Consider the following 121,896-nt stretch of genomic DNA (forward strand, 5'->3'; position numbering starts at 1 on the left):
CGTTTTATAATAATTATTATCATTATTATCGAGAAAAAAAAATATGACTACGATAATAATAAATATTAATAATATGCGAGCGTGCGGTTATTATACATTTTGCATTCCGGTTAATTATAAGGGTGACGCGCTCCCGTCGAGAGCACAATAATAATTTACCATAGACGCCGTCGTCGCCGTTGCACACAACGTCATAATATTATTTTGTTATTTTGTCGTCGTATATTATAATAACCGTGCAATTGCGGAGGCGGGCGGCGCGCAAAGAAAAAAGTTCCGCGTATAATCAAACCCGGCTGAACGACGTTTCGACTATAGCCGGATTAAATCATCTCGAAGCTCCAAACCTAAACTTTTCGACGAAGCCCTAAAAATCAATTTTATTATAATATATTATATTATACTCTGGTTAAATTAATTACGGTTTTGGAAAAAAAAAAAAAAAAAAAACGCTTCGCGCAACGTCTCCGTTAATTTTCATACGTCTACAGAAACCGTACGAATCAAATAGAGCTATAGTAAAAGCATAATATAATAAACAATTTTTCAACGCAGAGATTACACACGTTTTTCCTAATGAATCGTCGTTTACTCTCTTATACCCACAATATACCGTGGCGAAAACTGAGGTATAGGACTTCAAAAGCTTTAAAACCTTTTAGAACCTAACCACCGAATGACATTATTATCGTCTCCGCGTCACGGCCGATCCACCGTTCGCGGCCGCGAAAAATCGTACGCATTTCGGACGGGCGAACGGTGTGTGGTGAACGCAGTCGTACCTATGCGTAGGTACCATCGCTTACCGGGCGGCGACGATCTGAGAGGAAAAAATAACTGAAACGAACCATCGGCGACGGGGACGTGTGAAACAGAAAAATAAACATTACACGGCGTTCGGCACGTCGTCGTCGTGTGCATAATAAAAATATATACACCGCGCGCGCATCGCGCAGTAAAAAAAAAAAAAAAAAAACAACAAAACTCGACGAACGGTATCGAATCTCTGCGTTGCATACAGCGTGCACTCGGTCGTAGCTTATAAAAAAATAATATCATGTGCGTTATATTAATATTAGTGTGTGTGTTTGTGTGTGTGCGCGCGTTCGGTATATTATTATCACATTATAATGTTATTATTATACAGTTGTTATGCATGCACGGTCGGGCCGTCGGACGAAGATGACGAGAGGTCAACGTTCGGTAATATTTTTCGCCGACGTCTGCGTCTGGTCGTAGTAGTAGTGGCGCACGCACTTACACGCACACGGCTACGATCGCACGCTGCGGCCACACGACGACGACGACGACGACGGTGGTGTGCGTGTGGAGGCTCGCTCGCGACACACCCGAAACACGTTCGTCTCGCTTTCCGATCTCCGGCGTACCTGTGACGGCCTGTGCAACGACGAGTCTCCTCCGCCGTCGGAGGTGCCGCCGACAAACGACAATATTTTGACGGCACACGACCGTTTTGAATATCAATACACATCGCGCATAACAATCAGTACGCGGCGCATAATATTCATAACTAATAATAGTAAAGTCGTCCTGCAGATTAAAAAAAAAACCGAAATGTATTCTAAACGTTCAACACGTATAACGATATTATTATCGTAAACATTCGCTTTCGCGGCATTAGCCAGAGCAGCGTTCTGGTGGTTGCTGACGTCAGACAAACCCACCACCAGTCGGTTGTGCTCGGAGAACTTTTCCATACGACTTTTTATATTCATCGCGTCCAATGACACACGACTGGTTTGCATGATAATATAGTGCTTGAAAATTATCGCTAACGAGACGTCCGCAAAACGGGGAAACGCGGACGAACGATAAAGACCTCTACTATACTTCTGGTCCCGCGGGACCGGGTCTGCCCCGACCGTCGTAAACACGACAGTCGCGTAGTCCACGCCGGCTGATAATATAATATGAATCGAAAAAAATGCACTTTTCCGGAACGACAAAACAAAACAAAACAGAGAAAAAAAACATAATATTATGACGTCGGCGAGCGTGAAAACGTGCGAGCCCGTATGTGTCGGTACGTCTTGGTCTATAAAATAATAATAATAATAATAATAATAATAATGTGACGCGGCGAATAATTTCGGGTTTTGGCGACCAGACGGTTGCGCGCGCACTAGCGTGTACACACACATGCACAAGGATCCGCGCCGCCGACGACGACGCCGCCGCCGCCGCCCCTTGTCTGGTCTCGACGTCTGCCAACGTCGCCGTCGCCGCTACCGTTCCGCAGGTCCCATCGACGCGCACACTGGTAACGCGGCATGAGTGTGTGTGCGTCTGTGAGCGCGCACCGCTCTGCCCCTCCCACCGCGCCGCACGCTCTATCGCAACACTGTGTGTTCTTCCCACTCTGTTTTCCGATGCGTGTGCGTCGCCGCCGTCGTCTGCGTGTCCGACCGCCGCCGCCGCTGCCGATCGGGGGCCAGCAACGCTATTACGTTCGACTCGGTCACGGCACCACCACCACCACCACCACCACCGCCGCCACTGCCGCCGACGCCAACCCGCCGCCGCCGCCGCCGTTACCGCTACCTCCACCATCACCAACGTCACCGGCACCGCCGCCGCCGCCGCCGCTACTACTACTACTACTACTACTACGACGCTACTACTGCCGCCGCCGCCGCAGTCGCACACAGTCATTCGTGTAGTGTACGCGTGTACGTCGACGAGTGTGTTCGTTGTGTTATTCTCGTCCGCGACGTGTATTTTTTTTTTTCATTTTGAATGTATAATAATATAACATTATAAATATTATATATATCATCGATATAAAATCGTTAATTTTTTTTCGACTGTACCGACGCGCGTGTTTCGACTGTGCGCGTATTATTCGTATTTCGTGTGCGCGCTCGTTCTTCTCGACATACCTACCAAAGGTATTTACGATATTAATCGTCGTAGAGCATGCTTTTAACGCGCGCCATGATACGCGTTTAAACACAAAGTATTTAATCATCGTGAGTACGTGAATTTTAAGTGGTTTTTTTTCTCTTCTTTCTTTTTTTTTTTTTTTTTTGGTTTGCGTTTTAAATCCGTTTTCAGTCGTTTGTTCACTCGAGCCGGTGTTTGGATACGTTTCCGCGAGTGTTCCCGTAGCATGCGCGATTTTCACAGATTTTCCAACGACCCGTACCGGTGTGTTGATGGTGTTGTCGTCGACGCGGTCCAGCCGCGACACATGCCGTCGTCGACACGGCCGCAGCGGCCGCCGGTGATTGTCGTCGCACGATCGTCCGCACACTGTGGCCATGACGTGTTGGCATTGGACGCGGCGATATGAGTACCGTCGTCGCAGTCGACCAGTGACTGGAGCATCACCGAAATCGGTAGCATCAGTAGTAGTGGTAGAAGTAGGAGTAGCAGTAGAAACAGTAGCGAGAACGGCGTAAGACACGAGCCCTCGGCGCGGAAGAGGCGACGGAGAAAACGAAGACGACGCCGAAGACTACCGACGGACGACTCGACCGGCGCGGTCGAGATGGAAGACGACCACCAAAACGATCAGCAGGTGAACAACCCGCACATAAACAAGGTGCTGAAAACGTACCAGATGAGCGCGCCCAGGAGCCTGCAAGGGCCGAACTCGGTGCTTGACGAACCGTCCGGCGCCGCGGTGGCCGTGTGCTCGCCCAAGGCGCCGATGGCCGGCGGCGACACCGAGTCCGGCGGCGGCGGCGGCCGGAAGACGCCGGCGCCGGCGCCGCCACCGCCGCCGCCGCTGCACCCGGTGCTGTACGTGCCGGACCAGTCGGGGTGCGAGCTGTTCGAGACGGAGCTGGAATGGGAGAAGATCGCCTGCTTCATGGTGGGCGGCGAGATGCGGCTGTGCCTGCCGCAGATCCTCAACACGGTGCTCCGGGACTTCACGCTCACCCAGATCAACCAGGTGTGCGACGAGCTGCGCATCTACTGTTCGCGGTGCACGCCCGAGCAGCTGGACATGCTCAAGCACTGCCAGATACTGCCGGTGACCGCGCCGTCGTGCGGCCTGATGACCAAGACGAACGCCGAGCGGCTGTGCTTCGCGCTGCTCCACCGGATCCCGCCGCCGGCGGCCCCGGTGCCCGAGGACGTGGTCACGTTCTCGTTCGAGGTGTTCCACGACGTGTTCGGCAAGACCCGGGGCGTGTGCATGCCCGAACTGTACACCGAAAAGTTCTCGGCGTGCATACAGTGCGTCGAGTGCAAGGCGCTGTTCGCGCCCCAGCGGTTCGTCAACCACATACACCGGTTCACGGGCACCAACTCGTGCCACTGGGGCTACAAGCGCGAGAACTGGAAAGCGTACGTCAAGGTGTCGCACGGGCACCCGGACTACGCGCAAGTGGTCAACCTGTTCGAAACGTTCAAGGAGCAGATCGACGAGTCGGCCACCGCTCACTTTTCGTCGAGGAAACGAAAGCAGGTAAGACTCGAAATGATACTACCTAATAATAATAATAATATAACAAAAACAAAAACAACCGTTAATTTATAAGTACAGTGACCACGCTTTCGGTCGTTATCGCGGTTGTTTTCGCATTACTATCGCGATCGCGGCGGGTAAACGTTTTTGATATTATTATATAAACGCAAAGCGCTGGTTAAGTCCGACTAATAATAGGTACACCTATATATATAATATATATATATACATAATATATGTATAGACGAATTCCGAGTACTAAGCCATTTCCGCCCAGATAACGTTATCCTTATTCGCCGACCATAGTAGTAGTAGGTAGTAGTTGTAAAGGGTAGACCCGATTGCGTACGATTATCATCATTAATTTTGGGAACAACGTTGCGCGTTTGTACTTACTGTCGAACCGCACGGCAATCCTAAAATACGCGTCACGGTTCCATTATAAATGAGCTCCGATGTTGTCAAATTTATAATAATATTTGGGTACCTACCTATACAGTTTTCCGAATACTCAAATCAAATGTTTTTTTTTTATTTTGTTTGCCGAAAACCGCGGTGGTTTAAACCTCTTAAGGTTATAAATTAATTTGTGTTTATTTATCGGTCATAATGGTGTACATAGTTTTATAATCGTCGTCATTAAAATTGCTGTTAAAAAAATTGGTTTAATATGGTTTGCCAGTTTACGTCATAAAACAATCAAAAACAAACATGTCAACAAATCGTTATTAAGTTTCAAACTATTTTTATACATTTTAATTACGCTTCGATTACGTTGTAATTCGAATAGAACTATAGAAAACACTTTTTTTTTTATTGCCGTCTCTTGTAATCCTTTTCTTCGGATTTGATCGCCATTAACATTGGTTATGTCGGTGTATGAGAACTGTGCGTAATTGGTGGCTATTTGTACATACATTACATTTTATAGTATAGATTTATGGTCAGCTTGATTCTTTAGATAAAATTATTCAATAAATTTAACATAGCACAAGTATGAAATTTATATGGAATCTTGATAATGTGAAAAACCGTAAAAGGTAGCATCGATAAACATCCTCATACGCAATCGCATCATAAAAATTGCCCGTCCGTTTGTAGACGTTTCCCGAAAACCACTAAATACTTATCTGTTATCGCATAAAGCGTTCGTGCCAAATGCTATCTATATTCCGTAATCTCTATAATCTGTACCGGCCGAGTGGTGTTATCGGGCCAGCTACTACAACAGCAGGTACGTTGTCAAGGACCGTTGTCATCTCATCAGTGTCGTCGAGTGTCCGCGCGGCGTATTTCCCGACCCTATCACGATTCAATGCAGTGGGCGGAGCTAGTTTAATTTTACAAAACCTATGCGTACTCAGTGCCTCCGCACTGAATCAACATAGGGTTTGTAATGTGTGGAAAATTTTAAAATTATTTACAAATGTACCTAAATTTAAAAATATATAATGTTATGTATAAATTAATTATTACAACCTAAAATTATTATGTATAATAAAGTTATAAATCCATGGAATAAAACATTATGTATAATATTAACAGGATTATTAAATAGACAATAAAAATATTTTCGATGGTCGACACGTAAAATAATACAAATAATAATAATATAAATAAATAAAAAATTAATAATCAATGTTTAACTTCAATTTGGAGTATAGATAGATTGTTTTTTTTAAAAAAATTTTTAAAAAAGTTACAAATATATTGTAAATAAAAAAGTTATAAAAAGTACATAATAATAAATACATGGTCATTGGTCAGTTAGTTATCAAACAATAGTAATTAAGTTAATAATGTAGGTGAAAAAAATAACATATAAAAATATTTTCGATGGTCGACACGTAAAATAATACAAATAATAATAATATAAATAAATAAAAAATTAATAATCAATGTTTAACTTCAATTTGGAGTATAGATATTAGATAGATTGTTTTTTTTAAAAAAATTTTTAAAAAAGTTACAAATATATTGTAAATAAAAAAGTTATAAAAAGTACATAATAATAAATACATGGTCATTGGTCAGTTAGTTATCAAACAATAGTAATTAAGTTAATAATGTAGGTGAAAAAAATAACATATAAAAATATTTTCAATGGTCGACACGTAAAATAATACAAATAATAATAGGTAATAGTAATAAATAAATAATTAATAATCAATGTTTAATTTAATTTGGAGTATAGATTGTGTTTTTAATGTTAACCTAATACCAAAACCATAAGTATATATTTGAAATTAAATAGGTACTAAATAATGTAGTTATTAAATAAAAGATATACCATCGTCCATAATAAAATACCCGTTACGTATAAAAAATGTTAAAATAAATTACAATAACTAGATTTTAACCGTGCGATTTTGCATTTGGTTTGTTTGCCGAAATGTTTAACCCAATGTTCCTTTTAATTTTTTGGCTTTGGCTTTGGCTTTCACTTCGATAGCTGATGGTCGACCAGCTTGAATTCGACGTGATCCCCTTGTTAAACCAGATCTTTCTTTCCTTCGAGAAATTGCAGTAGGTTGAACATGAATACTTTTTTTTAAATTTCGTTTACCAAGCTGAACTAACAATGGTGATAACTGAGTAGTCGTCTTAACCTTTTCCAATTGAATATTGGTTTTTTTTATTAAATTTGTAGTAGAAATATCTTTGTCTGTACATAATAATTGAATTATAGAATCAAAATTATTTTTAATCGCGATACTTCAAAATCATAAACAGAATGCATGTTTGAATCTTTGTTAACCTCTACGTTCGTCCATGAACAACTTGGTTGAAAATCAGATGTTGATGAATGTGATCCATAGCCAATGTTATTTTCACTATCATGATTTTCAATTTCCCCTTCTATTTTATCTTTTATATTGTCTTGGCACATGTCAGCAAAAAATGACTTCTCGATGTGATTTCCTAATGCAATGAAAGCTAAATTACATCGATCGTTATAAGATAAATTTGGTGCCGTAGAAATATTAGAAAACTGTTCATGGATCGCGCAAAGATGTTTGCAAAAAGCCCCACCTTGACCATCAATACATTCGCACATATTAATGTCTACAAACACACTATAAAACACTTCATTTTCAGTAGCTGATTGAACATTAAACTCATTATAATTAATTTTATTGACATTTAAATTTTTAGCTTTAGAACGAAATTTTAAGTAACATAATTCGGTTTTTGTTACGCGTTTATTTGCAAAATCGATCAGACGAGTTTTATGGTATCTTTCAAACGTTGTACAAATAAAATCGACTAGAGCACACATATTAAAAGCTTTGCATCTTTCTAAAACGACATCTTTGAAAATTCTAATTGAAGCTTCTACTATGTTATTTGTGTTATTCCCTCTAGTTATTAGTGTTGAACGAAAACATAAACACCATTCTCGATTTCTTATCCATAATTTCCTAAAGTATTCTTGGAATTTGTATACTTTTGAAAAATGTCATCTTTATTTAATTTTTCTTTTTCTGTGACACAATTGACTTCACTGGAAGAATACACAACACGCCGAAACAAATTCATCAAATGTTTACGATCATTTGGATTAATGTTATTTTTACTACTCCATAACCAACGCCATACTGCTTGGAGTATATGAAACGATATATATTTCACCGTTGAAACCATCTTTTAACATTCGGTCATTTTGAATAGTACCTTTAGTGATTTTTTTTACTAAAACTGTAATGTTTGCTGTACAGTTCAAATTTCGTTTGCGAATACTACATTCAGATGTGGATTTATTTTTATTTTTTTGGCTATGTTGGCAAGTATACTTTTTTTTGTATAAAAATCGTTTTGGATTTGCATTCCCACGTTCCACGATCCAGTTTGTACATGAAGCCTCAGAAAACATAACTATCCAATGTTTAACTTGTTCCGATATTTCAGTATCCGTATTAAATTTAGTTCGGATAACTGCATTAAAACGTTCGATACTTTTAACATCACAATTAATAACCAAACAATTGACGTCAAAATTAAAATAACTATTAATTATTGACATATTTGTAAAAAAATATATAATATTATTATGTTGGTTTCTGTCAAATAATTATTTTGTACTACAATTTCAAAACACCAAGTTTAGATTAAAAAAAGCAGACTGATTATTAACGCGATAAGACTAGCGTTTAGTTTAACCAACGACCGATAATTGGCAAGAATTGCAATATTCACGATATAGATAGCCACTAATAGACCAAGTGTAAAACTAAACAGTCAAAACATTATCCTTATTTTATTGTATTGAAGTTGGGAAATATTTGTTATAAATTGCGGTATAGATTACCCATTTGATTAGTTTTAAGATAATCAATATCCAATTGATAATATTAAGAAGACTTGTGTAATTTGTTTTTAATACTTTTTAAACGTATTGTATTTTATTATTTTACTATTAGTGATTATATTATTACTAATATTATAGGTACTTATAAAAAAAGTTATGGAACACGGTATGTTTTATACATATCATTAATATTACCTATAGTATTTGATCCATTTTTATTTTATTATTCATTTAATTATACTAGTTAGCAGTGATGAGTGATGACCATGTATTTATTATGTACTTTTTATAAGACGTAATATACTTAATTACTTTATTATATATAATATATTTGTAACTTTTTTAAAAATTTTTTTAAAAAAAACAATCTATCTAATATCTATACTCCAAATTGAAGTTAAACATTGATTATTAATTTTTTATTTATTTATATTATTATTATTTGTATTATTTTACGTGTCGACCATCGAAAATATTTTTATATGTTATTTTTTTCACCTACATTATTAACTTAATTACTATTGTTTGATAACTAACTGACCAATGACCATGTATTTATTATTATGTACTTTTTATAACTTTTTTATTTACAATATATTTGTAACTTTTTTAAAAATTTTTTTAAAAAAAACAATCTATCTATACTCCAAATTGAAGTTAAACATTGATTATTAATTTTTTATTTATTTATATTATTATTATTTGTATTATTTTACGTGTCGACCATCGAAAATATTTTTATTGTCTATTTAATAATCCTGTTAATATTATACATAATGTTTTATTCCATGGATTTATAACTTTATTATACATAATAATTTTAGGTTGTAATAATTAATTTATACATAACATTATATATTTTTAAATTTAGGTACATTTGTAAATAATTTTAAAATTTTCCACACATTACAAACCCTATGTTGATTCAGTGCGGAGGCACTGAGTACGCATAGGTTTTGTAAAATTAAACTAGCTCCGCCCACTGCATTGAATCGTGATAGGGTCGGGAAATACGCGTCCGCGCGCTACTCTACGTTATAATAATAAATTATTATTTAAACAAAACACTGTTGCTGTGCTGCGTTGAGTTAGATATCGCAGAGTATTTTAGTAAAATATAATACGTAAAGGAGTTTCCCAGGTCGCGAAACGACGTCTTTTCGGATAATACGCGCAAACGTTTCACTATTGGGGTTGTCGGAGAAAAGTGAAAAAAAAACCGATGGAATAAGTTATAGATACTCGTACAGCAAAAAAAAAAAAACAAAAAACAACAATAATAGACTCGTATTTACGTCGGTCGCCAGTGGTATATCGGTAGACAGACGGTCGTAGACGTCAGAGGTGACGGGGCTTGTCTCGGGGCGTAAGACTTCTTTGGGGTGCGGGCGTTTGTCGACCGTTTGATGGACAAATAATATTATTACGTTTAAAACGTAATGAACGTTAAGGGTCTCTCGAAGGATGATAATTTCCATTTAACGTGGGGGCGAGTAGGCAGTCGATTTCGCTTCGGGGACACTCGAATACGTGTCGTGTCGGCGCACACAAAACGAGGAGCAGCTCGCCCGCGTTCGACGGATGCGTACGGCGACGAACGCGAATTTTAATATCACGCGTATGGAGGTACGCGATAATGGCAATAACGTTATGCACGCGCGCGCCAGTCGAATCGTCGTCCAGACGTGTGTGTGTGTGTGTGTGTGTGTGTGTGTGTGTGTGTGTGTGTGTGTGTGTGTGTGCGTGTGTGTGCGTGTTTTCGGAATATCGCGTGGAGCGAGCGAGAAAGAGAGTGACGATGACGAGGTCACATATTATTATTATTGTGGCGCGATCGCATTTGTGTGTACGGTGTATGTACGCGTTGACGTTAGGCTGTCGTTAGGTGGAAGCGGCGGGAATGATGGTGTGCGGCACACACGGTCGTCGTCGTCGTCAGGGCAGCGGCGCGCAATAACAAACCGTACGAACGAAAAACAAAATCAAATCGTGCGCGCGCGCGCTTATGTGTGTCGCGAACGAGACGTCGACGACGATATTCGTATGCGCTCGCGTTCGACGAGTGCCGTCTGTATTTAATATATAATATAATATTATTATATTATTTTATAGCCAAGGACGATGTTCTATACCACACTCACGTCCGATTCGACTTACACCCACCCACCCACACCGCACCGCTTCCCCCCCGAACGTTTGTCGGAACCAACGTAACACTACACATTATTATTATTATTATTATAAAATGCATCCTACATTCGTTGTGTGCAATAATGGCGCGCACGTCATCCGTCTCCGACTGCGACTTTCGTTATCGCGGGTTACATCGGTTCGGCGTGTGTGTGTGCAACGCTGCCCCTCCGACCACCACCCGTCCGTCACGTATCTTTCCGGCTCGCGTACTATGACTATGACTACGACGACGACGACGACGACGAGACTGTTTGATATTTTATTGTTGTCGCGTTATTGACCGCCGCCGCCGCCGCCGCTGCGCACAGGTGGTTCGTCGTCGGGTTCGATTTTTCCAATTTTTATCGTCTATTTGTGTTTTATTTCTATGTGTATATAATATTATATATATATATATATTTTTACTCGCCGTGGTGTGTGTACTACACGACAAAAGCGACTTAGTAGAGAGCGAGTTTGCCACCGACCCGGGACAACCACTGCGGTATTAATATTGTGCTTTTGATCGGCCGCCAGGGAGAACTGGTCGGTCGTTTTATCGCAGACGCGGTGCGATGTCGGTGTCGGCGGACGGCGAGAAGAAAACGTTTTCTCTAATACCTACCTACGCACAACGGTATTACAATGACCGCCGACCGAACGCGTTATCCGTTCTCTCGAATATAATAATATATATTTTTTTTCCAACGGAATTCCGTAATAAATATTTTGACTTGCCGAACGTGCTTCGCACAGCGACGCCAGCGCACAAACAACTTAACTATAAATTGTGGGTTTTCCTTGAAATCAAAACGAAAGAAATTAAAGCACATTATAATAATTATTATATTATTATGTGTGTTCATTCTATTCATATTATAAAATATGCATTGTAATAGTATGTTATCGGTGTTTGTCGCCGTCGTGGGCCTAAGTTATAGTATAGTTGTGCCTTTATTATCTCGCCGCCGCCGCCGTAACTAGTTTTTACTGTAAATCGGAAACCATAAAAACGTTTATCGTCCCATTCATAAAAATCAGACAATATTGCCGCGGTTTGAAGTAGGTACCTCTATGCGATTATACAACAGCGGTGCGTACAACAGGTTGTATATTCGATGAAAATATTTAAATGCACAGACCGCATACTATCGTTGATTTTCACATGGCGTGTATGTTTTCTTTTGGACAGAAACGTGGTTTGTGTGGTGACTGACGATTGAACAATCGCCGCGAAAACGAATAATGATAATAACAAATAGACGATCGCGTGTACGGATCGTCATCGATGCGGATAAACGGAGGATAATACACCAACCGCGTTCTGGTGTACCGATGGCGGAGACTAGGTGTTAAATATCGGTTTTTGCCGTTTGTCAGGAGTTTACGTGGCCACTGCTGATATTTAAGTAGCATTAGTGGTCACTGGTCGGTTACAAATCACAATGACCCCTGTGATTTTATAACGTTATTATTATCATCATCATCTTAAATTGCGTTTGAAACGGATAACGTTGATAAAAAATGATGTCCGAATTTTTGGATAACGTTGTTTTTTATTTGAATTCGAAATTGGGTTATCTCTTATTGACAATCTATTTGCATTTAATATGAATATATTAATACTGCACTAGATTGGTTTCTGAGGGGTGAAGACTGAAGAGTTTAATTTCTTCTCAAAATATATCTTATTTTTAAGTATAAACAATACAATTAAAAAAGGTTTTTAATCCACGAATAGAGATATATTTCGTCGACGAAAAAGAAATCCGTTAATGCGGTGACCGGGGAAACTCGGCGACAGCGCAATATTGTTACGGTACGGCGCGTTCACGCGCGAGTCGAATACAGGTATAGGTGGTAGAGGAATAGGTAGCAGGCGCAATATAAAAACGTCCGTCGTTGAACCTCGCGCACAAAATATTTTCTTGTGACGGAAAACTATGGTCGTCGAAGAAACCATATCCGTCCGCTTCGATGGTGTCGGAGACTCGAATGTATTTTTTTTTCATCATCTTTTTTATTTATTTCTCGAAATGTTTTTTTTTCTGTTTACGGTTTTTATATTATTTGATATTATTGTTATTGTTTCCGTCGCCGGGCGCGGTTGTGACAGGTTGATTGTATGGGCCATTGTTATTGCTTGCGGCGGCGGCATTGGGTTGTCCTCGTGTGTTGCGTTTTCGTTTTGTTGTTGTTGTTGTCGTAGTTGTGTTGTTGTTGTTGGTTGTTTTTTTTTTGCGATGAACCGAATGAAAAACGCGTCGAAAACAAAGAGAACCGGACTCGGTTAACCCCGCTCCTTCGCCGTCGTCGACGACTTCGAGTGCCTTCGCCCGGGCCGCGTTGAGGCGGCGGCGGCGTACAATGGAAACAGGAATCGCAGTAAAAATAATAATATAATAGGGAACGAGTGAGTCGGGATGACGATGACGGCGCGAGATGAAACGACGAGCGAGAGAGACGTGTGTGCGTGTGTGGCGATGGCAGGGGGTGAAGAACAGGTCTAACGAGCTCAGGTGAATGGCCAGTGGGAAAAATTACGGAAAAAATATCCTTTTTAGGAACGTACGACGATCTTATTACTTGAATATCCATACGCATAATAACATAATATATATGTGTGTACGCGTCTTTTGGTGCATGCGCATGTATTATTATATTATGCACACTATTCGTCGTTTGTGTGCGCGATTTCGGAGGTCTTATGTCCTCTCGCTGCAGCTCCGAGTCTGCGAACCGACCGGGAGATTTGATTGAAGAATACCCACGTGTATCGAGTTACCACACGTATTTTTCCGGTACCCCGTCGAAATAACGCAGACGTATCCTTTGTATCGGCATTCATTCAATGTCTGTAGACAGCGGCCAGGTTAGGTGTTTTCCTATATTATTCTTATTATTCTTGTATGATCTATATGATACATTATTGACATGCTTAATAAGTACAATATGATAATATCATTACGACTATTTGCGTTTTTTTTCGCACGTCCTTATTGCAACAATCGATATATTTTTCTCGGGCCGACCCTGTGGCCTGTTCTCGTCCGCTTTGTCAGCGACAGGCTCATGTATAATATAATATGTATTATGTAGTACCTACCTATATGTGAAGGAATTCTCGGAACGCAAAGTCTCTACAGTCTACCCGGAGTTTGGGACGCATACTCGCATAATATGATAAACCGATCTGAACATCTAATGATGTATATTTATATATATATTATATAATACGACCATTCTCGTCGGATACTTCCGTCCGTTCACTATTTTTGCGGTTCACGTAACACCGGGTTTATATGTACGCCGCGCGTGCCACGACGACCGGAGCGCATTTATGCATTGCCCCGGATACCCTCTAGCTTATATCGATTAGCTTGGCACATTTCATTTTATTATTCCGGTGTTTTCGAACGTTCGCCGATTCGTATATACATACGTTCCCAAATTACTAAGTTCATGAAGTGCACTAATATTATTATACTTGTGTATACTAAAAGCATTAATTTAGCTCTAAATTTTGTCACTATAGCGGGTATTAGTGCTTTCCATGCTCCCGCCAAGTCGAAAAACGGAAATAGCGATAATTCGGGTTTGGTGAGAGCATTATAAATTTTATTTTTGCATATCCGGAAATCACTAATTCAGCACGACATTTTGGCATTGTAGCTGGAATTAGTGCTTTTTATGTTTCCGTTAACTTCACGGACCTGAGACAGCCGGCCCTTTTCCCAAGTCTGTGTACATAATGTGTAAGTTTTCCCACTCACGAACACGCGCTATAGCGAATTTCCTTTGTGAATACCCACTTGAAAGAGTCTGTTTGTATATGTATTTACGCATATTCTAGGCTGAATAGGCCGATAAAAGGTGATAGTCAGGAGTGTCACGTACCCAGTATCCATGGATAAAAGGTCGTGCTAAAATTATTATCAAATGGCCAACTATACTTTGTTATTTTTTTAAAAAAAGCCAACAACCAATAATTTTATAATTTATATTATTACTATTTACTAATTATATAAGAATAAATTATTTGAATTACCTACTGAAACCTAACTCTCTAATTGTTAAAGTAAACACTTCTTATTATTCAACTATTGGTAGGTATGCTAATTTTAGTTTTTAGTTTTTTAAATTAAATTAATTTTATACTAGTATGGCCTTATAAGATTGAATAATATACTACATCAGTGATAGGTGTATTTTGATATTGTGTAACGTTTTACACGAGGTTTTACATTAAACTCAATGACTAAATGTAATACAAGTGTAAGTACTTTATTACTCCACTGCATACCTATAAGAGCGATACTGAATAAATTGTTTGATTTATCTGTGCGGGCGCACATCACTAACAAAGATCGCTCTCGTTTAATCCAGGGTTGGTGGAATAGCAGTGCCGATTTCTATCCAAAACCATAGATATTCGGATATTAAATAAAAAATACGCTGTTAGTTGTATTATTTTAATCCGTGTATAGGTATAGTATATACATTCATAATTGGATACATTTTTTTTTTTTACTTTTCACAATCGGAATCCTGCTCGCACAATGGCGAACAACCGGTTATCGCCCGTGCGCACTAATAATAATAAGATTCTCGCGATATATGTTATCAATTTATCATATAATTTTTCCCCGTCGCAAGACGCGTTGTTTGGATAGATGAAAAGAAAAATAACTGAACCCCGATATATTAATAAAACATTTCGAGGACGCGGTCGTGTATAAGTCTTCAATAGACTCGCGGGATTCTTAGAATATTCGTGTAGCGGATCGGGAGCAGGACGAAAAGTAAAAAAAAATAATAAAATAATGCGATGCGTATTCTTCTGGCTTGAATATATAGTACGACGAGTGGTGGTGGTGTGGTACTGTGGTGTACTATACGATATAATAATATAATCTGTGCTCGGCGTTCTGGTTCTCGCGCGCCAATACGCGCGGACACGCGGAGGTGAGCGCGCGGGGCCAAAGAGCAGCGGCCAGCGCGATCCGCACCGGCAGAAATAGCCGCGGTCCAAAATTAGACGCGCTCGGACGGAGCCTGTGCCGCAAGCCGCCGCGTCCCGCACCTGCCAGAAAGTTAAACGGATAAGCGTGCACGAGGAAAAAATAAAACCGTATCTCGCGTGCGCCGCGTACACAGAAGCCGTATTACGATACGGTTCGTACGATAAATATTTATATGAACCAATTCGCCTTTTTTTTAACAACACATTTCCCGAAGACCCGCACGACCGTGCAGGACGTCGTCAGGCGTGCGCTCGCGAAATTCCACGACTTGCAAAAACGTCTCCACCCCGCGGTGTACTCGTGATGCGTTCGTATCGACTTGGAGCGACGACGACGACAATTATTATTATTATTATGATATGCGTACGAGTACACCTCCTGCCGCCGCCGCCGCCGCCGACGACCACTAAATCGTCGCCAATTAACAGCGAGCGCGCACGCATCAATTGTTGTGTAACACGAGACGCGACGGCGGCGGCCGAGTGTTTTTACACGTTTTTTTTCCACGCGTACACAGTACGTACGCGTCTACGACGACGACTTACCGCGTGGCGGCTAACGATGTGATATTTTCGTCCCACGCACACCTCCGCCACGGCTCCGGGATCCGCGGGAGACCGTTTGGAATATTATTTTTACGCGCACGCGAGTCGTCGCCGTCTCGTCGCTCGTTCGCGCGTCTGCTGCGCGGACGGATCGCGGACGTCATAATAATAATATTTTAACGAGTAAAACGATACGCGACACGGGATTATTTTTATTACGCGTTTCGCAGTTATTAATTATTATTATCAGTTATATTTTATCGTCTCCTAACCGGCGCATCGCAAACGCGGAACAGGCGTTTCTGTTTCAACGTTGTCAGAGTCTATGGCGTTCCCGACGATAGTGTCGTGTGTGGGGGGGGGGGGGGTTATCGATTGCGTTTCGAAACGAAATTCACCGTCGCCGCCGCAAACATTGTTTAGAACGTCGTAAAAAAGCGCGCACATCCCACAACGGCGGATGTCGTGTACCTACGATATTATTATTACAATATATTATTTCGTTACACATAACGCTCTGTCGTACGGAACGCGAAATTATTTTTTTAATATTTATACGTTACGCGACCCCTGGTGGTCTCCGGGCGATCGCGCAACAGCGGCGGCGGTCCGAAACGCGAGCGGAGGTAGTAGGGGAAGGCGCGCGCGATCGAGAGCTGAAAAAAAACTCGATAAACAATTGTCGGCACTGTTGGCGGCGGCGGCGGCGGTCGAGGATAGTCCTCTATGGAGGTATTGTGCAACTATCGTCTCTCTCTCGGCGTGTGTAAAATGAAAAACGCCGACGATCGGGAGAACCGGTTGTTGACCCGTCGGCGCGCCAGCGCCGGCTGACCTTCTCCGTTCAAACGCGCACGCACGCACTCACGCACGGCAGTCGTGCACGCACGCACATGCGTACGCTAGACCGAACAACTCAGCGCGCGCCGCCGTCAGTCGTCCGCGCGCGGCGCTCGTTCTGCTGCCGTCGCGTCGCGGCTCGGCGGCTCGTTCGCGCCAATGCCGCCGCCGCCATTGCAACACGTTCACGAGCTTCCCACCCGTCGTACACCATCCTACCGCCACAAGTCTGCTGTTGCTGCAGCCAGCCGACGCCGTTAACGACGACAACAACAACAACAACAACGACGACGACGACTACAACAGAGAGAGAGAGATAGGAAAAAATAAAAACACAACAACGCCAATATTATTATTATTATTATCATCGCTATCGTTATCTCTCGCTATCTTTCTCTTTCTCTCCCGTCGTCGAACGTGCTTTTTAGTTTTTTTTTTTTTTTTTTTTTATTTTCCCGACGTTGTGGCGATGGATGACGGCGATAAAATACAATATTTTTATAATAATATAATAGACGTGTGATGGGTTAGGCGAGTATTATATTATTATTGTTGCATATTGTATGTCATTATATTATTATTATTATTATTATTACTGCGGGGAATATAATATAATAATAATATTATGTTTTATGTAAACGTCGTCGTGCGATGCTCTTTCGGCCATTCCGTATTTTATGTTGCGTGCCAAATCCGATTGTTATTGTTCACTCACCGGTCACCATTAATGTCGGATTTATCTGCAGCACCCGTTTATTTTAAATTGTTATGGACTCTGCAGTTTTATCCCTACGCGTGACTCGATTTTAAGGAACACGTCGGACACGAGGCACACCCACGTTGTCGAAATGTTTTTTTTTTTTTTTTTTTAATCCATCTTCACTTTTATCAAATACAAAAAAATAACATTGTAGTTAACGAATGTATCACGATACTTATAAATAGCAATTTTTTTCAAGGGACCTCAAATATTGGTAGTTGCACCTTGGCTGGCGGCTTGGCTTTCCGATACTCAAATCTGGCACTGCTTACTGTATTTTGATAATATTATGCGTGTTACGACTCGCGTTGATCTGCGACAAATTCTGACGTCGCTGTAGGGTCAGAAACTTGAACGGCGTTCGACAACGATTTCAGTCGATTTTCCAGCGCGTAGAACATGGTACAGTGTCCGACAGGGTTGGCCCGAAAAGCTTGTTAAGCGTATATGCTATGATATTAGATTTTATTATTTTACTGTTGGTGCTAAAGTTCAACACCAGCTAGTGTAGATATTTTCGCACCCACGAAGTAATATTACACCACTATCGAACGTTATTGGCCAGCCCTCGGACGTCCCGAGTTTGGCGCGTTCTAACACGTCGGCACTCGACGATACAACTGTACGCAGTGGTTCACAAAAAATGCTCCGAGGTCGTTTCATCATGATATTACGACTTGTACGCGGTAGATCGTAGATGATGCATAGTATATTAATGTATGAAAATATATCACTGCAGTTGTGGTCATTATTTTTTTTTTTTTTTACTTAAAACCGATTTTTTCCATCTAGTTTTCTCTCTATATAGCTGAGCGCTCTGTAATACAGAATATTATATCGTATTATTGTTATACGCTGGGCGACACAACGTCCCGATCGTCTCATTTACTTATATAATTATTTGTCTAATAGACGATTTGCGTTCTATATATGTACTTAAATCGTTACTATTATTGTTATTAGTGTTTTTATTATTGTGTATGGTGTACAAAGTCTCCCGGAATGCTGTTTTAGTTTGTCGGATTTTATTGATTTTCTCGTTTTTCGTTTGTAGCACACACATTTAGCCCTAGATTACGTTATTATTTTGCTGTTTCCCATCAAGATCTACAGTCGGTATTTAGTTTCGTACACATCTATGATCCTCGGTAGTGATATATATTTTCATTGCGTTTAATGTACAAATTACATTTTGTTCTCGTTGCACAAATTTGTCTGTCACGTGCGTTCGAAACGACGTTTCATTCCTTTAAAGTTATATATATATATATATATGTATATTATTACTATCGTCCGGGATAAAATGCTACCGAATCCTTTCACTTCTTTTATTAGTACAATACTACAATCAGAACAATCCATTTATTTTTATGCGTCTTATCAGTTCTTATCGTATAAAACGCTGCCGAGAAATGGTTAGATGTCGTCGAACTAAGACATTTTTCTTAATGTATACAATTAAAATAAACAACGTCATATCTCCGTTTTGATTAGAAATCTGTTGATATGGTATAAGGATAATATAATACTTTTATGCCATTATTTGGCCTTGGATTTGTTTTCTTCATTTTAGGTAGGTACGGAGTTTTTTCCTCTGGCGATGTGCGACAATAATTTGCCGAGTGATTTCTGTAAAGATGTGTACTTCGTTGTCACAATTCGAAAACAAAAATTACAACATCAAATTGACAATAAACGCTTTATTCCATAATACATATAGGTATATCCGGCCATCCAGGCATCCACCACGCTGGCCTCGTTCGTATTTTGACGATTTTTTTTTCGCATTCGAGCGTATAGTGATCTAAGTTGATCGTAATAATCTCGACTATATGAATCATATAACCTCGGAAGGTCTAGTCCAGCATGTTACTACACATTGTTACTGCCGCTAACGAAGAACCCACGCTAGCTATATTATACCAATACGGTGTACACGTGCCAGACAATAACGGCTGCAACCACAGCTTTAGTGGCGTCGTTGTGTTGTACGATTTGGCCTTGTGCGAGAGTATATACTTGCAATATGTATGTAGTGTATGGCGTGTGTGTGTGTGTGTGAAACATTAATGCAGTTGTTACTGCACTCGGTGCAAGCGAAACCTTTCAAGGATGACTGCAGTTTTTTTCTCCTTTGTATAATAGCAACCGTAAAATTAAGAAATAATAATGATTATTCTATAATGACGCGGCTGCCTCGTCGTTCGGTGCATTAAATTACGATCCGACGGATAAGATTGATTTTTCAGTTATTCCCAAACTATAAAACAAAGTTATGAACTCTGGTGGTGCAAAAAAAAAATCAAATAAAATAAATCCATTTAATAAATGACAGGGCTTCCGTCTACTGTATAAGGATGACAATTTTTCATTTATTTTCGGGTTTTACGATAGGGAATAGGGAGTGAAGGGTGCGCGCACTAACCTAATGCATTTTTTATTTTCTTCCGCTTCGCTTTATCACGAGATTATAACCATTAACCACTCTATACGCTGTGGCTGGTGTAACGCCGTAATTCGTCTGTGAAAATGGAATTGGTTTACGATGGATTTTTTTCTAATATAAACTATATTAAACTGAGTTTAACATTTTGAAGAAGATAATATAGTTTTATTATATATATTATATGTATAATACTTTGGGTTGTTAGTTTAAGAAATTATTTTAAAGGAGAGTGGCGGTTTCTACAAATAACTGTCTAAAGGTGATTATTTTTTGAGAATAAAATTCAGAGAGTCAAAAATACTTCAAGGACTCTATATCTATATGGCTGCTGCAGTATAGTAATTTTCGGTTTCGTGCCAGAACTTTTTTTAAAATTATATACTGTTCGAGGAGACCGCAGGGTTATAGAAAGGCCGCAACAATTTTCTAGTGTAATAAACGAAATTGAAAAAAATTGTTCACGAATTGTGTGCAAGAATGTAGAAAACGCAACTACAAATATTGATAAATACTATTACAATGTAGGTATACCTACTGCAACATATTTACTGCAATGATTTTTAATGAACGTATACTACTCGTATATACCTACCAATTGTTTTATTTCTAATTAGAACAGAAAAACGGTGTTGAAAAATAATATTATAATATTATACTGATTAAACTCTCGTAATTAATAATATTGTATGTGCTTACATTATTATCATTCCACACGTGCAAGGAGATTAGTAAAATCAATAATAATAACATACAACCCGGCGGGCTATTGCGCGGCGTTGGAAAAGAGCGGCGGGCCATCCGATAACAGACCAGATGTAATAGGTACCTGTAACGCAGTTGCCGCGACGACGGTGGTATGCCGTAATAAGTTATAATGGTAATAAAGTGTTACTGCGGCTACCGTGTAATACGTTAATTATTTAATTAATTATATTTTGTGGAGTAGATAAACACGAGGCCGGTTATACTCTGTTCTCGGCAAATAATAATCGGTATAGACATAATATATGCCTAGTGAATGTTTTATCAAGCCCTGTGACGTCGTAAAAAACTAATCTTATCAATCAGATTGAGTAAAGTACTCGCAGTCTTCTAACGTGGTTATAGAATGAGTGGTGACAATACATTTTTATAATATTTTATAATCATACCGCATAGAATAAAACGCTGTGTAGGTACACACACTTTATACTTGTATCGGACTCCGTGTAAACGACTGCCACAGTATTTGTTTAGAGTTTTCTTTGTGATTTCTTCACAGTAATTGATATCGACAATTGTTGTATAATGTGACTGTCGTTAGTGTACCCCATATCAACGACGGATAAATATATTTTTTTTATTTTTTATCGAGGCCTGTAATCAATAGTTTATTTGTAAATAAATAAGCCTTTATATTGTTTATGCGTGCATTACCGTCGTCGGCTAAGCAAATCAGTGCATATTATAATTATATTATTTCCATGCAAATATAATTTATACCTTAGACGGTTGTTAAACTATAAATTGATAATGGCGTTGTTACTCTTTTTTTAATCCAATGACCGAAATTACTTTTAGTGTTCATAAATCATAATATTTTATAATTTCAGTTGTTAGTAGTAGAGATTTTATGAAATATATATTAAATAACTAACGCAAGCACTAATCTCGTTCGTTTTACGTAACAATAATATTTTGTTCACCAAAAATATATACTATAAATTATAATTTTTTAATTTATTGTATTATTAATAATAATAGCCCATAGCCCATAGGACGTGTCTTAGACACGACCCTGTGAATGTTCATTATTCTCAAGAACGTGTTATAACTACTTTTTTATAGTTACTAACGATCGCAGAATTACTTTATTATGAATGTTCGAAACTCGTACTTCAGTTGTACTTAATTGCGCTGCATCTAGCTATTAAATCGAACTCTGAATACAAGGTATATCACTTGTGTGCTATAACTTAGTATTTTTTTTTTATATATTATTTTCAGGAGTTGCTTTCGCTGATTATCAAATTAATGTTATTATAATATTATAAATCGTATACAGTCGTGTTATTGAATAATTAATGTATAATCGCGCACGGGCGCATTAACACATTATAATATACGATTTGCCGCGGATCGGAGCTGATGAAAACCGGTGCGAAATAATGATTAATGGCGTGTGTATGTGCACTACCTCCGGGAGGGGGTTAAACAGCGGTGTAGCGACTGTGACATCTGTATTTTGTTTCGTTATTTCTTTTCGTCGGAGGGACGCCTGATCTTTCCCCCCTAACTCTTTACTCACGTCTGATGTTTTAGTCATTACCCCGGAGGCAAAATATTTTAACTGTGCGCTGACGGTGGCCCTTTGAATATAGTACCTGGAGGTGTGTGTGTATATAAATAATAATGATTATATTGCATATATACTAGGATTCTATATATTATACTCGACACGTACAAGGTGTGGAAAACACTAGCGAAAGGAATCGAAAGAAAGGACGACCACGTCGACGAAATAGGGTTGTACATTGGTGAGCAAGAAAAAATATTATATAAATTTATGATTATTTATTTATATTATATAGAGGAGCAATAACAAAAAAAAACGTGTTTTGGGGTTATTGCTGGGTAAACATTTCTTTATTGTTAACAAGTTTCCACACGGGGCAGCACCCATGATATTATCATCATTATTATTATTATTCTCCACCGCTATCGCGGCGTTTAATAGCAATTGATTTGCGTGGCGGAGAAATACGGGGGCTTTTTATTTCGCCGACCGACCAACCCCGTGTGACGTCGCCTCATGAATACGTAACGATTTTCCAGAAAAAAAAAGCAAAAAAAGTACCAAAATATTCCTTCTCATGTGCGACTGTATGTGTGTGTGTGCAGTATTTCTAAAAATTGCCCTCTGACTCGGCCCTATAGGAATGCAATTGAGAATTTATACAAAAATGTGTACAAAATGTTATACAAAATGTGTGTGAGAAAGTGCAATAGCGCGTTACGACCGGGCAAAGTCGGGGCTACGCTAATAAAAAGAGGAATTCTCGATTTTATATTTATAGCCGTTATTATGTGCGCGCGTGTGGCACAACACACTGCGTGTGTAATGTGTATATTATAATATTATACTATTATATGCTGTGCACCAGCGTGCATTTGATTTTTTATTACGCTTGAAATGTTGTCCTTAACACCGACCACCGTCCATCGGACCTTTGTAGCCTTCGAAGTGTTTAATAAGATCACGACCGTTGTTATATATGTGCGGGCGGACATCATGACGATGACGGATGGCGAGGTTTGTATTGGTTTTTTTTTATAACGACTACAGACATTTTCTTAGGTTTTGAAACGGAATACTTTAGGATAAAAAGTAAAATAATGGAGTACCTACTTATGGTTTTTTTCCTATTGCCAGTTAAATTATTAGACACCTGCAGGCTGCAGTATATAATATTATATTAATAATTAAATTGCCCGGCGCTCGCGGGATCATCGATTAATATTTTGACCACTATATTAGAAAATCAGAGAATTTTTGGGTGCTATCCAAGTTAAATGTTCACGCTTGTCCAAAGAAATTATAGACTGTAAAATCAAAAAACCATAAAAAACTAAATTTCTCGTTTGTGAGTCAGATAAAGTTCGTCTTCTGGTATTACAATGCAATAAAAATTTGACTTTGGACGTGTCACCGCGGTGATTATTGGTTTTTTTTCCGTGACGACTCTCCTTAAATTATTAAAACCGCTGTTGTGGCATAATAATATTGTATAACATATGTATCATTCTTAAGGACGCGTCGTCCTTTATACAAGTATATACGCATCACGGCATCAGATTTCACGCACTGCAAAGCTTCGGTGCTCGCGGCGTGTGATTTTCTCACGAAAAACCGGCGAAATCTCGCTCTCTGTATTATTGGATTTATCCGGAAAGCAAACAACCGTCGCGGCGCCTTGGACGTGCCGGTCACCGGTTTTTTCTCTATCCCTTTACTCTCTCTCTCTCTCTTTCTCTCTATCACTCTTCCTCTCTCTTTGTCGGATTTCGGAAGGGTCGGTAACACGGCAGAAAAGCGGTTGACAGCTGATGACGGACAGGCGGTCTGAGCAGGCAGTGGTTAGAGACTTGGGGGGGGGGGGGCGCCGCGCGGGCCCAGCAGGAGTGTATTCACGCACAGAAGCGCGAACACGAATCTACGTGTGTGTACACACACGTTCACTAACTGTATTTAATATTATGTATACCATATATATACATATTATTATAATTATGTATATGTATATATTATGTGTTAACCATGCACACGGGTAACGAGCACATTATGATGCGTACATAAAAAAAACGAAACGATCAATAACGTGTTTTTCTCACGGCGACGATGACTTTTTTCTTGCTGTCGAAAACAAAGTCGCCTCACACCGTAGTCTTCGTTGCAAACTTAGACTAGCTATATCCAGTGATATATACATAATATATTCTATTTTTAACTTTTTATTTTATATCGCGTATCTATAATATTATTTCAATATGGTATTGTCTTTATATATAATATAATATATGATTCATTTATATTATTTGGTTTTATAGTCATGGGGTATGGGACCTGGGGCCCATGTTTGGTCTTCAAGGGACTGGGTCACGATACCCCCTCTCTTTGAACGAGTCTGTTTATAGCTCTCAAATGTCGGTGTACGCGTGCGTATTCCCCTTGAATAATAATAATAATAAAAATATTAAATATAATATACTAATAGACTATCGTAAATGTTACTTATTATAATATTGTATGTACAATGTTGTCACAAATACCATTCACGCAAAATTTTTCATTTAATCTGTGTTTCTATATACAATATCCGAATATCCGTTAATGTTTGTCCGAACGACTGTATCGTGTACCTCCTATTCGTCGTAACGTTTGTGCAATGTCATCTCGTCCGCGTTTCTATAACTTGTATTTTTCCTTGCTCGACAGATAGACAGGTCCCGCGCGCGTCGTCGTGCTTCCACTTCTGAGGTGGCAGTTGGGGATCGGCAAGTAGTGACGCTATTACATTTTTTTCCATCACTTTTCCTCATATTTCCGTCTGTCATTTTATTTTCTTTATTTTTTTCCTTTTTTAATGACATACGACTTGACGTCATGGTCGGACGCAAATATTTGACAGCGACAGTTGGCGAAATAAGGACTTACTTCTTTCCCCTCGTCGTCCGATACTCTGATGCAAATCCTTCTGTCAGGTACGCTGCTGCTCTACTTTTATACCTTTTTTTTTTACTCTAAGTAAATATCAAATGGCAAATATTTGTCGAGTTACTGGAAAAAAAAAGCATTAATATTCCCTCGTCAGTTTTATTTTTTTCAACGATACATCTCTCTGACATGTTGAGTACGACATTTACAATTTTTCTAATCGCGTCGTACAAACGTATATCATTAATGTTTGTCGTGTATATTTTTTTCATCGACACGTCAAGTAAAAAAAAAATATGTCTATATTATATTATATAATTATAGTATACTTCGATATAGCTATAGAGCATCAACATTCAACATAATAAATTCAAATATAATTAGAAACTGTATAGCATTCTATCGTCGTTAATTATATTACATCATTATTATACATATATATATTTTTCTGAAACCTGCCAAATCCTTATATTACGATTGAAGAAAATTCCCTTATTAAATTGTTTTTGCTTACATTTAGTTATATGTATATTGCCTATACACATTTTCTTTGTAAACCGAAACGATTTTAAGTGGGAATCATGTTTTTATCTGCATATCTTAGGACTTTGCTGATTTGGTTTGTTTTTATTTTTGTAATTTAAATTTTTAGTCGTTACCTGTCAAACATTGTTCCTTAAAAGAATCTAAATATTATCTATCTTTTAGTTTGTAAAATGCTATTACAAGTTTTTCAATATATTTTTTCGCCAATTTTTTATCATAACTTATCATTTATGCAGTTTTAATAAATATTAAATATATACATTAAATTGGTTTCAAAATCTATTTATTATTCAAAAATCTCAGTTATATATATTTTCGTATTTTGTTATATTAATGAGTTATAATATTTTTCTCCATCGCGTTTCAATAATTTAATTTTTAATGTATTCGTTGATAGGTAATTGTAATAATTTATTTAACTATTATATTATTATCTTTTACTCAACACAAGTTCGTTTAAATATTTGTTTACACATAATAGTTTATTTTCATACTAATTGATGAAAATGTTAATTTCACACGTTATAATTAATCTTCCACTAACCATCATCCAACTTTCATATGCCGAGATGGAACTAAGGTTGTTAATACATAGATATACCCATGTGTTCATAGTTTATATACCTACACGTTTTATTATTAGCTGGCACATTATTTTTCAATTTTCTGATAGCTTTTGACCTTATTTTACTGTACTGCAAGATGTGGTATTAGTGGTATCACAATATCATTCATCGTGTGGTTAAAGAGCTCATTAAACAATATTCCATGAATAAACAACTATAAGTTTATCGATAAGTATACATCAATACATTCAATTACTTTTTGTTAAAAAAAATTGAAATACATCTAAAATGTTATTTCATCATAATGATTATAGATAGATTTGTTTCCAATTTCAAGTTATTTATGTACAGAAATATTACGTTAATCTTAAATATTATCCTATATATTTTCATATTATGTATATCGCAGGTATATCCATTGCTCACTTCAATTGAGACCGCCCTCCAACACAGAAATTGCAAGTTATATTTTAAAAATAATGTTGTATACTGTATAATTTAGACCCTATATCTATATAATATACGTAATATATTATAATACTTAATAATAATAAGTATTATATATATACTCGTGGCTGTCTGGGAAAACAGAACACGTATAATACAAATTGCAAGCTCAACCGTCGTTAACCCTATCAAAGTTTATCGCATTAGTTATTATAGTCACAAGTGATAAGAAAACGTCTTTCGTTAATTATACAGTGTTAGGAAACCATTCAAAATGTTTATTTAGTGAAAAATATTAGCTCTGCAGTTCAGGATCATTTTAAACAATGCAGAAAATTCCATAAATCTCTTTTAAATGTTTTTTTAAAAAGTAATGTCTATCTTTATTATACAATATTTTTATAAATTTTTTTATGTTATCAATATTTTTGGTCAATGCTAATAGTATAATAATCAATATTCGCAAAGGTCAATTTTTTCTACGTACAAGTATGTATTTATTATTTAAGTATTTTTTCTTTTGATCGCACACACATTCGACAGTGTTGTCGAACTGTGTACATAAAAGTCATTGAACTTTGAACTTGATTATAAAATATCGGTTATAATTATTAGTGTGCGCGTATAACCTGTATAATATAGGTAATGACTTTATATCCATCATGTTCATACATGACACAACACTAGCTGTTATTCATATATAAACAACTACATGGTTTCTTAGCCACCAAAGTTCATTAAACATTATATGTTCATATCAGGAAAATATTCTTTGATTGTATAACATCTCAGTTTTCGATCAATTTATTCGTTTAATACTTATTAATATGAATTATGATACTATTTTATGCATTTATTGCACGTTTGTATGATAATCGTCGACCGTTTAAAAGTAGTGATTATATTATATTCACAGAGATACTATACTAAATGGTATTTCGTGCACAGGTCTGTATATTATTTTTATACATATATAATATATTGTCTCCAATCAGAGAACCATTTGATTGTTATTGGACACGGAGAGAGACTATAAACAGCCATGTAATTGCTGGACACAACATATATAATTTTTTTTCTTCTTTACCCGTCAATGCCACGCATGTATATTATATATATTGTATAATATACATAATAATAAAATATATGCAACATTATTTTTACAAAAAAAAAACAGGTTATACATGTACACTGTAAAGCTGAACGTCGCCGCGACATTGTAACAATTTTCTGTCTATACTTTGGCTGACCGGTTTTTTAACATAAGATTTTTTTTTTGTAATATACCATCAATTGTACTCTGTATATATGTTCTTGGGGGAATTCGCGCCTCGTTCGGTCCTTTTGTTCGCGAACGATTATTATTATTTTCCGAGATGTGTGTGCGCGCGACCCTTGACCACGTCAAAATCTAACCGGACGTATTCGTGTATTTACATACATACACATAGACCTAACTAACCAAAATTGGCCAGTATGTTCGCGCGAGAAGAAGCCACAAACAATAAATATATGTATATAAAAAAAAAAATCATGAATGGAACCCGCGGAGAGAAAGAGCAGGAACGAGTAAGAGAGAAGAAATATGCGAAAACGTTTAAAAAACATATAATATACGGGAGTTCTTTTGTGTGGTGCATTGTTGGAATAAAAAAAAGCGAAGGGATTTTTGAATAACAACAGCGAAAGGGTTATAACGGTGGCGCGTCTTGTTGGTCAGTCAGTGGCGGCGACAACGACGTCGTCGTCTATGACACAGAAATCGGACCTCCCGCGGTGTCCGAGCTCAGCTCATTGTTCGTCATATCGTGCTTCTGCAGCCGTTTCCGACGCTCAGCACGAATTGTGGCTCGCCACTGTTTTTCCGATCGGTAGGTACGAGTATATCTACATCATGCGATGACGTGCTCTATCGCGGTGATCACAAAAACCGTTGTCCCCATATCTTACTTTCCTTGTGGTAGATGTGTGTGTATAATATAATAAGATATATTTAAGCATATACTATGGTTGTACATAATATAATACTCACACAAACGCACTAGTGTAACACACGAACGTGATTCAACTTCGTATAAATTAAAAGTCGAAGTAAAATAGATTTTATATGACATTATGATATTATAGTATACGGCACTATATGACTATTCCAACTCGAGTATCTCCTCTCTTGGATATTGTACATAATATTAAACAGCAATGGGATGGTATAATATAATTCCTTTTCCTAGTCACATTTCGGGTTTTTTCAGCTTTAAGTACGCCCGTATACTTTTATTACAGACGAGAGTATACGACAGTCCCCAATATGCGACATTGTAATCGTTTTTTTTTTTTGTAACATAAAACTGTCATGATCCGCCTTCAAAACGAATATCGTAAAACGAGATTTATAATCTGCTTGTGGACGTGTGTGCATTTTTGTGAGCTCAAATACTTGTATTTCAGTATTATGTTTATGTATATGGTGGGCCGAGACCTCAGAAACGCTAACGAATTTATTGCTCGATGAAAACGGTTTCGGTTTTTAAATCTTTTTGTATAATTTTTTTATTTCGTTATTGCTATTTTTTATAATATTATGATCTATTGCATTGATGTTATTTGGTTTTATGTAAAAAAAACCCCATTTCCCATGTACATCATATTACAGTTAATATATTATACACAATGATGATCACTAATGAATGATGATAATCGCTCTCTATATTATATGAGAAAATCGCTTTTTTTCTCAGGGGTAGTAAAAAAATCAGATAAATTCTGTATCGCGCTATTTATAAATTCTGTTTATTCAGATTTGTATTCGATTACGGTACATTTGATACGCACACGTATTATACGGCATACATGCGCGTTTTACTTCATGAAGTGTTCTTCCTCTGCCACCGTGGCCACCCTTTTGACATGCATTTGTATGTGCGTGTATATGTAATGTGCTATGCGGGCTGCTCATGAAAAAGAAACAGACCCTTTAACCTTTGCAACGGTCAAGATGTGTTCACACAATGGAACCACTTAATAGAAATAATGCAAGAGCACGGCACCGAATAATAATAATAATAATAATAATAATATATTAATAAAAAAGAAGCTATTGTTACTCGCAAAACACTCGTTATTTAACAACAAATCACGGACGTGTATTTTTAAGTATAGAAATAAAATATTGCTTTTATGCTGTTGTTACTGAACACGCGAACGAAAAAAAAATAGGTCGATTCCACGTCTAGAAGACTGGTGATAAATCTCGAGGTGCCGAATTTCGGTAGGTGAAACTACTATACCTTACTGAATGTAGCTGTGTATAATATAATTTACGATATATTATACACTTACATTATAATATATAGATATACATATGTTACCGCCGTGTGTCACCTAGCTTGCCAGACGTCGCACCGAAAAGTGAAAACGAATCGCAGGCGCGTCATTTTGAAGGGTAGTCCTCCTATGTATAAATTTACGGATACACACGTACAAGTGTATCTACGTTATGTTTCAGAGGATTTGAAATCCTGTCAAAGGAATGTCGCTCTCGGTTATAAGTTTTCAAAATATTTTTACGAATTTTTCGTCTACGGTACAACATAACGTGATTCTGTTATGTATAATATATATTATACCTATATATATCAATTGGTGGAATGTGTATACTGTATATGATAGAGGAATGCGCTTCATCTGTGATAATATAATCTTGACGTTTTTATTCGTTTCTTTAACTCGATTTCTCGCGAGATGTCAGTCGCTCTTCGCTCCTTTCTGCACATATCTGCCCGAGATACCGTCCCGTCAATTTTCAAACTCGAACTGTGTTCGAAACGTCCAATGTATATTTCTTAAATTTTTGTCGTTATCAATTGATCCGTACTTATGTGATGACAACGATGTTTATAAATTCTATTTAATGTTGGAATTGCAATGTAAAGGCTGAGATTGTACAGTGATATAGTCGATCGCAATACCTGCAGTAATTTCTTTTATTCTATGGCATAACATGCATCTATAGAGATATTGGAGCGATGTCATGTTGTGTTCGTATCATGTAGTCTTTGAAAAAATAACCCATATGGATAAGACAAATGCAGCTCGCGAATTTTGGCAAAACTTTCGCTGGCCACTGGCTGACCACCAACGGACATCATCACGTGCCCGGGGTCGTTGCACTCAAATTTTTTTTTTAATTTGCACAGAAGAAAAAAAATAAGACTTTAAGAAAACAAAGCTATAAGTAGCCAGTCTTGGATGAGCCCCGTGGACCATATCGTGTCAGTCAACGCGTTTTGGCAATGCTTATCAAAAGCCTCGCGTAGGTACGTATGTAATAATATACAAATCGTCTGTTTTCTCCGTAGCGCGAACCAACATATTCCGTTATACTAATATAGTCGTGTGTATTATATTTTATATTATAATACTAATAACGTTTTCCTAGCGAAAAATGCAAATATATTGTAAAATGGGGGTGAGCGAGCGCTGCTGCAGACTTATTAGATGTGGATGAAAACAAGTTGAAGTGCGTAAGAATTTTTCTCATTATTTTTTTCTTCGACGGAAACCCAAGGGCCAAGAGGGATTATCCTCCTCATCTCCCCGTGCTATTATAAAGTATACATGCATTGCGTGTACATTATACATACCTATATATATTTATTCCTGCAGCATTGCGATACCACACCGCCGACGCGTCTGTGTATACACATTATCGTACATATTATATATATATATATAATATATATATATATATATATAGATATGTGTATAGTTCATTGTGTTCACCCCCGCTTTCACAAAATCCCGTTTATCGGCTCGAGGAAAACCTATTACACGGTCGTTTATTTGGCGTGGTACGTATTTATTTTTTTCTTCGTGCGCCACTCGTTGCGAAAAAACCACCCTCGCGCCCACTACCACCGGCGCTCTTCCGGTACGTCCTCTTCCGCTGACCCCCTCCCAAAATATATATAGGTATGCATATATATATATTATATATATGTAGGTAGTCATGTGTGCGCAGGCGGTGGCGCATCACAGCTGCGTTTCATTACACATGCAAAAATGATTGTGTGCAAAGAATATCGTATACACGCACGTTTATAACATATATATATATATATATTTACCGTCACATGCGCGTATAATATTTTCTCGAGTATAACCGCCTTTTGCACACCCGATATCACACCACACACACATACACGCACTACTGCACTAAGTAGTAAAAAGAGTGCTGAGAGTTTGGCGTTTACATGTGCTGCTCACACGGCCGTGAAAACGACCACGACCTTTCTCACGTGGACGTCGAATACCGCCTCGTCTATATAATGTATATAATATATTATACGTGTTGTTTTTAGATCCGACCGGATAGATATGCGCGTAGTATAGTAGTATATAGGTCGAAAAAATAAAATCCCTATTTAAGACCTTTGAAGTCGTCGTCGTAGTTACACACGTAAGAGTTAATCCTCTTGATTCTAACAATGACGTCGACGTCGCGGCAGCGGCAGATTATTGTCGATGTGCAGAGCAGAACCCTTCACTCGGCCGGCGGCCACCCAGCGTTATCCACACGCACACACCATCGCGCGCGCGCTCTCTTCTATATATTCCAAAACGCGATAGCGAATGAACGCAACAATGACTCGACTCGTTCACAAAGACGGACTTACGACGAAGACTGGTTCCTTTTTTTCCTTTCATTTCTTTATTATTACTTTTGACAGTCATTTGATTCCAACTGTGTGTGTGTGTGTGTGTGTGTATATATGTGTGTGCACATATGTGTGTGTGTGTGTGTGTGGTGTGTATATGCCATCATAACTCGATTAACCGTTACGACAACAGTAGGTATTAACTGTTTTTAGTGTATATAATATGTACACACGACTTGGTCTGCGTGATAATAGGTGTATATAATATCAATATGATGAGTATATTTTTGTAGCTGCTGTTTCACACACGCGCGTGTCGTGTTTGACAGCACAAATGTCGTTTTATCGACTGCGTTTAAACGTTTTTTTTCTTTCAAACATTATAAGTACACAATCTATTTAAAATTAAAACCCACGAAATCGTGTTGACAAAATAATATGAGTTATAATAAAAATGAATAAAATATTATAAACTATCATTTAAACCCAGTATAGTTAGACAGGTACTAGGTAGTGATATGTAGTACCTACTGTTATACTGCAGTTATCAAATAACAAAGTTATAAATGTATATAGATGGCTTCTAATGACCGTTTTGCGTCGGGCCTGGAGGCATAATATACAAGTAGGTAGATATTATACAGACATACAACGAAGGACTTTTTAGTTTTTAATTAGACATTTGTATCTCGCGTGTTGAAAGCAATTCCATTATTTTGGACCCGCAAACTATATACACTATAGATATTATAATATTTTGACAACGATAACAGTATAATAACTGTTTATATATTTTACTTGTACTATATAACTATACCCATACTGATACGAAACTAAAAAAAATTAACTTAACGATAAGCAAAAATATGTGATATTTGATACAAACACGCCATGCGCCGCGTGGAAGTTTCAATAAAACTGTATATTATTATAATATACATTTACGGTCGGTACATATATCATGTACTGCAGACCGCAGTTCTTAAACTTTGTATTTTACAAACGGTTCTTTTATGTTTATATTTGCGGATTACGCCTTCTGAAAACGTTTTAAATAAATATATATCAATTACACGTCTCTGTGCATGTGTGTTGTACATTTAATAAGATTGTGACGTGTGTACGAAGTCAAAACAACGAAACAAACACAATTGATGGGCCAAGATTGAGACTGAAAGAGATAAAGAGCAAGAAAGAGTGAGAGAGAGTGTGAAAGAGAGGGAAATACACGACACAGCTGAGAAACAGAGACGAGAGTATAAAAGAGCAATGACACGGACCTACTGCGCGATTCACGTAGAATTTTCATCATGAGAAATGTACAATGAAATAATTGGAAAACCAGAACCGTGATTATCCACAGTATACTTACACTAAAACAAGAATGCTAGGCATCTGCTATGAAGTGTTTATTATTACGCTTTATTTTTTTTTTTTACATTGGCGTACAAGAAAAAAAATATTTTTATAATACCGCTGAGCTGTTTTATCATATTATTATGATTTTACTATCTAAAGATATTATACTCTCATCAGAGATATTCACTTTTAATCAAATTTTTATCTGAAATGAGCGATGTCCACAATGGTGAATGATGAGTTACATAATTTATCCCTACAGACAACATTATAAAAAATAATAATAATGTTGGTTCAATAATAATCTGAAGAAATGTATCATCATGTCTGCATGCTTAAAACAATACGGCCGTTTATGTGTTTTATAAATCTTATATTATTGTGACATTATTTTTATATATACGAAGAGCTGCAGCCGCAGCGATACAAAAAAATTTCTAACCATACATAAAATTATATTTGTCCATTAATCGGCATCTTAGTCGTTTCACACGGTAGTTCAGTAAAAAAAAAACTGCTTAATTGTTGATATTTGTAGAATGTAGTGCAACTGTTTTGCGAAAATAATTCAGATATTTTATAACTATCGAATTTCTTATGTATATGTATGTATGTAGGTAGGTAGGTATAGACATAACGTGAGAGTTGTTTACGAAAACCTTTTTTGTGATATATCGACTTAAAATGACTTTGATGTATAACAAAATAATATTTAATTTCGTTTTATATGGTTCCCCGTGCGTGGGATCGTTTGATACAAAAATTTCGTTTATATCGCGTTTCGGTGTAACGCTCTCGTCTCACATTATAATATTATTATATATATGACGCTGCATCAGCTCTACAGCGTAGTAGCGTACTCATAATATACGGTAAGGAATCTTTTCTATCGATTGTTAATATACAAACCAGCGTATAGTGCAATATTGTATTGTCGACATGTCGTATTAGTTAGCAGTCATCTAAGTCAAGACTATACATGTTTTAATATAGTTGACATATATTTAATTGCAATATATTAAAAGGGCGAGTTCGTCCATTAATTTATTTTCGTTTTAATTTACGCGTTTCGTCTTGTAAATCAATAATATAATCATTAATCAATGTTATTCATTCGCAATTCACATATGAAAACAAAGAGCGCATACTAAAAACGACACTCGTATTATATATATGTACGTATATTATGCGTATTCGTACATTTCGAAAGGCACGCAGCAGCGAGAGCAATACGGTCGCATCAGTTGTGTCGTGCACGTGTAGCTAGAAAAAAAGAATTTATAAAAATAAATATATAATACTACGAACGATGAGAAATGGCAAGTATAAAAAAGAACGAGGAGAATAATGTGCGAGTGAGTGGTGGCGTGCGGGTCTAATAGTGTGTGTACTATGTCGGCGGCATGGTGGCCAGCAGTCAGCACCCACTCGAGCCCATTGAGCATATTTTTAATAATAATACGAACACGCCAAGGTTGCAGTCACGGGCTTTCGCGCGCAGATGTATTTTATGCAGACGACAAGTTACTAGATAGTCGTGTTTTGCGTGCATATTACGTTTCTTCAATTTCTTCTATTTTTTTTTATTTTTTTTCGTCTTCTACTCGTTATTTTTCTAAAACAATTTCCACCTCTCATCCTTGGCAGAGACCGCCCAGTGTGTGTGTGTCTTGAGCACTGCAAACGTAAAACTGAATCGACAAGGACATAATATAATAATAATAATATGCGCAGGACCTATCCACCGCGGTGTTGTATACATGAGATATTGCATTGCAGTATAATAATATCATAATATCTTGAGCTGCGTATGCGTTATAATAGAATATACGACCTACGCAACTCTATAACTGTAAAACGGTATTACTCGTGTTTATACCATAATAATTATTATCTATAGTTAGTGATATTTCTTATTGATCATTGTATATATATATTTATTAAAAGAAGTACCTATTTATTCGTTCAACTCACGGTGTCTCGTGAAAACCGTGTTTTTCCATCGCTACAACTATCCCTGTTCAATGTAGTCGTCATCGTCAAGCCGTCAAGTTTTATGTCTGATTAAACACGATGTAACGGATTTTCGTAATTTTTTTTTTTATCGTTCCCACCCAAATGATATATTCACCACACATCTACATAATCCTCCCGCATTGTATAAAATAATATAGTGTGCATATTACCTGTATAGCTCGTCTATAATATATACGCGACAGTGGGCGAAAAGACAAAACTGAATAAAAAATAAATTGAGTATACAATATTATAATACGCATATATATGGGGTGCAAAACCGAAATGAAAGAATATAGGATAAGAAAACTCTCGGACCGGAAGGAATCGTCAGCAGCGGGGGTGTATGTGCGTTAATAGACGTGTCAATCACGTGGCTAATATTATAATGTATATATAGGTGTGGGGAAACCCTCTTTGCGTGGCCAGGTGACCACTCCGGGGGTGGGGGTTTGGTGGGCGTCTGGCGCGGGCGTGTGGGAAAAAGACTATAGCGTATAATATACGCATATAATACGACGAGGATTTGCGATTATGACGTTGATTATAATATTATAGTATATGGTATATAATATGCATAATATGTGCACGTATGTGTGTGCAAGGAATTTTACATGGACAAAAATATGCCCGTTCATTGTTTAAATCAGAAACCGGACCTGTCGTTTTGTGTTCGGGTAATGGCCCGTGAACCCTTTCCGTTGTGAAGGGTATTTAAACGACTCCCTCGTCACCATTGCTGCGCCGCGTCTCGTTGCCCCTCGGTGACGGTTGTTAATAATAATCCCTTACCCGCGAGCTCACTCGTACGTATAACTTAAATTCGGCTTTTTATTTCACATCCTCGTAAGTCGTTTCTTGTCGATATATAGATGTCCGTCGTTATCCGTGACTTGCATAACAATATTATCATATTATGTATTTTCGAAAAAATAAACCCGACCAAATCTTGTCAATCTCCGATTGTAATATTATGCAATACTCGTTATTGCCGTTTGCGCGAAACGTCTGTTGCCGTTTTATATATACAATAACTGTACCGCCGGTGAATATATTTATTTGAACTTCCGTGGCGCCGTCCGTCGTGCAATGTCGTGGCGGCAGCAGGCATGGCCTGATGGGTCGGCGGGAACGGTTTATTGATTTAAGGGGCGCATTTGTAAAATATATAGGTACGTATAGCTATTTCGGTCCTGCGTCCCTTGACAGCAATGGCTGTTTCACTCTTCACCGTTGTTAGGTCATAAATGCTCGTTTGACAGAATTTTCACTCTTTTTAACATTTTTAACGTCGATCACTATACTATAACTCCACAATCCGCGGTCACAGTATTTATTCTCCTTCCCGGGAGCGAAACATTGTTCTCAAAAGTTTTTGGATTCATTTTGTGGATAGTTTGGTTGAATATATTATATTGATAGTAGTTACACGATTCTCTTTTTCGGAAGTGATTATAGAGTCAAAAACGAGTATTTACCTCATTGTATAAAAACATTTGCGCTATATTCGTAATTAGGTATTTATAATAAATAATAACACATGATATCAACTATAACGCAGATGAGCTCTTTCTGCATCTGAAATGGTCGAGTATAAAACGCAATGTTAAGTATTTTTGTAATATTTGAAGTATGTGGTAAATGTCTGTTGTGCCAACGCACTTGCATATTATAAGACTACCTACTCTAAATGTACATATGTATACATATATGCGTCATGACACGTTTTCGGTATTATTAAAGTTCGCTCTACGCGAAAACTTTGAAATAAAAATATACTCTGTATAGATAGGGGCGGAGAAACACACGAGACCTGAGGCTATTGCTTGACGTCTATGCACTACTGTCGCCGACGCCTCCTGCTCACATCGTGACGACAAGCCCTTCCGGGGGTGACTCTTTGTCCTGTCACGACTGCAAAGGCGTTATTCGTTTTATTACTATCGTTGCTGCTGCCACTATATCGTGTAACAGACAACGTGAATTTAACAAATAAGAGTCAAAACGAACACAAAGCGTTGAGAGAATATATTATATACCTATTTAGTAAATACCTGCTGCACCTATATAATGCAGCACACTACAGTATAATATATTTATATACACACATAAACACACAATTGCATGATGGTTTATACATTTAATTGTTTTTCTACCAACACTTTTGATGTAGGTATAGACTATAGAGTAATTCGTTTTAACAAGCTTAAGCTTATTTACGCTCATTTTCGTCATTAAAATTTATAATTTATAAACAATGTTTTTATATAGTTAGGCTTTAAATAGATAAAGCATTCAATCATATAAAAGACACTAATACGTTTTTAAATAATTGTATACATTTTTATTTTTATTTCTTTTACCTTATAAATTAACAACTATAGTTGCATGTATGTAAATTGAAAATTGTAATTAGTATCTTATTATTATCAGTACTTTAAAATTTATATTATTTTATCACGGTGATTATTTAAGAAAATAAGTTAAATATATACTAGAAAAATATATCATCGTATATATTATATTGAAAAACATATACCTATATATTATAATATTTTATTTGCAATGACACAAAAAGCTTTTATTCTCGATATCTTTCATATTTTATTTATTAAATTTACGCACCATTGCATTTTATAGGCCGTTTATGTGTACGTAATGTGATTTAATGTCTCTAGTATTTTATGGAGTATATAATATATATATATATATTATGCACGTGTATTATTCATGGCTCATGGAGTATTCACTATCGTCAAACGCATCTTAATGAAATATGTTCGACACGACTACACGAGATGCAATTACTTATATTATTGCTATAACTTATATACGACGGAAGCCTTAAATTTTTTTTTAAGTGGTTCGGCTGACTTGTACACATTCACACATCATATATTATTATGTTTATGTTTGTAGTTTATTGCTTTATAAATAATAATTGCCTGGCTGTCGTTCATTAGACGCGTTTTTTAGACGTTTTTATTCTTTTAATTATGTGTAATGTACACTTACGTATGTTAATTTTATACTGTAGTCGTATTATCACTAAAATTAACCGCAGAAGTTTTTATTTTTTTTCTACACGTCGATCTTTATTATGAAATGTTAGCTCTAGTCGTGCCTAATAATTTATATGGATTTGTTTAGTTGTTCTAATATTACAAATGCAGTTGATAATTTATTATTATTCAGTATTGACCACGTATAAAATCGGTCGTAGCAACGACACAACTGGCGACTATATATTTATATACGCGTATATGTATATAATTAATATATAAGCGCTCACAAGTATAACAGACATCATGTCTGCAGTTGTAGTTTTAATCTTGCACTGAAAAAAATACACAACATAGTATTTTATACTGTAATATTTTTAATTTTCAAAAACGACCGCATTCGATATGCCTGTATAGTGTATACTATATTAATTATAGAGCTGGTGTACAACTAGTAGCTACGAGATGTGAACATTTTAAATTCATGTGTTGTATATGATAAACGGTGTCATTACATATTAAATACTATACGTTTCCAGTTGTTGACACAGGTGCGTCACTGCACACATACAATACGTCAAACATCTGGGTTATATTTCGCAAAATCATTCACGTGGATTGATTTCCTCCCCGGACAACATATTAATAATTACGATTTAGGTGAAAAAAAGTCCATACGCATTGTTCTATATGATTATCGTCGTATATATAATATCATATAGGTAAACTCTGAAACACGACTCCTATTTTTCGTATCTGCTGTATGTAGAAAATTGTAAAATGTAATAATCTATCATGTTATAGTAGTAATGGATCGCGCGCGCCTTCGTTGCGAGAGTGGAAATATCTTAAAACTCCAATTACCTTTATCGATCGTACACGGCGCATACACGTACGAATAGTTACACGCTTCTACCTTTATAATACATATACATATTATGAACAATATACCAGCTATTACCTACCGACCTGGCAAATTCGACATCGCAACAATGTTATTCGCCATATTATATAGGTACATCGCCAGCACGTTTCACTCGAAAATCACATCGACGGCGCTGCGTCTTGTACAATTATTATCGTTCAGTGTGTTCCTAGGAATGGTTTTTTTTTTCCAGCGTACAATAATAGAGCCGGATTTCGATAGTTATTTTTTACGGTTTTTTCCGAACCGCCGCCGACTCTACACAATACTAGTGATACACGCCACTGGTGCAGTGTAATAACGATTTTCCAAAATCTAAGCTCATGCGGATCATAACACGGTGACCATAATTGATAATATGATATTATGACGTATAAAAGCTTAGTGTTATTCGCTGTATAATAATTATACCGCGTTGAAGCAGAGGCCAGTGTTGGCGGTTAGTGGTTACGGTTACAGCAGTGCGTATACCGTCAAAAAACGCGTATAGTTCAATTATAGTTCAAGTCGAATTCGAGTGAAAAAAATGAGAAACACAAAAAATAATGATCGATAGCCGTACCGAATTATCGTTACCGATCCGCGTCGGCGACGACGGCCCATGTCCCAAATATTCTCGACGTGAAAAATCTGTTCAAATGATCGTATTACACACCGCGAACACACGCGCACTCAGTATTTTTGAACTCTACGTATATCTACACAAGTTATAAATCATTTTTCTTACAGTCTTTCTTGCGAATTTCGTGAATCTCTGGTTGGAATTTTGTTGCTGATTTTTGGCGGTAATTACTTATATTGCGCGACCGACGACGTGCGTACTATGTATTATGTCAATGTCGTTCGTATACGCGTGTATATTATATGCGCGTGTATGTATACCGGGACGTGGAAGTTCAAGGTTGGTGGAAATCGATCGCGGCGCCACAATGTTTTGAACATTTCAATGTGGTGGTGGGGGTTGGGGGTGGTGCTACAGTCACGGCATGCTACCGCGTCCACTGTGTCGGCAGCAGCTTATACGAGGGGGTGTACAATGTACATTCGTATATATTATATATATATATATAATAGGTGTGTATAGTACGTCCGACCCAGTTAATAGCGACGGCGGCGGAAAATTTGTGGTCTTTTTATATATATATTTATTTTTTTCACGCGTATCGGCACGTAGCCAAACCTTCACTCTCCCCTTAAACCCGCCAACCCAAACTCAAATCGAGTCTCGCCACCCCCGTTAAAAATTGTTGTGCACGTCGACGTACTTATACTTTCTTGCCCTTCTCCTTGCATCACTAGAACAACGTCAGTATATTTATAGCATATCGCAGTATATTATAATATGTATATATATTATATATAGTACGTTTGCCGTCCCCTACTTGTACTCTATTTAGTTCACCCTTTCGGGCCAACTAAGTAAAAATTCGTAGTTCCGTTTTCTCTTTGCAGCCTGTTTTGCACCGCGAAATTTCGATGACATCTGCAGTCTTCACCCGCTGAGGTAACCTTATTTTTTTCATTTTGTATTATATACTTGAATACAAACGTTCTGTTTCATCTTATATGATTTTTATACATCCACATAACAGTTACATGACGTGGTGCACAAAAAAAAAATAATTAACAAAACAACGTCGATGGAATTTGATTATTGTCGAACGAATTATTATAACGCGAGAACATGCGCGTTTTTACATGTGTGTAATTTCCAATTGATATTACACGTGATACGTCCGTATCTGGTTTATAACACAGAAGTGTTTTCCTACTCTATAGTTTTTATGTTTTCGTCTTTGATATTCTTTCAAACCGGTCGGGTAAAAAAAAATTAAATATCCATGTTGAGCAGTCGTTACATGTGCGTGTATTAATTGGGCGAGGCGGGAAAATGCATACGAAAACGTTACAATAATTACTCGTCTAAGTCTATACTAAATTATAGTATAACGATCGTGACTGAGTCCTTCATATCGGTCGACTCGAGCACTATAATCTGATGCACCCGCGCACGTGTGGGGATGCTGGCGAATATAAACCCGCAATAAAGTATCGGATTTAAACCGAGGGCGATTATTCGGAATAGAGGATTTGGCCATGGTAGCCTTCGGAATCACTGTGGCGGTAATGCTAAGTTGAAGTGCGCGTATTCGTTACGTAGTGTATGGGGGGGGGTAGTTTATCGCCTTGGAAATTTGGGCATCCCTTGTCGCGTATTCAAGGGTGTTTTATTTTCACCCAGATATCAGCGTATCAGCCGTTGTTTTATTACTGTTATTATTACGGTTGCGCGATCATTTTTTTGATTTTTCTTTACCTATTATGGTGCGTCATTATCGTATACTATATTTTTGGTCAGATGATCTTTCTCATCGTTCGAAAAACATCAGCTTTATCTTTACTTATCATAATGGTTAATAAAGATTGGCAAATAATATTTGAACATTATGACATCGTCATAACGTCGTACAGTCGCAGTTACAAGTTACAACTTACTGATCGCTTGGAAATTTACAGAGCATTTGCTTCTGTGTTGTAGAGCGAGTGGGGAAATAGCTGGAGTGTACTGTTGAACTGCACCAAACGACGATATGACGGATATCGATTGACCGATATTATAATATTATTAGGTATAGGTTAGGTTACAATAACATTGATATGCATCATCATAAACATTGTCATAGTGTCATAGTAGAAGGTAGTCCACAACCACCACTGACTATTTCCGACTGATTGGTTTTTCTTTTTTTTTTATCTCCATTATATAATTTTTGATTATTGTACACGCACTTCTTTTGTGGTAATTTGAAGTAATGATGAATTCTCGGAAAACATTTTAGGAACATTATATCATTGCGTAGTTGTTTTTCTGTTATTGTTGTTGACGTCGTCCACCTCTGCGGTGTCGAACATCCGAAAAAAAATGTTTCACATACCAAAAATATAAATTAGATAATATGCTTGGAATAAAACAAGTGGGCAAATCTATCGAAATTCGAGACCTTTATTTAAACCAAATAACTATATGGATCATTGCTTTCAAAAAATAATGTTTAGTCTAACCGTTATATCTGTAGATATAATTTGTTATACTAATTAATAAAACTCGTTATTGTTAAAAAAAAGTGCTAGCTTGTACATAGTATTATTTCCGATTTTCTATTATTTTAATAGAAGATAAATTATCATTGTTAAATTTCTAAAATAGCTTAAGAGCAAAACTTTAAGAGTTTAAAAACATAATTTCTAGAAATAATGTATAACTAAAAATATTATGTTATATAATTTTAAAACCAAAAATTGTCCAATGGTGGTTCATTTCTAATCCGTCGAGAAATTAATCATTTTACTTTATTGTATTACGGTAAAATACAAACAACCAATTTCTAGGCGTTTTTGTCATTCAATACAAAATTTCCAGTCTTAGTTCTGTCTCAAATTTAATTTAAATGTTTATTTTACTTGAACTATTCCTAGAACTAAAGCGTATTTATATTATTTTTCCATTCAAAATAAATCGTGATAGGTACATTCGTTGAAAATTATTATTTAGGATTCTGCAGAAACTACCTGTCTATCTGCCAGTCCACCTATCACATTATAATAATATAAATCATAATTAACTGTTCTAAGTATAACGGTTGAAGACAATTTATTTACGTCTTAACTTATTTTCCTTTGAATATAAGGTAACCAAACCATTGATCAGACACGACTGGTTTTTGTTGAGCACAGTCGGTAGATGGGTTCAAAACGGTTTATCGTATAATTATTTTTAACATATAATAACATGCACATATTAAAAATGTATATAAAATTTGCATGACTGCATTCAACACTATATATGCTTATAAATGATATAAGTTTAATTATTTATATTATATTTTATTTAATAATATTATACAGTTTAGTTTATGCAGCATAAAATGTATTATGTATAATATAATGTTTTCATACGATATAATTGATACATATTATGTAAAAGTCGTGAATCATTGAACCCTCAAGTAAACTATGTCAATAATCGCTGACCTTTATGACTTTTATTTAAAATGTTCAACTATATTATGTAGAATATACATATCTATAATAATTTCACATATTGGTGGCGAGGAAAATTAAAAATATGTATACAACAGTAATCATGGGTTTCGAATTCATTGGCCATTATTTTTCATCTAATAAATTTTAGCGACAAACATAAATATCACATTATTTACGTAGGCTATGTCAACTATACAATAAACAAATTGTTTTTCCCCTTTCGGTTATCATGGCATTTGAAAAATACATAACATGTTGTTATTAATTCGTGTGTGTACGCGCACGCGTGTTCGGTCTTATCGTTACAGTAGTGGAACTGTTAATTTATTTAATACCTCAGGTACTTACCAGGTGTTTTAACAAAAAATAATATTGAATAAAGCCCTAAATATTATCATTTACCTATGTAAATATTGTGATTGCGGGCGAGTTGAGTATTTAATCATTTAATCGCTCTGTTGGAATTTATGCATGAAAAATGTAAAGCGCCGGCGTCATTGCATTGCTGTATACTGCATACAAAATGATATCTGTACCTACTGACGTGTTATACTTACATGCGACTTTACTAGTGCAGTGACCGATAAACTGTGACGTTTTATTTTATTTTTTATTTTTTTAAGGGGCGTCGTAATTTTTTGCAAATGCTTTACACATTAATATCAAATTCAGCAGTAGTTTGGACCGGAAAATTACTATAGTAACGATTTCATTAGGAATCGAAAAATTTAATTTAATTAAAAGTGATTAGAAATTGAAATGAGCTTATAAATTATATAGTTGTATAGTATTATAATACTATTCCCCATCTCATCTATTGTCTGTTAAGTTTAAACTATTGAAATCCGGTGTTGTAAAAGTGCGGTTCGCTCGAAGACTTATTTTAGCAGGCTTATCTGCAGTTTGATAGATTAGAAAACGTGTGCAAAACGTTATCTTGGGTTGAAAAAAAATAAAAAAAATAAATTAACTGATACGCGTTTTGTACATTGTTCAACGTTTTGGTGTGGTCGCGGGCGGTGACATAGGGTAAAGGATAATGGAGTCGGAGGTGGGTGGACGGGGATGCTATAGCGTTGTAGTATTATAGCAGCAATGCAGCAGCATAGTAGGTATCTATATATAGTTATAAATTTCTTTAAAACGACAACGGCGACGAAGATTATACACAGAGAGTAATCAAGTAGCTATTGAGTGTGCCGCGTTCGCCCCGCGTAATTGAATTCGTTTCTGTTGGCCGATGGCGGTGGCGGACACGAAGCGGGACGGGACTAAACGAGAATCCAATTTCGGGTGGGCGTTATATTCCGCGGGCCGTCACCGCCGCCGCCGTAATATATTGCTACATCCATCCCCCCGTTTAAGGGTCCTTGTCGTGTCGCCGCCGCCGCCACCGCCGCAACCCTTTGATGAGCGGCGCGCGCGCACCGACATTAATCCGAGGGCTTTATTTATGTACCGTGCAGCTTGATCTCGTTCAAAAGTTTAATTATCACCGCGGCGTATTCACCGCAGTCGCGGACGGATGCTGATTCCCCTGCAACTGAAGCAGGTTCACGTTATCTCGTGGAGCACCTCATCTATAGATACGCTTATTGTTATTATCATTAGCGTTTGACTTTTGTGCAGTCGATGAGGGGAGGGAGTGACATTTTCGAAAATCCACCGGAAACAATTGTATATAACCTCGCTAGGACGCCCTATTCGTCCGCTGCGACATTATATATACAAAGAAACGTTTATTAGAGCCACACATGACGTACACTGCGCGTGCACTCGACCTTTTTTCCGTAAAAAAAAGAAACGAGAGAAAGAAAACAAGTATGGGGTCTTGCGCACGCGCCACTGTTACAGCAGTAGTTACACCGTGTCACCGCCGTTACCCCCGCGGTCGTTTTGACACGGAATAAAAATAAGGGTCCTCCTCAACGTTATTTTATTCAGACGGTTTTCACGCGCGCGCGGCGACGACATTCGTTTCTTTCGCGATGTAGGTACCTATATTATGTATTATTGTGCAGCGTTACAACAATATTGTATGCAAGCTAATGTAAGAGGGTATTTATTAGCATATATATTCTCAATGTTCGTCATTTATTCTTTTTATAATGTGCTATAACGACACTATAACCTCGAAAACATAATATAATACATAGGTAGTTGTTTTATTGAGAATTTACCGTCAGAAACTATCTTAAATTCATCTCCAATAATTACTTGGTTTAGTTATCGCGCTTATATATAGTATCGTTATTACATGTGGTAGGTATATATACCGGCCGTTTCGCCGCCATACGGTCGGCGGGATAAGTCGGCATATAACAAAAAGAATGTCCGAGGTATATTAGGTATACGTATTATACAATAAAAGTGTATACCTATATATAATCTGCGCCTCTAGATTATTGAAAATTAAAAAATCCTGTTCAACCGCAACCGCCTTCTATCGATTTGCTGTTATCCGATTAATGATTTTTCGCAGATACATCGCTGCGAATTTTTTGTTCCAAATCGATTGCTTCACAATTGGATTAATTTTATATAATCACCCATGTCGTAGTTGAACATTGGCAGCAGTTTTTTTTTTTGTGTGTGTGTGCTGGATTTATATTATTATTATTTATTCATTTTTTTTTTGTCTTAGCGCGTTATAGGTGCCGAAGCACTTAATACATAGATATTATATTTAGATTTTTTGCGTACCTGCTGTACGTGTTTCGTTTACCTATAAATTATGTTAAACGTAGCGCATATAAACGCGTGAAAGATTAGATATTGTTTTAACGTTTAATACTTTACATTTTTATAAATATTAAAGTAATGCAGCTTTAAAATATTGTCATAAAACACGAAAAGAAAAAAATGTATTATTACATAATATAATATATAATATACATTATACATGTTATCCTGGTTTTAATCCCTTTCCACAATTGTATATTTTTTACCAGTTATTTATCTAAAATATTAGTTAGTGTTTTATTACTTATTCTCTTAAAAATTGGTTATTTATTTTAGTCGTGTGCGTAGCTTGACACATATGTAAGTATAAATGAAAAGAAAACTAGCTGTTTTATAAATTTATAATGACGATATTGTTACGTTCCAAAGAAGATTTAAGGTTCTCTGAAATTTATTATCGGTCTGCTATAAGAAATCGCAACGATAGAAAATAAATTATATGTTAACGAGAGGTTAAAACAAGCAAACCGGTCGTCACCATTTTCTTTAAAATGTATAAACGCGCGTTACACTGTCTTTGTCTTTCTCGTTGATCTAACATAGTATTAGGTGTACGTGTATATAGTTCTGCAAAAAAAAAAAAAATTATTACATAAAAATTCAAAATAAAATTGCATCACCATGATTGTATACGACAGATCTCCGCCTGAAAGCTTACAATACACTTTTGTACGTTCCGCGTGCAACGACAAGCTACCTATTTGGTTTGACGTCTTCTTAAATTTCTAAAAAAACATTCCGTATTATTTTTTTAACTATCTACATTCCACAGATTGTCCGATCTGTTTTTAAACAAAAATAATATCTTCTTCTCCTTATTTTTTATCTCTCATTTGGGCCATTCCGTGTACACATACGTGGCAATACCTATAGGTATCATGTATGCGTCGTGTTGTTGTATTATTACGCGTTGTAATCGAATCGTATAACAGCATAATAATGGTAATAATAATAAATGCCGACGATTCGGTGGCCTTGGTAATGGGATCGTAGTCCGTGATATATACGATTAACTTACCTATATATATATATACCATGGACGCACGCGGAACGCATGGCAAACACTGCAACAGCAGTGGCGTTTGAGGCTGAGACGGCTGCAGCAACAGCAGTGGCGGCAGACAATGGTCTTAGCGCGCGCGGATATCATATATACGTATAATATATATTATATAAATGTGTGCGCGAGTATTATAACAAAAATGCTCTATCGTCGTCCGAAGAACAGCTGTCGAACAGATGCGCGACGTGATGCTGTGGCCGTCGGTATATAATACATAATATAATCGCGCCGCCGCCACTGCAACCGTCCGAGACCCGAGTGCCGTGTGCCTGTGGACCGTGATGTTGTGCACAGGCGACGGCCTCAGTCGCGGTACACGGTCTCCGGGGTTCCCGCGATATATTATTGCGCGCCGCGAAGGAGGAGACCATCCGGTGCAGGTAATGGGACCTGACGTGATAAGTGTGTGAGTGTGTGTGCAAAGAAAAAATATCACGATTCACGAGTATAATATATGTATACAGGGTGATTCATCACCCCATTTTTCCTTAATATACTAAACTTGTTAATTATTGATTCTCATTGAAATTTATAATTGGTATACTCAACGAACATATTTTTAAATTTTTGAGATTTTTTTGTATTACTTAAAAAGGCGTGATTATATAAACTTAATATATTTCTCAACTGAGAATCTTCGTTTTGTAATGAAAATTATTTATAGTATAGATACTTTTATTGAAAATGTCGATGTTTTAATTAAATTATTTTAGAAATTATAAGAAAAATTTGGAAATGTTTATTACTGTCTAAGGAAATAATATAGTATTTGCAAATTGTTTTATAAAAAGATAAATAATTACAATTTTCAAATAACTATATTATTCTTATTTTATCTTCTATAGTCTCCTGCAGGCTTAGTATTTTATGTACACAAAATTAAATTATTCAAAGACTACTCGGTTCGAATTTTGATTTTAATGCGTCGGTATTTTCAGCAAAATAATCTATCACTACCTATTAAAATGATTTATTACAACAAAAATAAAAGATTTTCGTTTGAAAACAGCGAAATTCGTTTTTTCACAAAATACGGCTTAAAAATTTGAAAAACATTTTTAACCTGTTTAAAAACGTTGAGATTTTGATTAATTGCATAATTAAAGAAACGGGGGGAGAGCGCATTCTCGGCGAATCGTCCTGTATATACCTATGGTAGAATGTAAGACGGTACGAGAGGAAAACGAAAAATAAACCGGTTTGTAACCTGTGTTATTACGCGTCCCGCAATCTGCAGGCAACAACAGCAAAGACGACAGGGAAATATATTGTTGTGTTTGTGTGCGAACGTCGTGGCCAGGATTTTAAGGGAATAAATAAAATTCAGTTCTTACGAGTGAAGACGGGATCGGCCATGTGTATTATAATATTTTATTTTATTGTGCTCAATGATTATAATAATATAACCGTTTAATATACATATATATATATCGTACGCGAGAAAGGCATAATAATAAACAACATAAAATAATCGTTGTCGTCGACGTCTTGTCGGCAAAAACCGACCGGCCACAAAAGAGTTCCGCAGAATCCTACGCCTAATACACGCACGCCGACGATATTACTATATATATAATAATATAATGAATCTATATACGCATTTAATAGTCGCATCTCATAGTATTATTATAAGTGCGTATTATAATATGATTATTCTGCGTGTCCCTCTATTGTCTTGCCAAGCGGTACAAGTTATTCAGTATAAATATTTAATATATATATAGGTATTTTTTTTTTTTTAAAAAAAAAGACTTAAAAAACACGACCGTGTTGTAATAATTGCCCTTGGATGTATGATTTTTTTTCTCTTTTATCCCGATACGTCGTATATACCCAACGGCGATAATTTAAATCGTATTACCCGTGGAAACGGAATAATAATCTTAGGTATAACTATAATCGTATAGGTTGGCTCAAATATACGATGTACAAGGTGATCCGTCGAGTGTTTGCACTAATTATTTTGAAATGAACTGTTAATTTTTTTTTTTAAGTACTATTTTTACGTAATTTGATGTGATATACAAAACAATAGTATTGAACAAAAGTAATGTTTCCAAAAATAATTGTATCGTTACAATTTTTCTACTTTTTTGAAATCAATCATATTCGCATTGTACAGTTGTTATAATTTCATAGCATAATATTTTTCAGAGTACTTCGGTAAATCAGAATCGCATTTTAAACGAGCAATTATAATTAGTCATAGTTAAACATTTAAAAAACTTGAAATATGACAGCAATAAAAAATATAAATTTTTCATAATATTTAAAATGTTTGAAATAATACGTGTAGACACTGCTGTAGATCACCTTGTACACCGTGATATAATATATTATTATCATGTTACGTCCGGCGCAAAAAACTCGTTTGCGGACGACAATGAGATAAGTATACCTATACTATATTTTTTCATGCCACATTGTGTGTTAAGTATTTAGAGACATTTTAATAATAATTCGTCGTGAACGGTTTGCTAAAAACAATATTGAAAAAAAAAACCACCAAATCCTTTGTTTCGCGAATGGCGAAAAAATACGGTGGCGTTATCGCGCGGTAAAATCTCGACGTAGCCACCGCGTGCGTCCGAGCACACGCGAGTCTGTTTGTCGTTTTTTCCACACGCATACGCCATTATAAAACTAAATGCGATCGTTGCCTAGGTGTGTATGTAAATGCACGTGTAATATCGTATAATATTGTCGGGTTACGTCTGAAATACAATTCACATATTTTGAAGACTTAGCCCCCACCCCTCCACCCAATACGAAATGTAGATATTAACATAATATATTGTATATAATTTTTAGAAAGAATGAAATCCCTCGAAAAAATTTTGCTATACGCCGCATTTCGTCTGTTCGTAGTTCATAATATATTAAATACGTATTTTTAGTCAGACACACAGTATTACTATAATATAATAATAATATTGCCTCTATATTTTATCTTATATTCTTACCGATCAGCTCATGATAACCTGGCGTGCTCGCCGTGTAATATACTACCTATATAATTATTTTATTATTATTATTATTTTTACCAACCACCCGCCCTGCCGCGTCGCAGTACCGACCCTGCTCGCGTCCCCAACCTTCGACGCACCTTACTACCCCCCAAAAACACCGTCCGACGATTGGCGGCGGCGGCGGCGTCGAATACGGCGCAATTTTCGACCGCCCGGTAACGTCGCAGGCGTCGTATACATATAACCGACCTACTGCAGCGGGCGATCACCCGCCGTATACGTGCAGCAGCATTCCGGGACCAGAGATTTGTAATTTTTTTTTTTTCGCCCCGTCCAAAGAACGGCCCCATCCATATATACGCGTTTCGTTTCGACTCGGTTTACGTGTACATAATTTATAGTATATACATTATGCGTATTATAATATACGCGCGCGTATCGTGGGTATAAAATATAGGTATTATAATATAACCCATTGACGTTTTACGGGTTACACGTTTCGGGCACAGTCCGAACGCGGATCGCTCGGTCGGCGGTGTGGTATAATATGAGCATTTTTGTTCTTTTCGAAAAACCCGTGTACGTATATATTATATTATGTCCTGCACGTCCCGCGGCGAATCCGCCCCGTCATCCCCGCGCCACACACTGCACATAATAATATATAATATATTATATTCAGCGCACTGGTACATGTGCGGTTTTATTATATTTTTCGCGCTCGTATCTCCACGCGCACGCTCTGAACACACACACACATATATAATATAATTAGGACAATAATAATATATTATTACAATATCATATTATTATATGGATATATGTGCACCGCATAAACGTAAACTTTGCGGGGCGCCGCCAGACGCGATGCGCTCCGGTTCGATCCGGCAGCTCGCCGCCGACTCCGCGTGTCCCGACGCCCCCGCGTTCTCGACGACTATATACTACCCTTTGTCTCCCACACACACACACACACATCCGACACCCCTCGGCCGTTGCAACCGCGCACCCTCGTCCGGCAGCTTCACGTCGCCGCCGCCACCACCGCTATCGCCGTCTGCGAGGGACGTCTGGACGTGACGTCATCGCCAGACGGATCAATACGCTACCCCGGGGTTCGATTTCGATCATCGTCGCATAATCATCATAATCGTATATCATTGTTATATTTAATATTCGCTCGCCATTTCCTTTACGTTTTTTAAATTATTATATATACCTACCTATAGGCTTATAATAATTTTCCACTTATATAATAGTATATAGTATATTATATCATATACTTACGCGGAGCTCGTGACAAATTTTTTCTTCATCACTTGCACATGCGACGTGCACATCGTATACCTGACTGAATAGGTAATACGTAGAGTCGTTTACCCGATCAAAATTATGATTTCTTCCGACCCGAGTGCGATGCTCGTGGTCCGCTCGTTATGGCCGCGTGTTTACGATAATCAACCTCCACCCGCCATTAACCCTTCGTCCTAGACGTTCTGCAGGTTTTCACCCGCGGAGACGAGGCGGCCCGGATGGCGACGTCGGTGGGCTTTCAAAGCCTATCGAACGCCACCGCCGCCGCCACTTCCGTTTTCTTCCCGGTTGACTTTTTATCTCGTAATATTTTATATCTATATATACTTTGGTGTGATATATTATATTTTATTTTGTGTTGATTTTTTTATTCTTTTGCATTTCGCACAATTTATTTTTATAGACACGCGCGCGTGCGCTCGCATGTGTGTGTGTGTGTGCGTGTGTGTATGTGTGCACTGTATACTTGTATAATATTATAGTTTTATTAATATGCGACATGTATTGCAATGCGTGCCACCCTCCAAACCACGCCCCTTATCGATTATATCCCTCGACGCGCCGCCAAGCCAATTTTTCTCTCTTTAGTCGAGTTTGTGGTGATGCCGCCGCCGCAACCACGCTTTACACGACGACGGAGTATTTCACCGAAATCGATTTTCTCGCTCAGACCACCGCCGCCGCAGTGTTTGACCTGTTTTCGATGAAATGTTGATGATACGAGTATACGCATAATCATATCTATAACCTCCTACCTTTAATAATATCCGATCGGAAAACAAACGGAATTTTAGTTTATTGTTCTGTATAAATCTGTTCCTACATAATATAATATTATATAGAGGCTTACGACCCTTTATTGTTGTTGTTTTAGTCCGTAACGCTAAGTGCGTTGTCACTTTGCGAAAACTGCAAATTATCGCAAAATGGACAAGATTCTCAGTTATTATTTTAAATATTTGTTCTTGTATTATGTTAATTTGTTGTACCGTTATAATTTTAAATTACGCGTTTAATAATGAATAATGGGATACAATTTAAGAACAAAAAAAGATTCAATATCTAAAATGTACCAACCTATTTTATTTCGTTACATCATTACGATATAGCAACTTAATTTGTTGTTCTGCACAGTAAAGAATTTCATTTTATTCTCAAATAATTTTAACAGTGATATATCCTCAACCTATCACCAATCGACATAAATCCAGTCCTTAACCGTATTGGTTTCACCATTACATTTTTATTTGATATCCATTCTTTGTGTATGACTTACTCGTACATTTCTTTTTTATTACATTATTATTATATTCTGCGTCGTATTTTCTATGAAAGGAGGAGGGTGCTTTGTGCTTACAACGATCGATTTAAACGCTCGCGTTGAAGTAAATATACATATACCTCAAAACCTGCAGGTTATATGTGCGTTTATATATTATATTTCTGATGTATATAATATACTATTAAATTTATGTTGTTTTGAACATTTGCCTGGAAAAGTTTTCAGTAAAGGAAAACATGATACAAACACAATAATTGTACATAACTTTTAAATAGAGATTTTAATTTTATGTATAAATGTAATTCCATTGACCCTCTTTTGTGCTTTTTGCCGTAATCGTATACGTTTTACGGTATCGAAAACGTTGAGATCGGTACATTTGAAAAGACTGCCACCATCTCATCATCGTTTTTGTTATATAATAGTACTATATAATAATGGTCCATTAACACGATTCGATTCTGATCTGACTAATTGCGCACGTGACGTGATTCGTGGTCACAGTTAGATTGAAGTAGAAATATTACAACAAGCGATAAACGCATATTTCGGTTCGAACAAAAAATACAAGAATATAATAAAATAATTGATCATAAAAAGTATGTATCGTATCTAATTAGTAATTAACCATCACCTTTGCTTCCATCTCCTCTTACGATCACGATCACGGTACGTATAGGCAAAGCAACAGCGATAACAACGAATATATATTATGAATAGGTAGGTCTCGGGATTTTGTGGGTACCGAGTTTATCCGTTTCATCCAAAAGAAATCTGACGAATTTGTATTATCATGTCAAAATCGACTTAAAAATTGAGATATTGATACGTTTTTTAATGACGTTACTCGTGTGTTACTTCGTGTGTTACTTCGCGTAACGTATATGGTATATCACGACGAGCAGCATCGTTAGCTAATGTCTATATTTACGTATTATATAAATATTAGTATAGTACGCAAAGAGTGTTATCAATTTCGACTGGTTATAAGTATCGACGCGTATAATAATCGTCAAAATGCCGTTTCTAAGCGCTGCACTTTATATAGCATCCCGTTATTAATATTTTAAGCGGCAAGAACTTGTAAAATAAAAATCATCAATACTTGCGTGATAACTAATCGGTATTTTTTTTTCTTTTAGTTGATGGAACTTGTGCCCGTTTCTTGTACGGTTCGTCCGTCCAGAGCCGAGACACCGCCGCCGTCGCTGAAGAGGACAAAGCTCGAAGACGCGCCGCCCGCGGTGCCTACGGCGGCCTACTATTCGGCGCTGGGCATGGCGCCCACGCTGCCTAACTACATGGTGGACCCATTTCACTATTTCTACGGTGCTTGGGTTCCGCCGCCTGCGGCCATGTACATGAACAATACGCATCATCTGTACAGAAACGACAGGTTAGACACATCGCCGCATTTCCATACCAGATTGGCATATTCTGTTTGTTCGTCTCACTATAATGTCAAATTGTTTTTTGTGTCTTAACGCAGTTTGATAAAGAGGGAGAGACCGCCCAGGCTAGTGGACCCACAAAAAGTCATATCGCACACGCAGTCAGAACAATTCGGCCGGAGTTTTCAGCCGAACGTCGCGTTGGCGCCTCCCACTAAACACAACGGCAATGCTAACGCCAGCAATATCCTGAACCATCATCACAACCATCACTATCAAAATTCCAACAACGTCAACAATAACAATAACAATAACAGCAGCAATAACAACAACAACACTGCCAAACCGACGGTGAGTAAACGACGTTATCACGCCGCGCGCGTAGGCAGCACATTGCACACGCTAGTCGTCTTATAGTGTTTTTCGTGTTGTCATGATAATATTATTGTAATATTAATATTCGGATGATTTCTTTCAGGTGAAGTTCAAAGACAAAGACGACGGCGAACAGGAAAACAAAGATATTATCCCGACTCAAGAGTCCGATAGGAGATACAACAGTGTCGGTGAGTAAACCTACGATTGAGCTATCCTGTAGACTTTTTGTCTATTCAGATTTGCATGTATTAATAATTTTATCAGTGATTTTTATCATAATCGTTTATTATAATCATTTTCACAGCCGCCAGTGTCATGGAACAAGTGGCCGCTGTTTTGGATGCCTTGAGCGATGCAAAGGAGACTACGCGACAACAAGTGATCGGATTGGTAGAGCGGATTGCTCTGCGGCTTGAAAAAGTCGAATCGAAAAATCAGCAACTCGTCCGAGAGAACGAAATACTTAAGAACCAATTGAACACGGTACGTGAATGTCATAAACTCATAATTCATAACGCTGCAGAACTGCTAAACATTAGTTGACCGACTTAAATATATTATTTTACTTATTAGTGCCCCTTTATGATGGGTATGTTTGAAAATTATTTGATGTTTGATTATTTTTTTGTTTCCCGACAGAAGAGGCATACGAACAAAGAAGATCCGTTAATAGTAGACGACTGTACGATGATTAAATGGGAAAACAACGGTGGTATTGATCAAGAACTTATTAAATCCAATAGTTTGCCATTAATGAACAAGAGGTGTAGTCCAGTATCAGTGATAACCTCACCACCATGTCAACCCAAAACACCTCCACCTCATAATCTGCAGTCAAATATCATGGCCACCACCACTGCTACTATCACAGCCACCTCAGTGTTGATCAAATCGGAATCCATCGACTGATTATTATAATTGCAGCCTGTTTTTTACTTATTATTAATTATTATTATTTAATTTAATATTGCTACCACCGACAATTGATCTCTCCTTAAAAAAAAAATAAATAAATAATAAAAGTAAAAAATAATATGTATAAATTATACAAGCTTTTTATAACATTTATTCAATACTACAAGTATAATATATGTACATAAATATATATAAAGTTATAACAATAATTGGCATTATTGTTATTATTTTATGTCTAACAATAATATGTTGTTGAATTTTCTTGTCTTATGTAAATAATCTGATTTTAAATATTGTTAATTTGATTTTCTTAATTTCCTGACAATTTCTTCTTAGTTTGTAAAATTTAATTTTCTTTTTTGTTATGAATTTTTAGTTTAGGATTATTTTTATTTATTTATTTGATTTTTTTTTTGTTATTCGTTTTAAATTATTTATGTTAAAAGTTGCTGTGCCAATTTTTTGTTTGTTTTTATTTTTCAATAATTATTAGAGAAAAAAATAGGAATGATATAATTTGAAAAAAAAAATAGATCATGGTTATGAAAGAGCTCAATTTAATACTTGATTTTCCAATATTTGTAGGGCGTTATTAGTTGACCTGTAAAATTTAAAAACATAATATTTTCTGTTAAGTTACATAGAAACTTTGGCAACCGATTAAAGCAGTACATTGACTCAACAACCATTTTGGAAATTTTTTGTTAAATGCTGAGGTTTCTTTTCATTTTCAACATATTGTAATTAATGGAATATTTTGATAATACGTGCTTTTTTAATACATTTAATTAAATAGTAAATGAACGAATTTGTATACATAATTTTAATATTAACTCACGAAAAAAAAAACAATATTAATTTGGAAAAAGTCAGTATTCCTAAATTTTTTTTTGCAGTGTCTAATTATTATTTATTTGCATACATATTACATATAATATCGCACCAAATATAATAATAAAAAAAGCAATCACGTATAAGATAATATTTATACATTTCCTAGTACTTTAATATACACATAAAAGTAGATAAAGTTTAATGATTTTAAGTTGACAACGTAGAATAAGTATTATGTTTTAAAATATATGTATATATTTATATATATAAAAAAAATTATAATTATGATTATAGTTTGGAAGAACAATATACCCTTTTCCCTCGGGCTAGAGAATAATTCAGTACAAATTAGTAAGTGCCTTAATTCTGCAATACTATACACTAACCTTACATAAAAAAAAAAAAAAAATTAAAAATAATAAGCATAAATAATATAATATAGTTTATGTATGTTTCGCATGCACTATAATAATTATCGGATTTTATTAGGCTTATAAAAAAAAAGAGAAAAAGAATGTTATTTTAGAAATCATGGTAGATTGATTTATTATTAAGTGAGTTTTTTTTTGTTAATGTTGGCGTGCATTGTTGTGTCATCCAAAAAATTTTTCATTATGTCTAATGTATTTCAAGTATGCAAATTAATAATAAGAATATTAGTACCTAATAGCAATGTGTATCAAATATAACATGCAGGTTGATGAAAAATATGTAATTCTATTAAATTTAACTATACCTATTATTGTTTAATTAAAAATAATATAGTATGTTACCACACAGTTTTAATATGTACCTGATGTGAAAGCCAGTAGGTAATTTATATATAAAATATATACTATTATAATGTATATTATATAGGTATACTTAAAGATTTTTCATACAATTTTTACAAACAATGAATATTAAGATCCCCTTTTTTTCTTTTATGTATTTAAGTAAATGTCGAGTCTTCCTTAAAAAAGAAAACATAAAAATGAGCAAATAACTCGAATTCTGTAATAAATTAAACATTTTCATGCTGTATCAGTTTATTTTTTATTTCTATCTTGTGCAATTTAACTAAATGATGTCGAAACACAATGATAATATATCGTAAATATATTTATTAGTTGTAATAGTTTGTTGAATATGTATATTTAATATTTACTAAAGGAGTAGAATAATATAATATACCTAATATTATAATAGTATAACACATTTTTATTCAACTTGACTGGAAATCAAAAACAACCATTGTGTTCACATAAATTTTTCTCATTATTATTTAATGTTAATTGACAAAACTGTGTAATAATATTGATTTTGAAATTTTAATGTTCTTATGTATATTTTGTTGTTGATGTACAGACTTTTTTTTTGTAACTTAGAGTTTTTCTAACTCTGATATGAAATGAAATATTTAGCTATTTCATTTTACTATCATTATTATTATTATTATTATTATTATTATTATTATTTTTTGTAATGATGTTAAGTTTTTTTAAGTAACTTATATTAGGTAGTTTTTTAACTGTGCCAAGCTTTGTTAGCACTTTTTAAGCAAAACCGAGTCATTAATTTTTTTTTTTTGTATATATTATACTGCCTGTACCAAATACATTGTATCATAATATACATGATTATATGGTGTATTGAAACGGGTTTTCTTTACATGTATTTTTTTTGTGTAATGTTATAAATTTAAAACAAAAAACAACCATTTTATTTATGGACATTTTTTTGGAAAAAAAGAAAACCAGAAAAAAAGAATCAAAATAAAAGAAAACTATATTAATAAATAAAAATTAGGATTGCGTTTTATTTTTGTATGAGATTCTACTATATAGCTTAAAATTTAAATGTTTTTAATTGTTATGCACAATTTACAAACACTTGATCTGGTGAATAGGTACCTACACAAAATATTATCATTTATAACAATGACGAAAAAATCATCATGGCAGGATACTCAGTATCTAGAATATAATTATTATGAATTATCATTTATGAAATCATGAATGTGGCGCAATGAGCTATAGAAGAAAATTCAGTTATTAAAAAGGAAAATATAGTGGCTGAATTGAACTATTGAACACTAATTAACGCTTGTAAATCTCTGTCCATATCTATATTGTCAAGGGTGCAGGATAGTGTTGATGTCTTTTGGTTTTAAATTTAAAAGCAACAAATTCAAAAATTAGATCTTTTATAGACTAATAATATAAACTAATATTAGTTTGAATGATGAATTACTTAAATCGATTTATTATTTTTGATGAAAACAAACTGAAATTATCAGTTAATCTATAGTTTAAAAACGAATGCCTAATTTCAGATCAACAACATTTGTTGCGTTTATACCTAAAATATTTTAAGCGACTATTTTTTATTAGCGAGTTAAAGGATTTTCTTCTGCTTTATAGTCGGATGAAAATCAGGTACTACGTTATACGTTTTTAAACGGAAACCCGTAACATCAAAGTAAATTACAATTGTGCGTATAAGCACTATCGAAAAGGGTTTAACTCGAATATAGTATTTTTAATATCAATATATTTGAACGAGTGGTGTTGGGGTATCTATAAAGTGAATAATACTCGAGAGGTTAGAGCAAACCGATTTTTTTATAAGAAAAAAGTGTCGATAAGACACGATTTATATTATAATACGCGTGAGGAATGGATAGAGTGAAAGAGAGTAAGGACTTATGCATGCGTGTATATTATAATATATAAATTATTATAAATCTCGAAGTTGATTTTCGGTTGGTGAGAGGGTTTGTGGTGATACATGGTGGGTGGACCCCGCGGAATTGCATGTGTGTAATGTGTTCATAATAATTATTATTATCTTGTCGGTCGGTCGCGGCTGTGGTCAAGGTGACCTTGCGTCAAAGTCATCTATTTCGTCTTCTCATACACGCTCAAATTCATAAACACGAGTGCAATACGGTTTGTCGTCGGTTGTGTGTGTGTGTGTGTGTGTGTCTGCAATCTCGTCACGATATTATTATAATATATTATAATCGCCAGAGACGGATGAACGGACGTTAACTGAGAGGGGTTTACACCGCCGCCGTAACGTCACCCAGTTCCGAGCCGCGGAGTGCCAGAGAGTTTGGTGGCGGAAACGTTGTTCGCGCGCGCTGCGTTATATTCAAATTAGAGGGCATAACATTTAAATAATAATCGATAATAAGTGATATACCCGTGTTACAATAACATGATATAATATACGTTCGATATGGTCGTATTATATACATATAACCATGGTTAGGTGTGTAGGTATGTGTGTATACCCGACATTACCCGTACTGTCTGTGGGTGCGTGGGCGTTGCTGTTGGTGAACGCGTGTCACACATTGCAGCATACTACCCATTCGGCCCATTCGTTTTTGCTATATGACCTAATGTAACCTATAATTATTGTTTCACACCGTAGACGTGTTATTTAGTATTATCGCAATAATTATCGTATTAGGTACTTTTCGAACCAAATCAAATTTGCAATTTATAGTCAAATTTAATGACCATAAATTTGTTTTGTCGATAAATAAGTATGGGTAGGTATATATTGAAGAGAACGCCTAGCAAAATATAGTTGTGAGAAAGAAATGAAAATAATAAAATTACCATAACTTTGGGTACAGGTTAATTTTCACACAGATATCTGCAGGTTTAGGAACACCGTCGATTGAACGGGTGACCGATGAGCGTTTTCAAGCTAGAACTTTTTCAGGTGATTTAAGTAAGTGTGTAGACGGGTTTATTAGCCAATCATGCTCACCACTATTTTTTTTTTTTATTTATAGATTCTGAGAAAATAGATGAATATATTGACTTTACAGTGATGTGTTTATTTTTTGTGGATAAGTACACGATGAGTTGTTGATAAAATGCTTCGATTTTCAAAAATGGGGTGGTTTTACTGGTTTTGGATATAAAATTGAATCTATTATTTTGTACTTGAAGGTCGAATTTAAAAATTCCTAGTAATCATTTTTATAACCGAGAAAAACAAACAAAAAATTAAGGAAAACGCAAAATTTTACGTAAATTTAATTTTTGAAAAAATTGATTTTGTTTACTTGTAATTTTTCCCAAATGTTTATAATATTATCATTTTTATTAAATGATAAAATTTAAATCTTTTTAAATTATTTAAAGGCTTAAGAAATTAATAATTTTTTCTTCTATAAATATGGATAAAAAATTATTCGCTGGGACAAAAAATTCCACAAAATTTATTCTTATAATATATGTATAAAAATATTAATAATAACTGTCCACAATTTTTATTAATATGCATTTGAAATTAGAATTTTGACATAATTTGTTAAAATATCAAAAAATTTAAAACTATTTTGTAGTTAAGAACTCATAAAAAACTTTATTTTATATCATTGTTTAGTACATTTAATATGATTTTTCATAAGTAGGTCATGCTGAAACAATAAAATCTAAAAAATGTATATAGACAATCATTTTTTTATAGCCCTTTTTTAGAGATCCAATTTGGACGAAATGACTTATTTTGACGATTGATAAAGATTTGCGAGACTTCAAACTTTTATGAATTTTTTATTATTTTGAATTTTACTATACGCAATGTCGCAATAACATTTTTAATTTATTTTAAAATATTATCTATTTATTGGTAGTATGAATCTATTTTTAATGTTGTAACTTTCATGATATTTACTGAAAGAATAATAAATTATTTAATTTTATTTTGAGGTGTATAATAATATATAAGTTTATATAATATATTATAAGTATCAATTATTAAAATAATTAAATACTAATAAAATAATAATATAGTAACAACAATATTTTCGGGAAAATTATACCAACTAACAATAATACAAAAAGTAAAATAAATAATTTTAATATAACTATAAAAACATATCACACTTAGTAATATAGGCTAAGAGACCGTTTCTGCTCAAAATCGTTTTTCTTATATAATGATATATTATTGAATTCAAATTTAACACATCTGCTATAGTGACTCACTCAACCTTATAATTTATAGAAAAGTGGTATTCACTTACCTATCTTTGTTTTTTAAAATTGTCACTATTCAAAATCTTATGTTTAGAATTTTGGAATAAGGATATTTATTAACCATTAGGTATGGTGTGTATGTATGAAAAATGTTAGACATTGTATTTGGTAAAACAAGAAGATACATTCTTACTTTTTAATTGATTTAAAAAATTATAAAAGTCAACTAAATATACCACCTTATTAACCACTTTTTTCACCAACCACTGGAAATTATATCCCAGCCTGACAAATCATCTTAGTTCAGAATCATTTTTCGTATACAATGATACGTGTCCATTGAATTCAAATTTAACACTCCTATAATATATAATAGTGATCCACACAGTACCCAATGTACAGTAGAGCGATACCCACTTACCCACTTTTTTATTATAGATAATATAAGGAAAACTAAAACCGTTCTTAAAAATATAGATACCAATAACTGTAAGCTATACCTATCTAATTTACCACGGCTGAATTGTCCATCTTGTTAGATTAGTTCTTAAATGCACAGACGATGATTTTTCGTAAACCGAGGACTGTGATACTCTAAAATTGAGATACATATACATTGATAATCGATATAGCACAGAATTACATGTTAAGTTGTTTTTTCTCGGTGGAAAAATGTCTTATACAGCATGAGAAGAACATATGTTTAGCATAAAAAACAAGTTTCAATAAACAGTAAAGCTTCTAGTTTAAACTTGCATTTCTATAACTATACGTCTATGCATAAAAAATAAAGAAATGATGGATCCTCATTGGCCAGTTATAGATATAACATTATTATTTATGACAATAGACTAATTGTTTAAAAATTGCTATACTTACTAATAGAAACATTAACTAAGTAACGGTAAAATGTTTCTGAAAAATAAAAACTGAACCCCAAAGATAACTTTAGACAATAGGATAGGGGCATCTACTTCACCATTAACTAAGTGGTAGGTATGTTTATTTATTTTTGTATTTGGGTAAACTGTGCAGTGGCGTAGTTATGGGGGGGATATGGGGATAGATCCCCCCCCAGAGCCTTTTTTTTAATGTTTAAATCATTGACTTATTGGAGCCCCCCACTTTATGTTTAACCAATAAATTGTATATCCCCCCCCCCAGAACAAAATCATAACTACGCCACTGAAACTGTGTGAAGAAAAATCGTGAAGACAGACAAAAATCTCTTGTATCATATGGACGGTTTTTGTGAAAAGGGGCCAAAGTCAAAAATTGTAATTTTTTAGGAGAAGGAATAAACTAGTGTTTGCCTTTTTTAAAGTTTTTTATTGATATTATTTTTTACCTAATATTTATGATGAATTACTTTATTAAAATTTAGTATGATTTATTCAATCATTTTTAATATGAAAGCAAAACTTAGTATATTTAATTGACTTGATACCTTTGACACTAAAATAATTATTATACTTTTGACTTGAGACCTTTGTACAATAATCTTTATCTATTTTTAAATAAGAAATAATTTATTAACTATATCAATATTCTAATGAATTCAATGTATAATAATGTCATAGACTATAGTTTTCTATGATAATGTTTTTTTTAATACTATTATGCTATGCATTTAAGATATTGTTTTAATTAATAAAATACAAATCTATGTTTTGATAATTAGTTAAATAATAAACATAAATATATTATATAGAATAGGTATAATTAGTTACGAATTAAATTTTAAATAATTTTAATGTGTGTAGTAACATTGAAAAACGATAATTGTTGATATAACGAAGCATAAGTCTTATACCATTTAAGAGAAGATATATAATAATCAGGGGGCCATCGAGGATGTGCTAGCACGTTGATAGATACACATTAAATATGTAAAATAAACCCGAGTTATTGAAAACGTAACCTATATTATTTAGACTATACGGTTATGCATAACGTTTACTTTTTACATAAATATATTTATATATAAAACATATGTTTCAGATTTGTATATATGTGGACCCGGTGGAGTCATATTTTAAGTGTTTTATGAATGTTACGATCGAATATTTTATACCACAGCGGCCTATTGTATGCACATGCAAGCTGATTCTATCCGTTAAAACATAGGATTGAACGCAGAGAAGGAATTGGAAAATCGTTCAGATTATAATTAACCGCGTAATCACCTATAGGTATATGCAGGATAGAATGTAACATTTTCTTATTAATGCAGTGTGCAGATCGACAGACGAATAAAATTAACTATCAGCTGCGTGCGCTGTGTGACAGGGTTTAATCAAATTATCTATATCGTTTGGCTTGAATTATGTGTGAATCTAATATCACATAATAATATATTTAATAAGCACATATTGATATATCTATATAATATCACCCGGCCGTCGCCGCGGTATTTACAGCTATCGTTAGTGATCGTAGTGATTGGGTCTGTAAACACTTAACACGATAAGTATAGCCTGAAAAATACTTTCATCTTTTAAAATGGATAGCAGTTTTTTGGTAGAAAATTGGATTTAGTTGGTGTTGCAAATTCGTTGCAAAATAATTAAACAGGTTTGGAAACGATCGGACAAAGTCAGGGTGCTACGTGAATTTGACACCCCAAAACTATGTTTGTTTGTACCACCTAAAAAAATGTGTTCCGAATTGTTTTATTAACGTTGCAAATTGTTGCGAATAAGTTACAAAAAAATGAGATCGATTCGGAACCGATCTGTTCATGTACGCGGGTATCGCTGACTCTTCTACAGAATGAAATCCATCAGTCATAATAATATAGTCTGTTCTCTGATATGATCTGACATGTGTGATGCTTGACACGCGGGGCAACAACGTAATTGCAGTTAAGGCTGGGGCCACACATAGCGGTTGAGTCGCAGCGGTCGAACCGCGCATCAAGCGGTTGCATTTAAAATCAAAAAATTTGAATTTTTTAGTGGTTCAACCGCTATGTGTGGCTCCGGCCAAAACCACATAATATGCGAAAATAATGAATAGTAATAATGAATTGGGCGAGATACTCCAATATGCCATACACAGTCGGTAATCAATGAAATCATACCTACCGTATTTGTTACTCAGTTATAAAACTGTAGTGAAATTCCATTATTTTTCAGTAAGCAGAGCAAAGTCAGCAAAGTCGTTACATTCGCGTCACAAAACAAGATATTTCATCCATACATATGTTTCGGGGTGATATCTAAACCTATGTATTATACCCAAGTGAAATGGGATATTATAAAATATAAATACATTAATGCGTATACTTTATATTTGTAGGATTGCAACAACAAGTCGAAAACTTAATAAAAAAAAAAAAAAATAATAACATATAATATTGTATATAAATAATGTGAGACGATTTTCACCGATTAAACTCGCGTTATTGTACAAATATTAGTATCAATGGATAACTTAACACAAATATGAATTCGTAAAATAGTCAATATAATATAATATTATATAGAGTGAGGCAGTGAATAGGGCGATTTTAAAATAACTATAAAAACTAAATAAGTATATTTTTAACAAATATATTTATATAACCTGAAAGTATATAAAATAGCATTAAAGAAGTGTTAATTTGTTATTTAATTTTTATAAATGATATCTGCAAGATGGTCCATGTTCGTTCTCGAAAAAATATGGCCTTATGAAACGCACCAAACCGTTACTTTAGAGGAACGTTGTTGTTTTATTTTAAAATCGCATGATTTACTGCCCAACCTGTATATAATCGGAAATAATTAACGTTATATTGTTGTTGTTATTATTATTAATATTATAATTACAAGATCACTGTTGGTTAGGCTGTTGCTTGTATTGCTGTAGCTATTCCTTGTCGCGGATGCATTTGCAGGACTTCCTCCTTTCTCCATGGATGGACCTCTTCCTCACTCTTTGGCAGTACCTCCTCCTTTTTCCATGGATGGACTTTCTCCTCACTCCTTGGCGGGACCACCACTTCACTCCTTGGCGGAATGAACATCATATTTCTCCATTTATCGAACATTTCTTCCCATTTATCATAGTCCACCTTTCTTCTTGGCGGGATCTCAATATCTCTCCGTTTCTCGACTTCCTCCTGTCTCCATGTATGGACTGGATGGACCTCCTCCTCACTCCCTGGCAGGATGAACCTCATATTTCTCCATTTATCGAACTCCATCTCGTTCGATTGATCAACGTCCACCTCTCTCCTTGGTGGGACCTCCTCCTCTCTCCATGGATGAACTTTCTTCTCTCTCCACGGATGAACCTCCTCACCTCTCCTTGGCGGGACCATCACCTCTATCCTTGGCTCGACCACCACCTCTATCCTTTTCTCGACTCTCCTTAGTGGACCCCTCCTCAAACTCCGCCTTGACCTCCATGCCCACGGCCGGAACAGGCCGTCAAGCGAACTACTTATCCTCCGGTTACCGCCTACGTCGTCCCAATCGTCGCCGATAATCGTGCGTCGTATATCACTCACGGTGGTCTCCGGCTTGTGTATGGTCTCGTCCACTACCTTCTTGGCCGCGGCCATGGTGCGTCCCTTGGTTTCTTGCAGTCGTACCAGCGTGTTATCGCCTGACGGAAGTTTCTTCTTGGAGGCTCGCAGTCCATTGCCGCCCAATTCCGACGTCTGCTTGTTCGTGCCCGGTCGAAGGCGACTGAGCACGGACGCCGCGCTTCCAGCCTCGTCGAGCGTCTCGGACGCTTGCTGTTTGAAGCTGTCCATCCAATCTGTCACTTGGTCCATCAGCGACGGCAACAGCGTTGTACCCTCACTGCCGACGATGGCACCACCATCGCCACCGCCACCACCGCCTTCGTCATTGCTCTTGCTAGCCAATGTGCCAGTCGCGTTCTAAGGAAAAAACCATAATAGTAGTGCCATAACCAGGGTTGGACTGTAAAAAAGATATTACATGTATCTACTACATTGTGGAATATATCTAGGACACCGAAATCTTCGGAAATCAAACACGATTTATTAGGTTGTTGGTGGAATTCTTTTATGATGCACTGAGCCAATTCTTAAAGTTTAAGGATAAATACTAATTATAATTTTCTAACATTTAAATGTCAATACCAACTTTAAAGATATAGAGTTAGTATATTTAGATGAATTAATAATTTTACTAAAACCGATAGCTTGCGCCCTAGATTGTTTACAAGCTCAAAATAATTGTTTCTAAGGAATATTAATACCATCATTATTTTCTTTAAAATCCCGATTCGAAAATTTAAAAGAAAAAAATTTAAAATATTGAGATTTTTAATTACACTTTTAATTAGTTCTCTCACAAAAAGGTTTAATTTATTTTTTGAACTACCTCCTGAAATTAATGAACCTATTCTAGCAACATGTTTCCATCCAAATTTTAAACTAAGGTGAATTCAAAATTACATTAGTAACCACCAAAAAACAATAATAATATAGAATTTGCGTATAAATGTAATAGAAAAAATTATAAATGAGTGTAGTAACCATGAATCTAGTAAAATTCTAAAGATAGTTTTTTTATATTTTATTCTCAAATTGAAAGTAAAGAGCAATCAAAGAATGAACTTGAATTAATTACTTATTTTAACGACAATAACAAATCATTACATTGTTTAAATAGTTAACCATCTATAAAAACACTATTTATAAAATATAATACAAGTCTGTGTTCATCTGCTCCTGTTGAGCGTTTATTTTCATTTACTAGTTTTGTACACTCACCCAGTAGATCTAATCTATCAAACAAAATGTTTGAAAAATTAATTTTTCTTAAAGGTAATCAAGATTTAATTAATAAAAATAATATTTAATTTAAAAACTAAACGTAGTCCATAAGACCCTAATATATATAATTTAAAAATGTATTATATTTATTTTTCATCATAAGTCCATAACCAATTATAACTTTATACTTATAAGTAAAATTTAAGATGTATTTTATTATTTTTTTTTCATTAAAATAATTTTATTATTATTGTATTAAGTGTTTTGACATACTGTATTATTTAATATATACATAGGTAATACAACTATAGAGTAAAAAGTATGGACAGTAGGTATAGTGTATTGTGTAATTTACGTTTAATAATTAATAAAATTCAATTGTATAAAAGTATAAAAATATCATACATCTGATATATCAAAGATACATGTATCTTGTATCTTGTATCTAGATACACTAAATGAATGTATCATGTATCATGATACTTTGTTTTTAGTATCTTGCCCAACCCTGGCCACAACTACGTTTCGTGAGGTCCAGTATGAAATACTATTATAGAAAGCCTCCCAAAAACAAAATATTATTATTATTTGTTACAAATTATTGTTTTTATATTAGGTCGATGAAATTTTGATAAATATTTCACAATACAGTTGATAAAATGGATCAATATACATGTTACATCATTGCTATCATTATATAATAAATTATTGTGTTGCATATTTTTAGTTTTAATCATAAATAAAAATGTTCAGAATTGTATGAATTGTATAGGTAATATTAAAATACTTTAATTACAAAATCAAATTTTACTTTTAAGGAAAGAGGTGTTACGACGTTACGTATTAAATTATGTTTAAAATTTAAATATTGTAGGGGAATGTCCTACCATACGCGACGTGTGAAACTGTGAACCTAGCACGACAGTTCATTTTACTTTTGTGGTTTTCATAATAGGTAAAAACGTAAGCCGTAAGGTGTATCAGTAAACTCTTGCGTTTAAGTGTTTTATTCACATTAATATCACAATTCAACATGTGTGAATACTAAAAATATACCGATAACTAAAGTAAGTGAGTAAAATTTGATTTGAATAAAAAATAATTTTCAAAATCAAGATCCACGAAAACTATAAATTATAATAAAATATCGACTGTAAGATGTAAGTTATATATATTGTATGTAGGTTTAGCTTAAATTAGTATAAATATATTTTTAATAATTTTAAAATTAATTTCATGAAATTAACAACTTTGAAAGTATATAATTTTAGTAAAACTATTATTTTATGTATAATTAATATTCATTTTTTATTTTTCTGATGAAATATAAGTACAAATAGATATTATAATGGAACGAATTAATGATATTGTATGATGCCTATCAAATTCGTTTAAATTATTTTGGTGTCTAGTTTTATACGTTTTGACGTTTTAAATAATTGTGATCGTATATTATTATAACGTGATTACTTATTTATGTTTTATTTAATATAATTTGCATATTTATTCTATGAGTTGTGATATTTGTTGTTTACTAACATACCGCGTGTGTCATAAATTTATTATAGTAACTATACTTATTATGTATTTTATATAATTTTACAAAAGTATAAAATTGAATTAACATATTGTACTTAAGTTATTTATTATTAACAGAAACTATAATTAATAAATTTCATTTTAAATTATAATATTGAAAGTATTAATATCAGTATCTTGAAAATTACTTAAAATGATTGTATATACAAATAATTTATCATAGAAATAATTAGTATCATAGATTATATTATAATCTTTGTTAGTACCTACCATAGGTATAAAAATATATTATTGTGAAATTTTTTAGTCGCAGATATATAAAAAATTATATATAATATATATAATGTATTTTATATATCTGTGTATTTAATAATTATCTATTTTAAATTTAAAAATAATTATACTTTTTTTTTTAGTCAATATTGTGTTCTTATATTTTTGGATCTCGAAACAATTTTATATTTTTTTCTTAGCTAGCATATCTTGTTCTACAGCCCGACACAAAACATTTATTTGACATTTTTAATTAATTAATTTAAGTACCTATTAATGTTTTTAAAAAAATAGTCAAGAGTCAATTCAGTCAGACTCAATAGTAAATAACAAAGTTTTAATAGACAGTCATAGTTCTTACAATAATTATAATAAATTTGGAATATTATTGAAAGTGATAATTATTTTAAATAATGTTTGTTATGACTGGATTCTGGAAGTCTAACTCTATATATTTATTTAATTGAATTCGTGCCTACATATAACATTTTTATTTATTTCAACTAGCTAGTATAATGTAATCATATTTCATATAAATTATTATGAAATTTGAACAATAATACTACACTATAAAGTATACAGTCTATAGTCAACGCATCGAAATAGCAAATAATTAATGTAGGTAATAGGCCTTTGAGTAATACGGAGGCGCCTAGCTGTATTCATTTTAACTAAAATATTGCAATCAAAATCATGCCACTTTTTTCATTTAGTGTTATCACCTTTTCGTCTCTACATCGATTATCATAATAATCAATTGGTAAATAAAGATTCTATTAGTGGGTTCTTGAACTTTAAGATAGATTTGCTACATCTAGTCTTAGATAACGGGTGGAAAACCATTAAAAAAAAAAATGTATAATTATTATAATTTATTATTCATTTGATGGTATTTATGATACATCACCAAAATATTACGGGATATGAACATATTATGCAGTCCCGTTCAACGAGTATATAGACAAAACTCTAGTTATGCTGTTCATATTAGAATTCTAAGAAATAAATTTAATGATTGTATTGTGTAAAATTTAATGTAACGATCTATATTATAATTTTAATTCGTTTGCATCTTTTCACCGTAAAATATTTAACGAGTTCGTAACAAATAATAATATTCCGTCGTAGAAAAAGACCGTCGAAAGAGAAAAGTGAGAAAAATGATGTATGTTTAATGTAATGTGTATCATTGTATCATAGTAGGTGTATAATAGGTTTTATTAAATTTATTGTAATTCTTAGTTGCGCTTACGTGTACCAGGACAGCCATAGTTAAGGCGATCACCAAGAAACCATTCAGCAAACAACGGGAAGCCATCATAGTTTTTTTCTTCTTCTTAGAACGGGTGTGCAAGAATAGAATAAAATATTATATTATTTAATTTACGCAACCTATAACGACCGAGTATGCTTATCGACAGAAGACTAAATAAGATCATTCGCTCACCGTGTGTGCGGTATTTCACGGATCTCGTTATAATATTTTATACAAAGTGCTTTGCACATATCGTCATTGAACTTTCTGACGTGATTAGATAAAACGCACAGAAAAAAGAACGATTTATCACTATATAATATTTTAATTAAAATATACGTTGTTTGTTATCACGTAGACTGCGTATGTCTTTTTGAAGTTATCACACAGTGCATATGTCATTTTTCTAAAATAATATAACATTTTTTTCCTATTTGCAGGTCATACGTTCAAACGGCGTATAAATAAGTACATATTTTAAAACGCGCGTTTAACAGGTTAAGTGTCGAGCCATAAAATTCAGTTTTGAATATAGCGCCACTTAGGGTTTATCCTTAGGGACCTTTCGATGTGACTTGTAAACAGCGCCACCTGGGGTTTTGAAGCCCGCCGTGCAACTTGTTTTTGTCGCCACGTAGGGTCTCCAAAACCTTCATTCTACATATTTTCTTGTGGAATTCAAATATAACGTGGCCTGTAGGACAATTTTGTAAAATTGGTTAATCAATCAATAGTTAATATGTGATAAAAATTGATAAATATCTTTCTTTTCACTGAAATGTTGTTTTACATTTTAGACAAATCTATTGAATTTGATGAGGATCATTTTGACTAGTCATATGAAAAATCAATAGACGCTAAATAATAAAAAACAATATTCATAGCAACGCGTAGGAAATAATAAATCATTTACTTTAAATATATATTGGACGCAAAATGGCGTCAAACGCGTTGCTGAATGATAGGATTGGCGTCAGTACGCAGTCAACATGTTAAACAATTTCCAATTGTTTTGTAGTTTGTACAGCGATTTTAACGGTGGCTGGCACCATATTTATCGCATGATTTATAATCAATTATGGTATAATAACTGTACCTATGTGGCTATGTATAATGCCATTTGTGAATAAATGTGTTGAATTAACTATTATTAACTATAATTATTGCACTCTGATCGACATTTTTTTTCACATACGCAACAATGTTATTGAAGAAGTACTCCATGAAAAATAATAATACCTACCTAATACCTACATTATCTTATCTTATTAATGATTTAATTAATAATACTGCAGGTACATGTCTATAATACAACATAATATTTTATATGTACCATAAGTGCAGTAATTGCAATATTGTGTGATGTTTCAAACCTGCTTGTACAGTAATGATATTGTTTATCTAATTAAAATTATGTATTATGTTAATTGAATAACATAATTAATACGAACTGTGAATATAGTAACGAAGTATCGAAATTGCAGGTTGGTGTAATTAAATTATAGAGTTTACACTTTAACAATAAAATAATTACCGACTAACCAATTTATGAGTTTTATTTTCTTTGTACTGAATAATAAATTGCACATTTTTTGAGTTATTAAAGAAAATTCAGGCACTTATACGAAAAAAAATTGGTATCCATTCTTTGTGTATGACTTACTCTTACATTTCTCTTTTTATTACATTATTTTTATATTCTACGTCGTATTTTCTATGAAAGTAGGTGAGTGCTTTGTGCTTTCAACGATCGATTAAACTCTCGCGTTGAAATAAATATGCATATACCTCAGAACTTGGTTATACGTGCTTTTATATACATTATATTTCTCATGTTTAATATACTATTAAATGTTTGTAGTTATGGACGTTGAGATAACGTATAAAGATATGTTTTTTAATAACGTTACTCTTGTGTAGATACTTTGTGTAACGACTCGGGTAAACGAATATGGTTCTTCATGAGCAGCATCGTTAGCTATTGTCTATATTTATATATTACATAGATAGCAGTAAAGTACGCAAAGAATGTTTATCTATGTCGACTGTTTGTAAGGACCTGAGAAATCAAGTTGAGTACAATATGATAAACAATGTTTTTCGTTTTGTTTTCTGGTACAAAAAAAAATCAACGAAAACGTTTTGCCAACATGCAAACTGGCAATGTACAACTGACCATGCGAAAAACACGAAAATTCTAAATCGATTCCACAGACTTCCAACGATGTGCTTTGCGATTGATTGATTGTCATCGCAAAAGCTAATCAAACAGAAAACTGAATCCGCTTTAATTTAAATTGAAGATCTGTTGGAATGATCGGGATTCGTGTGATAAGGACTTTATCTCCTTTGAATTTGCCCTCGATTATCGTTGCTTGTAGTACATTGTTCATCAGTTTCTTGACGGACAATCGCGTATCATTGCACAATTTAGGATGATTTAGATTCTGCAACATAATAATGATCGATCTCATCTTTAGCTGTAAATTATGCGGTGGAGTTCCTATTGCACATCAACCGAGCTCAAAAATTCCGTCAGATAATTTGTCACTTCATTTTCGTCGGTCTCGATATACGAACGCAATTCTCCAGTGATTTTACCTAGAATGATACAATTCAAACTATCGACGTCCTTATTCCTCGCTGCTAGTATTGTCTGTTCTCTTATCCAATCAAGATGTTTATAATTGTCTTCAATGCTTGTGAACACTTTTGTAATGAGTTCCTCCTTCGACGATGTGAACTCACAAAAATGTTAACGATTAATGATGTCATATATGGACAATTTTTTAAGCTAAAGCTTGCTGTAGCTTTTTCAATTTGATAAAACATTCCGTAACTAAAAAAATCAATCATCAAAATAAATTTAAAAAAAGGGTTTTTCAAAAAAAAAAAATCGGCCCAGTCGTTCTCAATTGATGAATCGTTATACATTTTATGTATAGAAATCGCGTGAGACAGATGAACGGACGATAACTGAGGGGTGGTCACACCGCCGTCGTAACGTCACCCAGTTACGAGCCTCCGAGTGCTGATCGCCAGAGAGTTTGGTGGCGGAAACGTTATTCGCGTGCGCTGCGTTATATTCAAATTAGGTAATAGGTGGCATAACATTTAAGTAATAATCGACAATAAACGATACCCGTGTTACAATAACGTATAATGTACGTTAAATATCGTCGTATTAATCGTCTCATATATTTATAGCCATTTATAGGCGTGTGTGTGTATACCCATACTATCTATAGGTGCGTAGGCGTTGCTGTTAGTAAACGCGCGTCATCTATTATATTGTATACTGCCATTCGTATTGATCGAAGATTTTGCTATATGACCTAATGTAGCCTATTGTTTTACATCGTATAGATGTGTGATATATATACGCAATGATTATTATATTATTTTTCGAACCTAATCAAATTTTCGATTTGCAGCTTATATTAGTGAAATTGAATAACTATAAATTTTTTATTTTGATAAATAAATAATATTGGTATATTAAAGAGTAACCCTATTAAAATATAGCTGCGAGAAGAAATGAAAATAATAAAATTATACTCATAACTTGTAATAATGCAAGTTGTTGAATATTATAATATTAAACACATTAGTATGGTCTATATTTTAACTACGTATTAATTATACAATTTTTAAAGCTAATTTACTAATAAACATTACGTCAAATAATAATTTTATACTTTTTCGGTTAAAAACGAATTAAAAAATGTGTTTCTAATACGGTAATAGTGATTTAAATATTAACAATATAAGTTTTTCTATTTACTTGAATAAATCAATTATATTAGAAAATAATAAAATAACATGAACAGTTTGAAGTTAATCAGCACTGTTTATAATTCTAAGTAGATACCGTATATAAAATATATATATATATATATATTATATACAATAAATATTTTTTTCTATTGTGATAGGAATGAACATTTTTAGTATAGTATATAATTTGTACATAGACTCTCGTGTATTATACAGAGTATTATTTTATCAAAAACACTCATTATTTCAAAAAGTATTGACATTTCTCAATTTTTTTTTTCAAAATTTAAGATCCATACTGTTCCAGAATTGTAGCACTCTCCAATATTTTCAACCTTGTATGCATTAGGTAAACCACAATCAACTTTTGATTTTCAAATGACGACCTATACTTAAAATTTCATAAATTAATAAAGCTATTTTTTTTTTTGAATTATCACATTCAAACCTAACCAATCTCCCAAATTTTCATTTTTCGTTTACGTTGATGAGATATAAAACTTGTCAAAGTTGAGTAGTTTTGGGAAGTGTTAATTCAGTACAAATGTGTTATAACCCATCAGTAGATAATTAGGTAGTTATAAGTAGTAACATTAGTCCAATTAATTATAATTATATGCCAATTTATAATAAGCTATATGGTAGGTAATAACAGGTATAAATATTATCACCACTCTCTTCGTTATACCAAGAGGTCGACGATATAAAATTCATTATTATTATTGCGACTAAACTTTTCAAATAAAAATCCCAGTTTTGACTAAAAACTTTCTAATACTAACCAACTTTGAGCAGCTATAACTCGCTGACGGATCCGCAACGAAAGTTAAAAATTTTAATGTGAAAATTCATGAAAAAAATGGCTTAATTAATTTATGCAATTATTAATATAGGTTGCCATTTGAAAATCAAAAGTTGATAGTTTTTTTACTATTAAATAATATAAGAGTGGAAAAAATTTAAAATGTATACAGTTGTAGAAAAATATGTATATAAAAATTTGAAAAAAATGAATAGAAAAAAATCTATACTTTTTGAAATAATGAGTATAGTTTGATAAAAGAATCACCCTGTATATATATTTAGGCACACCGGTACATCAAATTAAGCATCAAAATTTAGTAAGTAGATAATATGCTTTTTTATAATGTTTTATGTGTTGTTTTGTGTGTGTGTGATTGTGTCTGTAAACACGATAAGTAGTCTGAAAGATACTTTAATCTTCTGAAATTAAGAGCACTTTTTTGGTAGAAAATTGGATTTAGTCGGTGTTGCAAATTCGTTGCAAAACAATGGAATAGATTTGGAAACTATCGAATAAAGTCGGGGTACTACATGAATTTGGCACCCTAAAACTATGTTTGTTTGTATCGCCTCAAACAATGTGTTGCAAATTGTTTTATAAATACTCGTACTATAAATTGTTGTGAATTCGTTGCAAAAAGATGAGATCGATTCGGAACCGAACTGCCCGAGTCGGGGTGCCGACTTCACGAACGTGGTCGTCGCTGACTCTTATACATAGTGAAAATCGACAGTCGTAATCATATAGTTTGTTCTCTTGATATGATCTGTTATGCGTGATGCTTGACACGCGAGTGCAACAACGAAATTGCAGTTAAATCACATGGATATGACATGTGAAAATAATGAATAAAAATAATGAATTGGGCGAGGCACACCAATACGCCATCACAGTTGGTAACCAATGAAGTCATACTTACCGTTCTTGCTACTCAGTTATAAAACTGTAGTAAAATTACTTTATTTTTCAATAAGCAGAGTAAAGTTGTTACATTCACGTCACAAAATAAGATATTTCATCTATTTACAAGTTTCGGGGGTGATATTTAAACCTGTTAAGTGAAATGGAATATTATAAAATATAAATACGTTAATGCGTATACTTTATGTTTGTAGGATTGTAAAAACAAGTCGAATACTTCATAAAAATAATATATAATTGTATACAAATATTGTGAGACGGTTTTCACCGATTACACTCTCGTTATTGTACAAATATTAGGTAGTATAAATGGATAACTTTATACAAACATAAATAATTTATTTAAGACTTAACTTCGCATACAGTTAATATAATATAATATTATATATAATCAGAAACAATTAACGTTATATTGCTATTGCTATAAATGCTATTATTATTGATCCTATTAATATTAAAATGAAAAGATCAACGATGGTTAGATTATTGCCTGTATTGTTGTAGCTGTTGTCTAGTGGATGCATTGGCGGGACTACCGACTCCGCCCGTGGCTTGACCACCTCCTCTCTCGGTGGCTCGACTACCACATTTCCCCTTGACGGGACCTCCTCTTTCTTTCGATGGAGCCCAATATTTCTAAGTATTTCGTCCATCTTATTATATCGCTCCTCATTCGCTTTCCATATCTCAAACTCCATCTCTCGTTTTTTCTCGGCGTCCATCAGCATCTTTGTCTCGGCCCAAATATCTCTGATAATTGACTCGGGTTTCTTTATCTCGATTTTCCCTGTCGGACCCCTACTCAAACACCGCCTTACCCTCCATGCCCATGGCCGAAACAGGCTGTCAAGCGAGCTACTTCTCCTCCGGTCACCGCTGACGTCGCTCAAGTCTTCACCACTGATCGTGCGTCTTATGTCGCTCACGGTGGACTGCAGCTTGTGTATGGTCTCGTCCACCACCTTCTTGGTCGCGGCCACAGTGCGTCCCTTGGTCTCTTGCAGTCGTCCCAGCGTATTTTCGCCCGACGGAAGTTTTTTCTTGGGGGCTCGCAGTCTGATGCCGCCCACTTCCAACGTCTGCTTGGTCGTGCCGGGTTGGAGATGGCTGAGAACGGACGCTGCGCTTCCGGCCCTGTTAAGCGTTTTGGACGCTTGTTGCTTGATGCTGTACATCACGACTATCACTCGGTCTAACAGTGACGGCGACAGCGTTGTGCCCTCTCCGCTGACGACGGAACCAGCAATGCTACCGTCTTCGCCACCTTTGTCATCGCTCCAGATAACCGATGTGCCTGTCGCGTTCTAAGGAAAAAACCATAACAGTAGTGCCACAACTACGTTTCATGCGGTCCAGTGGGAAACATTATAATGGGAACCCTCCCAAAAAAAATATATTATCATTATTTATTACAAATTATTGTTTTTATTGTTTTTATATTAGGTCGATTAAATTTTAATAAATATTTTATGATACAATTGATACCATGTACCAATATACATATGTTATATCATTGTTATCAATGTATTATAAATTATTGTGTATTGTGTTGCATTTAAGTTTCAATCATAAATAGAAATATTCAGAATTTTATAATATTAAAATACTTTAACTTAAAAACAAATTTTACTTATAAGGAAAGAAGTGTTACGTATATTAAATTATGTTTATATATATGGTAGGGGATTTCCCTACCATACGCGACATGTGAACCTCGTACGACAGTTCAGTTTACTTCTGCAGTTTTCATAACAAACACGTAAGGTGTACCAGTAAACTCTTGCGTTCGAGTGTTTTATTCACATTAATATTATGACTCAATATGTGTTAATACTAAAATTATATCGATAACTAAAGTAATAAGTGAGTAAAATTTGCTTCGAATAAAAAATAATTTTCAAAATCAAGAACCACAAAATTATAAATTATTATTATTTTTTAGATCGACTATGTTAGATGTAAGTCATATAATATTGTATGTATAGCTTAAATTAGTGTAAATACATTTTTAATAATTTTAAATTTAATTTCAGAGAAATAACAACTTTGAAAGTACAAATTTTCAGTAAAATTATTATTTTATGTATAAACATTTATGACGTATTTTTCCGATAAAATATAAGTACAAATAGATATAATAATGGAACAAATTAATGATATTGTATGATGCCTATCAAATTCGTTTAAATTATTTTGGTGTCTAGTTTTATACGTTTTGACGTTTTAAATAATTGTGATCGTATATTATTATAACGTGATTACTTATTTATGTTTTATTTAATATAATTTTCATATTTATTCTATGATTTGTGATATTTTTATTTACTAACAAAACACGTGTGTCATAAATTTATTATAATAATTATACTTTTTGTATAAGTAATTGAATAATTATTTATTTAAAATTTAATACAATTAATTAATAAAAATATGTGAGAAGTTTAACATTAAACTTTTTCTGAATTTTTAAGCTAAAAAAAATAGTTATAGACATGTTTATTTATTTTCTTTTTCAATTATATAGTGTTTGGGGTCCTGCGAATCTTAACTCTTGGTACATATAACTATGTATATATTAACAGGAAAAATAGGTATATTTAGTTAAATATTATTTATTTATTTGTTTATAGTAAATTGCCAGGGGCATACTTTGTTATGGTTAACGTTAAGTCCACTAGAAATTTTGTTTTTGTTTAAAATTATATTCAATTTTCTATATTATCTCATGATATAATACTACAATATTGCATAATATTGTATTGACAATTGTAACAGTGTAATATGATAACATAGAATATATATTTTATACATTTACAATGTACATTCTTACACATCAATTTTATAGATAAATCATATTTTGTGTACCTTTATAATTAGAGTAAGTGATAAAAGTTTTCAATTAATATTAAATTATAAAAAAATGATAGATAAATACGACTGTTCATAAAAATGTATTACGTTTGTAGTGTACGAGTGTACCTACCTATATTTTACCTACACTATAATATCACTATACGAATCATTGTATCACGACTGTCATATTTCATATGCGTGTCTGTTCTTTGCACGTGTGTAGCTAAAGTTGACAAAAGTGAAGAAGTAAATTAATCATAAACAATCTGCCTTGACAGTATACATTAAACAACATTATAATAAATAGTCATTTAATTATTATCTTTAACATTTTTATTATTAATTATAAACATTTTTGCTATACAGTTGAACATTGTGTGAGATGGTCAATAACATCAATAAAAGTTTAGATGTACGAGGTCTTAGAATACTTAATTAATATTATTGAAATTCACACTAAGAATTTTTGGAATCCGTTATTAAATTATCAAATTTTCTAATTATTTACTTAAAACTAAATTGATATAATGGATGGTTCAAGAATATCACTAAAATGGGTAAATTTAAATTTGAATGCATGATAAAAATATAAAATGATTGTGTTCGAAAATCGATAATATTTACTATTATCGTCTTACTAGGAATATCGACAAAAAGTATATTTTGTTGGTGTTTACTTAAATTGTTGGAAATTATTTTTCTGTTTCTATGTATTTTGACAAATGTGTACTTAATACACGAGAAAATATATAACATTCTTGCCGTTTTCCAAGGTAGAATGTTGATAATTTATTATCTATTGATACTATTAAAGATTTTTTTTAACTCAAAATACACAGCGGCAATATTAAACCAAAACAAAAATAAATAAATAAATAATACAAATTAATGATAAAAAAACGTGTTATTGGCGTATTGCGTTGTGTAAATAAATTTAACTGTTTATAAGTATTAAAAATAAATATTTAATATAAGTATAAAACTATAATATTATAATAGGTACGTTAACGATATACAGAAGAGAAGGTGATAACACTCGACTTGATCGGGAGAAAAAAGTGGCTTATTTTTCGACACAAATTTTGTAGTTTAAATAATATTCATAGGTGAGCATATAAATAGATAAAAATATAAAAAATAATGTACGTACAAGTTCGTAGTAATTATATAATATTAATTAAGTACCTACTTAGTATTACAACTTTGACTGTTTTGATAAATTTTTTTTTTTGTTTTTTTTTTTTTTGTTTAGGTAGTTCAATTTGCTTCATTGCACGCAAAGTTATATCTAATTATATCCCAGTCTACAGTTAATGAAAATATGATACTTTAACTTAAATATGTTATAGAAATATTAAAATAAAGTAAAATGATTATAATATTATATATTTTTACAAAAGTAAAAAATTAAATTACCATATTGTACATAATAATTATTTATTATTAATAGAACCTATAGTGAATAAATTTAAAAAAAAGTTATACAATTATTGTATAATTATTAATGTATTATAATTAATAAATTTCATTTTAAATTATAATATTTAAATTAGTAATATCAGTAGGTATCTTGAAAATTTCTTAAAATGATTGTATGTACAAATAATTGTCACAGTATAAATATTATTAATACCACAGATTATATTATAATCTGTGTTAGTAGAATATAACAATATATTATTATGAACTTTTTTAGTCACAGATATATAATATTATATAAAATATAGGAACATAATACATTTTATAAATCTGTGTATTTTATTATTATCTATTTTAAATTTAAAAATAATCATACTTTTTTTTTGAGTCAATATTGTGGTCTTATATTTTTGGATCTCGAAACAATTTTATATATTTTATTTTATTTTATTTATTAATTTTTTTCTTCACTAGCATATCTTGTTCTACAGCCCGACACAAAACATTTATTTGACATTTTTAATTAATTAATTTAAGTACCTATTAATGTTTTAAAAAAAATAGTCTAGAGTCAATTCAGTCAGACTCAATAGTAAATAACAAAGTTTTAATAGACAGTAATAGTTCTTACAATAATTATAATAAATTTGGAACATTATTGGGAAGTGATCATTATTTTAAATACTGTTTGTTATGACCGGAGTCTGGAAGTCTCACTCTATATATTTATTTAATTGAATTCGTGCGTACATATAACATTTTTATTTATTTCAAATCGCTAGTATAATATAATCATATATTTCATATGAATTATTATGAAATTTGAACAATAATATTATATTATAAAGTCTATATATTCAAAGCATCGAAATAGCAAATAAATAATGTAGGTAATAGACCTTTGAGTAATATGGAGGTGCCTAGCGGTATTCATTTTAACTAAAATATTACAATCAAAATCGTGCCACTTTTTTAATGGAGTGTTATCACCGTCTTTTCTCTTTATTGGTAAATAAAGATTCTATTAGCGGGCTCTTGAACTTTAAGGTAGATTTACTATATCTAGTCTATTGTTACGGGTGGAAAACTATTAAAAATAAAATGTGTAATTATTTATTTGATAGTATTTATGATTCACCGTCAAAATATTACGGGATATGAACTTATTATGCAGTCCCGTTCAACGAGTATACTGGAGACGAAACTCACATAATATATAAAAATTTGTATTTTTATACAACATAAATCGATGGAGATCAACGCAGCGGAACGTTGTTGTAAATGAACACTGCAAATATGATGCCATAAATTTTGCGATATAGTGTTATGCTATTCATATTAGAATTTTAAGAAATATATTTAATGATTGTATTATGTATAGAATTTAATGTAACGATCTATATTAGAATTTTAATTCGTTTGCATCTATTCACCATAAAACATTTTATGAGTTCGTAACAAATAATAATATTCCGTCGTAGAAAAAGGTCGTCGAAAGAGAAAAGTGAGAAAAATTATGTATGTATAAAATAATACGTATAATAGTAGGTATAATATAATTGGTGTCATTAAATTTTTTGTAATTTTTAGTTTCACTTACGTGTATCAGGACGGCCAGAGTTAAGGCGATCACCAAGAAACCATTCAGCAAACAACGGGAAGCGATCATAGTCGTTTTTTTCTTCTTTGGACTGGAGTAAAAAAAAAAAAAAAATAGAATAAAATAAAATATTATTTAATTTACGCTACCTATAACGACCGTGTGCACTGTGTACGGCATTTGACGGATCTCGTTATAATATTTTCATATAGAAAGCTTTGCGCCTATCTTTATAGTACTATGTGACGAGATAACGCGTATGACCAAATAGGAAAAAGTGTTTATTTTATTTTTAGAAAAGTGACATACGCACGGTGCGATGACCGCAAAAATACATACGCAGTGTACGTGTTAAACAATATCCAATAGTTTTTTAGATTGTACAGCGATTTCAATTGCAGTGTCTGACGCCATATTGATCGTATGAATTAGGCTGGTGTCACACTTGCGGAATATTCGCAGTGGACAATAAGAATAATCAGACATGTAGCGATTTTATTTTTTCGGTGCCGAAATTTCACTGTAATGTGTCCAGTATAGACGTATAGTACTTAAGTATGTGAATTTTGATATTGCGAAAATTCTGCCGCGGAACATCCGCTGCGGATATTCCGCAAATGTGACACCAGTCTTATAATCAATTCTAGTATAGTAATACCCATGTGTAATGCAATTTGTGGATAAATGTATAGAATTAACTATAATTATTGCACTCTTGTCGACAAATTTTTTTTCACATACGCAACAATGTTATTGAAGACGTACATGAAAAATACCTAATACCTACATTACCTTATTAATGATTTAAATAATACTGTACACGTCTATCAGTGGCGTATATACAGGTTTTTATTTCGGAGGGGGCCGATTTTATATTTTAATTTCTTTGGAGGAATTCTATATCATTTCATGTCAGAAATAACAATTTTTAGTAAATTCATTTTTTACTTTGGGAGGGGTCCGGGCCCCCTCACACCCCCCTAAATACGCCCCTTACGTCTATAATATAACATTATATTATATGTACCATGGGTGCACTAATTGTAATATTGTTTCAAACCGGCATGTACACTGTACAGTAATAAAATTGATCATCTAATTGTAATTATGTATTATGTTAATTTAACAACATAATATATACGGACAGTGAATATAGTAACGCAGTACCGAACTTGCAGGTATAGATGTGATTATATGGGCATACGTATACTGGGTCCGAACTCCGAATCACCTTTTTTTTTTTTGTAAACTAAGCCCGAATTTTCATCTATGTTAAAAAGGTGTAATGTAAACTGCGCCCGATTTATTAACATATTAAATTTTTACTTATTAAAGTCTTTATGTTTCACAATTGTGTACTTTTTTAAGTAGGTATATCACAGAAATTTTATTTTCGTCAAGAAACACCAACACGTTATCCAAATATTTTCATATTCATAGAAAAGTTAAAAGAAATTCAAAAATAAGTATATATTACATCAAACTAAATAGTATAAATGAACCCTTTAAATACCTAAATTCTAAGGCAAAAAAAGTTATAAAATGCAATAAAGATAATAGTAGTCAAACTCCAATTGATGAATATGTACCCACAATATTTTATTGTTTGTAATATTTGTAATTATTTTACTTTTTGAAATGATAAATTTTTTTAATTCCTAATTATATTTTATTTTTAATTACCTACTCATACTATATGACTGTAATGAATTAAGTACACACTAAAGATAATTTTGCAAAAATTGATTTTTTAAATTTTACCCGAGTGCAGTTAACATGTCACCTTTTTACACTGATAAAAACGGGCAAACGTAAATTACGCCCGGTATTTCTTAGGTATATAGTTTACATGTGTGATTTTGTGTTTACCTGTATTTTGGGCACAGTTTACAATCGCCGAATTATATTATAGAGTTTAAATTTTAAACAATAAAATAATTATCGACCCACTAATTTATGAGTATTATTTTCTTTGTACCTACTAAATAATACAGTGCACATTTTTTGAGTTATTAAAGAACATTCACGCACTTAAATGAAAAAAAAAAACGTTTTAAAAATATTATATTGTCAGATTGTCTTATAAATGCGTAATATAGAGTATTAAATTGTATATTCAAATGTTATGTGCATGTTATGATCTTGGAATTTGTTCGTTGATTTCATTCGATTAAAGAAAGACATTTAAAAAATAATATAATACATAATTATTCTTCGCGGTTAATAAGTTAAAATATGTTTAGTGAGTCTAAATAGTTGTTTAGATAAAAAATTGATATACATTCTTTGTGTATGTCGTATGACTTACTCGTACATTTCTTTTTTTATCACATTATTATTATATTCTGCGTCGTATTTTCTATTAAAGGAAGTGGGTGCTTTGTGCTTTAAACAATAGATTTAAACGCTCGCGTTGAAATAAAAATACATATACCTCAGAACCTGGTTATACGTGCGTTTATATACATTATATTTCTGATGTATAATATACTATTAAATATTTTTTTTTTAAAAATAATAATAATAAAATGACTAGGAATTTAACTAAATTCCCATTTCAAGTCAGGCAAATAATAAAAATGAAACATTTTGTATTATTTTAAACATTTACCTATATTTTCTATTAATTATTTATTGCTATTTTACATAGTAAATAAAAAAACTATATATTATTTATTAATATGTAAAACACGTAGATGTATGAAATATGTTTAATTTCATACACATCGGTACTTAAATCATAAATATCATAAATATATATATATATTATATATAAGTAATTATTAATCAATAATTAAGTATGATAGATATAGACGATTATACGAGTATATTATATACCCTACAGTTTTATATAGTACTAGTCAGTGACGGATCTAGGACATTTGACGTCCAGGACTAATACAAATTTGGTGCCCTTACATAGTATTAGTGTACGGGTTAACGATTGTCTATATTGATATTTTAAGCGGAAGAAACGTGTGAAATAAAAATCACCAATGTGCAAGTGTCTGCAGTGTCTGCGTGATGGCTTATCGGTATTTTTTTTTCTTTAAGTTGATGGAACTTGTGCCCGATTCTTGTACGGTTCGCCCGTTCAGAGCCAAGATACCACCGCCGTCGCTAAAGAGAACAAAGCTCGAGGACGCGGTGCTTACGGTGGTCTACTACTCGGCGCTGGGAATGGAGCCCACGCAGCCTAATTACATGGGGACCCATTTCACTATTTCTGTGGTGCTTAGGTTTTACCACCCGCGACCAAATCAGAAACTCGTCCGAGAGAACGAAATACTTAAAAACCAGTTGAACACGATCCGTGAAAGTCATAACTCATAACTCTGCAGAACTGCTAAAAATAAGTTGGCCAACTTAACATATTATTATACTTATTAGAACCTCTTTATGATGGATATGATTATTGAATAATTTTCATTTGATGTTTGATACTATGATTATTGTTTTGTTTCCCAACAGAAGAGGCATACGAACAAAGAAGATCCTTTAATAGTAGATGACTGTACGACGATTAAATGGGAAAACAACGGTGGTATTGATCAAGAACATAATAAATCCAACAGTTTACCGCTAATGAACAAGAGATGTAGTAAAGTATCAGTGATAACCTCACCACCATATCAACCCAAAACACCTCTACCTCATAATCTGCAGTCAAATATCATGGCCGCCACCACTGCTACAATCACAGCCACCTCAGTGTTGATCAAATCGGAATCCATTGATTGATTATTATAATTGCAGCCTGTTTTTTACTTATTATTAATTATTATTACCTAATTTAATATTGTTACCACCGCAAATTGATGTTTCCTTAAAAAAAAAAAATAATAATATGTAGAAATTACACAATCTTTTTTTAACATTTATTCAGTACTACAATTATAATATATATACATAAATATGTATAAAATAATAATAATAATTGTCATAATTGTTATTAGTTTAAGTCTAACAATAATAATATTTTGTTGAATTCCCTTGTCTTATGTAAATAATCTAATTTAAATTATTGTTAATTTGATTTTTTTAATTTCCTGACAACTTTTTCTTAGTTTATAAAATTTAATTTTCTTTTTTGTAATGTATTTTTAATTTAGGATTATTTTTATTTATTTATTTGATTTTTAGAGTTTAACGAATTTGTATACACAATTTTTATAGTAACACACGAAAAAAAAACAATATTAATTTGGAAAAATTCAGTACTCCTAATTTATTTTGCAGTGTCTAATTATTATTATTTGCATACATAATACATATTACATGTTATAATATCGCACCAAATATAATAATAAAAAAAGCTATCATGTATAAGATAATATTTATATATTTCCCTAAACTTTAATGATTATAATATATAATATTATATAAGTATAATGTATATATTTATACATATAAAAAAAAATATTATTATGATTATAGTTTGGAAGAACAATATACCCTTTTTCAGTTTGTTGAATATGTATATTGTATATTTAATATTTACTTAAGGAGTACAATAATATGATATAATATTATAATAGTATAACATATTTTTATTAAACTTGACTGGAAATCAAAAACAATCATTGTGTTCACATACATTTTTCTCATTATTATTTAATGTTAATTGACAAAATTGTGTAATAATATTGATTTTGAAATTTTAATGTTCTTATATATATTTTGTTGTTGATGTATAGACTTTTTTTTTGTAGCTTAGAGTTTTTCTAACTCTGATATGAAATGAAATATTTAGCTATTTCATTTTACTATTATTATTATTATTATTATTATTTTTTGTAAAGATGTTAAGTTTATTTAAGTAACTTATATTAGGTAGTTTTTTAACTGTGCCAAGCTTTGTTAACACTTTTTAAGCAAAACCGAGTCATTATTTTTTTTTTTGTATATATTATACTGCCTGTACCAAATACATTGTATCATAATATACATGATTATATGGTGTATTGAAACGGGTTTTCTTTACATGTATTTTTTTGTGTAATGTTATAAATTTAAAACAAAAAACAACCATTTTATTTATGGACATTTTTTTGGAAAAAAAGAAAACCAGAAAAAAAGAATCAAAATAAAAGAAAACTATATGAATAAATAAAAATTAGGATAGCGTTTTGTTTTTGTATGAGAATCTATAACATACTATACAATTTAAATGTTTTTAATTCTTATACACAATTTGTAAACATCTGATCTCGTCAGTAGGTACCTACACGAAATTTTATCATTTACAACACTGACGAGAATATTATCACGGCAGGATACTTATAGTATTTAGAATATAATTAATTAATTATCATTAATGAAATCATGAAAGTAGTGCAAATAGTACAAATAGTAATAGAAGAAGATCCAGTAGTTAAAAAAGAAAAATACAGTAGCTGAATTGAACTATTGAACACTAATTAACACTGTCCATATCTGTAATGCAGGATAGTGTTGATGTCTTTTATTTTTAATTTTAAAGCGATTAATCAACACATTCGAAAATTAGATCTTTTATAAGTTGCATATTGAATTTAATTGATTTATTATTTTTGATGAAAACGAACTGCAATAATTAACAGTTTATCATATACATAATTTTAAAACAAATGCCTGATTTCAGATTAACAAATAAATAAATTAAGTTTAAACCCTAAATTTAGCAATAACACAGATAGGCGCATAATTGACCTAAAATATGGTAAGCAACTATTTTTTATTAGTTAGTAGCAACGAATTATATCAATAAGGATTTTCTTCAACTTTAAAGTCGGAAACCCGTAACCAGTGGTGGACCCAGGGGGGTAATAGGGTAAATATCCCTCCCTTGATCTTATTATAGATACAAATTTATTACTTTGCAGTGACTTGTGAGAAATAATAGTTATATTCAGCGTAACGTATCGGATCACCCCCCCCCCCTTGATAAATTTTTGGATCCGCCCCTGCCCGTAACATCAAAGCAATAAGAACAGTTACGTGTAGGCGCTATAGAAGAAGTTTCAACTCGAATACTTACGTTTTTAATGTCTATATATTTGAACGAGTGGTTTTAAGGAGTAAATAAGCGGGTACCTATATAATAATATAGCGAATAATACGCGCGAGAGGTTAGAGCAAAACAATTTTCTTAAAAGAAAAAATAAGTGTCGACGAGACTCGATATTATAATATATTATAATACGCGCGAGTAATAGAGAGAGAGAGAGAGAGAGAGAGAGAGTGAAAGAGAGTATAAGGACTTATTTATGCGTGTATAAATATAAATTACGATAAATCTCGACGATGATTTGTGGTGGGTGAGAGGGGTTGTATGGTGGGCGGACCCCGCGGCATTGCATGTGTGTTCATATATAACATTATCTTGTCGATCGGTCGCGGCGGCGGTGGTCAAGGTGACCTTGCGTCAATGTCATCTCTTTCGTCTTCTCACGCACACACAAATTCATATAAACACGATCGCAATATACGGTTTGTCGTTATAACGTACAGCGTGTGTGTCTGCAAGCTCGTCACGATATTATTATTATAATGTATAATCGCGAGAGACAGATGAACGGACGTTAACCGAGGGGGGGATCACACCGCCGCCGTAACGTCACCCAGTTCCGAGCCGCAGAGTGCCGATCGCCAGAGAGTTTGGGTGGCGGAAACGTTGTTCGCGCGCGCTGCGTTATAATATTATTCAAATCGGGTGGCATAACATTTAAATAATAATCTATAATAATAATAATAACGATCCCAGTGTTACAATAACATAATATTATATATACGTTCAATATCGTCGTATTATAATATATTTATATATATCGCCATTTATAGGTGTGTATGTGTGTGTGTATACCCATACCGTCTATAGGTGCGTAGGCGTTGCTGTTGGCGTGTCATATATAATTGTATACTGGCCATTCGTATAGATCGACGGTTTTTGCATATATGACCTAATGCAACCTATTGTCTTACACCGTAGATACATATATATTATATATGCAATAATTATATTATTTTTCGAACCTAATCGAATTTTCGATTTGCAGTTTACAAAGGTAGCAGTTAAATTTAATAACCATAAATTTGTTGTTTTGATGAAGCTGCGAGAAAGAAATGAAAATATTATGATCGCCCATAATTTTGGGCACAAGTTAAGTTTCACTCAGGTATCTGCAGGCATGGGAACACCATCGATTGAACGGGTTGCCGATGAGCGTTTTCAAACCAGAACTTTTTCAGATGATTTAATTGTTTATTAGACAATCATGCTCGCCGCTCATAAGTCACTACTATTTTTTTTTTTTATTATTATTGTTTCCGAGAAAATAGAAATAGTATCACTATACTTGCAAGTAACGGGAAAATGTTTCTGAAAAAAAACTGAACCCTTAAGTTAATTATATAGACAAAAACATAGGGGCATCTACTTCACCATTAACTATTGTATACAATGTTTATTTTGTGATTATTATCATTAAAATATAAAACTCAAATATGACTGTAATAATACTGTATTCTACTATTGTGTGGGTACTATTATACAATGTTGAATGTATAATAATTATATATACATAATATATCATTGTCAATACATCGACTTCGTTATTTATAACTTAATAAGATACACACAATCATTAATTTCCTACGCTAAAGCGATGTGTCTTGGTAATATTGTACTGGTAGGTATGTATATTTAGTTTTGTATTTGGGTAAACTGTGTGAAGAAAAATCGTGAAGACAGAAATCTCCTGTATCATACACAGAATATAATTAGACAATTAGGTATGAATTTAGTTTTAAAGAAGTTTAGTAATTAGACATGTGTAGTAACACTGAAAAACGATAATTATTATTGGTATAACAATTTATCAAGCAAAAGTCTTTTACCATTTGTAAGAGAGGATAGAGTCAGGAGGCCAGCGAGGATGTGCGCGCGCCTTGATATACACATTAAATATGTAAAATAAACCCGAGTTATTGAAAACGTAACCTATATTATTTAGATTATACGGTTATGCATAACGTTTACTTTTTACGTACACACATATATATATATATACATGTTTAATATTCGTATATAACTATATAAGTGTAGTGGTGGAGACATATTTTAAGTGTGTTACGATCGAATATTTTATACCACGACGGCCTATTGTATGCACACAAATGATTCTATCCGTTAAAACATAGGATTGAACGTATTGAGAAGGAATTGGAAAATCGTTCAGATTAAAATTAACCGCGTAATCACCTATAGATATATGCGCAGGAAAAGATTATATTTCCTTATTAATGCAGTGTGCGCGCACTGCGCAGATCGACAGACGAATACAATTTATTATTCGCCGCGTGCGCCGTGTAACAGGGTTTAATCGAATTACCTATATCGTTTGGCTTGAATTATGTGTGAATCTAATATTACATAATAATATAATAAACATATATATATATCTATATAATATCACCGGACCGTCGCCGCGGTATATACACGGCTATCGTTGTTTTAAGCTCTAACACTGCTGATGTCACGTGTCCGGTCTAGTATGCAAATACAATGCCAATGCAGATCCGATTTGCGATAATAATTGCGTATTCTTCATCGGTTACAGATACCGAATGTGAAATGCCTCGGTGATTCGGGACGTTCGTCCGGTCTTCTCGCAGACCACTGGCACAGCAGGTTTTCAACGATGGTTTTTGTGTTTAAATAATTTGTTCGTTCAAAACACATCGAAATATTATCATGTCTAGAAAATACGAGTACGAACACAAATATCTATGTTTATTCGTTTTTGAATTACAAATAATCAAAACCAATATATTTTTTCAAAAACTGGATTTGGGCAAATATCTTGATTTTCATCTGTATTCGGTTTGGAGCGGAGCTATGAATATGTTAGTTCTACAACAATGTGTGTTTGTTTTCCTAATATAATTTTTGCGTGTGTGTGTATAACGTCATTTTTAAGATCGGTGAAAATAGTTTGGTTTTCAAATTAGATCGTAGGTTTTAGTAAAAAATTGGATCTATAGTTGGTACTATATATTATAGAACGTAAAAAGTACCTAAGAAGTTCTCAGTAGTTTTAAAAATAATCTAGAAAAATAAATTGTTTGAAAAATGTTCTTAAAAGAACATTAAAGTCTCAAAAATATAAACGCCTAGTTTTAAGGCATTACCATAGGCGCAAATCGCAGGGGTGCTAAGGTTGCTTAGCACCTTGAATTTTAATGTTAGTGTCTCAAATCAAATAATTACCTATAACTTATAATGTTACTACCATACTATTTCAATAATGATTACATTTATTAAAAATTCATCGACAAAATTACCTATTTAATTTAAGTTTATTTAAAGACTATCGGACTTATAATTTATTTACATTGAATGAGATATACTCCTTGATAATGAATGCCGATTTACTTAAAATATTATTCAAATTGTATTTAACTGTAATTTCAAAATTTTTAATTTTTAAAGAATCGAAACTTTTCACTACAATTAAAATATATTCAAAATACAACCAACTCGCGATATAACAAATTTTAAGGGACTGAGGAAGTTTGGTATACCGGAAGACGGAAGTTCGTTACATAAAAATGCATTGTATCAAGAACACAAACGTCACAAACCAACATAATTCGTTTTAACGATATTTAAAAGGAAATTCAAAATTTAAATCAACACACTTTAAATACGTATTAATTTTCATTTAATAATTTATTTAAATAATTTACATTGGTACATAAAAATGTAAATATCTATCTAATAATGCGATTGCTTATGTCACAGTGTAGTTTATCATAATATTAGTCTTTGAAAATATTATTTTTGTCGTTTTAAAACTGATTAGTGATTACCATTTCCCATACACAATATCACAGTTGTTCTATTTTTTTCCAGCCACGGGAAACGCATTAATATTTCTTGCAGTTTGTAATACATGTAGAAATATATTATATATTATTATAAATAAAATATATTCCCTTTACGATATTATTTATTATAACTAAAATTTTGCAAGAAAAATACGCATTTTAAAGTGTTAGGGTACTACTCTTTATGTGATCTGTTAGCAAGTAGTAACGTCTCATATCTTAATAATATAATAATAATAATAATAATAATTACTATCATTATTTATTCCAGTGTGATAATTTATCATCGCTATAGATTGTACAGTATACATACTCAGTATTACTCACTATCTATACTATAAAAGTAAGTCTCGATTTTTTGTCACGGATACAAATCCACACCGTTCAACGTATCGTCACCAATTTTTTTACTGTTATACCTGACAGTTTACAAGAGGTTTTAGTACCACTTTTGTTAGGGATCATGTCCATTATTTTGACATTTTCAAATTTTCACAGAAATATGTTATGCACATCTAAGCACACTAAACAATTTTAACTTTGAATACATAATTATTTACATATACATCGAAATTTAAATTTTTCAGGAGATTCAAAACCTATTTTGTGTAACTTATTATTAGGGCCGGGATTTTGATGCAAAGGCATCTTTTTTTCTGGTGTTTTGAAATGATTGTATAAACGAAATTGTATTATAGTAAGAAATCCATAGAAAATATTCTAGTAATGCCTAACATTTAATACAAGGTTAAGTGTTTTTAATATTGTTTTTACTTTATATTATATTTTGCTTCAAAAAATATTTATATTATTATTTTATTTACTTATACGTGGTATCATTTTTAAAATGGTTTGACTTTTTTGAGGTATTTATGAGTATGAGAAATTTTCGATTATATTTAGTTTTTTTATACATATAATTATTTTGTTAAAAAGTTATTCACAGATGAGTCAAAATTCTTTAAAATTTAGTACAAGATCACATGTAAATTGTTCTTACATCAATATAAAATTATTAAAATTATTTTTTTTATGCATTTGAAGAAGTACAAAATTAACAAAATTAAGTACCTATTTTAACACCAAATAACGATGTTAATTATTTTGTTTTAAATTAAAATTAATTATTCGTCGAGACTTTTAATATACATAATAATATTTTTGAATTATGTATTTTGTGTTAAATTATTACTTCATTACAATAATTTTATACGTATAACTTAAACAGATCATATAATATACATATAGATATAGCATATATTATATATATACATATTTAATATATATACCCCTAACTTCGGTGATAAGCATCAATAACTTCAATGGATAAAATATTATGTTTTTATATTTATTTTTTTACCATAAAATAATTAATTGGTAGAAAATTATAAATTATTTTTTATAAATTGCAGTTTTTTCACATATTTCAACTGGAAAAACATAATGAATTTAAAATGCTTTTTAACGTACAAAAAATTTTTTTGTATTGTTTTTATTGTTGATAATACAATAAATACTTCAAATTTAAAACCCTAATAACATAGATTACTTACACATATATGCACTCGGGCCTGGCTCAAAATTCAAAATTTAAGTGTAAATACGTAAGTAAATACATAATTATAAATAGTTATAATAGTTGAGTAGGTAAATAATTATATAATATAATATATACATTGGAATATTAGACCATAATATATTATGATTAAAAAATCAATTATTTCTCCATAATATGCACTATAAAGCTTTAAAAATATATCAACTCAAAATCCATACAAAGTGATTGCACGATATACCAGCACAAGTCATCTATATTCTACATGATTCGTCTAAACATCAAATAAGTTTAGGAATAGATGCAGTGTTCCACCCAAATCCATTGGTTTTATTTGTGTTAATCAAAGTGAGAAGCAATATCAATACTTGCTATTATGCATACATTAAAAAATATATTTTGTGCTATTTATGCCAATATCTATTTGCGACTCTTTAAGTATTCAAATGGTACGGATTTCCACAAAAATCTTTATTTTAAATGTTTGAGAGAGGTACATAATACATACTATAATATGTAGTAATATCAACGAGATATAATTTATATCAAATGAGCTTCATATATTTTTAAGGTATGTGCTCCGGGGTGGACTGAAATTTAGCTTTACCCTAAAAGATTATAATATGTATTATCATTGAAAATTATAAAATAATAGTGGTACATCGAACAATTTGTAATTTATTTTTTTAAGCTTTTTTCCACAAAAATATATTATGTATTATTATTTGTATATTCAAGGATTTTGACTTGGCCAAACAATTGTTATCGGCATATTTTATATAAAAAAAAAAAAAAATAATAACTAAAAAAACGAATATTTCAAATGCCTATATGAAGCATTAAAATAAATTAAATTATATATAAAGAAAATATCAACCAAAATAACTGGTGGAATTTTCAAGTATTTACGACTTATACTTTTTGAATAATAACAAATATTTAAAATCGTTATCGTTACGTGTTTTCGTGAAAATTTAAAATTTGCACGCTCATAATAGTTTTTCCTATAATGATGCTTGTTTTCTCTATAGATATTTGAAGGAAAACATTGTGTTGAATTTTTTAACCTTAAATATAAATACTAAAAATTTTATTAATTTTCAACTTCAAAATTACTTGCACATTTTTGCAATTTTGACATACTTTGTAAAAATTTGAACTTTAAACGTTTATAAACTTATTACGATTATAAATAACGTTATTTTTATACTTACAAAAGTGATGTGCAGATTAGAACCGTGACATTAGAGATGCAAGTTTAAATAATCAAAAAACCAATATAAATAATGTCACATTAGATGAACTATTATTTTATTTAGGCGTGATTGGTTATTTTATCTTATAGTAATTTATAGTTAATTAAAAATAATTAAAATACAAAGAATAATAAAAAAAAAAAAATGATATGTTTTCTCATGTTAATCATTTATTTATATAATGTTCAGCATTTAATAATTAGTTAAAACGTTCAGTAATAATAATTATAGCGAAGCTATGTATAGAGTTCAAATGATAATTATAATTAAAATGAATTTGGTTAATATACAAACAAAAATTAAAATATAATATAAAATATTATCATTCAAATTATTTTTAACGTATTCTCAGTTAAAGGTCTTCATTGTAGACGGGACGTCTTCCATAATGATCATCTATAATAATACTCGTCTGTACGAACTTAGTTTTTTAACACCTATAAATTATCCTGTTTGCTATTCCTACAAATTACACAATACATAAAATCATTCGATATATTATTAACACGGGTAATATAATGTATACAATCGTAATTCAATGAATTACGCCACTGGTTGTATGTTAAAAACAAAAGTCTAGCACTACTATCAAAAGGCTAAAAGCTATTTAAATCGTTATAAAATTTAGTTTACTTATTATGCATTTGATTCTATGATCGAATTGCAGATTTTCCATATCTATTCAATTGTGATTAAATAAAATCCGAACTATAATTGAAAATTTCCGATCGTTAAAATCTGAACTATATACAATTTAGTTATTGAACAACGAAAACTTTGAGATATTAATTACCTACGGTATCCCTGGTTTTTAACTTTTTTTCATTACAATCATCGTTATCATTATCAGATGATGTTCTTTATTGCGCTTGAAATCCATTTTATAAAAAATTTCAAACAAAGACAATAATATGTCAAAATGAAGTGAATTTTTCTTACAACTGTGAATTGATTTAAATACATAGATGAAGTTAGACAAGTTATTAGAATTATATTGAATAGGTATAGGTAGTAATATTCCTATTACTATATATTATATAATTTATATATATATATCGTTATGTGGAAACCACGGATTATATTATATTAATCCGTGGCGAAAACCGTGGCAATGTTTGGTTGCGCATTAAATATTTTCAACCAGTAACAAAATAAATTCACTTGTATTTTTATTATTAGGTATATAATTTGTACGTAGACTCTCGTGTATTAAATATGTATATATTTAGGTACATTGGGTATATCAAATTAATCATCAAAATTTTTTTACTATACTTAATAGTAAAAATAAACAATATGATTAAATTTGTGAGGGTTTCATTAATAAATTCATAGATAGCGCCATGTATTTATATTTTTTATTGTTAATAATAATACGCATACTAATATCCTATAATTTATATAACATGTTGTGATTTTCAAATAGTGTATGTATATAAACTTATAGAAACTAATTATTTATTATTGTTATTTTTATACAGTCACATAGATAATAATTTATATTTAGAAAAGATGTCATATAGTAGTGTACATAATATAAAAGGTTTTTACAATTTAAGTATTGCAAAACTAACAAATATTTATGAGTTTATGACTTAGGTATTCTAAATAATCTAAAGCATCAAAAGTCTGTTTTAAAAAAAAATAATTAATTTTATCACATTTACGACATAATAATATTTTTCATAATATTATATTTTATTTAAAAACAAGAATTTGTTCAATGTATTAATTAGTCTAATTATTCATGTAACTTTTTTAGTTTTCTTGTCATTTTCGATGTCGGATTTAACACTATGAGTGGACTTTTGAATAGCTTCTTCGGTCAGCGGAAATGAATTCATTAATAAATTAGTACCATTTTCAATAGCTGTTATGGCTTCCTTATTCCATTCAATGATCGTACTTTGGATAATGGTCTGAAAGTTTGAATGATCGTCAATCATGACATTTGTTTTACTCGCCATTAGATCCTCCAAATGATGTTTCATAGCACGAAATGTTTCCAATTTTTGGCAATCAGTACACTGAAATAAAAACAAATAATATGTAGACATTAAAAGCAACAATCTGTAGAATGTTCAATACATATTTTTTATTTTATAAATGTGTTACAATCTGACTATCAAGGATCAGAGTAGGTATAAATTATTATTATCAGATATTGAGATATTGGCTTAATTATTAACTATTAAGTATAACATACATCTAAGACACATTTTAATTATTTATAAAAATGTGCTACTAAATATATAGCAAATAATATAATTTACTATACTTAATTGATTAGTTTTTCAATTGTATTTTTTTTTCATATGAACTATACAATCTATACCTTTGATCCCAGATAGAAAGACCTTAAGTCAATTTAATCAACTTTTCAGGATAACCGTTTGGGAGTTTGGTTCCATCATGTTTTATATTAGTATTACAAACACGAATATTATAGAAATCATTTATGTACCTACATTCTATGTACATTTATGCCTTAACATTTTTGAATTTATAATTATTTATAGACTTAACTATAGTTATGCCCTTTTGTTTTCACATATTTCGACTTATGTTTTTTTTTCTTCGACTTATGCCCTTTTGATTTCACTTATTTGAATTACAATTAAGCACAATAAGTATATGTGAAGTAGCGGATTAAAACATTATTGGAGTAACAGGATTAAGGAGTCATCCATTAGTGACACTTAGCTTAGGATTTGATTATTTAAAAATGTTATCTTTGTTACTGTTTGGCATTTCTCTTATAATCATATACCTAATATGCCTATAGTGAGGGAAATATAAATCTCAGTAGGAATAAGGTTAATTAATATTGATGGTTTTTATCTAAGTTTAATGTCGATTGTTAGAAAAAAAATAGGTATTATGTAAATTAGTAATTAATATTATAATATGCTAGATGTATGATTATCACTATAGCGACTCGTTGAAATCAGAAGATTTCAAGAATTTTAATTTGTCGTTTGTCAAATTAGATTTTACTATACTATTGTTCTGCAGTCCGCCATGGTGTATTTTCTAGTTATAATATAATATTTATAATTAGAATATAGTGCAATTTACAACGTTGATATTTTATTAAATTATATTAACTAGCATATTATAATTGTATTAAAAGGATGTTTCTTTTATATGCGTTGTCTCCATCTTACAAGTCAGTAGCATAATATAGTGCACATTTACTTTCAGAATATCTCATTATTCTCATTTAGCAATATTTAGCTTCGTTATTTTTATTATCAAAGTAAATTCACATATAATTAAACTTATAGTATATAAGATACAAGTATAACAACCTATTATGTGATTTATTGTGAATATTGTTTAGATATTCCGAGCCAAATTCGGAACGGTAGCGTATATTCAATGCGTAAAAGTGTCTAGACTCTAGATTAACAATCGTTAAATATGATATTTTTAAAAACATTTCATGTAACCTTAGTGTTTTTTGTGTTTTTGATATTGATTTAGTTATAATTTTTATATACTTTTTAGTTTTTTTATTGTAGATAAAACGAATATCTTAAATATCGTAAAATTTCGTTTGTACGGCAATACGGCGGATTACAAACTCATTCGAATGATCATTTTACTAAATTATATTTTACAATATACACGAGATAACATATATAACATGATAGGTATATTCAATTTTAAATCACACCATCGTTTTAAGCACATAAATATATATAGGATTAATTTGTAAATCTAACTACTTTTAGGTACACGTAAAACATACGATAGCTGCTCAGTCGTCGGCTCTGTGACTTCACGCTGCTATTTATCAACTCTCATTATTTCATTGAATAATCATTTTTTTAACTTTGGATTTTTACCAAAACGTTGTTTATAATGTTGATTATAATAATACACCAAGAAACTTAAAATTAAAAAAACAATTAGCACCGTGATGTCCTTTAACGTACATTTTTTTATGTCACGGCCTCGTAAGCCGAAGACTACCTCAATATGCGGTGAGACGTTCTCAGGTCCTCTTAAGAACAATCTTACTCGATGACACAGTTATTATGGTTTTTATTCTTATATAATAAGCTATTTTATAGAATAATATTAAATGATTTACAAAATTCACATTATTTGTAAGTTTTTCTCTGTCGTTGAACACGATTATTTAGACGTACATAACTCTGTATTGTATAAGAATAAAACGATTTGTTCGATTTATTGCCACAGCCCACAGTATATTTATTTTTATGATGTAGAGCAGTCTCATTTGTGCATATAATTATAGTTGATCGAGTATAAGGTACACATATACCTATACAACCTACATAATATTATATACGAAAATAATACTGATACTAGTAATATGTTCGTTGTATTTATATAATAAATAAACTTATGTAACACCGACATTAATAATGCCGTCCACAATTTCATATTATCATGTAAAAATAAGTACACCCGAAAACCACGTATGAAATATAATTCACTTGTAAAAGACATATTTGTTTTTAAGTTTTGAGCGTTAGAAATAATAGTTCGAGCGTCGCTGCAGACTCTTGAAATTCATCAATCGTAATATAGTCTGATCTCTGATATGATCTGCAATACACGATGCTTGACACACGAGTGCAATACCTAACGAAATTGCAGTTAAATCTTGTGATATGCGAAAATAACGAATGTAAAAAATGAATTGGACGAGACACGCCATACACAGTCGGTATTTTTTTTTACTCGTCATTTGGTGAAACAATTAATGAAGTCATACCTACCGTACTTACAAACTCAGATATACAACTGTAGTGGTGAAATTCTTTTACTTTTCAGTGAGCACAGCAAAGTCGTTACATTCGCTTCATAAAACGAGATATTTCATCCCTATAAAATATGTTTCGGGGTGATCTCTGAACCTATGTATTATACCCAAGTGAAATGGAATATTATATATCACACTCACATTAGAACACATCATCATAAATTGCACCAAATACACCGAAGCCCGCAAGATCCTCAAAAACCCCACCTCACTCCATCAAGCACTCAATGAAGAAAATACGGACGCAATCAATGTATTCTTCCACAATATAAACATAAGTCACAAATTGTAAACTCATGTAAATACTTGTAATAATTATAATGTTCATTTTTGTATATTAATTTAATGCAGGCTAAAGACCTTCGATGTCGAAGCCATAATAAATATAAAAAAAAAAAAAAAAAATATATATCATAAAATTGTATACAAATATTGTGAGATGGTTTACACCGATTACACTCGCGTTATCGTACAAATATTTCGAAGTATCAACGGACAACGTAACACAAACATAAATAGTTTATTTAAGACTTAAATTCGCAAACAGTCAATACCTAATATATAATATTATATTATATTATTATAATATGTAATCGGAAATAATTAACGTAATATTATTATTATGACATAAGATCACTGTTGGTTGGGCTGTCGCTTGTTTTGTTGTGACTGGGCCTTTTCGACGGCCGCCTTGGCCCGGTCAGCCGTCTCGTTGATGACGTCGGACGCGTACTCAAACACCGCCTTGCCCTCCGTGCCCACGGCCCGGAACAGGCCGTCCAGCGCGCTACTTATCCTCCGGTCGCCGCCCTCGTCTTCCCAGTCGTCGCCACTGATAGTGCGTCGTATGTCGCTCACGGTGGACTGCAGCTTGTGTATGGTCTCGTCCACCACCTTCTTGGCCGCGGCCACGGTGCGTCCCTTGGTCTCCTGCAGTCGTCCCAGCGTGTTGTCGCCCGTCGGAAGTTTCTTCTCGGGCGCACGCAGTCCGTTGCCGCCCACTTCCGGCGTCTGCTTGGTCGAGCCCGGTTGGAGGCGGCTGAGCACGGACGCCGCGCTTCCGGCCGCGGATCCGGCCCCGTCGAGCGTCTCGGACGCTTGCTGCTTGACGCTGTCCATCACGCCTGTCACTCGGTCCATCAGCGTCGGTGACGGCGTCGTGCCCTCGCCGACGACGACGGCACCACCGCCGCCATCGCCGTCTTCGTCATCGCTCCCGCCAGTCGGTGTGCCGGTCGCGTTCTAAGGAAAAAACCATAACAGTAGTGCCACAACTACGTTTCATTGAAGTCCGGTGCGAAATATTATTATGGGAACCCTCCCGCACCACCCCAAAAAACGTATTATCATTATTTATTACAAATTATTGTTTTTAAATGGGTCGATGACATTTTTATAAATATTTTATACGATACAATTAATCTTAACATGCGAATTATGTTATTTCAGATTCAGATCGAAGTGATCAAATCTATCACGAGTGTGCGTGTTTGTGTGTGCATGGTGCATGCGTGTTTGTCTTCACTTTTTGAAACAGTGAAAATGCTTCAATATTCAACTCTGCGATATAGGGTATATAAAGTTTCTGTTAGCTAATTGAACCTATAATTGATCTTTGGGTACTATGTCACGATAGCGAAATCCACATGCATTAAATAACGCGTCACCAAGGAATATATACCTAGATAAATACAAATTTTATGATTTTTTCGTTTTTTTCATTTTGTTATTGTTTTAAAAGTAGCATTAAAAAAATGTTACATTCTTGAACACTAACATAATAATAAAATGATAAATAAAACCGATGGTATTATTAACTTATATGCTACGAGTGTAGATTAAATCCGATCAAATAGTGTTCAATACGATCACACGAAATAAAATAATAAGCTCACTTGAAGGCTATAAAAATATAGCTTGAAAAATAGTCGAATTTCGTAAAATCTAATATTTGATCATATTTACCAACGAGGTTAGATACTATATAAGGTAATATTATACGATATAAATAATATACGTCATATACGAGGTAAATACATTGCTAACAAACTAAAAAGAAAAAAAGGGATTTACAAATTACTTCTATCGACGATTGATTATGTTTACTGTTTACCCATAATTTTTTTTTACATATTTACAACCTTGATAGAAATTAATAGCCATTGAATGGTTTTAAACGATAGTAGTATTTTTATATTTTAAATTGTTACGTTTCGTGGCTTAAATATATACTTATAAAAAAAACCTTGACCAACTAATAATATTTGTGGTTGAAAATACTTCTGAAAATACATCAGAAATATTCAAATACTTTATAATATTTTGTATATGGTAAAAAAAACTATAGACTCTATTATTTTACTATTTTTTGTAAGATCATAAATAAAATAATAATAATAATAATATAATTATAATTATAATAATATATAGAGAAATATGCGCTTAAATTGAATGAAATAACGTAGAAATAAATATTAATAATTTTGCGTTATACCGATTAATTATATCATATAATTACAAATTTTTATAACAATATAACATAATATTGTAGAAATGTAACTAAAAATATTTTTTTGTAGTCCTGAGTCAAATTGTATTCGACTAAGACTGCTTATAAGTCTTTCATTATAATTTGTCTTTACTTATTCATAAAACCGTAGTTTTTGACTTTTGTTGTTTAACTTTAACATTGTATTTTAATAACCAACGAATATTATTTAGTGGTATTGTCGAACTAAGAGTTAATTATATTTAAGTGACCATAAAAGGAGTAATTGGTCCACAGTGTCTGTCATCGTTATTTCGAACATGATTGTCCTTAATTGAATTTAAACGTGTTATAGGCACAACTATGGAAGCCTATGTTATTCAGTTGTTGCGTTTATAAAAAGTATTACAATACATACGCAAATATATATTTTATACGAATATAATATGATAGTTGATAAGGATAACGTTAAGCAGGGCCGTCTATATGTTTACAATTTGCGATTTTAAATCAGAAATTGTTTTACGGTCGAATACGTACTTTGATATCGTTTATAATTCCGAAAATGGATACCTGTCAATACCTAGGCTATATACTTATAAACATAATATATTTTAACTAATTCCAGCGCCGGGGTCCCATAATGTGGTTAAAACCGACCGGCAAACAAAATATATTTTATAGATACTTAAGATATCCAACTATTACAATCCGAGTTTAAACTAGAAGTATTTAATAAGTATACGTTATATTGTAATTTTTGATAAGTATAATGCACAATCGGAATCGAAAGGAAAAATATACATAAAAAAATAGAAAAATATTGTTTCATCCGGATTATTATGTGTGACTGCATACTCGACTCAAACTATAGCTATATTATGCACGGTGATTCTACTCGTATAAATAAGGTATATAACACGAATAATAAAGTAATTTGAAGCTATGATATTTTTATTTATCTTCTTGCATGTTCTAGCTTAACAATACGCCGGCACGCCGCCAATACAATTTAGTGATAATTTAACATTTTGGTTTCAGACAATTGTATATTAAATCGACAGTAATTTAGTCAAACCTTTGCATGTTCGTGTTTGACAAAAAAAAAAAAATCGTTGACTTGAAACATAATTTTCAATAATATCGCCGAGTGTTTGCCGTGTCGGTTATCTTTCATTGTACTTTAGCAATCGATTCTAAACCTTCTGCAGGATTAAATTTTTTTTTTAAGTAAACGAATAACCATCATTGTAGAAAAAAAAGTATTTAAATATTTTACGTTTCCGTGTATTGGTACTTTTAAAAAAAACAAATAATAATTTAAATACATGACGTAGCTAATACTGTATACAAACACAAACGTTTTCACTTAATACAATTTATTATAATATTATGATACACTCTATCATGGTCAACGTTCATGATATACGTCCTCGTGTGTAAAGGAACATTGCAAATACTTCAACCGTAATGAATGGTTCTATTTATATATTTAAAACGACATACGTCATCACATTAAATTATTATTATTATAATATAATACTATCGATAATACTGTTCATGAATGGTTTGAGATTGCTGTCAGTGTGTGACGGGCCAGAGATGTCTGTTCTTATTCATTCTTCCCAACATGTTCATTCGTCTCCTCGTCAAACGCCTTCTAGCTAGGTTTCTCTTCCTAAAGTCGTTCAACACAGCGTTGTATCCAATTCTTGTTCCCAGAATGTTTTTCGGTAGTATCAGCCTCGGCCTGAAGAAAAAATCAACCGTCCGTTTCCCGATGATAGCTGCTTGTTGCAGTAAAATCTGTACCAGCGAAGGCCGTTGCATTACCGTCGTATTTTCCACTTGCTGCGAACAATACATATCATAACACAATAACGCGATGCGAATCACATGTCGTAACAACTGCTGAGCGGCGACTTTTGAGCCTCCATTTAAACTCTCATCCCTGATCGACTGGACTAAACTTTACATAGTCTTTACTTACGTATTTACTACAAAACACCGCTGTAAGCTGTATCCACACTCGGGCTATATTATAATAAATACGAGTACTATATTATATTGTATAAATATAAATGGACTAGTATAATCGAATTCGACGATCAGGGATGTGAAGAAATTCGCAAAGAACGTTCCAGGGAACACTACATTTTCAAAGATTTCAAACGTCAATAATTATTATATAATTGGGTTTCGGAAGTATATGGATTAAAATGAATGTTATCACTTATCGCGTTATAGTTTTACACAGTGGCACGTACCGTGAGTTAACGATCAATTCAAGTTTTGAGAACAATGCAATTGTTCATATAGTTGGTTATTACGTAATGAAATCAGTCTATTAAAAATAATCATTATACCTATTCGTTTTATCGTAAAGTTATCACTACTGACCTAATTATATATTGTGTATCTGTGTTAATACTTAAATTATACCGATAACTAAAGTAAGTGAGTAAAATTTTCTTCGAATAAAAAATAATTTTCAAAAACAAAAAACCACGAAAATTGTAAATTATTAATCTTTTTAAGATCGACTGTTAGATGTAAATCATACATATTGTATGTATAGCTTAAATGAGTATAAATATATTTTTAATAAATTTAAAATTAATTTCAGGGATATAACAATTTTGAAAGTATTACATTTCTGGAAACCTATTATTTTATATATAATAACATCCATGTCTTATTTTTCCGATAGAATATAAGTACAAATTGATATTTTAATGGAACGAATTAATTATATTAATGCTAATCAAATTTGTTTAAATAATTATAGTGTCTAAATATTTAATACGTTTTGACGTTTTATACAATTATGATTATATATCATTATAAAGTGATTAGTTAATGTTTTAATTAATATAACTTCCATATTTATTCTATGAGTTGATAAATTTGTTTCTTGAAATCCTAATGCATAACACGTGTGTCATAAATTTATTATAATAACTATTATACTTATTGTATAATTTATAGAATAATTACATATTAATAATTTAATACAATATTAATTAATAAATACATATGAGAAGTTTAACATTAAACTTTTTCTGAATTTTTTAACTAAAAAAAAAGCTAAACATATGTATAATCGTATAGACGTGTTTGTTTGTTTTCTTTTGTAATTGTATAGTGTTTGAGTTCCTGCGAATCTTAACTCTTGGTACATATAAATATGTATATTAACATTTAAAGTATATTTAGTTAAATATTATTTGTTTATTTGTTAGTAGTAAATTTTCAAGGACGTACTTTGTTACGGTTAACGTAAAGTCCACTAGGAATTTTGTTTTTGTTTAAAGTGAAATTCAATTTTCTATGTTATCTCATGATATAATATTACGATTGCATAATATTGTATTGAAAATTGTAACAGTGTAATATGATAACATAGAATATATATTTTATACATTTACAATGTACATTCTTACATATAAATTGTATAGATAAATCATATTTTGTGTACCTTCATAATTTTATTAGAGTAAGTGATAAAAGTTTTCAATTTATATTAAATTATAAAAAAAAACTATAGGTAGATACGAGTGTTCATAAAAAGTTATTACGTTTGTAGTGTACGAGTGTACCTATATTTTACCTATACTATATCACTATTATACATATCATTGTATCATGACTGTCGTATTTCATATGCGCGTTTGTTCTTTGGTGTGTAGCCATAGTTGACAAAAAGTGAAAAATTAAATTAATCATAAATAATCTGCCTGATAGTATACATTAAACGATTAAACAACATAATAATACATAGTTGTTATAATTTATTATATTTAACGTTTTTATTATCAATTATGAACATTTTTGCAATACAGTTAAACATTTTATGATATGATCAATAACATCAACAATAGTTTAGATGCACGAGGGCTTAGAATACTTAGATTAATCTTCCTTAAAGTCACAATAAGAAAGTTTGGATTCCGTTATTAAATTATCAAATTTTCTAATTATATACCTAAAAATAATATGATATAATAGATGGTTCATGTATATCACTAAAATGGGTTAAGTTTGAATGCATGATAAAATAGTTATTAGTTATGTTCGAAAATACTATTCCTGTCTTACCAGGGAAATCGAAAAAACGTATATTTTTTTGGTGTTTATTTAAATCGTTGAAAATTATTTTTCTCTTTACATGTGTTTTTACGAACGTGCACTTTATACGAGAAGAAGAAATACAACGTTTTTCCCGTTTTCCAAGGTAAAACATTGATACTTTATGATCTTTTGAGATTTATCTATTAGATATCAAAATACGCAGCTACAATATTAAACCATATACCTAAATAAATAACAAACATTATTAATGATAAAAAACGTATGTTATTGTGTTGTGTAAATAAATTCAACTGTTTATAAATATTAACAATAAATATTTAATATAAGTATACATTATCGATTATCATAATAATCGATGTTAAATAAAGATTCTATTAGTGGGCTCTTGAACTTTGAGGTAGATCTACTATATCTAGTGTTATATAACGGGGGAAAACCATTAAAAATAAAATGTATTTATGATACATCGCCAAAATATTACGGGATATGAACATATTATGCAGTGCCTTTCAATGAGTATACTTAAGATGAAACTCACAAATATGAAAATTTGTATCTTTATACAACACAAATTGATGGGGATCAACGCATAAATGAACACAAATTTAATGCCATAAATTTTGCGATATAGTTATGTTATTCATATTAGAATTCCAAGAAATAAATTTAATGATTGTATTATGTAGAATTTAATGTAACTATCTATATTATAATTTTAATTCGTTTGCATCTTTTCACCATAAAACATTTAATGAGTTGTTCGTAACAAATAATAGTATTCCGTCGTAGATAAAGACCGTCGAAAGAGAAAAGTGAGAAAAATTATGTATGTAGTATAAAGTAATATGTATAATAGTAGGTATGTAATAGGTGTCATTAAATTTATTGTAATTCTTATAGTTGCGCTTACGTGTACCAGGACGGACATAGTTAAGGCGATCACCAAGAAACCATTCAGCAAACAACGGGAAGCGATCATAGTCGTTTTCTTCTTCTTTGGACGGGAGAAAAAAAAATAGAATAAAATATATTATTTAATTTACGCTACCTATAACGACCGTGTGTGCGTGTCGACAGAAGACTAAATAAGATCATTCGCGTTTACCGTGTGTACGGTATTTCACGGATTTCGTTATAATATTTCATATAGATTGCTGTGGGCCTATCGTCATTGGACTATCTGACGGGATTAGATAAAACGCACAGAAAAAAAAACGTTTTATCACTATTTAATATTTTATTTATAACACGTTGTTTGTTAAACAATATCCAATTGTTTTGTAGTTTGTACGGCGATTTCAACAGTGGCTGGCACCATATCGATCGTATGAATTATAATCAACTCTGGTATTTAATTATACCAATGTATAATGCGATTTGTGGATAAATGTATAGAATTAACTATAATTATTGCACTCTGATCGACAATTTTTTTTCCACATACGCAACAATGTTATTGAAGGCGTACATGAAAAACAATAATACTTATAATATTATGTACACTATCTTATTAATCATTTAAATAACACTGTACACGTCTATAATAATATGAGTATAAAATATAACATAATATTATATATTTATACGTAGGTACCATGGGTGCACTAATTGAAATATTGTTTCAATGTACAGTAATAATATTGTTTATCTAACTGTAATTATGTATTATGTTAATTCAATAACACAAACGGACTGTGAATACCTATAGTAACGCAGTACCGAACTTGCATAGGTATAGGTGTAATTATATTATAGAGTTTAAACTTTAAACAATAAAATAATTATCGACCAATTTATGAGTATTATTTTCTTTGTACTGAATAGTAAATTGCACGTTTTTTGAGTTATTAAAGAAAATTCACGCACTTAAATGAAAAAAAACTGTTTTAAAAATATTATATTGTTTTACATAATATGCATAATATAGAGTATTAAATTGTATTTTTCAAATGTTTCGCTCATGTTGTGTTCTTGGAATTTGTTTGTTGACCTCATTCGATTAAAGACAGACGTTTAGAAAATAATATTATGCATCATTATTCTCTACGGTTAAAAAGCTTATATATGTTTAGTTGATCTAAATAGTTGTTTAGATTGACATAGGACGTATAAACCAATAATTATTGATGGATTTGTTGCAAAATACTAAATATTTATAATAGTATTTTTTATTATTCTTAATAAGGCATCATTATGTTATTATTTAATGTTATTCGTTTATAGGAAGAGGAAGAGTCTTGATGCTGCGACATGTACTTATAGATTATTGTATATCTGAGTTTGATGTAGGTATGGGTATTATAGCCAAATTATTGAAATTAATAAATAAAACTTCAATTTTTAATTTTTTTTTTTTATTATTATTGCATTTTATTACTTGGTAACACCAATATTTTGGCATTATCCAAAATTTTTAAAAATAAAAATATCGTTGACTAATATTTTATAACTTATGTTTCTACCGATTTAATGTAGGTATAGTTTTATGGACTCGTAGTTGCGCTGAATTCTTATGAACCAATTGGAGAAAATCATAATCATAATTTTTTTGATTGGTTGGAAGTTGGTAAGTTGTTTTAGACGATTCGTTGTATTTCGACATGAGCATAATTTAACATTATTATAGTATGGATAAAAGCATAATAATTATTATGTGTAGTTAGTAGTTATGATAGTTCATTTTGAACAGTTATATAAATGTTACTGTCTAACATTTTTTTTTCTCAAGAAGATGTAGGTCGACGGCACTGAAAGTAGGAACTTTATTATAGTTATTAGATTATTACCGAAAACGAATTTGCAGGAACAAGACATGTGGGATTATCGTATTAAATATTTTAATTAACGAAACCCGACTCGTTCAATACAACTATATTATTATTAAACTTTACGTCATATAAAAACAACATAATTGAAATCGATTCATTGAGTGTTTAAATTGTGTAATAATAATAATATATATATTTACAATTATTATAATAAAACTTATATGAATTAAAAAAATATACTCTCAGTAAGTGGATTTTTAAAATTTAAATAGTCATCTGTAAACTTTCTTGTTCTGTATATACCTATATGAATAATAATATTCATCAAATGAGTTGTGTATTAAATTTAATTCAGACTTAGAAGACATAATATAGTAAGCTCTATTATGAACATACCCACATTGTAAAAAGGTCTGTGTCCAAATATAAAAAGACTTTTAAAATAAATATAGACACAAATATGTAAATATATATTTTGTTGAAAAAATAATGTGTTATTAAATCAAATCTGAATAATTATAATTGTTTAATACAAAATATAAAATAATTTTAACATTATATTGACGATATTAACAGTAATAATATTGTCGTCTTATGCATTATCGTGCTAATATAATACGTTTAAATTTACTGGAAGTTATAAAGGTAAAAATAGAAAACCGCAGAACGCGTTATACATAATTATAAAACAAACCGACTTTCTAAATGAGGGACAAAACATACTGTCACTGATTCTCGAGGAAGCTCACAACATATTATAGGTTACTGTTATAAAACATAAAAAAAAGTAATATATGTATTTTAATATTATTGTACAATATTATATTATTATTATCATAATGTATGCGTAGTGTGATTGGAGAGCTGACGGTGTCGTTGATAACTGAATTGCAGGTGATCAGTTGGTCTTTTCGGATTTCATGAAGTTTTGGGTCTTGTCGATAACGGCGTCTTTGGCGTCCTTAGCGGCGTTCTTGACGTGCTCTTCCGACGACGATTCCGGACTCCTGGGCGTGTTTTCCTCGGAGTTTCCGTTCTTGATCGAGTCGTAAGAGTGCTTGATCTTGTCAATGGCGCCGTTCACCAGCTTCTTGGTTCCGGCAACCGCCTCCTTGCGTTTCTCGTCCAGTTTGTCCAACGCGTCCGACGCTCCCTCCTTGACGCTGCTCACGAATCCCTTGAACTTGTCCTTAAACGTGCTGGGTGTCGGGGTGGTCTCCGAGCTCGTGTCCTTGTCGACGTAACCGACAGTCTGCTGGTGCACGTCCTCGTTTTGCTGATGCTGTTGACTGTTGTCGGATGCGGCCAACTACACAAAACAATACAAAACAACCTCATAGATACACTTGTGATTATATTATACTATATAATATAAGTGACTCTGATGTTACGGACATGGTGTACGTCGTACACGTTGTAGGTAATCATTATATCGTTATTATTAGGGACGGGATTTCGATGCACTTTGTGTCGTTTTCCGAAGCAAGCTAGGAGTGCTTGTTTTATAACATAATATAAACCTTTCATTCATATTTATACGTACTTATAAGGTTTTTACTCAATCTGATGTAATTATTTTTTAATATTTTTTTTAGATAATATGCCCACGAAGATGATCTTAAATTATGTATTCTGGAAAACTTTTTTTTTTAGGTTGAAAAATATATTTTTTGTTTTAAAATGTATTAAAAAAATAAGATCATTTTATCTGTGTAATATATAATATTTTTAAAGATTCTTAGTCGTTGTGAAATAGTTTTGAATAAAATGTACTAGTAATTGTTAGAATAACATATCACAATAGTTGAAAAATGTCTAGGAATTGTAGACGATTTTCTATTTCTTCAATTGGGGATAATTGAATGCAAATAGACATAATGTAAAGGTGACGCAATTAAGTTGTATGTCTGGAAAATAAATAATTCCAAGTACAGCTCTGTATATGTATTACATATTAGTATATTATGCACATGCCACACGCGTATTAATTATAATTTATAATTTATACACATGTTTATAGACAGAAATTGTAGTCGGTATAGTGTTTAATATAGATAAGTGCTGAGAAAATAAACACAATAAGATTAATGATTATATTATGATGAAGATGGAGTTAATCGACGTGGTTACCGCAAGACCCAAGTGCATGATTTTAGAGTATGAAGTGCGATATAATTACAGTGAAGGTTTTTTAGTGTTATTATAATTTATATATTAAGTGGGTCACGAATTGAATCTCAACAGTTATAAGGACGCTGTTAGTCTCATTCGACGAGTATGAAAACTGAATATTGTCGATAAGATTCAAAATAACTATATCGTATGCGCGGTTTAATAATAATATTTGGAGTACAGGAGCAGTGTTATACTTTATGTTACAGTGCATACACGGAGTCTTAAACTTCTTCTCTGGTTCTAATATGAAGACGTTTGTCTTAAGATGTCAACTACGTTTTGAACTGAAAACTCGTATAATTAAACTTACATATATTATAGTTCGTTTTGTTTCATATCAATATTGTTTACTCGGTTACGTTATTATAGATTATTGTTTATAATAATATTATGTGTAATGCACTAATGTATGGTAAAATATTATAATGTTATTTGCGTATTATTTATATTCAGACAGAGAAAATACGAATTAATCTACACACAATTTACGTATTGAGTGGCTCATAGGTAGTGTTTTTAATGGATGATTAAAAGTGATTATTATTATTATTTATTACATAATATTATTATACCGTTGATAAAGTGAAACGTATGAAATATATAGGTACCTTAACATTTTTACGCAGTATCAAATTTCTGACATTAAATTAGTATATCGATATTAATTGTATTAAGTATAATGAACGAACGAACAAGTTGAGTTAGGAAATAATGTACTTTACATTCACTAACACACTTTATAGTAACACTCGTGTATAAATAATTATAATATAGCAAATAATAATAATGTGTTTTTGTGAATTGTATTTCTTTTTTTATTATTATTAACGATTCATTAATGAAAAGAAATAAATTAGCACGCACATTTCTAAGATAAGCACTAAATTGTATTCATTATGACTTCTTATAAATCGTAGCTGTTTTATAGGTTACCTACTATATACTACCTAAACTATATTCTTTTGAAAATATTCGAGTTAATTTAAATAATTTAATATCATCAATATAATATGAACACATCACTCAATCACACATTATTTATAGTATATATTTAAATACGTCGTTGAAATAACTAGTACTAAGAGTACATACTACACTCTACACAGTACACACTCGTTATAGATATAATAAATTATGTGGTTATGTTTACAAAGACAACAAAAACATCTACAACAACAACAATAAAAAAACTTTTCCATAAAATTCGACTGGATATCGATTTTATTGACAATTTTCGATTTACAGAGAAACTTACTTAAGATATTACTACCTACATGATACACTTATAAAAATCGATCGTTGTACAACCGTACACTGTAAATCGGTGCACATGCAATTTTTAAAAATACAAAATGTCTAACCTATATTTTATCATAGATATACGTATACCTAACCTAACCTATATCGTATATATTATACATATTAAAAACTGTATTATTGAAAATCGTTCGTATCATATCGTTTTCCGGTCGAAATTGATATTATTGTTGGTCGGTTCATTTCGATTTCGGATGTTTCACCGCGTAATCGTCGAATGCTTTGATTGCTTCCTGTTTGGTCAGATCGTCTGGATTAGTGGTCTTGGTCGAGCTGAACGTGTTCTTCAATTTGGTGAACGCGCCGGAAAAGAAGTTGCTCAGCTGCGACTCGACCTTTTTGGTGTTTTCCGACTCTTTGACCGCGTCCTGCATTTTGTTGTACGTTTCCGACGCGGTCTGCTTGAACGAATTCATGAACTCGGTCATCTTTCCCTTAGCCGCCTCCTGCAGACTATCCAACGACTGTTGTGGTTGTTGCGTGTCCGCTGCGCGGCCGCACTAAATAATCAAAACAAACCAGACGTCTTTTTTTGGTTTTTCAAATTTATTCAACGAAACCCCACCCTCTCATTTAAATTCCGGGCACGTATATAATATTATGACTCTTGTAAATAATATAATAATTGTGTATTGTGTTGTAGGTGTATATATATACGTATTATAGTTAAATAACTGCAGATACTCGCATGATATAATAATCGTTAAGTTTAATATGCGTAAAACTACGAAGTCTCATTTATCTATCGTATAACTTACTATATTATCTATATGATTATAATTATTACGTAATTACGCGACGCACGACAGGATTTTTGCTTTTGCAGACATCATCGCATTACCGCCGCCGCCGCCGCCGCGTGTGAGATTTCGGTCATCGCGATTTTTCGGCGCATGGCTTATCGCGTCGTGTCTCGACTTTGTCGTTATATTCGATATGAACGCATTTTAATAATCTCACCGGAGTATATATTCATATTGAATTATATTATTTAAATCGACGTATAAAATATTATATTGAATTGTAATATTATGGTGAATATGTTAAACAATAACGATCTCCTCGCCATGTACACCTATATACTATTACATTTCGACACGTCTTATTAAATTCGAGTGTGCCGAATAATCGAAAACGAAAAAGGAACCAATACCTACTGAAGAAACATTTTTTTTTTTTTTTGTATTTTTAATAGTGTTATACAACACGTTAGCATCCATTGTTTAGTACGGTACGCCAAAAGTCTCACAAAACTCGACCGCATTTTTTACATTAAAGCGTTATTATTCTGTTATTTAATCGTCATACTGGATATTGTGATTAATTTATATAAGTATAATTATTTTTGTTATTAATTATTGTTTTACTTGGGTACAAATTCACAGTAATAGCTGTTCGTTTGTTTTACTCACATTGCACGGTATACATAAATGTATATTACATAATCATTGTACTCCTGCCCCTTGAACACTTTAATTTACATTTGATTTACGAAACATGATTATGATAAAAATATCTTGTTTGATACCAAAATTTAATTGTTTTTGAGTAAATATTTTGTCACTAAATAACAATATTTAAAAATTCATTACTCTCATTATATCGTACTGTATATACCGAGTAGTTTAGTGGAATTAAAATATTAATTTTTATTTGTCAAATCACTAGACCACAACGTAGGTCATAGAGCATCATTAAATAATAGTTCAATTTAAAAAGGGTGGGAGGTGGGAGCAAATCCCAAAATATTTCTATTCTAAAAATTATAACAATAGGCGGCCAGTAGGGCCATCCCAAAGAGGATCTCGAGGAGTTTTTGGAAAATTGAACTTGTAAAAGCCCCTACTTCTAAAGTTATTGGTAAATATTGTTTTTTATTAGCTATAATACGTAATTTTATAAATTTCTGCGCTTTCTTTTATATTATATTATTATATATCTATACATCCTAAAGTCTATATGAAATCACGTCATGTACAATATATCTTTATAGAACTTATGGATTCGATTGTATTGTAATATAGCATGTTTTTCATAACTATGAAAAGTGAAAATATGTTGGATAAAATATAAAAATAAATCTATTTTTAGATGTCTAGTTTAAGTTATTAATTAGATATATAGTATGGTAATTGGTAAGATACTAAAATATGGAACTCACTTTCAGTTTTATTGAAATTTTACTATTTAGTTTTTTCATTATCAACGTGATGTTCAAACGAATACAATTTTTATTATCAATATTGATCAGAGTTCACTCTAAAGTAAAAGTGGGTATTTGAACTCATGCAAATTTGAAAATTTGCAATTATTTTGGGTAAAGTTTATATTATGTACAATGTAGTACAATTCATAAAATCAATTTAAGTACATGCACTATGCAAAACAATGTAAACAATTTTCGAGGTTGGAGCAATTTCGATTTGAAGACTTATAATGCCGTACAATTTGTTTACGATATATACTTCTATACTTAATACGACAATTTCAGCGATCACGTTGCCGTTGATTTTTGATTTGTTTTATATGCAGCAAACGAATTAATTCCAACCGATTTACTATGCGCCGTCCCGAGTATTATTATAATAAACCGGCTCATCGAAATATTTTGCAAATCTCACTGCATCTGTACATCGTTTATTTCAATGTATAATTCATAAATGGCAAATTTTGACTTTTTTTCGCAGATGATAAAATATTATGAATAGAGATAAATCGCAGTCACCGTCGCCCGTCGACTGACATATTAATGTTTTGCTTCATTGTTTAAATCGTTGGACCAAAATATAGCCGAATACAAATTATGTGGAGGTACATTATTAGTTTCGTTTTATTTGGTTACTATATTATACATTTGACTGATTTGGGAATTTGGAGTTGAATTAACATTATTTTGATATGGATAGCCAATCTTCCATTCTTGATAGTCATACAATATATATAACACAAAGCTATATAAGTATCCATAATACCACGGTTATAGATAAAAAAATTATTTTATTATTTGCTATAATTTTTAGTATTTCCGTAATTATTCTCTAAACCACTCAATCTGATTTCTAACACGGGTATTATCAGTAAATTTGATTTATGCACGTAATTGCAAAATATGTGAAATTTATAAGGTATTTCGAAGTAGGTGGGTACCGGTACATGCATTTTGTGGAAGAATTATTCGTGATTGTTTTACAACTTTTTAAATCATGTAATAATATTAAAAGCAATAAAAGTTATTTTACTTATCAAAGAATGCAGTGATTATATGTGTTATGTATATACAAACAAGATATTAAATATTTTTGTATGTGTTATATTTGTATATTACAGAAATAGTGAAAAACATAGATAAACACGCTATAATAGCTGTTAGTATAGTAATGATAAATTATAGGCGTGTACTCGTAATTTATGTATACAAATCATCTTATAAATGATGACCATTAAAATATTTAAATGTGTCATAAAATGATGATTTTTTTATAGACAACGATAAATTTACTTTTGATCCCATCACAAGTTGTCTTAATAGAAGTCCCGATTGTATAGGTACTCACGGGTTTTAAATTAAAAGTATATAAAAAACATGCTTTGTACCTACTTTGTTTGATGGACGATGGCCATCAGATTATTGTTATAAATTGACCACTTCTGTTACTGTATCATGCATGTTATCATATTTAATTTATGAATATTTTAATAGTAGTTAATACATAGTATGGTGTTATAAATAAAGCGTCTATAGGTACAATGGAACTATATTTTGTAAATGGTTCTTATGATTTTATTAAAATTCAGAGTTCGAACCACAATATTAATTTCCAATCAGCAGTTGAGAAATTTAATTTAATATGAAGTATGGCGTATGAGATTTTATAAAGTGATATTGTAACTCTAAAAAATTATTTTTATAAGAAAATATTACGTAAAATATTACAACTATAATATCTTTTTTGTTACACGCGAGGTAATAATACTAAAAAGCCACGTATATACTGTGTATTTAGCATAGTTGACAAAAATGTACATAAGAATTTGATTGCTGTCTATCAATTCTCGTATTTTAGGTATCTATTATCGTGTTTAGTATAATTTTTGAATAAGAGAAAAAGTAAAATTAACCGTCATAAATATTTATTATAAAATCATCTCGTTGAAACATTGTTCTATTGTGAAAAATCGAATGGCAAGGTCGAACAATTTAAATAAATTATCGTTGGATATATTATTATAAATTATTTAATGATTGGTCAAAGTAATGATTTATTTAATGGTTGAATTTATACAGTAAACTGTTAATAAAAACCGTTTTATAATATTATGTTACAATATATTTTACTAATGAAGTATAATATGTTGTATTTAACGGTTATAAATTCGTCCAACGAATCAAAATACCTATTAATTGGCTGATTACGATTATTATTATTATTTTTTAACTCATACAAAAAGTATATCTGATACAATAAGAACGTGCGGTAATAGTCATATTTAAAGTAATAATAATTATCATGGTCATACAATCTTATAAATACGATAAAGTTTATTTGGCCTAACTCATAATATAATACAAATAGTGCCTATATAATAGTATCACTAACTGAATAAAATTATGTGCGTGTATTGTAAGTTGGGTATAAATTATACATTTATAATAATCATAATTAATAGATAATATTTAAATTAATATTTGTACAAAAAAGATTGTCTATTTTAGTTTAAAAAGATTACATTTTACTATTTTAGTGAGTTTAGGTATAAGTAGATAGATTTTATAATTGTTGATTCGAAAATAATGCACACCTCGTTTTACACATATATTATTAACACATGCGAGTAGAAATAAAGAAAAATGGACATTTTGTATGGTTTGAAGCCGAAAGGAATAAATAGAACTGACAGGAAAAAAAAAAACTTAAAATTTAATTGATTGGATCGATAAAATAATAATAATAATAACAACCAGATCGTCTTCGTGCAACAATAATGTTTGCTCATAAACAGACGAGGTATTGTGTATGATGGCAGCTCGTCGTTCGTCTAACATTGTTTTATGTATGTTAAACGAACACAAATAATAAATAATGCCATAAATTGTACAATATTATTATTCAATGAAATTCGAAAAAAAAAATTAAATATTATGGTAAAATTATGTATAGGTAGAATTTAATATTATTGTACATACAGGATTTAAAGTTTATTCGCGTATTTGCACAACGGGCACCTACCCATATAATATATGTAGTGCATCGCAATAAATATCGTCTTCAACCGTACAAAATGACCATTGGTAGAATATAATAGCAAACGGATATAAAACACAACATTATGTACGTTTGTGGAACTGTTACAAAACATTATTATATATAGGTGCGCATTAATAATTATTATTCGTTCGTCGATAGAACGAAACATAATATTATAATCGTGCACTGCAATAATAGTGTGTTGATATAGTTATGGCGCTAATATAGTAAGGTAGGTATAATATTCTGTGTTATACGGTTCGCGTATAATAACATATGCATTTTCATTTTCATCAATACTCACGTCAAAAACGAGGCACACCAGTGCCGTGACGACGAGGGCTTTGATCGTGAACTTTGCCATTATTTCGATTGTTGAAAACGACTGTGTAATATGGACGGTGAAAAAATTAAAACTGTCGCTGTGCAGTCTCGAACGTTAATAAACACACACACGTATGTACGTCTCGGAAGCAGCAGAATACACTACTACGATTAATTGCGAGCCGAGGACGGATATTATGTGGGTTAGCCGCGAGAGGGGCGCGTGCGGTGCGTGCGCGCGTTAGAGATGTGCTTGTGTGTTAGAGTAGGTTTATGTGCTTGTGTGTTAGAGTCGGTTTATGTGTGTGTGTGTGTGTGTGTGTGTGTGTGTGTGTGTGTGTGTGTGTGTGTTAGAGTTATATTGTGAATGTTTGTGTGTTTTTCTGAACCCTAACACTAGGATCACGGCGGTCACGCGATTAGATATCGACACATGAGTAAGACTTTAATAACGCATAAATCGCCCGCCAGCGTCGTTCGGTTAAGTTCGCTCGCGTTATAGACCGTAGGCGTCGAAAATAAAAAAATCACAGCGCTACAATAAAAAAATTAATAACAATAACAACAGAAATATAATAACGAACCCTATATAATATGTGCTATTGTGTGCGAGCGGCGGAAGAGAATGTGTGTGTGTGTGTGTGTTTTTTTTATACGATTTTCGTTTGTATAATAATATAATCTCTACCTATATATACATATTATATTTATATTACAATATAATATATTATATTGTGTGTTTTCATTTCGTTTGATTGGTTAAACCTTGAACGGCGGCGGCCGGTATAAGGATAAAATGTTATTTGTGTGTAAAAAATGGTGTCTGAGCGATATTATCGCATCTATACGTGTGTACACGTCCGTTCGCTGTTCGAATATTACACTAATATAATGTTATTAATGACTCATCGTGTAATTTATTAATTTGAATTTACCACTGGAAGGTCTCTATCGTTAGCGCTATACGCACAAAACAAATACACCGCTATAATTCCAGTTCCCATTATTCTTTCGCCTTTTGTGTTGGTCTTCGTCGACGTTCTGATTCTAAAACAATGATCGTTTATCATTATACTCGTACATGAAAACAGGCCAACGTATGTAAAGATGCCTTATACTTTGCGTATAGGTACAAATTGTCTGAGAAGAGTCGAAGGCCTCTGTCGGAATTTTGAGTAATATCCAAGTCTTATAATCACAGTCACATATGTATAGAGGCCCAGCATACGCGTAAAAATATTATGTATGACTAGGATTTATATGCTATTTAAAATAGTAATTTTTTACTTTTTACTATTTTTTTTTTATTATTATTGAAGTATGCTAAAATAATATCCAATATATATACTATAATATACATATATGTACTTTGTACCTATTTTAAAATAATCAATGAGATTACAAATATTTTTCAAACTATATCATCAACTGAAATAATACCAACTAATTTTAAAATAAATAGATAGATTGATATAAGTTATTCTTTGTAATGTAAATCCTATACACCATTTATGTATATCATAATACAATATTATTATTGTGTAATTTTATATATTTTTTTTTTTTATGAGTCCGAAAGTTATTGAATAATTGTGTACTAAAATTGTATACTTAATAAAACTATGAGCTGTTGATAATGGACTTTTTCCAGCGTAACGAGCAAGGATCTTAGGTATTATTTTTCTATGTGTTAAAAAAATAGTTGTTAAAGTTTCAAAAGTTGAACTAAACTACACGAAACAAAATTATAAATTTGTACGTGCTTTTATTTATTATTATGTACAGTGTATACCGTTGCGATATGAGTTCGGAATGTGGTACATCGATAAAGTTTTTATTTTTATCGATTTGATAGATTTTGATATGCTATAAATATGATAAAATAAGCAAAAGTATGAATATTAATATACAATTATAATAATACTTCATACTGCAGCTGTGGATATGGATAATGTCTTAACGGCTTATCTACTAATCACTGATAACGAATTTGAAAAATTAATGACGATGAGATAACATGACCGAATCACACAGCAACAGCAATATATTATTACATATTTGATAAAATAATATTGTACTGACAATTTTTACGATTCTATAAGTACTTCGTTACTGGACAATAATTTATCATGGAGTTTGACATCATTTTTATTTTAACAATCGATTTTATAAGCATAGAATTCTAATTTATTTATGGCTTCGTGCGTTAATGTCTCCCGAAAACATAATAATAGTACCTATACGTATATACTGTATAAACACCATTATACTAGTTGGTATATAAACATATAATAATATATTGCTACTAAATATGTTATGTCTTTATAATGCCATTTAATAATCTATGTTTTATGGTATTTTTCATACCTATTCTCTTTTTATATATTTTAAACTGTTATTTGATAACTTGTTGGTTCAGTTTAAATACCTTTTTACGTCAAAACGTAAATAGGTATAGACCATGAAAATTTGACAAATGATTTTTTTTTCATTAACAATAGAAGATGACATTTCAGTTTTATTATAATAACACAAGCTCATTGACTCAAGTTGAACCATATTTTTTCGTATTCAACTTTATGATTATTATTAATAAAGCGGTCATTTTGCAATCTCTAAATAATCGTTTTAAATAAATCATAATGGACTAATGGCTCACCCGTCAATGCACATACACACCAAAGGTACTCACGTTTCACTGTATTATACCGTGTAACCTATTATTATCGTGACGCAGTGCTAACAAGTTGATGAGTAAACGAGTAAACACACATGCATTTTTATTATCACTTAAAATTTTAAAAATATGTATGACAACCTTTTATATATTTTTCAGACTAAATACTTGTTTTCTATAATATGAATACATTATTTATACATAATAATATTATCTATTTTTATGACCGTTATGAGTCGTCGTGCTGCTAATATTAAGGGGGTTCTAAATGATGAGAAATTAAAAATAATAAAATTAAATCTATATAATAAGTTAAGTTACGTAACCTTTAATATAATTTAATAATTACTTAAAATGCCATTATGAATGTCATATATTATACGTTATTTCTTTTTTCTATGGATCTATACACGAATTTCACCATCAATTGAATATTATATTAAGAATATTTGTACTACTAAATTTATATAGGTATTTTATTAACTAATAAGAGCATAATATTAGGATTTCTATTAATATTTGTTTCGTTTTTTCAAGGATCTCGATTCATCCTTTTGGTCATTCGTTCAAAATCTAATAATCATTTATTAATGCCAACTCATACTTAAACGTCATAATTAACTAGCTTACTAAGCAACGTTCAACTTATCTCCTGTATAATGGCTTTTAAATGGTAAATTATAAACCAAATAGGATTAATGGAACGCATAACTCGTTTATTGAGTATATAAAATATGATTATACATGAGTACATGACGCATAATTATTTACATGGTCATAGTGAAATAAAAAAGTCAATTAACGATTATATAGGATAATAATTATTAAGAATTAGATATTTAGTAGTCTCTATCTAACTAATTATTAGTTACTAAAACTGTTTTTTATATATATATTTAAAGAAAAGTTGATTCATATGCATTCAAGTACAACTGTTTACTTAATGAATCATTAAATTGTATTGAGTTTACAATATAATATTTTTTAG

The 121,896-nt window shown here is 32.5% G+C and overlaps 4 protein-coding genes and 1 long non-coding RNA gene across 8 annotated transcripts; 1 reads left to right on the top strand and 4 right to left on the bottom strand.

Moving 5' to 3' along the window:
- The first annotated feature begins 2,649 nt into the window (after positions 1-2,649).
- LOC114131195 (ski oncogene) lies at positions 2,650-58,809 on the top strand. The gene is made up of 6 exons (XM_027996358.2): positions 2,650-4,438; positions 54,803-55,056; positions 55,150-55,402; positions 55,530-55,617; positions 55,734-55,912; positions 56,069-58,809. Exons 1-6 carry the CDS (start codon positions 3,512-3,514, stop codon positions 56,336-56,338), a joined length of 1,971 nt encoding a protein of 656 aa, XP_027852159.2. The 5' UTR covers positions 2,650-3,511; the 3' UTR covers positions 56,339-58,809.
- A 6,892-nt stretch (positions 58,810-65,701) lies between these two features.
- Positions 65,702-82,557, bottom strand: LOC114131189 (uncharacterized). 3 transcript variants are annotated; one of them, XM_027996352.2, is made up of 3 exons: positions 82,343-82,554; positions 65,976-67,036; positions 65,702-65,910 (listed from the first exon to the last, which is right to left on the bottom strand). In XM_027996352.2, exons 1-2 carry the CDS (start codon positions 82,409-82,411, stop codon positions 65,990-65,992), a joined length of 1,116 nt encoding a protein of 371 aa, XP_027852153.2. In that variant the 5' UTR covers positions 82,412-82,554; the 3' UTR covers positions 65,702-65,910; positions 65,976-65,989. The 3 variants fall into 3 exon arrangements, with proteins under 3 accessions (XP_027852153.2, XP_027852152.2, XP_027852154.2); XM_027996351.2 differs by lacking the exon at positions 82,343-82,554 and adding an exon at positions 70,965-71,185; XM_027996353.2 differs by lacking the exons at positions 65,702-65,910; positions 65,976-67,036 and adding an exon at positions 76,688-77,774 and having other exon boundaries at positions 82,343-82,557.
- Positions 82,558-95,185: 12,628 nt separating this feature from the next.
- Positions 95,186-96,058, bottom strand: LOC126555345 (uncharacterized). The gene is made up of 3 exons (XR_007606819.1): positions 95,817-96,058; positions 95,657-95,731; positions 95,186-95,485 (listed from the first exon to the last, which is right to left on the bottom strand). It is a non-coding gene; the product is annotated as an uncharacterized LOC126555345 (long non-coding RNA).
- A 4,264-nt stretch (positions 96,059-100,322) lies between these two features.
- Positions 100,323-107,524, bottom strand: LOC114132851 (uncharacterized). Its single transcript, XM_027998442.2, has 2 exons — positions 107,312-107,524; positions 100,323-101,063 (listed from the first exon to the last, which is right to left on the bottom strand). Exons 1-2 carry the CDS (start codon positions 107,378-107,380, stop codon positions 100,455-100,457), a joined length of 678 nt encoding a protein of 225 aa, XP_027854243.2. The 5' UTR covers positions 107,381-107,524; the 3' UTR covers positions 100,323-100,454.
- A 2,088-nt stretch (positions 107,525-109,612) lies between these two features.
- LOC114132852 (uncharacterized) lies at positions 109,613-118,508 on the bottom strand. 2 transcript variants are annotated; one of them, XM_027998443.2, is made up of 2 exons: positions 118,212-118,508; positions 109,613-110,478 (listed from the first exon to the last, which is right to left on the bottom strand). In XM_027998443.2, exons 1-2 carry the CDS (start codon positions 118,269-118,271, stop codon positions 110,068-110,070), a joined length of 471 nt encoding a protein of 156 aa, XP_027854244.2. In that variant the 5' UTR covers positions 118,272-118,508; the 3' UTR covers positions 109,613-110,067. The 2 variants fall into 2 exon arrangements, with proteins under 2 accessions (XP_027854244.2, XP_027854245.2); XM_027998444.2 differs by lacking the exon at positions 109,613-110,478 and adding an exon at positions 112,536-113,161 and having other exon boundaries at positions 118,212-118,479.
- Between the last annotated feature and the right edge of the window lie 3,388 nt (positions 118,509-121,896).

This window comes from Aphis gossypii, chromosome 1 (assembly GCF_020184175.1).
Source record: "Aphis gossypii isolate Hap1 chromosome 1, ASM2018417v2, whole genome shotgun sequence".
Taxonomy (NCBI): Eukaryota; Metazoa; Arthropoda; class Insecta; order Hemiptera; family Aphididae; genus Aphis; species Aphis gossypii.

Excerpts from the sequence above, each read along its gene's own strand:
- LOC114131189 (XM_027996352.2), bottom strand. The coding sequence starts at position 82,411 with ATGATCGCTTCCCGTTGTTTGCTGAATGGTTTCTTGGTGATCGCCTTA. Across the intron at positions 67,037-82,342 it reads CTCTGGCCGTCCTGATACAC|AACGCGACTGGCACATTGGC; the intron begins GTAAGTGAAACT and ends TTTTTTCCTTAG.
- LOC114132852 (XM_027998443.2), bottom strand. The coding sequence starts at position 118,271 with ATGGCAAAGTTCACGATCAAAGCCCTCGTCGTCACGGCACTGGTGTGC. Across the intron at positions 110,479-118,211 it reads TGGTGTGCCTCGTTTTTGAC|TTGGCCGCATCCGACAACAG; the intron begins GTGAGTATTGAT and ends TGTTTTGTGTAG.
- LOC114131195 (XM_027996358.2), top strand. The coding sequence starts at position 3,512 with ATGGAAGACGACCACCAAAACGATCAGCAGGTGAACAACCCGCACATA. Across the intron at positions 4,439-54,802 it reads CGTCGAGGAAACGAAAGCAG|TTGATGGAACTTGTGCCCGT; the intron begins GTAAGACTCGAA and ends TTTTTCTTTTAG. Across the intron at positions 55,618-55,733 it reads TAGGAGATACAACAGTGTCG|CCGCCAGTGTCATGGAACAA; the intron begins GTGAGTAAACCT and ends TCATTTTCACAG.
- LOC114132851 (XM_027998442.2), bottom strand. The coding sequence starts at position 107,380 with ATGATCGCTTCCCGTTGTTTGCTGAATGGTTTCTTGGTGATCGCCTTA. Across the intron at positions 101,064-107,311 it reads CTATGTCCGTCCTGGTACAC|AACGCGACCGGCACACCGAC; the intron begins GTAAGCGCAACT and ends TTTTTTCCTTAG.